At 37.9% G+C, this 144,179-nt stretch overlaps 1 protein-coding gene and 1 pseudogene across 2 annotated transcripts; one reads left to right on the top strand and one right to left on the bottom strand.

Moving 5' to 3' along the window:
• Positions 1 to 32,963: 32,963 nt before the first annotated feature.
• LOC141413899 (solute carrier family 22 member 10-like) lies at positions 32,964 to 108,748 on the bottom strand. 2 transcript variants are annotated; one of them, XM_074047816.1, is made up of 11 exons: positions 108,669 to 108,748; positions 108,164 to 108,474; positions 107,289 to 107,392; positions 60,654 to 60,808; positions 60,387 to 60,555; positions 59,199 to 59,322; positions 42,157 to 42,272; positions 37,267 to 37,481; positions 35,650 to 35,758; positions 34,987 to 35,190; positions 32,964 to 33,505 (listed from the first exon to the last, which is right to left on the bottom strand). In XM_074047816.1, exons 2-11 carry the CDS (start codon positions 108,317 to 108,319, stop codon positions 33,445 to 33,447), a joined length of 1,413 nt encoding a protein of 470 aa, XP_073903917.1. In that variant the 5' UTR covers positions 108,320 to 108,474; positions 108,669 to 108,748; the 3' UTR covers positions 32,964 to 33,444. The 2 variants fall into 2 exon arrangements, with proteins under 2 accessions (XP_073903917.1, XP_073903908.1); XM_074047807.1 differs by having other exon boundaries at positions 108,164 to 108,748.
• On the top strand, positions 43,930 to 46,558 carry LOC141410485 (T-complex protein 11 homolog pseudogene; annotated as a pseudogene).
• Positions 108,749 to 144,179: the final 35,431 nt, after the last annotated feature.

The raw sequence follows: 144,179 nt of genomic DNA, 5'->3' as shown, positions 1-144,179 counted from the left end.
ATGAAGCAACATTTTATTGTGCCAGCACAGACCAAGCAGGCTCATGTCCAAAGACTGAGCCGCAAGAACAAAAGGGTCTCACCTTATGTACCCTTGCGAGCAAGTTATGGAGGCAATAAAATTTTTTAAAAAGAAGGTTTAACCCATATATGGGTACATGCAGTTCTATAGGCTACTTCACCCTAATGCTAAGTGCCCTTCTACCCATAGTGCTATGTGACTTTCTTCACGTTTGAATTCTTTAGGTTTTATCTCTCTGCTATGCCATCCCTTCCCTCCTGCTACTTTATCAGAACTCAGGCCTGTCGGTTTTCTTCTGATCTCCTCCCTGCAACATTATTCCTCCCTTGATGCTTGGACACACCTAGGGTCAAAGAGCATCATCTTGATCTAAGGGTTTGTATTTCCATAGCATCATCATGTGTGAGGCCATTTTACTTTCTATCATAGCCTCCATAATAGTTCTAACAGATCACAGTACTAGGGAACCAGGCAGGGCAGTATTAAGCATGCTCTTAGGATTAGGCCTATTTTCCCTATCAAAGTTTTGAATCCACCTAAAGCAGAAAACCACCCTCCATACAGGGAGGGATCCCATCCTTTCAAAGTTTGGACAGGGATATGGGCAAGCTTTCTCATTCTGTCTGTGATTTCTTCTATGACCTTTCCTTCATCATCAGTCTGTAAGCAGCAGATTGCTCAGGTTAAATTTTCCACAAACTCCTCCCTCAGAAGCCAGCAAATAGTCTAAAGCCAAGAGGTTCTGATAGATGGCATTACACATCTTAGTGCTTTGTTTTGCCAGCAAATTGAGAACTCTTGCAGTTTAATTAGTTATAATTTCAACAACAACCTGCAACCTAATGATGCAGTTGAGCAGATATGTAGGGTGTGATAGCCCCAGGACCCATCTTCTGCCCAGGTGGAAGGACCATAGTACTTGATGATTTACTCAGGAGGCCATTGTCATCATTCCAATTGCCAATTTGTAAGGCACCCTGTTTTTGTATACTTAATCTTTCCTCATATATGGGGACTCCCACTTTTTCACCTTATCTGAGGGGAAGCAAGAAGAAGGATGGTCTGATTGAGCCTAGCACACAAGACCCAATCCAGCTTCTAGGTAGCACCATATAAGCTTGCTTCTCACAGATCCAATATAACCCCCTGGGTGCCCACCAATCTATGTTTTCAGTAAGATTATCCCACACTTTCTGGACATTAGAAAAGTTGATCAGTAGGTGTGGCTGGGGCTCTGTGTGGTTTGGAACTCCCCAACCTTGGGTCTCTTGGGCAGTGTCATTGTAAAACTTCTTTCCTAAACAAGTTAAATCCCCCACCAAGGTGGAGAATTGCCCTTCTGGGTTGGAGATACAATAATTTCCAATAACAGAAATTTTAAGGAGCCAGATGCCTTTCCTGTGTTTTGGAAATGCAATCTCCTTAAATGGCTCTTGTGAGTCCAGCTCCCTTGATTCCCAAGGCCAGTGGTCTCCCATGTTGGTTCCCCCACAAACATAGAATGAAGTGACGTTTAGTGTCTGGGCTACAGACTCAGCCAGTGAGAGGAACAAGTTTATAGCTTTGGCTGAGATGGAAAATTCACTCCTCATCTCCTCATAAAAGGAGTGAAAAACTTGGTATGAGGAACTCTTATGGGTAACAGTTACTAATTTGAGGTGCATCAGATGCCCAGGGTCAAGGCCCTTTCCATCTATCCTTATGCTAATTTCTTGTCCCCATGTCCAATCAGATGGCTTAAGTACAGTGAAATTTACAGGGTTATAGGCACCATGGGTGCAGTCAGAGGCAGCTTTCCCCTTGTGAAGGAGGGCTACATATTTAGTCCTCTGCCATGTGGCCTATGAAACACAACCCCAATAAGGACAGTAATAGGAACCCACGTCATCACATGGCCAAAAGTTGTCTCCCCGGCACATACACTTATCATTTGACATATAGGCTCTTTCCTAAGCTAGGACCCTAAAGCCACAGCCTCTACCTCCACACCCACCTTTGTCTATGGACTCACATGCATCAAAAAGCATTGACACTGGTTTATCAGGACTAAATACCTGGGTGCAGCTGACGAGGGTTCCAGGGTTGAGGATGCTCCTGATCTCTAACCATTATTCCCAAGGGTGGTAAGTGGGGTTGAAGCAGATATGCTGATTACCATGGGAGCACACTAGATAGGTTGTGTGATTGTGAGTGGATGACCCAATGACAGAGCCTGCACAGGAATAGTAAGTATGGAAAAGTAAAGTCTTGATAACAACACTTCTTGCCCAAGTAGTACGTATATGTAGGTCATAGGATGAGGACTCTGGGCCACAAAGGGAAAATAGATCGATAACAATAAACAGTAATTATGCATCCTGCACAAAAAGATAGAAGAGAGCTAACAAAAACCTTTCACTATGAGTTAATCAGTGGGGGTGGTTTCTGCCTAGCCTATAGTGAGGACTAGGGTGAGATCTGCAGCAACAGATAGACAAGGGGTGACAATGTGAGATAACTGGTGTGGAAAACAGCCCATTTCTCCTGTTGGAGAGTCGACCCTTCAAGCTTCTGCCTTGTGTAGACTAGTCAGCTTCTGGAGGTGACAAGAGCAGGACTGTCATTCCACCATTTCTTGGTCCCCTTTTGTTTCTGGGTAAACAGAGTCCTGTCAAGGGAGGACACTCAGGTTCTAGAGGGTGACCTTGCATGGTGAAGCCAATCAGGGATGCATTCCCACTTGAGAGAAGCTTTCTTACCTCAACTGTCATGGATCCAAGGAGCAATCACTGCTACTTTAACTGCAGTGGGAGTAGTAGAAAAGATAACAGCAAAAAGGTCCCTGCAATGGGGTTTTAATGGTTGGACATATTATTCTTTTACCCAGACAATGTCGTTTGTGGGGTTTTTTTTTAGCTAAGTAGAATTACCATGGCAACAATATGCTATCAGAATATATGTCCAAGTAAACTCGTTGTTTTTTTAAAAAAAATAAAACCGCCATCTTTAAGTATCAAAGGACATGTTTAGAGCCAGTAAAAAGTTATTTTGTCTCTATTTAAGTAGAAGACCCTGTCTAAAAACATGAGTTTGTGTCTGGAAGGGCTTTAATGCCAGATATCCAAACATGGATAAGAACCATTTCCTCAATCCTCTTAGCCTTGGATATTTTTGAGAGGTCTGGCACCAATGACTCCACTTGAACTTTGATGACATTCCCCCCTTGTCTCCAAACTGCTTGTCTCTCAACAGTCTCTTCTGAAGATCTGTCTCCCATCCAAGTACTAACCAGGCCCAACCCTGCTTTGCTTCCAAGACCAGATGAGATTGGGCATGTTCAGGGTGATATGGCCTTAGACTGAAGATCTTTCTTGATAGGTCATTTTTTTTTTGTCATCATGAGGATTTGCTCTTTTCTGTATTTTTTTTGTTTGGTTGGTTATCATTCCACATGGGAGGGGGGGGTGGAATAATGAGCAGATCAGGTAGGAATTAGTACCAACTAGACACTTTGGCCAAATTGAAGCAACAAAGAGGCTTAGAAGGAGTCACTCTTAGGCAGCAGGCTTCTAGACAAGGGCAATACAAAACAAAATCTAACAAATACAGATGTTTAAAAAGCTAACCTGGTGGACACATAAGTAGTTATTAGAGTCATTTTTTATGGACTTTTTTGTAAATGTCCCAGAAGGATCAGAACTGTAATAACAAAAAATTAACAGTCCTCATTAAATTTCTGATGTTAACAACTAACAGAATAATAGATCAGTACCACTAACTTTTTTTACTGTGTTTATCTAAATTTTGTATTTTAGAAAGCTTGATATACTTGAAAAACATAAATGTTATTTAGTATACAGGAACCAGCAACAGCAGCACAGCTCTATAGAGGTTCTATATACATATTAGTTTAGTTGTTGCTCTTGATGTAAGACCTTAGATTTTTTTCATCAGTTGGGGGAGGAGAACAGTCAGTGACCCCAAATAGACCATTCACAGACACAATTAGGGTACCAACTGCATTAGACTCACCCTAGACAACAGTAATTTAACCATGAGGTCATCTAGAAAATTTTACATAAACCAACTCTTAAATGAACATGATTCAATTACCTTAGCAGTCAAAACCCTGACAAAAATCACCAGAGAATGCAGGTAAATATTTATGGGGACTAAATGTGGAGTTAGGAAACATAGTGGCCAAGAATCATGGCTCAGATGTTGATAAGGGATCACATCCCAGATTGTTGACATTAACACCTGGCTCATGACATACAGCAGGATCCCACCAACCTGTAGTCAATGGAGCCCTCCCTAAAATAACAGGCCCAATCTGGCCATTCAAGGAGAAAAACTCCCTCCACATACCACGTGGAAGAAGTAGGACTAACATCTCCACTCTGTTGAGTCCAATAAAAACTGGAGGTCTTGACTTCCATCCAGTGTAGTGCTCCTTTTTGAGGTTTTTTTCTTCATCTTATCTGGAGGGTGCACTTTGGCTTTTTTTGTTTGTTTGTTTGTTTTGTTTTGTTTTTTACTTTGCTTTACCTAAGTAAATCTGTTTCAAACCTCATATCAGTGCAGCTGTACTCTCTGCACTCAGCTCAGCTGCCTCTTGTCTTTCTGTGTTTTAATAAACTCTTGTTGTCTTGACAAATTTGTGGATTAACCTGTAGCACCAAAAATTCCTGGCAGTTATCTTGACAAAACAAAAACTATTTTTAAGACAATTTTTTTGTAAATGTATCAAGAACATACAATATTTTTAAGATAGCCTTATTGTTATGAGCTTAGAGATTTAAGTTTTAGTTTAACATCAGTACATTAAATTTTGACCTTACAAAACCTTTAATGTAACTGGATTTTAGTTAACTCAATCACTAACATAAGCATCTATAAACTCCATCCTTTTATGACACCTTACTCTGTATCTTCATGACAACTTATTTTGTATCTTCTGGGGGAGCTTGTTTTTATCCTTTTTTTTAATTTAAAATCATTTTTAACCTTTTTTTAAAAAAAACATATACTTAATAGTATATTGTTGGGGACAAGGCATGACCCCGGACTGGGAATAATGGAGTTTGCACAGCCTCTCCATGTAGGAGTTTGTACAGCCTCTTCTACTATAATTTCCCAGTACCTGGTGTCTTGACCTTTGTTCTCACATCTCCTAGAAGAATACAACCTGCTGTGCCCCCGATGCAAAACTAGATGAAGTACCAGAACTGTTAGGAGACTCCCTGATGCTATGTTAATCAATATCTTAGATAAGGTGTCCTGCGTGCCTTGATGATTCCTGAACTGATGTGCTATAATTAAGCTTCATTAGCCTTAGGAAAATTAACCCACAAAACCTCATTCCTTTCACCTTGCATCTAGAATTGTTAAAGCTTGATTTTTACCTGAGTCTTTTCCTTGTAGTGACCTAATAAAATAAACACTCTGGCTTAGGTAGGCGCTCACGTTTCCCATCAGGAACGCACAGCCCTCCTGATACCAGCGTTCTGTTTTATATTGTATGTCTGTATGTTTGTGTGTGTTTTATTTCTCATTCCCCATCGCTCTTAGTCAGGCTCATGCAGCATACCCACACAGGCTGGCACTATATATATATATATATGTAACTTGTTGAAAATAACTCATAAACTCTTTTAACTTAGAACCTTATATTTGTATGAAGAAAAAAAGAAAGGCAGCAACCTTGAAATTATTTTTTGTATAAAAACAGTTTATAGAAAGCCCATTTGTTAATAAGCCCATGTATTATAAGACAGAATTAAATCTCAGATTTCATTTACAACAGAATGAAACAGGCTAAGTCATTTGTAACTATCCAAATTTTAAGATTCCTGTGACAAGCTCTCCTTTTCTTTCTCTTCTGGTCTGAGCCAGAATGTCTGCATCCTAGTGATACAGTGATTGAAATAAGTTTGAAAACCTGTTTTCTTAAAAGTAGCAGTAGAACAGAGTAATAATTTTTTACATTGATTCCATAATAGGAATCATTCTCAAGATGTTTACATATTTATGTGTAAAAAGCCTAAGCAGTTTATGACAGAAATCTTTAAAACAAATACCCTGGCTTTTTGTTACCTTATGTATCATATTAACCTTATAGTGGCAGTCTAAGAACCATTTTGAAGATGCTTGCACATACACACACAAAAATGTTTTATAAATTAAGCATACCAGAAAAAGTGTCAACTTAAGCATGGATAAGATGAGCTGGAATTCCAGGAGCAAATTAAATTTTGCCAAATCTTTAAACAAATTCACACACACACACACACACACACACAATTAGAGTACATTTTAAAAACAAGAAAAAATTTTTAAATTACACCCATCCAGTGGAATGGTGGATGATGCATCTGTTCTCTTATGAGACTCCCTCTTTGGAACTGAATTTTTGGTCATCCATCCCTTAACCTCAGTGGTGGCTATTTCCAGGGTAAAGTTCAAACCCCCAACCCCCAACTCTCAGAGGTGTCTTACACACTTTTGCCCCACTCCATTAACCTGAGAGACCTAGTTTCACTCCAAATAGGGATATTAGGGGGTCTCTGGGAGGTGATCAGTCTCCCTTTCTGCCTCCTGAGGGAGGGCTGAATTTGAACCTGGGTTCTTACCAGTCTGATGAGCAGTGCTTCTTTCTCCTCACTGGTTCCTGTGCCTCCCTAGGTTCCACTGTGCATCTGAGGCCCTTACCCCAACTCTCCAGGAGAATGATACCCCTCCAGATCAAGCTGAGCATTGGCACCTGATGGGATCTCCTCCTGGTGGTCCTGGGGACACATCCTGATGACAAGGGAGGTGATAACTCAATGTCTCCACAATCCTGGATGAGCCCCCCAAAAATGTGGGAAGTTGCCGGCTGAGATACGGGACACTGAGGCATTTTAGCAGGAAGCAATGTTTTATTGTGCCAGCTACATTATAACTACTATCTTTTTTATGACCAAGTATTAACATTTGTTAGACTTCTATATTTACCCTCAATAATTGTTTAACAATGTATTTTGTGCATTTTCTATAAACCAACATTTATTATAGTTGATTCCTTAAAAGAACTCATACTACAGGGATGATAGTGAAAGTTTTTGTATAAATTTTGCAAATAGTTTTCTCATTAATTGTTGGCTTTCAATAGTATGCCATTTTATTTCACAAATACATGTACTTTTAAAGTCACACAATAAAGGAAAATTTTGTACAGAATGGAAAAATTACCTATATCATGATCCAGAAATAATTATTAATTTTATAGTACATATTTCCTAATTAACTTCAAATTGTTTTAAAAAATTTAAATGTGCAGAAAGTAGCTGTCTTTCCATGGTTGATCACTTAAGTTATGTTTATTGTATGAAACCCTTCACACTCTGCATGTGCACCGGTTTTCTGTAATAAATTTATTATTTCCTCTTCTTTAAAAAATTCAATTTCCTAATTAATCACAATTTATTCTGATGTTCTTTAAAGCAATACATTATTCCCAAAAGATATTTAAATATTATTTAAATTAGACCTTACAGATTATTTTGAATAACACCTATTTCCTATCAGATACTTTTCTAATTTTTTTTTCATGGCTTATCTTATTAAAATTTATTGGGGTGCTACTAGGGAAAAATAAAAAAGGTTTTTTTGGGGGGTACTGATAATGGAAAAAGTTGAAGAAACAATGTTAATCTTTTGGTCACACGCAGTTCCCCTCACTGCCATCATTATGCTATGCTAAAGTATCTTGTGGCATTTTTGCTATTTGGAGTTTTTATAAGAACAGAATAAATTTCTAGGACAATACTCCCAGAGTAAGATTAAGAAATTTATGATTAGCTCTAAACACACTATAGTATCCAAGACACCTATCCTTAGAAACTGACACCAAGTTAGGAAAATCAATTAACATTTACCCAATCATAATTAAAAGAACAGTTGTGACATCTATATTATGGATTACATATTTGAAGCCAAAGGGTGGCACTGGCAGCTGAGTTCTAAAATTACCATTTAAAATTCAAAATGAAAATCATTTTATAAAGCATTCCCTTTCTTTACATTATACTAATAGGTGACATCCATTTACTAAATACTGTAATAAGTACTACTGTGTCATTATGAAGAAAAAAACTATGATCAAAGATCATAATGTAGTTCTGGAAGACTACACACTCTCTCACTATACACAGTATATAATAAAATGGTACACTTTGTACGGCAGTAACATGCAATGATTTGGCTGTAGAAATGTCAATGTAGTTTCAGCTACATCATAATTCTGTATAGTGTTTATAGTTTGGAAGTTATAAAGATGAAAGGAGGATTTAATGCTTATACAGTAAAGACATGAACACATATAACATACAGCACACCAGTAGGTGTTAAAATGGAATTAAAAAAAAAAAGGACTGATCTATAAAACCTAATTTAAGGATGAACTTTTATTAAAAAAAAAAAGTCTTTTGAGGACTACAAATTACAAAGTAAAAGCAAATCACTACATAGAAATCTAATGAATACATTTTGCCTGTGCATGAAAACCATCAAAATCATTCATTTAACAAATTCACCCCACTCACAATGTTATCAGTTATAATGCTCTTAAGGTCAACTATATCTTTATTTCAAATTATATTACATGTTTTTCCCTCAAGATGAACTTTTCAATACCAAATTCTTAGCTACTAAGAATAGTACCTTCACAAGGGGGGAATTTCCACTTGGTCTCTGGTGGCATTATTTGAGGCTATTTTCTTTCACCAATTAGAATGCTCACTTTTAACATGACTTTCTACCCCAAAATTTGGCTACATTTTCCTCCCTACTGACTACATACACAGATGGATAGCAACAAGATAGGAGAAAATTAAAGGCAGCCATTACAATAAGTGGACTGATCATTTATAATATTTGGTTCATGGAAATTAAAAAGTGGAAATTCAGTTAGTAGCCAGATGTTTGAGTCATTACTGAATGTTAACAGAATGAAGGCAGTCCAGTACAACCAAGTGGGAATACATAGTTACATCGCACTTCATTCTTTACAACAAATACTCTAAGCCATTAGGAAATGTAAGTCATATTTGACTTTTTACTGAAGTTAGTACATCAGTCATTTCCTTTAGTCATACTCCTTTAAAAGTCCTTTCATAGCAATCTAGGTGTATACTAAGCATAAAATATTTTAATTAAAAAATTTTTTAACTGATAAGACTTTTCTCAGGTGTATTTGAAAATGCTTATATGAAAAGAATAACCATTTGTTTTGCCTATGGTAAGAGTCAACTGAATGCAGAAGTTTCTCAATGGGAAAAAGCTCAACTTTCTTCTTCCCAGTACCTCTGGCACATATGATTTCTCAAGCTTCAATTTGTCTCTTTCCTTCACTAAGGATAATTTTTTTAAAAAAACTGTTTACTTGTACTGGTTTGTTTAGAAATTATTTGTTCTGAGATCCGCAGAACATCTTCAATGAGGATGCTGCAGAAAGTCCTTCACAAGCTGATCAGATTTAGATTTGGTTTGATTTCATTTCCAGAGTGTTCATGTGTAGACAGCTTGGTCCTGACTATGATGGTGTGGGAGTTGGTGGACTTCCAAAAGTGGTTCAAGGGAAAAGGTTGTTAGTGGGTCCTTTCCACATTCTGATTTCATGTTTTGTGATCTAATCTCCTGCTCCCATACATGTGCTGTCACAGCAATGCCATCAACCATCAGGCCTTCACCAGAGCTCAACTGGTGCTGTTATTGTGTCCTTGAATGTCCAGAGCTGTGAGCTAAATATATTTTTCTCTATGAAATTAGTTGCCCTTAGTCATTTCATTGTACCAACAGGAAACTGTGGTGTGCCCACAATAATTTTTGTAAAATATTCAACATGTCTTGATAGTAAGTGCAAAATTTAATGTTAGGCTTAAAGCTATTCTTCTGTCAGCAGACACCATTTCGAACTACTACACACACACATGAAATTATTTTCAAGGAACTTATACACATCCAATTCAGTTGAATAAATTTTTAGGAAAAGAAACATATCCACAACTTGGGAATCTAAGAGTCATAACACTTTGCATCTGATCAAAAATTACCAGATAAGTAAAGAAGTAGGAAAATAGGGTCCATAGTAAGAGGGAAAAAAATCACTCAAGAATAAAAGGGTAAACTTAATCATATAATATCAATAGCAAAAAATAAATTTACAAAAACATCCCCACATGAAGAAAATTGTGATTATCTTCACTGTTAATATTTTCAAAGTATTTAAGGCAGTCATAATTTTAATTCTACACAAATCACTTTAGGGAATAAAAAAGGAGGGTATATTTTTTAACACTTTGTATTATGATCAGCATTATTCTATCCCAAAAGAAGATGAAGATATTAGAATAGAAGTCAACTATAGGTCAATAGCCAGTATTTTAGCAAAGCAGGAAAAACACTATGATAAAAGATGACATCCTGATAAAGTGAACTCACGCCAGTATAAGGATGCCTGACACTTAAAATAATATCAATGCCTCAAGAAGTAGAGATAGGAGTATCCTGGTTTGAAAGTCATTTCAGTCAACAGTGAGAGACCTTATCTGAGAAAAGAAAACAGTGAAAAAGAAAAAAGTCACTGGGATGTAGCTCAAGTTGTAGAGTGCTTGCCTTGCAAACATGAGGCCCTGAGTTCAATACTTAGCTCCACAAAAAACATATCAACAAAATTCACTGCTTAAATATATTAAACAAGGAAAGCTATACATTAATACTGCATATTTTACAAAATCTTTTGAAATAGGTAAAGTGTTGCAGAACAACTAAGTGGACACAGACAAAAGGTGATTCTCTGGGGACCTGATAATCTTCTTGAACAGAAAAGTAAAATATTAATAGTGCCTCTTGTTTCCAAACCCATGATTCAGCCACTGTATAAAAAACCTGGAATCCTGATTCTTCTGATGCAGGGGCTTTGAGAATTATGTCCACAAACAAATTGGTGAAATTTTGCCATATTAGAGAGAATTAAATCTCCAAGTTAAAATTAAATAGAATTAGAAAACCACAATGTGACATCCAGACTGCATTTATAGACTACCTGATACTTCTGATTATAAGTTCTCTTTCTCATCAAATCTCTGTACCCACAGAAAAGGCAATTGGTGATATTCATGTTCAACAAGTGTTTGTAGAACTAATAGTGAATAAAAAGCTTAATAATATATTAGGTGTTTCAGCAGGCTAGTTTCTTTTTTGTGATATACTTGTATATTTTACTGTTATTAAGCTGACAAAGATTATATATTTTTCATGTACTACATGATGTTTATATACATATACATATACATATACATATATGTATATACATACATATATGTTGCATATATAAGATATTTTCTAGAATATACACACTGTGGAATGAATAAGTCTAGATAAGTAAACATAAGCAGTATTTTACATAGCTACCATTTCTGGGGTGAGAACATCTAACATCCATGCTTCTACAGATCTTTATGAATGTTAATTACAGTATGCTATTATGTACAGAGAATCAGCAACACTTTCAAAACTTTGGTGTTTAAAAATGAAAGCTTATACTTCAATTAAGTGATTTGTCTTAAGTTACTTACTATATTTAGATATTTAGACAGCCAGGAGATCCAAGATGACAGATATCTGAGCAAAGCAGAAACCCTGAGATCCATGATTTCAGAAAAATACTTCTGATTCAGGGTAGCTAGACTTGGGTAATTCTGATTTTTTTAGCCAACTAAGTTATCAACAACACATAGGGTGCACATAAAGTTCAATGGCTGACCCTTAAAACAGCTTTTTAATTGTACATAACATCCAAGGAAGACCAATGTGGGCTGGGACCAGCAGAGTTTCTGGCACAGGCTGGGACCAACACAGCTTCAGGTCTGTCTCAGGGAAAGTTGCCGGCCATTTTTCTTTTTTTTTTTATTTTTGTTTTTTCACTTTTCTTTTTTTTTCCTTCTTTTTCTTGGAAGAATCAGAGGACTGCAGAAGAAACTGAACTTGACTCTGTGACATACTGAACCCATATCATGTAGACACAACTCCACCAGAGTGAATCTGCAACCCCAAAAGGTGAGTACCACAGAACATCTGCCCTTGAGGGAACCACATAGTTCAGTGCAGCTGGTGAGCAGATTGAACACCTCCCCAAAAAAATTTGAATGTCATAGGCAGAGAATATAATTCACATCTGCCTGGCGGGAGTGGAGCAAAAAGCAGACCCAACCTCCCAGAGCAGAGCCAACCTCCCAGAGGGGGGATGGGATAGGGTGGGGAATGGGGGAGGTGGGGGACAAGGGAGGGAGCTGGGGGTGGGGGTGGGGTTGCAACACAGATCCAACCTCCTACAGTGGGGATGGAGAAGAGTGCTAAGTTAACTCATGGGATTGTGGTGGGACAAAATACTTATTGCTCTAATTTGTTAAAGAAGGGGCAGATCTGCCAGAGCCAAAGTGGCAATGGAGTGACATAACCATGGCCTGGTTAAATTAGAAACTTATTTCATCATCTTGGAATATCTGATAGTGAGCTGAAAAGTAGGTGATCATAGAGTTCAATTGCAACTTTCCCAGTGGACAGAAGGGATCAGTGTCTGCTCACAAACTAGCCTCCTGGCTGGACCACTTCAGAAATCCTGCCTGCACCAGTTGGCCCATCACACCAAGAAAGCTCTGGATTCAAGCACCCTAATCCAACTCTCCCCAAAGCTGTCTGACAAAGAAGGCCAACATCCATGGACACACAGCCCAACATGCCAACCTTGAGATGGGACCAGGACACTAAGAAAGCCTCTGTCAAAAGTGCCAGCATCTGGATATGAAGTTAAAGGAATAAGTCCAGAGCTTTCAGTAAACTGATTTTTCCCCTTTTTTTATTTAGTATTTTTAATTTTATTACTATTATTATCTTATATTTATTCTTACTCTTCATTTCTCTTCTTTTTTTGTGCTTCAATCCATTGTTACCTATCTCCCCCCCACCCAAATATCAGTCTTCTTAGCCCACTACTGCCCCACTTTCCTATCTCCCTCCCCCATCTATTTTCTCTGCATTTTCCTCCATTCTCTCCTCCTTTCTCCACCTTCCCATCCTTGCTTCCTCTTGCCTTTCACCCCAATGTCCCTGCCTCCTCCGCATCCACCGCTCACTGAGTAGGCTGCTTTACCAAGTCTACACATTGCCACCATCTGTCCTATCCCTCTGCAATCCCTTACAAAAGCACTCTCTACCACAGCAACCAAACTTCACATTAACACACTATATAGATCTATTACCCTATAGCCGTCACACTTCACACCTTCCCCCCACCCCATTCCTCTACTCTGTCCCCCTCTAACTGCCACGTTTTTTAATTACCTAAGTATCTATCTCTATTCAAACAACCATTATCACCTCCAACTATAGATAATACTACCAAGGGATTCTCCATATATTATGTAAATAACTGCTCTAGCATTGAAGCTGTGAATTTCTTATTGTTAAATTATACCTCCAGGTGATGGAACAGAAATAGCACATCAACCTAGCTAATGACTAAGCCAGTCACAGCATAGTCAAGGGAAAGATAATAGGTGATTAACACACCCTTCTAGGCAATCAATAAAACAGGAGCAAAGCACAAAATAGAAACAAGGGGAGAAGAGGCAAGGGAATATAACCCCTCAAAAGTCTAACAAAATTCATTTTGAAGAATGAAGGAAATGAATATTATACACCTGCTGACCCCATTAGAGTGATGATAAGTATGTCCAATAAGCTAAATGTCCTCAAAAAGGTGCTCAAAGAGGAAATCAAAAGGAAGCTCAAAGAGGCACTAACAGTGGAGTTTAAAGAGAACATACAAAAACAAGTAAAGAGTATCAAGGCAACACAAATAAAAAACTTGGAAAGGCACAGAAACAACTAAATGAACACAGAAAGGACTTCAAAAAACTCCAAAATGAAACTAAGAGATATATGAAAAAAAAAGACAGCACAGAGAAAGGAATCAAACAGAAATCATAGAAATAAATCTCAGAGAAAGGAATCAAACAGAAATCATAGAAATAAAAGTTTCCTTAAATCAAATAAAAAATACAGTTGAAAGCCACTCTAGCCACCTAGAATGAGTGGAAGACAGAATTTCATGGACCAAAGAAAAAATAGATCTTAAAGAGAAAAACAGAAGAATTCTTAGACAAAAGACTCAAGAGCTGTCAAAGGAATATGCAAGAACTCAGTGACTCCATCAAAAGATCAAACCTGTGACTCATGAGCATTAAAGATGGAGAAGTGATGCAAGCCAAAGGTATACAAAATATATTCAACAAGATAATAGCAGAAACTCCACAAATTTCAAGAAAGAGATGCCTCAAGGACACCAAACAGATAAGACCAAAATAGAACCTCTTCATGGCATATTATCATTAAAAGAACTACCACAGAGAACAAGGAAAGAATATTGTGGGCTGTAAGAGGGATCAAATAATTTACCTTTATAAATCCATCAAAATAACAGCAGATTTCTCAACAGAAACCTTAAAAGCAAGAAGGTTATGGAGTGTGATATTTTGAATACTAAAAGACAACAATTTCAGCCCTACAATACTTGACCAGAAAAGTTATCATTCAAAATTGAAGGAGAAATAAAAATCTTCTATGATAAGCAGAAATTAAAACAATATATGACCACTAAACCACCACTACAGAAGATTCTGAAAGGAATCCTCCACACAGCAGACAAAAAAAAAAAAAAAACATAATCATGAAAGGATGGGAAATATTATACTTCAAGGGAAAAACAGACAAGTAATCAGAGAGTAGCACAGAATTAGCTGCATGCACACAAATCATTAACAAGAACAACTAAGTGGTGGAAAAACAACATACCTCTCAATATTAGCACTGAATGTTAATGAACTCAACTCCCCCATCAAAAGACACCATTTGGAAAATTGGATTTTTTTAATTTAATTTCAGGGAGACCTGACAATCTGTTGTTTTCAAGAAATCAACCTTATTGACAGAAATAAACACTGTCTTAAGGTGAAAGGTGGAAAAAGATCTACCAAGATAATGGCTCCAGAAAACATGCAGAACTAATGATACTTATATGAGATAAAGTGGACTTCAAACCTAAATTAGTCAGAAAAGATAAAGAAGGTCACTTCATACTAATAAAAGGAGCAATATATCAAGAGGAAGTAATAATTACTAAATTATATGCACACAATGTCAAGTGTACCCAACATCATTAAACATACACTAATGGAGTTAAAAATACATATAGACCCCAATACAGTGGTAGTGGGAGACTTAAATACCTCTCTATCAACAGTAGATGGGTCATCCAGAAAAAACACCAACAAAGAAATTCTCAAATTGAATGACACCACTAATCTAATGGACCTGACAGATGTCTGCAGAGTATTCCATCCTGAAACAGCACAGTAAACATTCTTCTCATCAGTCAATGAAACTTTCTCCAAAATAGGCTATATCTTAGGTCACAAAACAAGCCTCAAGAAATATAAGAAAACTGAAATAAACCCTAGCATACTGTCTGGTCACAATGCAATAAAACTAGAACTCAAGAATAAAAGAAGCTGCAGAAAATACTAAAGCAACTGGAGGCTGAACATATTGTTCAAAGATCTGTGGGCATAGAAGAAATAAGGGAGGAAATCAAAAAGTTCCTAAAGTTCAATAATGATGAAAACACTACCTATCAGAACCTATGGGACACAGCAAAGGCAATCCTAAGGGGAAAGTTTATAGCAATGAATGCATATATTAAAAACACAGAAAGTTCTCAAATAAATGACCTAACACTGCATCTCAAACTCCTAGAAAGACAAGAAAAAGCTAAACCCAAAACAAGCAGAAGGAGAGAGATAATTTTAAAAAGGGCCAAAATCAATGAAAGAGAGAAAAAAGGAACCCTAAAAGAATCAATGAAACAGAAAACTGATTCTTTGAAAAAAAATAAACAATACTGACAACCCCCTGGTAAATGTGACTAAAATGAGAAGGAAAAGACCCAAATTAATAAAATCAGAAACAAAAAGGGGGTGATAGCAGCAAACACCAAAGAAATCTAGGAATCATCACAGACTACATTGAAAACATATGTTCAAATAAATTGTCAAATCTAGTAGAATTGGACAAATTTTTAAATATATATGACCATTTAAAATTGAATGAAGAGGATATTAATCACCAAAAAGATGTATAACATGCATTGAAATTAAAGCAATAATAGAGTCTTCAAAAAATGCTAAATCTGGGACCCAGTGGATTCTCTGCTGAATTCTGCCAGACCTTTAAAGCAGAACTAACATCAATATTCCTTAAACTTTTCCACAAAATAGAAAGGGGAGGGACACCGAACACTGTCAAACTTATTCTATAAAGCTAGTATTACACTCATCCCAAAACTGGACAAAGGCACCAAAAAAAGACAGTTGCAGGCTAATCTCTTTAATGAACATAGATGCAAAACTTTTACAAAGTAATGGAAAAAATGAATTTGACAGCATATTAAAAAATTATACACCATGACCAAGTCAGCTTAATCTCAGGGATTCAGGGTTGGTTCACCATATGCAAACTATTAAATGTAATACTACAAATTAACAGAAGCAAAGACAAAAATCAGATAATCATCTCAATAGATGCAGAAAAAGCCTTTAATACAATTCAACATCTTTTCATGATAAAAGCTCTGATGAAGTAGAAATAGAAGGAAAGTACCTTGACATAATAAAGGCTATATATGACAAGCCTATAGTCAACATCATACTAAAAGGGAAAAAACTGAAACCCTTTCCTTTAATGTCAGGAACAAGACAAGGGTGTCCACTCTCTGCACTCATATTCAACAGAGTCTTGGAATTCCTAGCCAGAAACATAAAACAGGAAGAAAAAATTAAAGGAATACAAATAGGTAAGGGAAAAGTCAAACTATCCCTATTCAAAAGCAACATGATCCTATATCTAAAAGACCCAAAAACTGCCTAGACAGCATAAACAGCTTCAGCAAAGCAGCAGTATACAAAATCAATTTACAAAACTCAGTAGCCTTTCTGTACACCAACAATGAACAGATTGAAAAAGAATATAGGAAAACAGTTCCATTTAAAATACCCTGAAAAAAATACCAAGGAATAAAATTTTAAAAGGATGTGAATGACCTCTATAAGGAAAACTACAAACCATTGAAGAAAGAAATTGAAGAAGACTACAGAAGGTGGAAAGATCTCCCATGCTCAAGGATTGGCAAATCAACATAGCAAAAATGGAGAGGATCCAAGATGGTGGCTAGAGGGAAGAAGCAGATAGTGTGAGCTCTGAAAATCAAAAATCTCGCTGAGATGCTGGAGCCACCCTTGGCAGAAAAAAACCACCAAGAAGAACCAAAACCCCGACACCCCAAACCCCCAGCCTGCACAAAGCTTCTCCACACCACATTACACTGAGAAACCAGGAGGGCTCCCATGCCATCAGATGCTGGCTCCAAACCTGCTTGGGAGATGCAGACCAACAGGTGAGCAAATAAGCAGCACACACGACTCCCACAGCCACCCCTGAGATAAACCAACATAGCCCCCTGGACAGACTGACCCAGCCCAGCAAAAAAGAAAACTGAATAATAAATAAGGACCTGATAAGGACATGCAGCAGAGGGGGTGGGGTGCTCTGAGTGCACCAGAGAAGGGGGGAGGGACAAGGAGCTGAATTCCATGGGAACTTTTAATAAACAAAGCCTGAAACTGTAGCTGGCAGGCACGCCCCTCCATTGGAGGAGGGAGGAGGAGGGATCAAGGAGATGTTGTCCATGGGAACTGTTAGTAAACAAAGCCTGCAATAGAAGATGGCTGAGAGTAGGCTGAAGATGAGCTGCTGCCTGAAATAGGGCAGATAGCAGTTCACAAACCTGTCTCCTGACCCAACCACCTGGTGAGACTACAACAGAGCTACTGCTTAATACCAGCACCAGGACAGGATGCTGAAGGAGTAACACCAGAACTACTAAGAGTGAAACTTCATTGAGCCTGAACCTGGGATTTTTTTTTCTCTTTTTCTTTTTTCTTTTTTCTCTTTCTCTCTAAAGACTTGTTTAGTTCACTGTTGGTTACTACACCATCTCTGCCTGTTAATTTCCTTGTTTCTCAATTTTTTCTCTTTTCTCTTTTCTTTACTATCTTTTTCTTCTTGCTCTTTCTTTCTAGATCTCATTACTTTTACTACTGTAACTAGCTAATACTAAATTACACACAGAACAGGACAGTAACAGAACCAAGTGGAATGATGGGAAGACATAAAAAGGATGGAAACTATTCTCCCCCAAAAAATAAATGAGTACAGGAGCCAGAGGGAAATGAAGAAAATGGATGCTAAGATTCAGACTCCGCAAAACAAAGATAAACTATTCCAAGAAACCCAACTAACCCACAAGAACACTCTGAAAGAAGAAATCCTGCAAGTAATCAATGAGAATTTCATACAGATGATACTAGACATGGTCAACCAAAATATACAGGAGGCACTCAAGAAATTCCAAGGCAACAAAAATAAAGAATATGAGAAAGCGTAAGAAAAAATAAAAGAAACCATAGAAGCCCTAAATAAACACCAAAGTGAAAAAAGAACACCATAAATAGAGAGATAAATGAATTAAGGACAAATATTGAAAATATTAAAGAGGAAGTGACCCATGATATGGAAAACCTCAGAAAAAAGAATGAAACAGAAATACAGAACAAAATGGAAGGCCACTCCAGCAGACTAGAACAAGCAGAAGACAAAATCTCAGAACTCAAAGATGAAATGGTAATTAAAGGAAAAACTGAAGAACTACTAGTCAAACAATTCAAGACCTGTGAAAAGAATATGCAAGAACTCACCAACTCCATCAAAAGACCAAACCTGAGAGTCATGTGCATTGAAGAAGGAGAAGAGGTACAAGCAAAAGGAATTTGTAATATATTCAACAAAATAGTAACAGAAAATTTCCCAAATCTAGAGATAACTATGTCCATTCAAGTACAGGAAGCCTCCAGAACACCAAACAGACTTAACCAAAATAGAACTACCCCACGACATATTATTATTAAAACAACATGTACAGAGACTAGAGAAAGAATATTGAAGGCTGTAAGAGAAAACAAACAAACAACATAAAAAGGTAAACCCATCAAAATCAGAGCAGATTTCTCAAAAGAAATCTAAAAGAAAGAAGAGCATGGAATGAGGTATTTTGGGCACTAACTGAAAATAATTTAAAACCTGACTATACTCTACCCAGCAAAACTATCATTGAAAATAGATGGAGCAATAAAAGTCTTCCATGATAAGCAGAAACTAAAACAATATATGATCACCAAGCCACCACTACAAAAGATTCTTCAAAGAATCCTACACACAGAAAATGAAAGCATAAAAAACTATGAAAGGATAGGCAGTACAAAACAACAGGACAAGAAAAGGCAAGAAAGTAGAGAGCAACATTTATTTAGCTGCACACAATCAATCCCTTAAACAACAAAGACAACTAAATGACAGGGATCACCACATACCTATCAATACTAACACTGAATGTTAACAGATTTAATTCCCCCATCAAAGGACACCATTAGACAAACTGGATTAAAAAGGAAGATCCAACAATCTGCTACTTACAGGATACCCATCTCATTGACAGAAACAAGCACTGGGTCAGGGTGAAAGCCTGGAAGAAGATTTATGAAGCCAATGGCCACCAAAAACAGGCAGGAGTATCAATACTTATCTCAGACTAAGTAGACTTAAAACCTACGTTGATCAAAAGGGATAAAGGAAGACATTCCATACTAATAAAAGGGGAAATACACCAAAAGGTAATAGCAATTATCAACCTATATGCACCCAACACCAATGCACCCAATTTCATCAAACATACTTTAAAGGGCCTAAAAACATAAATAAACTACAACACAGTGGAGGTGGGAGGCTTTAATTATCCTCTATCACCAATAGATAGGTAATCCAAACAAAAAAAAATCAATAAAGATCTAAATCATACCTAGATCAAATGGACCTAGCTGGTGTTTACAGAATATTTCATCTAACTTCTGTACAATATACATTCTTCTCAGCAGCCCATGGAAACTTCTCTAAAATTGATCATATCTTAGGGCACAAAGCAAGCCTCAGCAAATATAAGAAAATAGAAATAATCCCATGCCTTCTGTCTGATCACAATGCCTTAAAACTAGAACTCAAAAACAAAAGAAAAACAGGCAAACAGTTGGAAGTTGAACAACACATTGCTCCATGATCAATAGGCCATTGATGAAATAAAAGAGGAAATTAAAAGTTTCCTGGAAGTCAATGAAAATGAAAACACAACCTACCAGAACCTATGGAACACAGCATAGGCAGTCCTGAAAGGAAAGTTTATAGCCATGAGTGCATATGTTAAAAGGACAGAAAGATGTTAAGTCAATGACCTAATGCTATATCTCAAACACCTAGAAAAACAAGAATAAGCAAATCCCAAAACAAACAGAAGGAGAGAAATAATAAAAATAAGAGCTGAAATCAATGAAATAGAAACAAAACAAACCATACAAAGAATAAATGAAACTAAAAGTTGATTCTTTGAAAAAAATAAATAAGATTGACAGACCCCTGGCAAACTTGACTAAAAAATGAGGAGAGAAAAAACCAAAATCAGTAAAATCAGAAATGCAAAAGGGAAGATAACAACAAACACCACGGAAATCCAGGAAATCATAGACTACTTGGAAAACCTATATTCTAATAAATTTGAAAATCTTGAAGAAATGGAGATTTCTAGATACATATTACCATCCAAAATTGAACCAAGAGGACATTATCTCCTGAATAGATCTTAACACAAAATGAAATTGAAGCAGCAATAAAAAGTCTCCCAAAAAAGAAAAGTCTAGGACCTCATGGATTCTCTGCTGAATTCTATCAGACTTTTAAAGAAGAACCAATGCTAAACCTCCTTAAACTGTTCCATAAAATAAAAAAGAAGGAAAAATGCCTAATGCATTTTATAAAGCCAATATTACACTCATCCCAAAACCAGACAAAGACACCTCCAAAAAGGAGAACTATAAGCCAATCTCCTTAATGAACATCAATGCAAAAATCCTCAATAAAATAATGGCAAACTGAATTCAACAACACATCAGAAAGATCATCCACCACGACCAAGTTGGCTTCATCCCAGGAATGAAGGGGTGGTTCAACATAAGCAAATCAATAAATGTAATACAGCACATTAATAGAAGCAAAGACAAAAACCACTTGATCATGTCAATAGGTGCAGAAAAAGCCTTCAACAAGATCCAACACCACTTCATGATAAAAGCTCTAAGAAAACTAGGAATAGAAGGAAAGTACCTCAACATTATAAGTTATATATGACAAACCTATAGCCAACATCATACTTAATGGTGAAAAACTGAAACCATTTCCCCTAAAATCAGGAATGAAACAAAGGTGCCCACTATCCCCACTCCTATTCAACACAGTACTGGAATTCCTAGCCAGAGCAATTAGGCAAGAAGAAGAAACAAAATGAATACAAATAGGTAAAGAAACTGTTAAAATATCCCTATTTGCAGATGAGATGATCCTACACCTTAGAGACCTAAAAAACTCTACCCAAAAACTCCTAGATACCATCACCAGCTACAGTAAGGTGGCAGGATACAAAATCAACATACAAAAATCATTAGCTTTTCTATACACCAATAACAAACAAACTGTGAAAGAACATATGGAAACAATTCCATTTACAATAGACTCAAAAAAATCAAATACCAGGCATGAACTTAACAAAGGATGTGAATAACCTCTACAAGTAGAACTACAAATCCTTGAAGAAAGAGATTGAGGAAGACTACAGAAGGTGGAGAGATCTCCCATGCTCATGGATTGGTAGAACCAACATAGTAAAAATGGCTATACTACCAGAAGCAATCTACATGTTTAGTGCAATTCCCATAAAAATCCCAATGACATTCATCACAGAAATTGAAAAATCTACCCTAAAATTCATTTGGAAACACAAGAGACCACAAATAGTCAAGGCAATACTCAGCAAAAAGAACAATGTTGGAGGTATCACAATGCCAGACTTCAAAATATATTACAAAGCAATAGCAATAAAAACAGCATGGTACTGGCACAAAAACAAACATGAAGACTGGTGGAACAGAACAGATGACCCAGATTGAATCCACACAGCTATGCCCACCTTATTTTTGACAAAGGCACTAAAAATATACCATGCAGAAAAGACAGCCTCTTGAACAAATATTGTTGGGAAAAACTGAAACTAGATCCATGTTTATCACCCTGTACTAGTATCAACACAAAATGGATCCAGGACCTTAATATCAGACCTGAAACTCTGAAGTTAGTACAGGAAAGAGCAGAGAATACTCTGAAAGTAATAGGTATAGGCAAGGACTTCCTCAATAGAACCCCAGCAGCTCAGCAACTAAGGGAAAGTGTAGACAAATGGGATCCATAAAACTAAAAAGCTTCTGCACAACAAAAGAAATGGTTTCTAAACTGAAGAGACCACACACAGAGTAGGAGAAAATATTTGTCAGCTATACATCAGACCAAAGACTGATAACCAGAATACATAGGGAACTCAAAATCTAATCTCTCCCAAAATTAATGAACCTGAAAAGAAATGGGCAACTGAACTAAACAGAACTTTCTCAAAAGAAGAAATTCAAATGGCCAGAAAACACATGAAAAAATGCTCACCATCTCTAGCCATAGAGGAAACGCAAATCAAAAACACACTAAGATTCCACCTCACCCCTGTTAGAATAGCCATCATTAAAAACGCTACTTACAACAGGTGTTGGTGAGGATGTCAAGAAAAAGGAACCATCTTACACTACTGGTGGGAATGCAATCGAGTGCAACCACTCTGGAAAAAAATTTGGAGGCTTCTTAAAAATCTAAACATGGATCTGCCATATGATCCAGCAATCCCACTCCTAGAGATATACCCAAAGGAATGTGACTAGGTTACTCCAGAGGCACTTGCACACCTATGTTTATTGCAGTACTATTCACAATAGCCAAGTTATGGAAACAGCCAAGATGTCCCACTACTGATGAGTGGATTAAGAAAATGTGGTATTTATACACAATGGAATTTTACTCAGCCATGAAGAAGAATGAAATTTTATTTCCAAGTAAATGGATGAAACTGGAGAACATCATCCTGAGAGAGCTTAGCCAGGCTCAGAAGACCAAAAATCATATGTTCTCCCTCATATGTGGACTTTAGATCTAAGGCAAATCTATTGGACTTGGGTCACATGATAAGGTGACAGCACACACAGGAGGTATGGGGATAAGTAAGAAACCCAAAAAAACATGATAGTATTTGAGGTCCTCACTGCAGAGGAACTAATACAGAACCTTTAAAGTGGCAAAGGTCAATATGAGAAGTGGATCAGGAACTAGAGAAAAGGTCAGTTAGAGATGAATCAGCTTAGAATGTAACATATTTATACATGGAAGCAATGCTAGGAATCTCTCTGCATAGCTTTCCTTATCTCAACTAGAAAAAATGCTTTGTCTCTCTTATTATTGTTTATACTCTTTCTTCAACAAAATTAGAGATAAGGGCAGAATAGGTTCTGCCTGAAAGCAAGGGGGGGGGGTGAGAGAGGTGGTGGGGGTAAGGGGGATAGAAATGGCCCAAACAATGTATTCACATATGAATAAATGAGAAAAAAAAATTTTTAACTCAGTAAAAATGGCTATACTACCAAAAGCAATCTACATGTTCAACAAAATTCCCATCAAAATCCCAGTGACATTCATCACAGAGATTGAAAAATCAACCCTAAAATTCATTTGGAAACACAAAAGACAGTAAATAGACAAGGCAATACTGAGCCAAAATAGCAATGATGGAGTATCACAATACCTGACTTCAAACTATACTACAGAGCCATGGCAATAAAAAAGGATGGTACTGGCACAAAAACAGGTATGAAGATCAGTGGAATGGAATAAAAGATACAGATATGAATCAATGCAGCTATGCCCACCTAATTTTTGACAAAAGTGCCAGAAACATATAATAGCAAAAAGACAGCCTCTTCAAAAAATGTTGCTGGGAAAACTGGATATCTGCTTGCAGAAAACTGAAATTAGATCCTTGTTTTTCACCCTCTACAAGTGTCAATTGAAACTTTAAAGCTGGTGCAGGAAAGAGCAGGGAATATACTGGAAGCAATAGGCATAAACCATGACTTCCTCAGTAGAATTCAAATGGCTCAGCAACTAAGGGAAAAGATTGACAAAGGAACTACATGAAATTAAAAAGCTGCATAACAAAAGAAATGGTTTCTAAATTGAAGAGGCTGTCCACAGAATGGGAGAACGTCTTTACCAGCTATACACCAGACAAGAGACTGATAACCAGAATATATAGGGAGCTCAAAAAACCAAACTCTCCCCCAAAATCAACGAATGACCCAATGAAGAAATGGGCAAATGAACTGAGCAGAGCTTTTTCAAAGGAAGAAGTTCAAATGAATAAAAACATGAAAAAAATGCTCACCATCCCTGGCTATATAAGGAAATGCAAATCAAAACCACACTAAGATTCCACCTCACTCCTGTTAAAATAGTAACCACCAAGAATGCCACCAATTACCAATGTTGGAGAAGACACAGGAAAAACGGAACCCTCATACACTGCTAGTGGGAATGTAAGCTAGTACAACTACTGTGGAAAACATTATGAAGTCTCCTTGAAAAACTAAAACTAGATCTGACATACAATCCAGCAATACCACTCCTAGGGATATTCCTGAAGGAATGTGAATCAGGTTCCTACAAAAGCACCTGCATGCCCATGTTTATTATAGCACTATCCACAATAGCTAAGCAATGGAAACAGGCAAGATGACCCACTACTGATGAATAAATTAAGAAAATGTGGTATTTATACACAATGGAGATTTATTCATTCAGCCACATGGAAGAATGAAATATTGTCATTTGCAGGTAAATGGATGGAATGGATCATCTTTTTTTTTTTTTTTCATTTTTCTTTTATTATTCATATGTGCATACAAGGCTTGGTTCATTTCTCCCCCCTGCCCCACCCCCTCCCTTACCACCCACTCCGCCCCCTCCCGCTCCCCCCCTCAATACCCAGCAGAAACTATTTTGCCCTTATCTCTAATTTTGTTGTAGAGAGAGTATAAGCAATAATAGGAAGGAACAAGGGGTTTTGTTGGTTGAGATAAGGATAGCTATACAGGGCATTGACTCACATTGATTTCCTGTGTGTGGGTGTTACCTTCTAGGTTAATTCTTTTTGATCTAACCTTTTCTCTAGTTCCTGGTCCAAGTATGGTATATTTGATATATTGTAAGAACTTTTGCAAATGCCACAATGTACCTCCATCCAGCAAAACAATAGAAATAAGTTTAAAAAATTTAGACAACCATATGTTTCTTGACTTATCATTAAATTTGGAATATAATATTTAGTTGTACTGATTTTATTAAATATATGTGCATTTTGAAAATTGCTTCACTTAATAATCGACCTTGGATTCCAAGATGGCGGCTAGAGGGAGGAAGCAGAAAGCAAGCCTCCTATAGTGAAATCTTGGAGAGATGCTGGAGACACACTTTGCAGGCATAATCACTGAGAAGAGGCATAACTTTGACCCCTCCAAACCTCCAGCCAGCGCAGAGAATCTCCACTTCACGTTAAACGGAGAAACCAGGAGGGCCCCCGGGCTGCCAGTCGCCCGCGCCCAGATGGTGTGGGAAAACGCAGACCAGGTGAGCTTCGCAGTACCACGGTACTCCCACAGACAAGCCTGGGCCAGAGCAGCATAGCCCCCTGGACAGACTGGCCTCTACCCAGGGAAAAAAAAGAACTGAGTAATAAGCAATAAGAACAATAAAGACACACAGGAAAGAGGGTGGGGCGTGATGAGTGCTGAAGACTGGGGGAAAGGAATCCTTCCCGGGACTGTAAATAAACAAGCTGGGCAGGCTGGGGAAGCTCTGGTGGGCACGGGAGCAGGGCACGCGCCCAGCAACCAGGAGCGGGAAAGCTGGTGAGAGTGGAGGAGGGAAGAAAACTCCACAGGAGAGGAGGGAAGACCCACTTCCCACGTAAACTGTAAACAAACATGGTGGCTGGCAGGAGCAGCAGCACCGCCCAGTAATCAGGAGCAGGAAAGCTTGTGAAAGGGGTAGTGGGAGGAAAACTGCACAGGAGAGGGGAGAGACCCACCTCCCACATGAACTGTAAATAAACACTCAGCCTGACAATGCGGGTGCAGTGTCACCTTTCCCAGTGCTTGGAAAGGGGAAAGCTTGTAGCAGAGGCTCACACACAGGAGAACTCTGAATGAACAAAGCCTGTGGGGCCAGGTGAGTGCTAAGCTCACCCCAGAGATCTGCATAAATAATGCCTCCAGCAACAGCAGGCTGACAGCAGCGAGCAGGCAAGCCACAGCTGCAGATTCCATTCTCAGAACTGTCTCCAGACTCTTTTTTTTTTCTCCCTACCTTTGATGAGAGAACAACCGAATTACACCTGCAAGCCGAAAAACTTACTGAAACTGTATTGCATTTGAACTTGGGACACTTGGTGAGGTTTGTGTGTGTGTGTGTGTGTGTGTGTGTGTGTGTGTAGTTTTGTTCTACTTTATGCATCCCCTTTGATGAGACAACTACAGAACAACATCTGAGGCACCATCACCAGGACTAGAGACTGAGACGGACATCCAAATTATTAAGAATGAAACTTCATTGAATTTGAACTTGGAGGTTTTTTGGTTTTTTGTTTTTTTGGTGGTTTTTTTGTTTTTTTAATTTTCTATTTTCCATTTTATATTAATTCATTTTTATATATAGATATTTCTTTCATTTACTGATTTCTTATTTTTATTCCTATCTTTTTTTTATTTTTGATTTTCAATCCTCTCTCTGTCTCTCTAATGTCTGTTCAGCTTACTGTCAATTAGTTCACTAACGCTCCCTGTTTATACCTTTGAAACTTTCTTGTCTGAAACCTTGTTCTGCTTTCTTCCTCTTGTCTGTGTATTTGTTTTCCCCTTTCTTTAACTTCTTGCTATCCATCTCAGCTCACCCTTCCATTCTAAATATTACCATTGTTATTATTACAAGCTAGAAAATACTTAATTGCACACAGTACAGGGACAGTAACAACACCAAAGACAATGATGGGAAGACAGAAAAAACAGGGAAACCAGTTTCCCCACAGTAAAAAATTACTACAGGAACCAGAGGGGAATGAAGAAAACAGAAACTCAGATCCAGACTCCAACAAAATGAAGATAAACTATGCCAAATGACCCAATGAAGCCCACAAGAATAATTTAAAAGAAGACATACTACAGGTACTCAATGAGAATTTTATAGAGATGATACTGGATAGGGTCCACCAAAATGTACAGGAGACACTCAAGAAATTCCAAGACAACAAAATTAGAGAATTTGAAAAAGCAAAAGAAGAAATAAAGGAAACCATTGAAGCACTGCATAACACCAAAGTGAAAGAGAGAACACGATGAATAAATGGATAAATGAACTCAGGACAAAAATAGACAACATTAAAGAGGAAACCACCTAGGATATGGAAAACCTCAGAAAAAAGAATGAAACAGAACTGCAAAAAAAATGGAAGGCCAATCCAGCAGAATAGAACAAGCAGAAGACGGAATCTCAGAACTTGAAGATGAAATGGTAATTAAAGGAAAAACCAAAGAACTATTAATTAAACAACTCAAGACCTGGGAAAAGAAAATGCAAGAACTCATCGACTCCATCAAAAGACCAAACTTGAGAATCATGGGCATGGAAGAAGGAGAAGAGGTGCAAGCAAAGGGAATGTGTAATATATTCAACAAAATGATAACAGAAAATTTCCCAAATCTAGAGAAAGATATTCCCATACAGATGCAAGAGGCCACCAGGACACCAAACAGACCAGATCAAAATAGAACTACCCCACAACATATCATCATTAAAACAACAAGTTCAGAAACTAAGGAAAGAATATTGAAGGCTGTAAGAGAGAAAAAACAAGTAACATACAAAGGTAAACCCATCAAAATCGCAGAAACATTAAAAGCAACAAGAGCTTGAGGTTAGACTTTCCAGGCACTGAATGAAAATAACTTCAATCCCAGGATACTCTACCCAGCAAAACTATCATTCAAAATAGATGGAGCAATAAAAGTCTTCCATGATAACCAGAAACTAAAACAATATGTGACCACAAAGCCACCACTACAAAGGATTCTTCAAGGGATTCTGCACACAGAAAGTGAAACCCAACTTAACCATGAAAAGATAGGCAGCACCAAACAACAGGAAAAGAAAAAGCAAGACAGTAGAGAGTAACCTCAACTTAGGTACACACAATCAAACCTTCAAACAACTAAGACAACTAAATGACAGGAATCAACACAAACCTATCAGTACTAATGCTTAATGTTAACGGACTTAATTCACCCATCAAAAGGCACCGCTTGAAGAAATGGGTTAAAAAAGAACCTCCAACAATTTGTTGCTTACAGGAGACCCATCTCACCGACAAAAAAAAGCATAGGCTAAGGATGAAAGGCTAAAAAGAAGATTTACCCAGCCAATGGCCCCCGAAAACAGGCAGGAGTAGCAATACTTATCTCTGACAAAGTAGACTTCAAACCTACATTGATCAAAAGAGATAAAGAAAGACATTCCATACTAATAAAAGGGGAAATAGACCAAAAGGAAATAATAATTATCAACCTGTATGCACCCAATGTCAATGCACCCAATTTCATCAAACATACCCTGAAAGACCTAAAAGCATATATAAACGCTACCACAGTGGTTGTGGGAGACTTTAACACCACTTTATCATCAATAGATAGGTCATCCAAACAAAAAATCAATAAAGAAATCCAAGATCTAAAATGTACAATAGATCAAATGGACCTAGATGATGTCTACTGAACATTTCAACCAACTTCTACACAATATACTTTCTTCTCAGCAGCCCATGGAACCTTCTCCAAAATAGATCATATCCTAGGGGACAAAAAAGCCTCAGCAAATATAAGAAAATAGAAATTATACCGTGCATACTATCTGATCACAATGCAGTAAAAGTAGAACTCAACAACAAAAGTAAAGACAAAAAACAGGCAAACAGCTGGAAACTAAATAACTAATTACTTAATGAAGAATGGCTCATCGATGAAATAAAAGAGGAAATTAAAAAGTTCCTAGAAGTCAATGAAAATTAAAACACAACCTACCGGAACCTATGGGACACAGCTAAGGCAGTCCTGAGAGGAAAGTTTCAAGCCATGAGTGCATATATTAAAAAGACTGAAAGATCCCAAATCAATGACCTAATGATACATCTCAAACTCCTAGAAAAACAAGAACAAGCAAATCCCAAAACAAATAGAAGGAGAGAAATAATAAAAATAAGAGCTGAAATCAACGAAATAGAAACCAAAAAAACCATGCAAAGAATTAATGAAACAAAAAGTTGGTTCTTTGAAAAAATAAACAAGATTGACAGACCCCTGGCAAAACTGACTAAAATGAGGAGAGAAAAAACTCAAATTAGTAGAATCAGGAATGCAAAAGGGGAGATAACAACAAACACCATGGATGTCCAGGAAATCATCAGAGACTACTTTGAGAACCTATGTTCAAAGAAATTTGAAAATCTTAAAGAAATGGACAGATTTCTAGATACATATGATCATCCAAAACTGAACCAAGAGGAAATTAATCACCTGAATAGATCTATAACACAAAATGAAATTGAAGCAGCAATCAAGAGTCTCTCCAAAAAGAAAAGTCCAGGACCTGATGGATTCTCTACGGAATTCTATCAGACCTTTAAAGAAGAACTGATACCAACCCTCCTTAAACTGTTCCACGAAATAGAAAGGGAAGTAAAACTGCCGAACACATTTTATGAAGCCAGTATTACACTCATCCCAAAACCAGGCAAAGACACCTCCAAAAAGGAGAACTCTAGGCCAACAAAATAATGGCAAACCAAAATCAACAACACATCGAAAAGATTATTCACCACGACCAAGTAGGCGTCATCCCAGGGATGCAGGAGTGGTTCAACATACGAAAATCAATAAATGTAATAAACCACATTAACAGAAGCAAAAACAAAAACCACTTGATCATCTCAATAGATGCAGAAAAAGCCTTTGAAAAGATACAACACATCATGACAAAAGCTCTAAGAAAACTAAGAATAGAAGGAAAGTACCTCAACATTATAAAAGCTATATATGACAAACCTACAGCCAGCATTATACTTAACGGAGAAAAACTGAAACCATTCCCTCTAAAATCAGGAACCAGACAAGGATGCCCACTATCTCCACTCCTATTCAACATAGTACTGGAATTCCTAGCCAGAGCAATTAGGCAAGAAGAAGGAATAAAAGGAATACAAATAGGTAAAGAAACTGTCAAAATATCCCTATTTGCAGACCACATGAACCTATACCTTAAAGACCCAAAACACTCTACTCAGAAGCTTCTAGACATCATCAATAGCTATAGCAAGGCAGCAGGATATAAAATCAACATAGAAAAATCATTAGCATTTCTACACACTAACAATGAAAAACTGAAAAAGAATGTATGAAAACAATTCCATTTACAATAGCCTCAAAAAAAATCAAATACCTAGGTGTAAACCTAACAAAAGATGTGAAAGACCTCTACAAGGAAAAGTATACACTTCTGAAGAAAGAGATTGAGGAAGACTATAGAAAGTGGAGAGATCTCCCATGCTTATGGATTGGTAGAATCAACATAGTAAAAATGTCGATACTCCCAAAAGTAATCTACATGTTTAATGCAATTCCCATCAAAATTCCAATGACATTCATTAAAGACATTGAAAAATCTACTGTTAAATTTATATGGAAACACAAAAGGCCACGAATAGCTAAGGCAATAGTCAGTCAACAGAACAATGCAGGATGTATCACAATGCCTGACTTCAAAGTACATTACAAAGCAATAACAATAAAAACAGCATGGTACTGGCACAAAAACAGACATGAAGACCAGTGGAACAGAATAGAGGACCCAGATATGAAGCCACACAACTATAACCAACTTGTCTTTGACAAAGGAGCTAAAAATATACGATGGAGAAATAGCAGCCTCTTCAACAAAAACTGCTGGGAAAACTGGTTAGCAGTCTGCAAAAAACTGAACCTAGATCTATGTATATCACCCTATACCAAGATTAACTCAAAATAGATCAAGGATCTTAATATCAGACCAGAAACTCTAAAGTTGATACAGGAAAGAGTAGGAAATACTCTGGAGTTAGTAGGTATAGGTAAGAACTTTCTCAACGAAACCCCAGCAGCACAGCAACTAAGAGATAGCATAGATAAATGGGACCTCGTAAAGCTAAAAAGCTTTTGTTCATCAAAAGAAATGGTCTCTAAACTGAAGAGAACAGCCACAGAGTGGGAGAAAATATTTGCCAACTATACATCAGACAAAGGACTGATAACCAGAATATACAGAGAACTTAAAAAACTAAATTCTCCCAAAACTAATGAACCAATAAAGAAATGGGCAAGTGAACTAAACAGAACTTTCTCAAAAGAAGAAATTCAAATGGCAAAAAAACACATGAAAAAATGCTCACCATCTCTAGCAATAAAGGAAATGCTAATTAAAACCACACTAATATTCCACCTCACCCCTGTTAGAATAGCCATCATTAGCAACACCACCAACAACAGGTGTTGGTGAGGATGCGGGGAAAAAGGAACCCTCTTACACTGTTGGTGGGAATGTAATCTAGTACAACCACTCTGGAAAAAAAATTTGGAGGCTACTTAAAAATCTAGACATTGATCTACCATTTGATCCAGCAATACCACTCTTCAGGATATACCCAAAAGACTGTGACACAGGTTACTCCAGAGGCACTTGCACACCCATGTTTATTGCAGCACTATTCACAATAGCCAAGTTATGGAAACAGCCAAGATGCCCCACCACTGATGAATGGATTAAGAAAATGTGGTATCTATACACAATGGAATTTTATGTAGCCATGAAGAAGAACGAAATGTTATCATTCGCTGGTAAATGGATGGAATTGGAGAACATCATTCTGAGTTTGGTTAGCCTGCCCCAAAAGACCAAAAATCATATGTTCTCCCTCATATGTGGACATTAGATCAAGGGCAAACACAACAATGGGATTGGACTTTGAGCACATGATAAAAGCGAGAGCACACAAGGGAGGGGTGAGGATAGGTAAGACACTTAAAAAATTAGCTAGCATTTGTTGTCCTTAACGCAGAGAAACTAAAGCAGATACCTTAAAAGCAACTGAGGCCAATAGGAAAAGGGGACCAGGAATTAGAGAAAAGGTGAGATCAAAATAATTAACCTAGAAGGTAACACACACACACAGGAAATAAATGTGAGTCAATGCCCTGTATAGCTATCCTTATCTCAACCAGCAAAAACCCTTGTTCCTTCCTTTTATTGCTTATACTCTCTCTACAACAAAATTAGAAATAAGGGCAAAATAGTTTCTGCTGGGTATTGAGGGGGTTTGGGGGAGAGGGAGGGGTGGAGTGGGTGGGAAGGGAGGGGGTGGGGGCAGGGGGGAGAAATGACCCAAGCCTTGTATGCACATATGAATAATAAAAGAAAAAAAAGAATTCTAAAGAAAGCAAACAAAAAAATAATAATAATCGACCTTGCACTTTGACAATAACTTTATCAATTTTTCAACTATGCTTGCTAATTGTTTAAATTATGAAGACAGAAAATTGCAGAAAAAGACAGAAAAAGTAAGAATCATTTTAAATCACCACATCAAAACGTAACCATTAGTATAATTTTAATGAATGTATTTAAAAACAGCTAATTCATTCTATTTAGTTCATAATCTTTTTATTTTCCATTGTCAGTATGTTAAAAATACTGTGTCTTAAGTGTTATCTGTTGGTTTTTGTTTCTGGACTTCTTTTATTTATGGTTACTTATTCTTGCTGTTCTGCTTTGTGTAAACTTATGACAGTGTTTATTTATAGCCAGCCAGCAGCATCTATATTTTTGTTTTGTTTCTGAATCATCTTGTCTACTAATAATTTATTTATAATTTTGAGATTTTTTTCAGTACTTCACAAAACATTATATTCTTAAAATTAATTGATCCTATAAATTATTCTTATCTCAAAGTAATGCTGTAATTGTAGCTTGGATTCACTTCACCAGTGGTTATTCTTGCTAGTTTGTAGATATGAATGAACTCTTAGAGTGTTTTCTCTATATTTTCCTCAGAAATCTGATAATGAAATCTTCTTAAAATTTGGTAATTTTGATGGAGGAATCATTCTTTTTTACTTTTCTTGTAAACTTGTTTCTGTAGAAACAGAAAAGAGAAAAGCAATCAACCAAAGAGTAAGCAAAATAAACATGTTTTTAAAAAAAGATAAAATTTCATATCCTCCATGCACAAGTGGAAGCTGGTCCTTTTACCATTGGGTTTGTATAACCAAATATTCCTCAGGATTGACACTAATTGTGGAAGCAGCTCTATAGCTGTGCAGATCCAAGAAGGCAAAATTTAAAGTTGCTATCCTTACTTGGTGTCTTTTGATGTTTGGCCAAGGACACATTTAGAAAAGTAGAAAATGGATTGAAAATACTAAAGACACTGCATTGGTTATAGGTTAAGTTGTGTTTACCCAAAATTTAAATGTTGAGCCTATAACCCTAATTACTTGATATATAACCTTATTCATACATTGAGTTGTTGTGGATAAAATTAATTAAGATGAGATAAAAAAGGAATAGAATGGGGCCCTACTCCAATATGACTGATGCTTTTATAAAAAATGAAAATTTGAGTGAAGAGATATCCATGGAAGAGAATGTCATTTGAAGAGTTGGGTTATGTTACCACTTCCAAGAAGCTACCAGAAGCAAGGAGGGAAGCCTGGAACAGCATCTTGCTTAGAGTCTTCACTGAGAATATGGCCCTTCTAACAACTTGATCTCAGACTTCCACTCTCTGCTCTATGGGTAATAAATTACTGTTGTTTAAGTTGTTCAGTTTGTGGTACTTTGTGATAAAACCTTGAGAAATGAATATATAGTTTGTCTCACTTAAAAATGTGTTTTCCTAGCTGGGTGCCAGTGCCACACACCTGTAATCCTAACTACTTGGGTGGTAGAGATCAGGAGCATCACAGTTTGAAGCCAGCAGAGGTAAATAATTCTCAAGACTCTTTCTTAAAAACACCCAACATAAAATAGGACTGGCAAAGTGGCTCAAGTGTCAGAGCACCTGCCTAGCAAGTGTGAGGCCCTGAGTTCAAACCCAGTGCTCCCAAATAATGTTTTCCTAATTTCTCTACCTTCTATCCTTTCCATTGCTTTGAAGAGAAAGATTGGCTATTTCTCACAGAAAATTTAAAAAAAAAGCAAAACCTTTTTTGTTTATTATATTTTCAAGGAGGGTCTTTACATCTATGTGATATTCATGCCTCCTCTATCAGTGACTTCCCTCTCCACCATCTCTCAAACTTGGGTAGATCTAAAAGTCACAGAATATTATTGTGAGTGTGTACCTCTAATGTGGGCAGCTAGTGCACAGCATCAAAAGAACTTTTGGTTTTTGCCACTAACAATACCAATGAAGAATGGCCAGAGACAGCCTCTTCAGTCCAGAGCCAGAACTCACAATGGGCAGAGATGACTCTGTTGCTAATGAAAGGCAATGGAAATTGGCCAAGAAAATGAGAAGTCTTCATGCCAATTGCAAGGACACATTGTTTTGCCATTGTCATCACAGATGTAAGGCATACAACCCTCTTCAGAGTGGTTAGAAGGTTTACTCACTCATTGTTTACATCCTGCAAATTGTCAATCAGAGGCAAATTCTTTGTTTCAGGAAGGCAGAAAACAGCAAAACAAGCAATGATCGGGATGACTCCATAGATTATCCAAGGAATAGTAGTGGAAAATATCCTTAGGGTCATCAAAAGAGGAGCCAACGCTGCTCCAATCCTGCTAACCATTGTAACCAATCCTAAAGTTCTTGCCCTGTGGAAAAGGGGCAATATGTAATAATAAGATAAAATCACACATGCAATTTTATTGCACTTAATTTTGTATTATTATACTTGATTATGTGAGATAGTAATACATAATAATTAGGTATGCAGGTAAATACTTGTTTTTGAGATTTCTCAAATTTTCTAGCTATTTTGTCAGATTCAGAGTTAAGACTCACTTTTAACATTTTAAGTAAAATAATACATAATATGATTAGTGGTCAAAAGATTAATGAGATGGTTCCTTAATATACTGCTTAGTGTTTTAAATATACTTTAGTATTTTACATGGCACACATTAATTTTTAACAATAATTATGATTTTTGTCACTGAGTTAGTAGGAATATAGTTGCTACTACAATAAACTTCTGTCAGGATTGTTCTGTCAGTGAGTGTTTGTTGACTTGGAAAGTCCTACTTTGTTCCCTAACCAAGCATTACTTATACCTTAGTACTGTTGGGATGAGTTCAGTGATGTGGATGGTAGCACTGTTGATAGCAGCAGTACCAAAACCTACTGCCACACATGCCAATGCCACACGCAGGGCCTGAATTTCTGGAAACAAGAAAAAAGAACTGAGACTCTGAAATATGGGCTGAAGTAATAAGCACTGACCAAATTTATTCAGAAGAGATTCTACAGAGTATTTGCATGCTTGAGATATACTGTAGAAAATCACACAACTATAGAGAATAAAGAGTGGTCAAAAACCGGTGTAGAATTATCAAACTTGTGGAAAATGTGCAGAAATTTATTGACATTAATTCTGCAAACCTATGTCATATCTGAGATTTATCAGACATGGGAAGAAAAGGTCAATCTAGCAGGAATTTACTTTTACATACAGTGTCTTGTATTTGAATACCCCTATTGTAAAAGATTAAACCATTATGTGGATAATTACAAAAGAGTGTAAAATGAAGTTCTAAACTTGACAATTTTATAGTTAAAGTGGAATTGAAATGACTAGTCATCTTTATTTTCCCAGAGAGGTGATGTTAGCAAAGTGGGGTTTTCCTTGATAAAATCAGGAAAATCCAAGGTCAACCTGGATGAGTAAGTCAAACTACTACACATATTGTATTTTCATGGGACTAGAAATGTAGAAGACACTAATAAAACAGCAGGACTTCTTTACTAGTGGACAAGGTGAAAAGAAGGTGTAACTAGGATGATGATAAGCAACAGGACCAAAAATAAGGACTTCTATGTAGAAAATAATACAAGAAACACTAAAAACAATGTTATAGAATGACTTCTGCTCAATGTAGAAATAAATCTAATTATAGGTTTCTAACATTGGAAAGTGCCAGAATAAACCTGCATCATTTTTCATTTTCAGAAGGAGATACAGAAGTAAGCAACCAGTGACTTTTATGACATTCCTGCATTTGGAAGCAGATGATACACAGTGCCCAAGAAGTTTCCCATAGTCTTACCTACAATTTATGAGTATAGAATTTTATAAATTCTATTAATTTTTTAAAATATTAGTCTAAAAGGGGGTGATATGCTGTTAATCTGCCTAGTTCCTTGGTCCTATTGCACATTTCCTCTTTTAATGAAAACAAAGGATATTTTTTCCTTGAATACGCCAACAATCCTTGAAGAATCAAGAACCATAGCCATAGTGACTTGATATCACACTGATGGGTAGATAGGACCATACACAAAAGAAGTGATAAATGGTGTCCAAAAATGGGATACAATTGCAAGGCCCAGTCATTCCATACATGTAATTAAATGCATGATTGGAAAGAGGCTCAGTGATTTAATAACTATCCTTGAGAAACTGCCAATAATAAATGACATCAGTTCTCAGACATTTCCAGAGTATGATGAAGGTAAACATATTTCTAAGATACCCTTGCTGATCTTTGCCTCGTTTTCAACCACTTATTATCAGAATTTGTCCTAAACACTCAGACAGGATTTGGATAACATGTAGGGCTCAATTGGAACCTGTCTTCAGACTGGCCTCAGACAGTTTTAGCCAATACAATCTCTGTGGAATGAGGAGAATCCCTAATATTGTACTTCCCCAAACTACAGTCTTCTCTCACCTTCAGGCAGAAATGGATGGACCAAAATGAAAAGTCCCTCCAGGATCAGGAACAATATCTGGCTTACTCGGCGGCTCACATGATTCAGTACCAAAAGTGAAAAAATTTGGGCTAAGAAGCAGATAGCTCCAAAAAGTACCTGATACAGGAAAATATTGTTCCCCAAGTGCTGAATGTTAAATGTCAGTCCATACAAGGGTATTGTGTATCCAAGACTGTAGTAAACAAAAGAAAAAGATACATATTATAAGATTTAGAGCATATGTCCTACAGTTGATGTCTATGGTAGTTCAGGCAGTTCTTGGTTAGCAGATTGGTCTGATTTATAGAGTACTTCCTTTTGAAGTGGTGATCCTAAAGTTATCATAAATAATAACATGGCAATAGTAGAGAAAGGACTCCTGTTTTTCTTCTGTGTGAGTCACCATGAAGATAGTTGGCAAATGACAGTGATGGTATGTAGGCAGTAAACATACAAAAGTGAAAGCTTCAAAATTGTGGAAAAATTTCTTTTGACATTTGTCAGGCTGCTGTGAGTCTTCTTCTCCCCTAAACTTTACTGCTATGAAGAACTTTCCATTTGCTAGTGAATATCTCTCCAAGCAGACTACCAGTGCCCCTCGATCTGACAGTGCTCAGACTGGTGTTCAACACAATTCTAAGAAATGGATGGTGAGAAGAAGTGTCTGTCTCCTGAAAAGTTAGAGCAAGAGAAAGAGGTATTAGTGACTAGGCATATTGTATGGACATGGGACAAGGAAATATATAGACTTATTGAGGGATCTGAAGAAGCAAGAGCTGACCAAGAGCCATTTTAATCCTAGCCCAGAGGATACCTGACGATAATATTCCTAAAAAACCTTCAGAACTTATTTCATACAGCTAAGAATTCAGGCAAAAATTATGCTCCAAATACACAGTAGAAAATAAAAGACTCCTCATAGAAATGAAAATTATTCAAAGGAAAATGGTCCAATTTGAAGAGTTACCACATCCAGAGAGAGCTGTGCTTACACATTATGGAGAAAGAAACCACCACAGTTCGCAATTATTTCAAGTAAGTAAGTCTCATCCTGAAAAACGTCTCTGCCTTTTCTCATGACTCTGTCAGGTTGTCTTTGAGGCAACAAAACCTGAATAGTCAAATGAGATTGCCTCAAAATAAAAACATAGTGAAGGAAAAAATAGAGTGAAAAGACAATCTACAGAGTAGGAGGAAATACTTTAACTTACACTTTTGGTGAGAAATCAATATCTCAAGCATATAATGGACTCAAGTAACTCTAGAGCAAGATCAAAGCAGACTAATTTTTAAAATAGGCAAAAGATCTAAACTGATATTTCCCAAAAAAGATATACAATTTGACCACATGGAAAAATTCTCAACCTCTCTAACAATCAGGAACAAGAAACAGAATTAAAACCACTAGGAGATGTCACATTATGCCATTTAGAAGGGCTATTATCCAAAAGAAAAAGGGTAATAATTAGGATGTGTAGAGAAGGAAATCCTTGCACAGTGTTAGTGGGAAAGTAAATAATGTAGCCACGTTGGGAAAGAGTATGGAGGCACCTTATATAATAAATTAAGAATTATCACATAACCCAACAATCCCACTCTGATTTTATAGCCAAATGAATTGAAATAAATATGTTGAAGAGACAAATATATACACAATGGCATACAATAACGAAGCCTTTAAAAAGAAGGGAATTCTGCTGGGGTTGGTGGTACATGTCTGCAATCCAATCTAGTTGGAAGGCAGAGATGGGGAGGATTGTGGGTGAGGCCATGCCATGCAAAAATTTAGATTCCTTCTCCACAAATGAGCTAGGCATGATTGCACATATCTGTGATCCCAGTTATGAAGGAGTAATAAGTAGGAGGATCATTCCCTGAGACTGGCCCTGGACAAAAAAAAAAAAAGATATTATCCACAAATGAACTAAAGCCAAAAAGGGCCAGGAGCACAGATCAACATTTCAGTCTATTCAACTAGAAGTATAAATGTTAGTGACCTATTGCACTGAAATACATTTAGTAATAATATAGTATCTACTCAAATTTCTTAAAAATACATTTTAAGGTTCTCAGTACAAAAAAAGTGATAAACTGTTGAAGAAACAAATGTTTTTACCCTGATTTAATCTTTCTGTAAAATCAGAATATCAAATTGTATTCCATATAGAAAGAGATAAACACAAGCATATATAGTCTTTGTTAATTAAAAATAGAAATGAATTAAGTAAAAAATATACAGAGTTTGTGGCCTAATCAATAAGAGAATGGTGAAAAGCCACATACCATTACATAGAGAAATTGACTTCTAGGATATGCCCAAGTGGCAGTATTTGATAGTTGGTGTCCGCATACTTTTCACAAGTATTCAAAAATTTATAATTATATTTACATATCTTCCAAGAAATAAAGAATACGATTATCTACAGAATCATCATGTTAACACTCCAATTCAGAAGCAAATAAAACCCCACCAGCACAGAATTAGATGAAGGGATTGTAAGACACTAAAACACTAGTCAGGAGAACAACTGAAGCTTATATGTCATAAAATGGATGGATCTTGAAAAATAATGTTGAGGATAAGAAGCCTGCTAAAAGAGAACCATTTCATCCATCGCTTACATCAAGATCAGGCAACAATTTTGTGTGACAATGGTCAGAATAATTCTTTAAAATATCTATTTGATGCTCACCATCTCCAGCAATAAAGGAAATGCAAATTAAAACCACGCTAAGATTCCACCTCACCCGTTAGAATAGCCATCATCAGCAACACCACCAACAACAGGTGTTGGCGAGGATGCGGGGAAAAAGGAACCCTCTTACACTGTTGGTGGGAATGTAGACTAGTACAACCACTCTGGAAAAAAATTTGGAGGCTACTTAAAAAGCTGGACATCGATCTACCATTTGATCCAGCAATACCACTCTTGGGGATATACCCAAAAGACTGTTACTCCAGAGGCACCTGCACATCCATGTTTATTGCGGCACTATTCACAATAGCCAAGTTATGGAAACAGCCAAGATGCCCCAGCACTGACGAATGGATTAAGAAAATGTGGTATCTATACACAATGGAATTTTATGCAGCCATGAAGAAGAACGAAATGTTATCATTCGCTGGTAAATGGATGGAATTGGAGAACATCATTCTGAGTGAGGTTAGCCTGGCTCAAAAAACCAAAAATCGTATGTTCTCCTTCATATGTGGACATTAGATCAAGAGCAAACACAACAATGGGATTGGACTATGAGCACATGATAAAAGCGAGAGCACACAAGGGAGGGGTGAGGATAGGTAAGACACCTAAAAAACTAGCTAGCATTTGTTGTCCTTAATGCAGAGAAACTAAAGCAGATACCTTAAAGCAACTGAGGCCAATAGGAAAAGGGGAACAGGTACTAGAGAAAAGGTTAGATCAAAAGGAATTAACCTAGGAGGTAACACCCATGCACAGGAAATCAATGTGAGTCAATGCCCTGTATAGCTATCCTTATCTCAACCAGCAAAAACCCTTGTTCCTTCCTATTATTGCTTATACTCTCTCTACAACAAAATTAGAAATAAGGGCAAAATAGTTTCTGCTAGGTATTGGGGGGGAGTGGGAGGGGGTGGAGTGGTTGGTAAGGGAGGGGGTGGGGGCAGGGGGGAGAAATGAACCAAGCCTTGTATGCACATATGAATAATAAAAGAAAAATGAAAATAAAATAAAATATCTATTTGAAAAGAAGTTGACATTTTAGTTACCAATCATTTATGTTTATTGATTTATGCTAATTAGAAATAAATAATTGGCTGTGCTGTTAAGCATGCTTATTTTACTGTGTTTTTTGAAAAGCAATTATAATGTGTGTGTATGTTTCTTTGTATGTATGAGTGTCTATGTGTCTAGTTAAAAAGAGATAACTTTAACTTATTTCTATCCCTTCTCCAATGAGTAAGGGTTTATCAGAAGGCCTTGCAGTATCATATGACCACTCTGTAAATCAGTATGATACTATAATTTTATTAGGTAATATGATGTGTCTATTGAGTATGATCTTTTTAATACGTACTTACTGTAATGTTCATACTAAGAAGTTGTGAGAGGAAAAAAATAGCATTTAGCAGCAACAAAATCAAGAAACTTGTAAATTGCTGAATCAAATTAAAGTTTTTTGGAATTAAAAAATATTATTTGTCAGGGAAAGGAGAGTGGACAGTGGTAGAGATTATTGATATACAAGCAGAACTTCCAAGAAATTTGAACACATCTACATTTCAACTTTGGTGTTGATTATATTTTTATAAATAGACGTATTCAAGGAGCTGTATACACTCATGCTCAGCACATGGTACTATTTGTAATACCTGTTTTAAATTAATGTAATCAAAGTACTCTATATGCATGTTTGAAAATAGCATAGTGAAACTCACTAAAAGTATGAAAGGGAGCAAAGAGGAGTACACAAAACAGTAAGATAGCTAGTGAATATAATCAAAGTACGTCATATTCATGGTATGGAAATACCAAAATGAAACACCTTTGTACATGTAATACATGCTGAAAAAGAGATGAAAAGAAAAAAGTCAAAAATTTTTAAATTAAGTGTCAAAAATCTATATCCTAATACAAGATCTCAGTGTCAATCTCCAATGATTTAACTGGTATGGTGAAAAAGCTGAATTAAGTCTTTATTGTGCAGTTAGTCCACATGAGCACACATAGCTTAATGCCACATAGATCTATTATCTGTGTGTTTTCCTCACTTTTCATTACAAACTAGTATGACCTCATCCTGCGCAACACTGATGTATCTTTTGAAATAAGAGACAGATTCACATCGTTCTTCTTAATGTTCCTCATGTATTATATAAAACATACCTCACTACGAAGAGAAGACAGATCCTTTTACGCATGTTGGTGTTTCGGAACAAATCCCATAGAGTAGTTTTAGTCTGTGCTGCCTGCAGCTCCTCCTGCATAGTGGATCTCACAACCTTCAACAAGAAGAAACAAGAGGAGTGACCAGATCCTTGAAATATTCTACTCTCATGATTCCAAAAGAATACTTCAGATTTCTGGTAGCAAGGATTGAATAACTTGGCTTTTTGCCAACTAAGATACCACCAGTACATAGGGTGCACATAATTTACAGTGTCTGACCTTTACATTATCTTTTTAAAGCACATAACAGTCTGGAAAGTCCAGGTGCTATGGACTGGCAGATGTTGGCCTGCCCACCAGAAAGCCATTTGCCTTTTCTTTCTTCTATTTTTTTTTCCTTCTTAATGAGTTCTGCAAGCACCTGGGATGACCTGGAACTCCCAAAATTCATGGATACAGAACCTCTGACTGCAGTCTGCTTGTGACATCCTGGAGCAGTCCCCCTATATCACCAAATGAAACTGCATCCCCACCAAGTGAGCATGCCACATCATCTACTCCGGACTGAACTACCTAGTCCAGCAGAGATTGTGGGCAGATTGCACCCCTCCTGGACAAAACTTGTGGTCAAGTAAATGGAGGGAGAATTTCACCTCTTTCTGGTAGGGGTAGGTTGGAATGCTAAGCTGACCCAGTCTGTGTGGAAGTGGAGCAGCCCAGCTGCAGTCTGGGAATAATAACAGCACATTCAACCACCTTGGAAAAACTGGTAGTAGACTGAGACTAACACACCTCCCAGAGAAAAGAGAATACCAAAAACTCAATTCTAGCTCCCAGGCTTGCCCTGTGGGTGGAAGAGGTTGGCAACTTTTCCCATACCAGAACCTTGTGGGACCACGTCAGAAAACCCACCTACAAAAACAAGCTGACTCAGGTGGCCCATCCCCTTAGGAAGAGCCTGGGCTCAATAACCTTGAGTGGATCTCTCCCAAAGCTGTCCAATAGAAAGGGGCACCATCCATTGCCACATAGCCCAGTGCATCTTAAGAAGGAGCAGAGACACAGAGAAAACCCTTGTCTGAATGGTTAGCCCCTGGATTAGAAATCAGAGGAAAGAGCTCAGAGCACTCATTGAAATATGAAGAAACATGCTCTTCTCCATAACATTGGGGAAAAAAGGACAATAAATAATACTAAAAATATTTTTTTTAACTTTTTCAAAAATTTTTTCATTTGTTTTTTTAAATGTTGTTACCTATCTCCTTTTTCCATTCTGTTCAAATTTCAATTTGCTAGCCCTCTGTTGTTCCACTTTCCTTTCTCCCATTTTTTCTTCTTTTCTTCTTCTCTTTCTTCCTTTCTTCTCTTTACCTTCCTCTCCTCCCTCTCCTTATCCCCCCACTGTCCCTACCTCCTCCTTAATAACCACTCACTGAATAGTCAACTATACTAACTTTACACATTACCCCTATCCTTCCTATCCTTCTTCAATCCCTGACAATAGTACTCTCCCCCACAATGACTGCACTATACCTTAAAACACATTAGGGCCCTATTATCCCACAGCCACCACACCTTAATCTCTTCCCCCCTTACCTCATCCCTTCTTCCTGCCCCCTCTTCCAGCACCATCATTTAAATTACCTAAGTATCAATCAGTATCCAAACAACTATTATCTTTCCAATACCTGCAATATATAGGTAATATGGCTAAGGGTATATATATATATATATATATATATATATATATATATATTGTAAATAACCACTCCTAAAGACAGGCAAAAAGAAAGATGAGCTCAGACAACGCAGCAGTCTTCTGGAAGGCAAGGTCAAGGAGACAATGCACAATGACTTTTGGGACCATCTTAAAGACCAACTATCAGCTACTCCCCCTGACTTCAACTGTGCTCTCGAACTTCTGAAAGAAATTAAAGAGATCTTGTTGTCATTGCTGCTGCCACGCCAGAGCCGTCTAAGAAGTGAGATTGAAGAAGCTTTGGACATGGAGTTCCTCAAGCAGGAAGCCGAGCGTGGGGCCCTGAATGTGTCCTGTCTTTCTAAGTACATTCTCAATGTAATGACTTTGTTGTGTGCACCAGTTCGGGATGAAGCAGTGCAGAAACTTGAGAACATTACAGACCCTATTTGGCTATTGAGAGGGATCTTCCAGGTTCTGGGCCTGATGAAAATGGACATGGTGAACTACACTATCCAGAGCCTTCAGCCCCAGCCACAGGAACATTCCATTCAGTACAAACGGGCTGTGTTCCAGGAACAACTCAACAAGCAGCCTGGCCTCCTCAGTCACACCACCAAATGGCTGACCCAAGCAGCAGCAGACCTCACCACGCCACCTCCAGCTTGCCCTGACACTCCTGACTCTTCCAGTATGGCTGGCCCCTCTCCAAATGAGGTGGCCAACAACCCAGAGTCCCTCAGCCCTGCAATGGTGTTGTCTCAGGGCTTCCTGAACCTCCTTCTTTGGGACCCTGAAAATGAAGAGTTCCCTGAGACCCTGCTGACGGACAGAACTCGACTGCAGGAGCTGGAGTCCCCGTTGCACCAGTTAACCATCCTGGCCTCAGTCTTGCTAGTGGCTAGTAGTTTCTCTGGCAGTGTTTTGTTTGGCTCACCACAGTTTGTGGATAAACTGAAACGTATAACCAAATCTCTGTTGGAGGAATTTAATTCCAGGCCTGAGGAGGCTATGCTGAGTGTGAGTGAACAAGTGTCTCAGGAAATCCATCAAAGCCTCAAGAATATGGGTCTTGCTGCTCTGAGCAGTGACAGCACAACATCTTTGATGGGACAGCTCCAGAACATTGCCAAGAAGGAGAACTGTGTCCGTAGTGTCATTGATCAGCGGATCCATTTGTTTCTCAAATGTTGTTTGGTTCTTGGTGTGCAGCGATCTCTCTTAGACCTTCCTGGAGGCCTTACTCTCATTGAGGCAGAGCTGGCGGAACTGGGCCAGAAGTTTGTCAGCTTGACACATCACAATCAGCAGGTGTTTGGGCCTTACTATACTGAGATCTTAAAATCTCTCACCTCCCCAGCCCAGGCACTGAAAACAAAAGTGGAGTCTCGCTGATAGCATCGACTCAGAGACCGGGCACTTTAGAGCCAGGAGAAAGGCCCATCTTCTTCCTGGGGTAACATCTCCAGTGACCAGCAGAGCAGTGAGCCCTCCTCCTGCTCCCCACCGCTAGGCACACCAGGGCTGTAGTGATCAAGCATGTAAACACCAATTGGCCCAAACCCACTCCCTAATAAACGTCTGAACTGCAAGCAAATCTCCATTCTTCTGTGCTGCAGCTGAGCTCCAGCCCCTAACTAGCAAAGAAGCCAGCAAGCCCTCAGTGTTCTCCTCTGGCCATATGCACCCTGCAGCATGAATAGATGACAGCCAGGACATCCAGGTGCTAGCATAGGGTTTTCTAAAGGTAAAGCATTTCTCTGAGAACTCTACAGAGGTGCCAAAAATGGGAGCATAGGGCTTCTCTGGAAGCTTTAGTGTTGGCTAGGTCAGCTCAGGAGAGGACATGGTTAGAGAAGTTAGAAAGCTCATTTTCAGGACTAGATTCCCCTGAAGGTTTCAGTGTTACAACATGAAGTTAAGAAATAGTAAGGGCCTCAGATTCCTCTTCTGCGGCGTGGTCCAACCTAGTGTGAAAACTGAAGGCTGGAGGAAAGTGGATGTTGACTGCAAGTGTTCTGTTGAGGATAGGTTCCAGTGTTCCTGGGCGCTCTATCAGGTTAGCCAGTGTTCATGCAGATCAGCGACTGACTTGGATCCTGATCCTATTCCCTGGCCCAGTAATTTTCCTGTTCTCTCATCTCTAAGCTTAGAACTTCTTGTCTTTGTGACAAGTGATGTGTATGTGCAGAAAAGGCGCAGCCTCCATGCTCCTTCACACTGCCATCTTGGGCAGTTGTGGTGAGCTGTCCTTAACATCCTTGACATCAAATGAGAGACGCTGGGAAAGACCTAGGCTTGGCTTCTGATTCTAGAGTTCCATCCCATTGTTCTCAGGCTGACTGCAGCAGACCAGTCCCAACAGTATGGCTCACATGAGGAAAGTGTCCAACTGAGATTTGGTCCTTTTTTTTGTAATAGACAAGAGAATGTGGAGAGTCACTTAACTAGGTTCTCAGGGTAAGGGGAAGAAAAATAATGTCCTCACCATTTCAGAAGATGGAAGAAACTATGCATAACAGAATTTAGAATGACAAAAGAGGGGATTTGAGGTCTTTTAGGCCCAGGATTTACTTCTGATATCTTTTTTAGAGAGTAGATCCTAGGTGGGTGACAAAGCAAGGTCAACAGAGTATAATCAGAAAAGCTGGAGGGCATGGGTCATTCAACATTTCCAGTCTTGTAATAAGTGGTATTTTAATAAACAGGCTTGGCTGGCTGGATTCTCTGATTTGCAATTATTTATTGGTTATTTTTAAAAGTCTACATTTTGGAAGCCTCATTGTCTCAGAGGCAAAGTGTTTTGAAGGGGTTCCTGTGGAGACTGACTGGTTGGTGGGCACACAACCTTGCTGTCTACTTTATAATTAAAATCTGGAGTAATAAACTTAAAAAAAAAAAATATATATATATATATATATAGTAAATAACTGGTTTGGCATTGAATCTGTGAATTTGTTATTGCTAAATTATACTTTCAGGTCAGTGAACAGAAATATTAAAATAATCTAGCTAACACCTGGAGCATAGAAATTAAGGGAAAGATAATAGGTGATTAAAACCCCCAACTAACTAATCAACAACACATGAGCAAAGCACAAAATAGAAACATGGGGAAAAAAGAAAGCAAGGGAATACAACTTCTCAAAAGATTAATACTAATACAACAGAAGATTTGGTGGAAACTAAAGAGGATGACTCTCCAATTGCTGACATCAGAAGAATGATAAGAATAATCAATGAGCTTAAGAGGAGTTTAAAGAGGACATACAAAAACAATTCAATAAATTCCAAGAGAACATGGATAAAAATCTTGTGAAGATATGGAAGCAATGAAATGAATTCAAAGAGGATTTTAATAAACTCTTAAACAAAACTAAACAGAATATTTTTTAAAAGAGATAAATGAAATAAAGAACACAGTACAAGTTATGAGAGAGAAGTTTAACAAAGGTATGGAAAGTCTCAAAAAAAGAATCAGACAAACCCTAGAAATAAAAGTTCCTTAAGTCAAATGAAAATACTGTTGAAAGCCACACAAGCAGACTGCAACAAGTGGAAGACAGAATTTCAGGGCTCAAAGACAAAATAGATAGTAAAGAAAAAACAGAAGAATTCTTAGACAAAAACTCATGAGCTGTGAAAAGAATATACAAGAACTCTATGACTCCATTAAAAGACCAAACTGGAAAATCATGGACATTGAAGAAGAAGAGACAGGCCTAAGGGGAAAGTTTACAGCCATGGATGCATATATTAAAAACACAGAAAGATCTCAAATAAATAACCTAATGCTGCATCTCAAAGTCTTAGAAAAACAAGAACAAGATAAATCAAAAACTAGCAGGAGAGCAATAATAAAAATTCAGGCCAATATCAACCAAATAGAGACAAAAAATACAAAGAATAAATGAAATAATAAATTGGTTCTTTGAAAAGATAAAAAAGATGGACAAACCCCTGGAAAATCTGACTAAAGTGAGGAAGAACAAGACCCAAATTAATAAAATTAGAAATGAAATTAGGGAGAGCACAAGAAAAACACCAAGGAAATCCAGGGAATCATTAGGAACTACTTTGAAAAACTTTATTCAAATAAATTGGAAAATATAGAAAAAAATGGAGAAATTTCTAGACATATGGCCTTCCAAAATTGAACCAAGAGGTGAATAATCACCTAAAGAGATCTGTAACAAGCAATGAAATTGAAATAGCAATAAAGAGTCTCCCAATAAAGAAAAGTCCAAGACCTGATGGATTCAGGGCTAAATGTAGCCAGATCTTTAAAGAAGGTAATAGCAACATTACTCAACCCTTTCCATGAAATAGAAAGGGAAGAAACACTACCAAACTCATTTTATGAACCCAGTATTACACTTATCCTAAACTGATCAAAGATACAACATAAAAAGAGAATTAAAGGCCAATCTCTTTAATGAACATAAGTGAAAAGATTCTCAATAAGTTACTGATAAACAGAATTAAACAGCATATCAAAAAGATCATACATCATGATCAAGTCAGTTTCATCTCGGGGATGTAGGGACAGTTCAACATACAAAATTATTCAACATAATACAACATATTAACAGAAGCGAGGACAAAAGGCATATGATCATCTCAATAGATGTAGAAAAAGCCTTTGATAAAATTCAACATCCTTTCATGATAAAATCTCTGACAAAGCTAGGAATAGAAGGAATATACCACAACATAATAAAGGCTCTATATGACAAGCCTATAACCAATATCACAATAAATGGGGAAAAACTGAAACAATTCCTCTAAGTCAGGAATGTGGTTGATGTACTTCATATACAAAAATAAAAATAGATTTTTTTAAACTTGTTGAAGTCACCATAAGAAGGCCACTAAGGTAGAAAGGAGAAAAATAGAGGAGCTGAACTAATTTGGATTATAATACATATATACATTTAAATGTCACAAGAAAACCCCTCTACAGTTATCTTAAACAAACAAAAATGACATTTTTTTTCTTTCACAAAATCAGAGAACAGGAGGGCAGAACAGGTCCTTTGTGGAGATTGTTACCAGTAAGAGGTGGGAGGATGTGGGCGAAAGGTGTAGGAGAGTGAATATGATGCAAATACTGTGTACACCTGTATGCAAATGGAAAAATAAGACCTGTTGAAACTATTACAGGAATCAGGGGAGGGAGGATAAAGGAGAATGATGGAGGGGGCTGATTCAAGTATGATATATTTGGTATATTGAAAGAACTTTTGTGAATGCCACAATGTACCTGCAACACAACAATAAAAAATAAAATAAAGTTGTTAAGCTCTGCAGGTGTCTGTTGGAAGGTTCAGGTGGAGGGCCACTTACTATTCCTGTGGTTTGAACAATCAGGGAGCACAGTCTGTCAACATTTACCATGATTTTCCTACCTGTACTCCCCAGTAGCTGACATTACAATTGCGGGCCACAACACCAGCTTTTTTGTTGAGGTTGAGATGAGGTCTCAAAAACTTATCATCTGGAGATCCAAAATGGTGACAGGGACACAGACATAGACAGCATGAGCTCCATGAATCAGGGACTTTCCTGAGACACTGGACCCACGCTTTGGGGAGGTGAAGCACCAGGGGGAGTTGAAACTTCAGAACCAGAACCCCTAGCCCATGAAGACTTCTCCACACCACAATACACAAAATAACAATTATCAACCTACATGCACTGAGCATCAATGCACCCACTTTCACCCAACATACTCTGAAGGACCTAATAACATATATAGAGTCCAACACAGTGGTAGTGGGAGACTTTAATTACCCCCTATGACCAATAGATAGGTCATTAAAACAAAACATCAATAAAGAAATTCTAGAACTAAATCACACCACACATCAAATGGACCTAGCTGATGTCTACAGAATATTTCATCCAACTTCTGCACAATATACATTCTTCTCAGCAGCCCATGGAACCTTCTCCAAAATTGATCATATCTTAGGGCACAAGGCAAGCTTCTGCAAATACAAGAAAATAGAAATAATCCGATCCATTATATCTGATCACAATGCATTAAAATTAGAACTCAATAAAAATAACATCAGTAAAAAACATGCAAACAACTAGAAGCTGAAAAACACACTGCTCATGATCAATGGGTCATTGATGAAATAAAAGAGAAAATTAAAAGGTTCCTGGATGTTAATGAAAATGAAAACATGGCACAACAAAGGCAGTCCTGAGAGGAAAGTTTATAGCCATGAGTGCATATATTAAAAAGACTGAAAGATCTCAATCAAGGACCTAATGCTACATATCAAACTCCTAGAAAAACAAGAACAAGCAAATCCCAAAACAAGCAGAAGGAGAGAAATAATACAAATACAGGCTGAACTCATTGAAATAGAAACAAACAAAAAAAATGTAAAGAATCATTGAAACTAAAAGCTGGTTCTGCACCAAACAGACTTGACCAAAATAGAACTATGCCACAACATATTATTATTAAAACAACAAGCACAGATAGTAGAAAAAGAATACTGAAGACTGTAAGAGAGAAAAACAAATAACATACAAAGGTAAACCCATCAAAGTCACAGCAGATTTCTCCGTGGAAACCTTAAAAGCAAGAAGAGCATGGAGTGAGGTCATGGAGTGAGGTCTTCCAGGCACTAAATGAAAATAACTTCAACCTTAGGATACTCTACACAGCAAAACTATCATTCAAAATAGATGGAGCAATAAAAGTCTTCCATGATAAGCAGAAACTAAAACAATATGTGACCACAAAGCCACCACTACAAAAGATTCTCCAAGGAATTCTGCACACATAAAATGAAAGCAAACAAAACCATGAAAGGGTAGGCAATACCAAACCACAGGAGAAGAAAAGGCAAGAAAGTAGAGATTGACATTGATTTAACTGTACACAATCAAACCCTTAATCAACAAAGACAACTAAATGACAGGAATCACCACATACATATCAATACTAACACTGAATATTAAGAGACTTAATTCCCCCATCAAAAGACACCATTTGGCAAACTGGATTGAAAAGGAAGATACAACAATCTGCTGCCCACAGGAGACTCAACTCATCATTAGAAACAAGCACTGACTGAAAGTGAAAAGCTGAAAAAAGATCTACCAAATCAATGTCCCCTGTAAACAGTAGGGGTAGCAATACTTATATCAGATAAAGTAGACTTCAAACTTACATTGATCAAATGAGATAAAGAAGGACATTCCATACTAATAAAAGGGGAAATACACCAAAAGGAAATAACAATTATCAACCTGTATGCACCCAATGTGAGTACACCCAATTTCATAAAACACACTTTGAAGGATCTAAAAATATATACAAATTCCAGCACAGTTATAGTGGGACACCTTAATACCCCCCTGTCACCAATAGATAGGTCATCCAAACAAAAAATCAATAAAGAAATTCTACAACTAAATCACACCATAGACCAAATGGACCTAGCTAACATCAACAGAATATTTCACCCAACTGCTGCACAATATCTATTCTTCTCAGGAGCTCATAGAACCTTCTCCAAAACAGATCACATCTTAGGGTACAAAGCAAACCTCATCAAATTTAAGAAAATAGAAATAATCCCATGCATTCTATCACCACAATGTATTAAAACTAGAAATCAATAACAAAAACAGCAGTAAAAAATATGCAAACAATTGAAAGATGAACAGCACATTGCTCAATGATCAATGGGTCACTGATTAAATAAAAGAGGAAATTAAAAGGTTCCTGGAAGTTAATGAAAATGAAAACATAACCTACCAGAACCAATGAGACACAGCAAAGGCTGTCCACGAGTGCATATATTAAAAGGTCAGAAAGATCTCAAATCAATGATGAAATACTAAGTTCAAACTCCTGGAAAATCAAGAACAAGCAAATCCCAAAACAAGCAGAAGGAGAGAAATAAATAAAATAAGGGCTGAAATCAATGAAATCAAAACAAAAAAAACCATACAAATAATTAATGGAACAAAAAGCTGGTTCTTTGAAAAAATAAATAAGATTGACAAACCTGGCATAACTCACTAAAATGAGAAAGAAAAAACTTAAATCAGTAAAATGAGAAATGCAAAAGGGGAGATAACAACAAACATGACAGAAATCATCAGAGACTACATTGAGAGCCTATACTCTAATAAATTTGAAAACTTTGAAGAAATAGACAGATTCCTAGACACAACCATCCAAAACTGAATCAAGAGGACATTAATCACCTCAATAGATCAATAACACAAAACAAAATTTAAGCAACAATTAAGAGTCTCCCAAAAAAGAAAAGTCCAGGACCTGATGGATTCACTGATGAGTTATATCAGAACTTTAAAGAAGAACTAATACCAACCCTCCTTAAACTGTTCCATAAAATAGACAAGGAAGGATAACTGCCTAGCTTGTTTTATGCAGTTAACATTTCTCTCATCCCAAAATCAGACAAAGACACCTCCAAAAAGTAGAACTACAGGCCAATTTCCTTACTGAATATAGATGCAAAAATCCTCAATAAAATAATAGCAAACCAAATCCAATGACACATTGGAAAGTTCATACACCATGACCAAGTCGGCTTCATCCCAGGGATGCATGGGTGGTTCAACATAGGCAAATCTATAAATGTAATAGAGCATATTAATAGAAGCAAAGACAAAAAACACTTGATCATCTCAATAGATGCAGAAAAAGCCTTTGACAAGACCCAACACCACTTCATGATAAAAGCTCTAAGAAAACTAGGAATAGAAGGAATGTACCTGAACATTGTAAAGGCTATATATGACAAACCTATGCTTAACGGTGAAAAACTGAAACCATTCCCACTAAAATCAGGAATGAGACAAGGGTGTCCACTATCCCCACTTCTATTCAACATAGTTCTGGAATTCTTAGCCAAAGCAATTAAGCAAGAAGAAGAAATAAAAGGAATACAAATAGGTAAAGAAACTGTCAAAATATCCCTATTTGCAGATCATATGATTCTATACCATAAAGACCCAAAAGACTGTACCAAAAAACTCTTAGACAACATAAACAGGTATAGCAAGGTAGCAGGATACAAAATCAACTTACAAAAATCATTAACTTTTCTATACACCAATAACAAACAAACTGAAAAAGAATGTATGAGAACAATTCCATTTACAATAGCCTCAAAAAACACCAAATACCTATGAGTAAATTTAACAAAAGATGTGAATGAATTCTACAAGGAGAATTACAAACTCTTGAAGGTTACAAGATGGCAGCTAGAGGACAGAAGCAGAAAGCATGCTTCCTAAAGTAAAATCTTGGATAGATGCTGGAGATACACCTTACAGGAAAAACCACCAAGAAGAGGAAAACTTTGACTCTTCCACACCCCCAGCTCACACATAGCATCCCCACTCCACATTAAATGGAGGAACCAGGATGACTCCCGTGCCACCTCCAGACGCCAGCACCCAGACTGCTTGGGAAGATGCAGACCACAAGGTGAGCTAAGCTGCACATGGTACTCCCACAGACAACCCTGTACCAGATCAGCATAGCCTCCTAAACAGACCGACCCCCACCCATGGTAAAAAGAAAAAAAACTGAATAATAAGCAATAACAACAAAATAGACACATAGCAAAGAGGCAGGTATCCTGGGCGCCGAAGAGGCAGGGAGGGGAAATCTCTCATGGAACTGTAAATAAACAAGCTGGCCAGAGTAGGCAGGAGTGGTGGCACACGCCCAGCAACCAGGAGCAGGAAAACTTGTAAAAGTGGCAGTGGGAGGAAAACTCCACAGGAGAAGGGGGAAGACACACTTCCCATGTGAACTGTAAATAAACACACAGGCCTGAGAAGCTGATGCAATGTCACCTCCCCCAGTGTGCTTGGAAAGGGGAAAGCTTGTAGCACTGGCAGTTGTGCCCAGGAGAACTCTGGGTAAACAAAGCCTGAGGGGCTAGGTGAGTGTTAAGCTCACTCCTGAGATCTGCATAAATAAAGCCTCCAGCAACAGCAGGCTGACAGCAGTGGGCAGGTGAGCTGCAGCCTCAAATAGCCATTCACAGAACTATCTCCAGACTCTTTTTTTCTCTCCCTACCTTTGATGAGACAACAACCAAACTACACCTGGAGCACACAAGGAAGGTATGAGGATAGGTAAGACACCCAAAAACTAAATAGCATTTGCTGCCCTCAACACAGAGAAACTAAAGCAGATACTTTAAATCAACTGAGTTCAATAGGAGAAAGGGACAAAGAACTAGAGAAAAGGTTGGTTTGAGAAGAATTAACTTAGAAGGTAACACACATGCACAGGAAATCAATGCGAGTCAACTCCCTATATACCTATCTTTATCTCAACTAGCAAAAACCCTTGGTCCTTCCTATTATTGCTTATACTCTCTCTTCAACAAAATTAGTGATAAGGGCAAAACAGTTTCTGCCGGGTAGCAAGGTGGGGGGGAGAGGGAGGGGTCCAGGTACGTAAGGGAGGAGAAATGACCCAAACACTGTATGCACATATGAATAAAATTAAAATTTTAAAAAACAGAAAATGTGGTATTTATGCACAAGGGAATTTTACTCATTCATGAGGAAAAATGAAATCTTATCATTTCCAAGTAATGGATGGAACTGGAGAACATCATTCTGAGTGAGGTTAGCCAGACTCAGAGTACCAAAAATCATATGTTCTCCCTCATATGCAACCTCTAGATCAAGGACAAATACAGCAATGTTGTAGGATGGGTTAAATGACAAGGGGAGAGCATATATGGGAGGTAAGGGGTTAGATAGAAAACCCAAAACATGAAAGCATTTGATGTCCACACTCCAGAGGAATTAATACAGAAACCTTAAAGTGGCAGAGGTCAACACGAGAAAGGGATCAGGAATAATTGTAAAGATCAGTTAGAGATGAATCAACCTGGAGTGTAACACATTTGTACATGAAAGCAATGCTAGGAATCTCTCTGTATATCTGTCTTTATCTCAACTAGCAAAAATGCTTTGTCTTTCCTATTATTACTTATTTCTACTCTTCAATGTAACTGGAGAAAAGCACAGAACAGGTTCTGCCTGGAAGGGAGGCGGGAGGGGGAAAAAGTGGTGGGTGGACAGGAAGGAGAATTGACCCAAACAATGTATGCACATATTAATGAATGAATAATAAATATTTAAAAAAAGAAGGATGGAGAAACAAAAAGTAAAGTAAAACAAAAAAATAATAAATGCTGGTTCTTTGAAAAAAATAAATGAGATTGACAGACTCCTGGCAAACTTGACTAAAACAATGAGGAGAGGAAAAAACCCAAATCAGTAAAATTGGAAATGCAAAAGGGAAGATAACAACAAACACCACAGAAATCCAGGAAATCAGAGACTACTTTGAGAACCTATATTCTAATAAATTTGAAAATCTTGAAGAAATGGACAGATTTTTAGATACTTATGACCATCCAAAATTGAATCAAGGGGATATTAGTCACCTTAATAGATTTGTAATACAAAATGAAATTTAAGCAGCAATAAAGAGTCTCCCAAAAAAGAAAAGTCCAGGACCTCATGGATTCACTGCTGAATTATATCAGACATTTAAAGAAGAACTAATACCAATCCTCCTTAAACTGTTCCATAAAATAGAAAGGGAAAGAGCACTGCCTAACTCATTTTATGTAGCCAGTATTACACTCATCTCAAAACCAGACAAAGATACATTCAAAAGGAGAACCATTGGCCAATCTTCTTAATGAACACGATGCAAAAATCCTCAATAAAACAATGGTAAACCGAATCCAAAAACACATCAAAGATCATTCACCATGACCAAGTTGGCTTCATTCCTGGGATGCAGGGGTGGTTCAACATAAGCAAATCTGTAAATGTAATACAGCACATTAATAGAAGCAACGACAAAAACACTTGATCATCTCAATAGATGCAGAAAAAGCCTTTGGCAAGATCCAACATCACTTCATGATAAAAGCTCTAAGAAAACTCAACATTGTAAAGGCTACATACGACAAACCTATAGCCAACATCATATTTAATGGAGAAAAACTGAAACCATTTCCCCTAAAATCAGGAATGAAACAAGGGTGCCCACTATCCCCACCCCTATTCAACATAGTACTCGAATTCCTAGCCAGAGCAGTTAGGCAAGAAGAAGAAACAAAAGGAATACAAATAGGTAAAGAAACTGTCAAAATATCCCTACTTGCAGACAATATGATCCTATAACTTAAAGACCCAACAAACTCTACCCAAAAACTCCTAGACAACTATAGTAAGGGGACAAGATATAAAATCAATTTACAAAAATCATTAGCTTCTCTACACAACAACAATGAACAAACTGAGAAGGAATATATGGAAACAGTTCCATTCACAATAGCCTCAAAAAAATCAAATACCTACAAGTAAATTTAACAAAGACCTCTACAAGGAGAACTACAAACTCCTGAAGAAAGAGATCGAGGAAGACTACAAAAGACGGAAAGATCTCCTGTGATCATGGACTGATAGGATCAAGATAGTAAAAATGGCTATACTACCAAAAGAAATCTACATGTTTAATGCAATTGCCATCAAAATCCCAATGACATTCATTAAAGAGATTGAAATATCTACCCTAAAGTTCATTTGGAAACACAAGAGACCGCGAATAGCCAAGGCAATACTCAGCAAAAAAAGCAATGCAGGAGGTATCACAACACCCAACTTCAAACAATATTACAAAGCAATAGCAATAAAAACAGCATGGTCCTGGCACAAAAACAGACACGAAGACCAGTAGAACAGAATAGAAGACCCAGATATGAAAACACACAACTATACTCACCTTATTTTTGACAAAGGTGTCAGAAATATGAGATGGAGAAAAGACAGCCTCTTCAACAAATGTTGCTGGGAAAAGTGGTTATCCATCTGAAAGAAACTGAAACTAGATCCATGTCTATCACCCTGCACTAGTATCAACTCAAAATGGTTCAAGGACCTTAATATCATACACAAAACTCTGAAGATACTACAGGAAGGAGCAGGGAACACTCTGAAAGTAATAGGAATAGGCAAGGACTTCCTCAATAGAACCCCAGCAGCCCAGCAACTAAGAGAAAAAATGCACAAATGGGACTTCATAAGATTAAAAAGTTCTGCACAACAAAAGAAATGGTCCCTAAACTGAAGAGACCACACAGAGTCAGAGAAAATATTTCCCAGCTGTATATCAGAAAAAAGACTGATAACCAGAATATACAGGGAACTTAAAAAACTAAATCTACCAAAATCATTGAACCAAAATAAAGAAATGTGCAACTGAACTGAACAGTACTTTCTCAAAACAAGAAATTAAAATGGCCAAAAAATACATGAAAAAATGCTCACCATCTCTAGCCATAAGGAAATGCAAATCAAAACCACTCTGAGATTCCACCTCACCCCTGTTAGAATAGCCATCATCCAAAACACCACCAACAACAGGTGTTGGCAAGGATATCAAGAAAAAGGAACTTTGGTAAACTGCTGGTGGGAATGCAATATAGTGCAACCACCCTGGAAAAAAATTTGGAGTCTCCTTAAAAATCTAAACATAGATCTGCCTATGACCCAGCAATCCCACTCCTGGGGATATACCCAAAGGAATGTAAAACAGGTTACTCCAAAGGCACCTGAACACCCATATTTATTGCAGTGCTTTTCACAATAGCCAACTTATGGAAACAACCAAGATGCCCCACTACTGATGAATGGATCAAAAAATATGGTTTAATACACAATGGAATTTTACTCAGCCATGAAGAAGAAAGAAATCTTATCATTCACAAGTAAATGGATGGAACTGGAGAACATCATTCTCAGAGAGGTTAGCCAGGCTCAGAAGGTAAAAGTCATATGTTCTCCCTCATAGGCGGACTTTAGATCTAGGGCAAATACAACAATGTTGTAGGACTTAGGTCACATGCTAAGAAAAGAGCACATACAGGAGGTATGGGTATAGGTAAGAAACCCAAAACAGGAAAGAGTTTGATGTCCCCACTGCAGAGGAACTAATACAGAAACCTTAAAGTGACAGAGGTCAATATGTGAAGGTGATCAGGAACTACTGAAAAGGTCAGGTAGAGATGAATCATATTGGATTGTAACACATTTGTACACGGAAGCAATGCTAGGAATCTCTCTGTATAGCTATCCTTATGTCAACTAGCAAAAACACTTTGTCTTTCTTATTATTGCTTATACTTTCTCTTCAACAAAATTAGAGATAAGGGCAGAACAGGTTCTGCCTGGAAGCAAGGGGGTGGACTGTGGAGGGGAGAAGGAGGGAACAGGGGTCAAGGGGAAGGAATGGACCACACAATGTATGCACATATGAATAAATGAATAAAAAAATTTAAAAAATAAAATAAAAAGATACATTGTGGAAAAAATACATAGCAAGGTATTTGACTTGACAAAAAAAAAAGAAATAAGAAGAAATGTGTCATTTGACAACATAGTCCAAGTATTATGTTGAGTAGTGATACAAAGCAGGACATGAAAGATATTTTAGTAATGCAATATAGTATATGTTCAAATACAGATGTGAAAGTAAAAGGAAGGAAAATTTAGGTGGGAGTTAAGGAAGCATCCAGTTAATTATGTAGAAATAAAATTTGGAGAGAAGGGCATTGAGGAGTGTAAGTTATCCACAAATGTTCATAAGTTACAGCTCCAGATCAAGAAACAAACTAAAGGAAGAGATCAGTACATATTGCCCAGTGACTTTTATAAGATGAGATGGTCTTTGGTATGACTTAGGCATGGTTTGGGTGTCTCACAGGTTCCATGTTAATGGAGGCTTATTCCCAAGATGGTATTGGAAAGTGGTGGAAAGGTGGAAACGCCCACCTTTAAGAAGTGGGCCTTACTGGTAGGTCTGTAGGTTATTTGGAGTTTATCCTTGAAAAGAATAAGGAAGCCTTTGAGAGGCCCCTTTGGAGTTGTCACCATATACTTGTTATAAAAGCCTGAGCATGGTCCCAACCAGTGCTCTCTGCTTCCTGACTTGACATGTGATCTTTCCTCTCTGCAAGCTCCACCATTCACCATCCACCATAGGGGCAGAGACTGTGCCATGCCATTTGGAATTTCAGCGCACAAAATTAAATCAACTTTGTTTTCAGTATGTCTTGTGTATTTTGGCATGGTAACAAAAGCTGAATAATACATTCATTAAAAATGGGGGAACTGAACTGATATTCTCAGATATTCAGCTGATAGCTGCCTTATAAATCTCAGTAAGGAGAAGGCATATATGTCAGCTTATGTCATCCATTAGTACCCATAACCGCCTTCCCTTTATGCTCACCTCCACATTCAGGGTTTCTTCAGAGTTTTTTATTCCATTTATTTGTGCAACTTTTCTAAGAGCCTTTAATCCCTGATCTGGTTTATTGGTGGCAATAAACCACCTAGCCGATTCCACTAACCACCTGATAAAAGAGCACAAAAGTGTAGTTATCTCTCTGTTGTTATTCATATGATTACTTGCTCCAGATGCCTTTAGCATTTCATCTACTACACACTGTTCCATGGATTGGGAATAGGAGTCTGCATCTTATAAGACAAATACCAGAAAAAGATAAGGAAATTACTCTATGGAGTACACCTTCATGGTTGTCAACACAAACACTGGATTCAAGTAACCTCCTGCTTAATCAGAAGGTAGTATTCTAAGAAACATAAGAAGCTTAGGATAGAGGGCATCTAACATGCATAATTCTCTTCCAAATACTTCATGAGTGTCAGATAACTTGTGTTCAGGATATGTGCATTTTTTAAATTCTCCAAATCATTTAAGTTTAAAATTGCTTAAATTTGTATTTTTATATCTGCCACTGGAAAGAGCATTGTTAACTTACAATATAAATTTCCTCATCATTAAGATGAGGGACAGCAGTGCTGTGTTCCTGGTTGTGTTATTATGAAGACAGAAAGAGACAATGGATGAGCCAGACAGGGATTGCACTCTCCTCTCTGTCATAACTCATTTCACTCTATGAATTCTGTATAAACATCTGTGCTGAACACATATAATATATGACCCAAGCTACATGCTGATGTTTAGTGCTCAAGAAACTGGCTTGTTCTTTTGTCCATGAGACATAAATAAACTTGCTGCCTCTTCTTTTTGTCAAATTTCACCTGCAAATATTAAGAGCACTAAAATCTTTGCCATAAACTAATTCATCATAAGACTAAAAATGAGTCACCGGAATTTCTTTTTGAAACACTTCAATCTCTACATTTTGTTAAAGAAAATAATTTTGGAATAATTCTTTGCTCACTCTGCTTGATAATTGTTGAGACAAAGAGCACAGAAAATGATTAGAACTCTCAGCAGAATGGACATTGTTATTTCCATTCTGCTTCTCCAGTTGGTCAAAGAAAGCAGATAAGAAAATGTGTTAGGTCCATGCATAAAATAAGGAAATAAATTCAATACTAATGTTCATTTGTGGAAATAGTTATACAACAGGAGTTAGAAGGTTCATACCTTGAAGAGAGGAAAAAGAGAAAGCATGGTGCAGCTACCACCAGGGGAAGGGTTCTCCACTTTCGAAAGATAAAGGCCAGTCCTCCCAGGACTGTGATTCCAATTCCATGAATGCTGTTTATAAGTGTTAATAAAGAGTCTCTGGATTGAATCCTTGTCCACTCTATAGCTGGAAGAAAACAGGACAGAATATTAAATCTAAATAAAATTATTTTTTCAAGGTCAAATCCAAGACATAGAAAACAAAGATCGAAATTGTTGACTTACCAAGCATACGGCTATTTGCTAAGATGACCATGGAAGAGAAACCTGCCAAGAAGCGTAGCGAGCAGTAGATGAAGAAGCTGGAAGCAAAGGCAGTACAGGTCCCAGATATGGCCACCAGGAGCAAACACCACTTAACCATCACCTTTCGCCCAAATCTGAGAAGCATAGAGTCATGGCAGATTAGGGCAGCATAAAATGTTTTCATAAAGCTTTAAAAAAATGAGAGCATGTATTGAAATGCAGAAAATATTTGAATAAGGATTCCTTATACCTTAAATCTGGAATATTAAGAGCTAAATCCACACCAAAAATATTATCGGATTAATTTTCCTTATGAACAGTATAGACTACTGATTTCAAAACTTCCTCATGTAACTATCAGGGGACCTCTCATACCAACTGATAGCATATGAATGCATCTCAGATATATTATAATAGCAATATATCTCAAGTATTCACTATTCTAACATGTATTTAGCATAGTACAGGGTATGTATAGTTTTGACACCATAAGGGAGTTAAATCACTACACAAATCTCATGAATCTGGTGGCCTTAGGCGAGGTTGATATGAATGATTTATGAGTAGAAGAAGGCATCTAATTTGCTTAAAGATTTCCTGAAAGTCTCTACTTTTTTGAGATTATAGTATAGCAGGGACCACAAAAGAAAGAAAACTTTTTGTATAGCCAGCTTGCCTGCTGGCATGTTTACTCTGTTTGTTGGTTAAACTTTCTTTCACTTTTCACTGAATTGCTGGAGAAACCAGTAACAAAGAGTCTTTGCTCTCCATGCTGCTCTTTACCCCTTATCTCTTACTGTCTACCAGGCAGTAAACCTGCCAACCAAGACATTCAGTTTCAGAGAACTGGTGCCAGACTCCTGGAAAATCAAGGCCAATGGCAATGGTAAGTTGCATCTGGTCACACAGTCAAGCTGAGCCCCTGAATTCTCCTTTAATAGGTGGACATTTTCTCTTACAAGTGGGAAGATAGTGCTTTGAGACATTGATTCTTCCTGTTGATAAATAACAAATCTTATTCTTATTTCCTTTTCTTTAAAAAACATTTTAAATTCTGAATTGGCATTGAGGCCAAGGCACCAGTTTTCTGGCAAAAAGATTGGCAAAGCCTAGATGGGACCCACAGGGGGTCCTTACACCTTTGAGTGTTAAGAGGCCCTGGGGTCAACCTCTTACTGGATCTCAGCAGAGGTGCTCGTGACTGAGGCTGGGGAAAGACTTAGTGACAATTCCTAGCAGTTGCTGGGATAAGATTAACTCTGAGGAACTCCAATTGTCTTCTCCAGGAACCAGGAACAGGTCTCTGGCTGTTTAAATGACACTTGGGGAAAAGGAAAGGGAATCTGTAAGAAGTTGCAATGCCTTGACCACAATTTGGATAAGTCTCCACCCTGGCATCCAGAAACCTGACTCTGCCTGTCTGGGGAGGTCACCCTGGAATCTTCTCCTGGTCCCTCAAAACGGGGAATCTGTTGGCTCCATTTTAGGGGGAAAATCTCAGGTTGAATGGGGCTGGGGAATCTGGGGATCTGTTTTGAGGGACAATTACTGTCCCCAGCTGGTGTTTTCTTTTGTTAAATATCCTATCTGGCTCAGGGGGAACTTGTGTCTCCTTTCTGGCTTCTGTTAAAAATTCTCATCTGTTATTCTTGGCTCTGGGGAGGAAACTCCCATCTGATTGTTTGTTTGTGTTGTTTAACATAGGAATACAACATCTGTCCCATCTGGAAGTCCTTTGGGAAAAAATTCTGGCAGATTGGCCAAATTATAGCTATAAGTCTATGAAAAAGAAGCATATGATATTCTATTTTAATTCTGTTTGGCAGTGGTACAAACTGTAAAAAGGTTTATTAATGGTACTTTAAATTACTATATGATTTTGCAGTTGGAATCATTGTGCTAAAATGCAGGTAAATGGGATGAAATCCCATATGTGCAAGCATTTATCCCCATGCACAATGAAGACTCTGAACTGATAGGGAATAAATTGATCATGCAGAGAAAAGCAAGACATTTGATAAAAGAAGATAGCCAAGCCCCAGAAGAAGAGGACACAGAGGATTTGACAAATGTGAATGGAATGAATCCCTTTCATTCCAACTATGCCCCAGCCTCTGTGTCACTGCAGCCTAGTGCCCCACTCCATTTCGAAGCAGCAAGTGTCCTTGAGAGAGAAAAGGCTCAGAGCAACCAGGGCTTCTTGGTGTTTCTTTAATGGGAACTTACACCACACCTTTGGTCCAGGATTTGGACAGAAAGGGGAGGGATGAGGTTCTGGACAATCTGACTCCCTCTCTATGTGGTCAGCACTAGTTGAAGGATTGCAAAGATCAGGGATGCACACTGCACCTCAAAACTTGCCAGAACATGCTATTTGGACCAGGGAATCACTCTCAGTGAATTTCCAGTAAGACAACTCCCGATAGGAGTGATGCCCAAGGGCAGACTACTGGGTTTAACTGGGCATATAGTCCCTCCTCAGCCTCAGATTTGCTTAACCTGAAAAAACCCAACATAGAAGGTGGGGGGGAGTCCTTCGAAAATGACTGAGTTATTTACCACAATTTTTGCACCCATCTACCTACTTAGGCTGATGTACAAACCTTATTGAGTATCTTACTCACAGCAGGTGAGCGCCAACTGCTAACAGGGAAAGCACAGAAGAAGCCAGACATCTATATGATGAGAATCCCAACTGCAGCCCTGCACCTGACAAGGCTATGCCAATAACCCAACTAAGTTGGGAGCCTATTACTGACATAGGCAATGCAATACTGTGATAAATTATTATTCTCGATGCATCCTTGCATGGCAATGAAAAGTGGTACCCAAACAAACAAGTTCAAATAAAATTCAAGAGCTGCAGCAAAGGGGCAATGAAAACCCCTCTGAATTTCTAGAACGGACGTATCAGACCTATAGGAAATACACAGACCAAGACTCAGAGGCCACTGAGAACCTACATATGGTCGATATGAACTTTACTGGGCAGAGTGCTCCTGATATGAGTAGATAATTACAGTAGTAGATGGAGTAGTTGGCATGAATCCCTCACAACTGGTTGAGATTGCATAAAAGATTTATAAGGCCAGGGAAAAATAGAAATCAAGGCCGATCTATGTTATTTGCAGCACCAACAAAAGGGGTTCATGAAAGACAAAAAGAAATGATAGCAAGGGCATCCAGAGTTGGGGAAAAATCAATGTGCCTATTGCAAGGAGGAGGGTCACTGGAAAAGAGAGTGCCCAACGCAAGGGAGAAAATTAAGAGCCAAAAAGGTCCTTGCAGGGACCAAGAGCTTTTTAGGACCTAGACTCCAGTGATGAATGATGAGGCCAGGGGTTTCAAGCCTTGGGTGAAATTTTCAGTGGGGACCCAATTATTTGATTTCCTATTGGATACTAGACACAGTTATTCTGTTCTGATTTCAAAATTGACATCATTGATTGGCACTACTGGCACCAGGGTGGGGTATTGGGACAGGCCAAATGTTGACCAGTGCTTCAACCTCTACAATGCAAGCTAGATGAGCAGAAACTAACCCACCATTTTCTATATGTCTGACTGTCCCATTCTTCTACTAGGATGAGAATTATTATATAAATAAAATGCCCAAATAACCTTTTCACTTGGAAAGCAACAGGCCCACCTACAGGTACCTCCTGACAATGCTCTCCAACTTCAGTCACTGCTTGGAAGCCAAGAAGCTGCAATGGATTCGATACCACCTGAAGTCTATGAAAAAAGTAAGTAAAGCAGTATGGGCAGATGGATTCACAGGAAGAGTCACCTCAGTGGTTCCTACTAAAGTATTGTTAAAGAAAGGAGTCACTTACCCTAAGAGAAAACAGTATCTCTTGAGGAAAGAGGCTTTGAAGGGAATTCAGCCAATCCTAAACAGATTTTTGAATCACGGACGTATTTGGCCTTGCTAGTCTCCTTACAATACACTGATACTACCTACTAAAAATCCCCACACTGATGAATAAAGATTTGTACAGGATCTGAGGGTCCACCGAACAGTGCCTAACCTACACACCCTCTTAACTACAATGCCAGGTCACTATGAATAGTTCTCTGTGTTAGATTTAAAGATACCTTCTTTAGCATCCCTTTGGAAGAAGAATCTCAACTACTGTTTGCATTTGAATGGCAAGACCCTGATACTTAGGTTATCACCCAATATTGTTGGACAGTCTTGCCACAGGGATTTAAAAACTCACCTGCCCTATTTAGTGAAAGCCTAGCAAGAGATTTGCAAAGTCTGCAATTAGACCAAGGGGTTTTATTACAATACATGGCTGACCTTCTGGTGGCCAGCCCTGATCCTGAACACAAACTTATAAATATCATTATGGTGCTACACTATCTTGCACAATGTGGTTACAAGTTGTCATAGAAAAAGACCCAAATTTGGAAGCAACAAGTTACATATTTAGGTTTCCAGATAAGTTATGGAACCTGCAGCCTTAGGCCTGACTGGAGACAAGCCATTTTTAACTTGGGTGCCCCAAAGATAGGCAAGAACTGCATGGGTTCCTGGGAAAAGGTTGGCTTTTGTTACATCTGAATTCCAAATGTTGGGCTGATACTATAACCCTTATATGAAACCATAAAATGAACTGACACAGAACCATTGATTTGGACAGGGGAATGTCCAAAGGCTTTTGAAACCCTAAACAAAGCCTCATGACAGCACCAGACCTGGAATTGCAAGGTTTGTGAAAGGAATTCAAGTTGTATGTACACGAAAGGTCTGGACCTCAGGGTCCTCTTGAAAATGTTGGGGGATGTTCCATGATCTGTTCCTTGCTTTTAAAATAACTTGATAACACAGCCAGAGGCTTGCCACCCTGTTTACGGGCTGTTGCTGCCCCCTTGACCTACTCCAAGGGTCTGAGAAGTTTACCTTGGAGCAGCCCATTGTAATGTATGTGCCCCATCAGGTGTTGATCCTACTAGAACATAAGGGAGGCTGTTATCTGACTCAAATTAAGAATTGTATCAACTTTAAACTCTGCAACCCTCCTCCCTACTCAAGTAGATGAATCATAACACCATGATGGTTTTGAGGTCCTTGAGACTGCGTTTTCTAGCAGGTTGGACTTATTTGACCAGCCCATGTCAGAAACACATTGGGATCTGTTTACTGATGACAGCAGCTTTATGGACAATAGTGTTCATGAAAGATGGGCCAAATACACAGTAGTTACTGGACAACAGGTATTGGAGGCAGCAGCCTTGCTCCCAGTGACTTCAGTCCAGAAGGCTGAACTAATTGCTCTAACTTGAGTCTTGCAACTCTCAAAGGAAAAAAGATAAACATATACACTGATTCAAAATATGCTTTTATAGTAGTGTATGTTCACAGGAGACTTCTAAACAGAAACAAGGAAATTAAATATGTCCAAGAAATTCTGGCCCCAATATAGGCTGTGGCTGTACCTAAGCAAGTGTCAATCATGCATTGCCTTGGCCACGAAAAGGTGGATACATATATTGCTCATGGAAATCAGGTTGCTGAAAAGGCAACAAATGAGTTGACAAGTGTGAATGGGTTCTGGGGACCCTTATACCCCAACTAGACTTAGACTTGTATAAACCTCAATATACTGAAGAAGATGAAAAGGTGCCCAGGAATGGGGTTTCAATAAGTGAGACAACACCTCAAAATTGAGGCAAAACTCTCATGGATTGATACTTCTACCCAAGGCACTTGTCCACCCACTAATAAAACTTTTACCAGCGAGCACTCATTATGATCGCAAGACATTAGAAGAATTCATCTGACCTTATTTGTAGGGCTCCCAGTTATATCATATAATACATTGGGTCACTAAAAATTGCCCCTGTGTGCTCAGAACAACACTAAACTGAAAAAGAAGACTTCAGGAGAAGGGAACTCAGAATGTAGGAAAATATCCCTTTGAAGACAAGTGGACTTTAACACAGATGCCAAAAACTACTGGAAACTTTTAAATTTCTGTTAGTGCTGGCTGACACCTTTTCTGGGTGGGTTGAGGCTCATCCCACCAGAATGGAAAAAGCATCAGAGGTGACCATAATTTTAAAGAGATTATTCCAAGATATGGGCCCCCATCTTCAATTCAGAGTAATAATGGATCTTCTTTCATAGCACATATTACTCAATGAGTAAGTAAAATTTAAATATTAAATGGAGATGTCACACATCACAGAGAACTCAATCTACTGGAAAAGCTGAAAAAGTAAATCATATCTTGAAAACATTGATAGCTAAGCCATGCCAAGGAACCCACTTAAAATGGGACTAGGTACTGCCAATTGCCGTACTCCACGTACAGGTGGTTCCTAGAAGTGGGCTACAGTTAAGCCTGTCTGAGACAGTATGTGGGAGACCCTTCCTGGCCCCTCAAGTAAGAGGTGAAAATATAAATGTAAGTGAGGAGACTAAACTAAAACAGTATGTACAACAGCTAGGTCAAATATTAACCATTGTACATAAGTTTGCTTCTTCCAGGACACCACCTCAGCTGGAAACATCCTTATGGGACTGGGGATCAAGAGCTTCTGAAGGCTCAGAAGGAGCAAGTCCTGAATATCAACTGGAAGAAAGTGTGGGGAATGGCCTCACAACATGCTCCTGACAACTCAGACCTTCTGAAGCTAGCTGGAATCAAGACGTGGGTGCATCACATGAGCATGAAAAAGTGCCTGGTGGAGGCATATCCATTGCATCCAGAACACCATGAGAAAGTCAACCATTGGAAGACCTAAGGTTTCTATTCAGGAAAAAGGCATAATGAATGTTCTTACATTCCTTTTGTCTTTGTATCCTCTCCGCAGGATGGAACGATAACTCAGTGGATTGCATTGCCCAAACACTGGCTTCTTCCATACACTTGGTAAACTGCTGGATCTGCCTTCTCAGGGCCCAATCTGTTACAGATCATAGTGAACCTCTTGGTCATTCTGTTATAGATTTTATTCAGGCTCCAGATGGGGAATGGATACCAACACTTGACTCCATGGCTCAAACCATTGCATATATGGTGATAATGATTCATTATCCACCTGAAAATGCCACAAATGTACTTTGTCTTGCTCTTCCCTTGGTTGCAACTGATACCACCTACTGGAATTTAATTGATGTCAACTACAAGAAAACATGGATCCCAGGTAGATTTCAAGATGGCGGCTAGAGGGAGGAAGCAGAAAGTGAGCCTCCTATAGTGAAATCTTGGAGAGATGCTGGAGACACACTTTGCAGGCATAATCACGGAGAAGAGGCATAACTTTGACCCCTCCAAACCTCCAGCCAGAGCAGAGAATCTCCACTTCACGTTAAACGGAGAAACCAGGAGGGCCCCCAGACTGCCAGTCGCCCGCGCCCAGATGGCGTGGGAAAATGCAGACCAGGTGAGCTTCGCAATACCATGGTACTCCCACGGACAAGCCTGGGCCAGAGCAGCATAACCCCCTGGACAGACTGGCCTCCACCCAGGGAAAAAAGAGAACTGAGTAATAAGCAATAAGAACAATAAAGACACGTGGGAAAGAGGGTGGGGTGTGATGAGTGCTGAAGACTGGGGGAAGGGAATCCTTCCCGGGACTGTAAATAAACAAGCCAGGTGGGCTGGAGAAGCTCTGGTGGGCACGGGGGCAGGGCGCGCACCCAGCAACCAGGAGCAGGAAAGCTGGTGAGAGTAGAGGAGGAAGGAAAACTCCACAGGAGAGGAGGGAAGACCCACTTCCCACGTAAACTGTAAACAAACATGGCGGCTGGCAGGAGCAGCTGCACCGCCCAGTAATCAGGAGCAGGAAAGCTTGTCAAAGTGGCGGTGGGAGGAAATCTCCACAGGAGAGGGGGGAAGACCTACCTTCCACATGAACTGTAAATAAACACACAGGCCTGACAATGCAGGTGCAGTGTCACCTTTCCCAGTGTGCTTGGAAAGGGGAAAGCTTGTAGCAGAGGCTCCCGCACAGGAGAACTCTGAGCAAACAAAGCCTGTGGGGCCAGGTGAGTGCTAAGCTCACCCCAGAGATCTGCATAAATAACGCCTCCAGCAACAGCAGGCTGACAGCAGTGGGCAGGCAAGCCACAGCTGCAGAAACCATTCTCAGAAATGTCCCGAGACTCTTTTTTTTCCTTTTCTCCCTACCCTTGAAGAGAGAACAACCGAATTACACCTGCATGCTGAAAAACTTACTGAAACTGTATTGCATTTGAACATGGGACACTTGGTGGGTTTTGTGTGTATGTGTGTGTGTGTGTGTGTGTGTGTGTGTAGTTTTGTTCTACTTTATGCGTCCCCTTTGATGAGACAACTACAGAACAACATCTGAGGCACCATCACCAGGATTGGAGACTGAGACAGACACTGAAATTATTAAGAATGAAACTTCATTGCATTTGAACTTGGAGGTTTTTTGGATTTTTGGTTTTTTGGTTTTTTTTTTAATTTTCTATTTTTCATCTTATTTTAATGCATTTTTATATAGAGATATTTCTTTCATTTACTGATTTTTTATTTTTATTCTTATCTTTTTTTATTTTTGATTTTCAATCCTCTCTCTGTCTCTCGAATGTCTGTTCAGCTTACTGTCAATTAGTACACTAACGCTCCCTGTTTATACCTTTGAAACTTTCTTGTCTGATACCTTGTTCTGTTTTCTCCTTCTTGTCTGTGTATTTGCTTTCCCCCATCTTTAACTTCTTGCTTTCCATCTCAGCTCACCCATCCATTCTAAATATTACCATTGTCATTATTACAAGCTAGAAAATACTTAATTGCACACAGTACAGGGACAATAACAACACGAAAGACAATGATGGGAAGACAGAAAAAACAGGGAAACCAGTTTCCCCACAGCAAAAAATTAGTACAGGAACCAGAGGGAGATGAAGAAAACAGATACTCAGATCCAGACTCCAACAAAATGAAGATAAACTATGCCAAAGGACCCAAAGAAGCCCACAAGAATAATTTACAAGAAGACATACTACAGGTATTCAATGAGAATTTTATAGAGATGATACTGGATAGGGTCAACCAAAATGTACAGGAGACACTCAAGAAATTCCAAGACAACAAAAATAGAGAATTTGAAAAAGCAAAAGAAGAAATAAAGGAAACCATAGAAGCACTGTATAAACACCAAAGTGAAAGAGAGAACACGATGAATAAATGGATAAATGAACTCAGGACAAAACTAGACAACAATAAAGAGGAAACCACCACCCAGGATATGGAAAACCTCAGAAAAAATGAAACAGAACTGCAAAACAAAACGGAAGGCCAATCCAGCAGAATAGAACAAACAGAAGACAGCATCTCAGAACGTGAAGATGAAATGGTAATGAAAGGAAAAACTGAAGAACTATTAATTAAACAACTCAAGACCGGTGAAAAGAAAATACAAGAACTCACCAACTCCATCAAAACACCAAACTTGAGAATCATGGGCATCGAAGATGGAGAAGAGGTGCAAGTGAAGGGAATGCGTAATATATTAACAAAATAATAATGGAAAAATTCCCAAATTTAGAGAAAGATATTCCCATACAGATACAAGAGGCCTCCAGGACACCAAACAGACCAGATCAAAATAGAACTACCCCATGACATATCATCATTAAAACAACAAGTTCAGAAACTAAGGAAAGAATATTGAAGGCTGTAAGAGAAAAAACAAGTAACATACAAAGATAAACCCATCAAAATCACAGCAGACTTCTCAACAGAAACACAAAAAGAAGAACATGGGGTGAGATCTTCCAAGCACTGAATGAAAATAACTTCAACCCCAGGATACTCTACCCAGCAAAACTATCATTCAAAATAGATGGAGCAATAAAAGTCTTCCATGATAAGCAGAAAGTAAAACAATATGTGACCACAAAGCCACCACTACAAAAGATTCTGCAAGAAATTCTTTTTTTTTTATTCATATGTGCATACAAGGCTTGGGTCATTTCTCCCCCCTGTCGCACCCCCTCCCTTACCACCCACTCTGCCCCCTCCCTCTCCGCACCACCCCCTCAAGACCTGGCAGAAACTATTTTGCCCTTATTTCTAATTTTGTTGTAGAGAGAGTATAAGCAATAATAGGAAGGAACAAGGGTTTTTGCTGGTTGAGATAAGGATAGCTATACAGGGCATTGACTCACATTGATTTCCTGTGCGTGGGTGCTACCTTCTAGGTTAATTCTTCTTGATCTCACCTTTTCTCTAGTTCCTGTTCCCCTTTTCCCATTGGCCTCAGTTGCTTTTAAGGTATCTGCTTTAGTTTCTCTGCATTAAGGTCAACAAATGCTAGCTAATTTTTTAGGTGTCTTACCTATCCTCAACCCTTCCTTGTGTGCTCTCACTTTTATCATGCTCATAGTCCAATCACATTGTTGTGTTTGCCCTTGATCTAATGTCCACATATGAGGGAGAACATATGATTTTTGGTCTTTTGGGCCAGGCTAATCTTACTCAGAATGATGTTCTCCAATTCCATCCATTTATCAGCGAATGATAACATTTTCTTCTTCTTCATGGCTACATAAAATTCCATTGTGTATATATACCACAAATTCTTAATCCATTCGTCAGTGGTGGGGCATCTTGGCTGTTTCCATAACTTGGCTATTGTGAATAGTACCGCAATAAACATGGGTGTGCAGGTGCCTCTGGAGTAACCTGTGTCACAGTCTTTTGGGTGAATCCCGAAGAGTAGTATTTCTGGATCAAATAGTAGATCGATGTCTAGCTTTTTAAGTAGCCTCTAAATTTTTTCCAGAGTGGTTGTACTAGATTACATTCCCACCAACAGTTTAAGAGGGTCCCTTTTCCCCGCATCCTCGCCAACACCTGTTGTTGGTGGTGTTGCTGATGATGGCTATTCTAACAGGGGTGAGGTGGAATCTTAGTGTGGTTTTAATTTGCATTTCCTTTATTGCTAGAGATGGTGAGCATTTTTTCATGTGTTTCTGGCCATTTGAATGTCTTCTTTTGAGAAAGTTCTGTTTAGTTCACTTGCCAATTTCTTTATTGGTTCATTAGTTTTGGGAGAATTTAGTTTTTTAAGTTCCCTATATATTCTGGTTATCAGTCCTTTGTCTGATGTACAGTTGGCAAATATTTTCTCCCACTCTGTGGCTGTTCTCTTCAGTTTAGAGACCATTTCTTTTGATGAACAGAAGCTTTTTAGCTTTATGAGGTCCCATTTATCTATGCTATCTCTTAGTTGCTGTGCTGCTGGGATTCCATTGAGAAAATTCTTACCTACACCTACTAACTCCAGAGTATTTCCTACTCTCTCCTGTATCAACTTTAGAGTTTCTGGTCTGATATTAAGATCCTTGATCCATTTTGAGTTAATCTTGGTATAGGGTGATATACATGGATCTAGTTTCAGGTTTTGCAGACTGCTAACCAGTTTTCCCAGCAGTTTTTGTTGAAGAGGCTGCTATTTCTCCCATGTATATTTTTAGCTCCTTTGTCAAAGGCAAGTTGTTTACTTGTATGGCTTCATATCTGGGTCCTCTATTCTGGTCCACTGGTCTTCATGTCTGTTTTTGTGCCAGTACCATGCTGTTTTTATTGTTATTGCTTTGTAATATAGTTTGAAGTTAGGTATTGTGATACCTCCTGCATTGTTCTTTTGACTGAGTATTGCCTTGGCTATTCGTGGCCTCTTGTGTTTCCATATAAATTTAACGGTAGATTTTTCAATGTCTTTAATGAATGTCATTAGAATTTTAATGGGAATTGCATTAAACATGTAGATTACTCTTGGGAATATCAACATTTTACTATGTTGATTCCACCCATCCAGGAGCATGGCAGATCTCTCCACTTTCTATAGTCTTCCTCAATCTCTTTCTTCAGAAGTGTATAGTTTTCCTTGTAGAGGTCTTTCACATCTTTTGTTAGGTTTACACCTAGGTATTTGATTTTTTTTGAGGCTATTGTAAATGGAATTGTTTTCATACATTCTTTTTCAGTTTTTCATTGTTAGTGCATAGAAATGCTAATGATTTTTCTTTGTTGATTTTATATCCTGCTACCTTCTGCAAGGGATTCTGCACACAGAAAGTGAAACCCAACTTAACCATGAAAAGACAGGAAGCACCAAACCACAGGAAAAGAAAAAGCAATACAGTAGAGAGTACCTCAACTTTGGTACACACATTCAAACCTTCAAACAACTAAGACAACTAAATGACAGGAATCACCACATTACCTATCAGTACTAATGCTTAATGTTAATGGACTTAATTCACCCATCAAAAGGCACAACTTGACGAAATGGATTAGAAAGGAAGATCCAACAATTTGTTGCTTCCAGGAGACCCATCTCACTGACAGAAGTAAGCATAGGCTTATGATGAAAGGCTGGAAGAAGATTTACCAAGCCAAAGACAACAAAAAACAGGCAGGAGTAGCAATACTTATCTCTGACAAAGTAGACTTCAAACGTACATTGATCAAACAAGATAAAGAAGGACATTCCATACTAATAAAAGGGGAAATAGACCAAAAGGAAATAATAATCATCAATCTGTACGCACCCAATGTCAACGCACCCAATTTCATCAAACATACCCTGAAAAACCTAAAAGCATATATAAATGCCAACACAGTGGTTGTGGGAGACTTTAACACCACTTTATCATCAATAGATAGGTCATCCAAACAAAAAATCAATAAAGAAATCCAAGATCTAAAATATGCAATAGATCAAATGGACCTAGTTGATGTCTACAGAACATTTCATCCAACCTCTACACAATATACATTCTTCTCAGCAGCCCATGGAACCTTCTCCAAAATAGATCATATCCTAGGGCACAAAGCAAGTCTCAGTAAATATAAGAAAATACAAATTATACCATGCATACTATCTGATCACAATGCAGTAAAAGTAGAACTCAACAACAAAATTAAAGAGAAAAAACATGCTAACAGCTGGAAACTAAATAACTCATTACTTAATGAAGAATGGATCATCAATGAAATAAAAGAGGAAATTAAAAAGTTCCTGGAAGTCAATGAAAATGAAAACACAACCTACCGGAACCTATGGGACACAGCTAAGGCAGTCCTGAGAGGAAACTTTATAGCCATCAGTGCATATATTAAAAAGACTGAAAGATCCCAAATCAATGACCTAATGATACATCCCAAACTCCTAGAAATACAAGAACAAGAAAATCCCAAAACAAATAGATGGAGAGAAATAATAAAAATAAGAGCTGAAATGAACGAAATAGAAACCAAAAAAACCATACAATGAATTAATGAAACAAAAACTTTGTTCTTTGAAAAAATAAACAAGATCGATAGACCACTGGCAAACCTGACTAAAATGAGGAGAGAAAAAACCCAAATTAGTAGAATCAGGAGTGCAAAAGGGATGATAACAACAAACACAATCAAAGTCCAGGAAATCATCAGAGACTACTTTGAGAACCTATATTCAAATAAATTTGAAAATCTTAAAGAAATGGACAGATTTCTAAATACATATGATCATCCAAAACTGAACAAAGAGGATATTAATCACTTGAGTAGATCTATAACACAAAATGAAATTGAAGCAGAAATCAAGAATCTCCCCAAAAAGAAAAGTCCAGGACCTGATGGATTCTCTGCTGAATTCTATCAGACCTTTAAAGAAGAACTTATACCAACCCACCTTAAACTGTTCCATGAAATAGAAAGGGAAGGAAAACTGCCAAACACATTTTATGAAGCCAGTATTACACTTATCCCAAAACCAGGCAAAGACACCTCCAAAAAGGAGAACTATACGCCAATCTCCTTAATGAACATTGACGCAAAAATCCTCAACAAAATAATGGCAAACCGAATTCAACAACACATCAAAAAGATTATTCACCACGACCAAGTAGGCTTCATCCCAGGGATGCAGGGGTGGTTCAACATACGAAAATCAATAAATGTAATAAACCACATTAACAGAAGCAAACACAAAAACCATCATCTCAATAGATATTGATCATCTCAATAGATGCAGAAAAAGCCTTTGATAAAATCCAACACCATTTCATGATAAAAGCTCTAAGAAAACTAGGAATAGAAGGAAAGTACCTCTACATTATAAAAGCTACATATGACAAACCTACAGCCAGCATTATACTTAACGGAGAAAAATTAAAACCATTCCCTCTAAAATCAGGAACCAGACAAGGATGCCCACTATCTCCACTCCTACTCAACATAGTACTGGAATTCCTAGCCAAAGCAATTAGGCAAGAAGAAGGAATAAAAGGAATACAAATAGGTAAAGAAACTGTCAAAATATCCCTATTTGCAGATGACATGATCCTATACCTTAAAGACCCAAAAAACACTACTCAGAAGCTTCTAGACATCATCAATAGCTATAGCAAGGTAGCAGGATATAAAATCAACATAGAAAAATCATTAGCATTTCTATACACTAACAATGAGCAAACTGAAAAAGAATGTATGAGAACAATTCCATTTACAATAGCCTCAAAAAAAATCAAATACCTAGGTGTAAACCTAACAAAAGATGTGAATGACCTCTACAAGGAAAACTATACACTTCTGAAGAAAGAGATTGAGGAAGACTATGGAAAGTGGAGAGATCTGCCATGCTCATGGATGGGTAGAATCAACATAGTAAAAATGTCGATACTCCCAAAAGTAATCTACATGTTTAATGCAATTCCCATCAAAATTCCAATGACATTCATTAAAGAGATTGAAAAATCTACTGTTAAATTTATATGGAAACACAAGAGGCCACGAATAGCCAAGGCAATACTCAGTCAACAGAACAATGCAGGAGGTATCAGAATACTGAAATATTATCATTCGCTGGTAAATGGATGGAATTGGAGAACATCATTCTGAGTGAGATTAGCCTGGCCCAAAAGACCAAAAATCATATGTTCTCCCTCATATGTGGACATTAGAGCAAGGGCAAACACAACAATGGGATTGGACTATGAGCACATGATAAAAGTGAGAGCACACAACAGAGGTGTGAGGATAGGTAAGACACCTAAAAAATTAGCTAGCATTTGTTGTCCTTAACGCAGAGAAACTAAAGCAGATACCTTAAAAGCAACTGAGGCCAATAGGAAAAGGGGACCAGGAACTAGAGAAAAGGTGAGATCAAAAAGAATTAACCTAGAAGGTAACACACAAGCACAAGAAATTAATGTGAGTCATCTCCCTGTATAGCTATCCTTATCTCAACCAGCAAAAACCCTTGTTCCTTCCTATTATGGCTTATACTCTCTTTACAACAAAATTAGAAATAAGGGCAAAATAGTATCTGCTGGGTATTGAGGGGGTGGGGGGAGAAGAAGGGGGCAGAGTAGGTGTTAAGGGAGCAGCTGTGGGCAGGGGGGAGAAATGACCCAAGCCTTGTATGCACATATGAATAATAAAATAAAATAAAAACATGGATCCCAGAATATTATAACATGATACCACCCAAATTGGGGCAAAATAAAAAGATATTTGATTCCATAGCAATAACAGTGAAACATCAAATGATTTTCTTTTTTTTTTTTTATTTTCTTAGTTCTCTTTCAAATCACCCTTGGATAGAATGTATGGGGTTTACAGTAGGGAACCACTTTTACACTATATATCCATCCAAGTTATTCACAAAGGAAATGATTTTTGTGCCTCTCTGTGATTTGTATTTCTCAAATTTCTGGACCACCCTAAATGACTAATTGCTTAAGAATCTTTTCTACTCCTACCCAATGTCTACTCTGTACTCTAGTTACACCTTTCTGTGTTCTTTCTGTACAAGAATCAGCTCACTGGAAAAGCTTCTTGAAGCTGCTTTTTAGAGTAACTCATGGTTTAATAGGAAGAATATAGGTGGATTTGAATATCATTTTGGTTTCTGTCTTCTTACCTGGTGGGGTGTGGCTGCCCATCAATGGGCCTTAAACCCTAATTTTCATAGATAATGAAATGGCCTATCTCTTTCCAAACTGTCTCAAACCCTAATTATCATAGCTCATGGAACTGCTTTATACCTTTCCAAACTACAGTGCTCACTCAACTCTTTTGTGAAAGTGGTGCTAGATAATCAAATGGTTCTGGCTTATATATTATCTGAACAAGGGGATGTAAATGCAGTTGTTAAATTGTCCTGTTGCACTTCTGTCTACACCTCCTCTCAGATAGAACCTAGTTTTGAAAAATTTGACAAGCTACTTAGTTACAACAGATGCACGATCATCACACAACTATCCTGGAGTGCACAGGGACTGGATTGAAAGATGTGTTTCCTAGACTATTTTCTTGGATTTCAAATAGCATCAGATCTATTCTATCAGATATTTTCCAGGTTAGTAAAATCTAATTGGCAACTATTGGAGCAATATATGTGTTTTGCTACCTGACAATCTATTGCATTCCCCACTTATGTAATACCATTGCCAATGTAACAGGAAAGAGGACCATAAAAGAAACAGACGAGCTTGTGTTCTGATAAAGTAGCAGGGGGGAAGGGATGGCATAGCAGAGAGATAAAACCTAAAGAATCCAAACGTGAAGAAGGTCACATATCACTAGGTGTAGAAAGTCATGTAGCACTAGGGTGAAGTAGCCTATAGCATTGCATGTAATCATACAAGAGTTAGATCTTCCTTTTTGCTTCTGTAACCTGCTTGTAAGGGTATATAAGGTGATACCCCTTTGTTCTCAGGGCTCAGCCTTGGGACATGAATCCTCTGAGTCTGTGCTGGGACAATTCAGCTTCCTGCTGAATTGCCTCAGTGTCCCATATCTCGGTTCAAGATTCCCATAACCTTTCTTGGGGCTCATCTGACATTATGAAGATGGTGGGTTTTCACATCTCTTGTCACTGGGGTGTGTCCCCTGGACTGCTGGGAGAAGTGATCCCTCCAGACACCAGTGGACAGCTTTATCCAGAAGAGGGATTGTCTTCCCAGCAAGTCAGGGTGAGGGCGTTGGACACACAACAGAACCTGGTGAGGTTCAGGAAAAAGCGAAGGGAGTGCTGCCCATTGAACTGGTAAGAACCTGGGTTTGAATTCAAGCCTGCCTCAGGAGGCAGAAGGGGGGTCTGATCAACTCCCAGCAAGACATCTCAGTAACCACTGTTAGGGGTGAAATCATGTCTCTCAGGTTTGGGGAGCAGGGTGGAAGTACTGTTCTGTGTGAGAGTGTGTGAAAGTGAAAGACACAGCCCAACTGTGAAGAGAGTGTGGAGTCCCAATCCACAGGTCTATGGAGAATTTATATGGTCAAAGGTGAGCCCTAACAGGGCCTCTGGTCCAGGGTTTATACGGACTCACTATGGCCAAAGAGACACTTAAATCCCATGAGGGAAGTGGCCATAAATGGACTAAGTGAATGAGGACCCTGAGTAGGTGCAGTTCCTGGCCAGGCAACAGTGCACAGGTCACTGATAAGGGGGTATATATTGTTCTCCCTTGTGTGTTGGAGAAGAGGGCCCCTCTTTACCTCTCCTCCAAAATCTCTATCCCTGTTGCCATCTGGTTATGAGAGGAGATGGGTAAAAATCAGAGTAAAAACTCCCTTGGAGTGTATGGTTAAAAACTTTAAAAAGGGATTTACTGGAGACCATGTAGTTAACTCCTAACAAGCTTAAGGCCCTTTTGTGAAGTAGATTGGCCTGCTCTTGGTGTAGGGTGGTCCCTGGAAATGTCATTAGATAAAACTGTGGTTAATGAAGTTCATAGAATAATTGTAGGGATACCTGGGCACCCAGATCAATTTCCCTATATTCATTGCTGACAAAATGCTGTCCCCAGCCACCCACATTGCTAAGGTCTTGCCTGGAGGAAGCCTGCAGAATTATGGTAGCTAGGGTGACTGCAACTTCCAAGTGTAGACAGAAAACAAAGGAGCCTGTACTGGCTGATGTGTCTGAGGAAATACCACCGCCCTATGTGCCATTTTATCCACCTCGGCCACAAGCACACAGTTCTGCACCTCCACCTCCAACATTGGATGAGGAAGCTTAAGGGAAAGTCACACCTGTAAAATCTGGTTCAGAAGCCTCTGGGGCCTCTATTCCCCTGACCAACCTGAGTCCTATGGACCCCATACCCACTCTGAGTCCACCAGTGCTCACCTCACATCCCCCACTTGATTGGAAACATCTAACCAGTCTCCATGAGGACCCCTCCTCTCCTCAGACTCAAACTGCCCTGCAGATGCCCCTGAGGGAATCACAAAGCCCCATGTATTTTGACTAGGAAGGCCAAATACAAGGAGGGTGGACTTTTGTCTACTATCCCTTTACCACCACAGATCTCCTGAACTGGAAACATCATACCCCCTCCTTCACAGAAAAGCCACAGGCCCTGATTTATTTGATGCAGTCTATCATCCAGACTCACAAACCCACCCAGACAGACTGTCAACAGCTTCTCCTAACTCTATTTAATACTGAAGAGCAGTGCCATATAATGTTGGCAGCTCTAATGTGGTTAGAAGATCATGCCACTGAGGACACTCTAAGTGCCCAGGCATATGCTCAGGCCCATTTTCCAGAGAAAGACGCCCACTAGGACCCAAATGATGACCAAGATTACCAGCAACTTGAGTGATATCAGGAGGCATTATTAGGAGGCATGAAGGAAGGAGGGGAAAAAGCCATGAACATGAGTAAAACATCAGAAGTCCTCTAAAGGCCAGATGAGAGTCCCAGCCAGTTCTATGAGTACTTGTGTGAGGCCTTCCATTTTTACACTGCCTTTGACCCAGAAGCCACTGAAAACCAGCAGATTATCAACACCGCTTTTGTTTTCCAGACCCAGGGAGACATAAGGCAAAAATTTCAGAAACTGGAGGGATTCACTGGAATGAACACTAGCCAGATTCTGGAGGTGGCCACGAAGGTTTTTGTCAATTGAGATCAGGAGGCTAGGTGGGAGACTGACAAGAAGATGAAAAGGAAAATGGACCTCCTTGCAGCAGCCCTTGCTGGACAGTCAGGTGGGCCCCAGCAAGCTAATCCAGGCAGAAGCAGAGGCACTCCCCAACAATGACAAATGCCCCCAGTGTACTCCCAGCTTAGTTAGGAACTAGGGCAAAATGTGCCTACTGTCATCAGGAAGGGTATTGAAAGAATGAATGTTCCCAATGGCCCAGGGACTCCCAAAAGGCCACCCAGACCCCAAAAGGCCCCAAACCAGCTCTGGTTCCCCCAGAGCTGCAGGGGAACCAGTCCCTTGTTGGAAAACATTGTTGGTCTGGCAGGCCTGGAAGGCGAAGAGGAGGACTAGGAAGACTAGGGCAAACTGGGCTCCATCCAGTAAGGCCCCCAGGAGCCTATGGTCTTAATGAAAATAGGGGGCCATCCCATTGATTTCATGGTGAACATGGGCACAGAACATTCAGTTGTGACCTAACCAGTGGGTCCTCTTTCCAATAAGCATACAACTATTATTGGGGCTAGAGGGGACCAGGTCTGCCACTCCTTCTTAAAGGCTAGAAAATGAAATCTTGGGAGTCATGAAGTAAGGCATGAATTCCTTTATCTCCCTGATTGTCCTGTTGGCCTGATGGGCAGGGACTTGTTATCAAACTGAGGACACAGATAACTTTTGGTTCAGATGGCACAGCAACCTTAAAGTTGAGAGGATCTGAGGCAAAGACTCTAACTCTCAGGGGTGCACAAAAAGAGGAATGGCAGCTCTATTCCCCTGAAGGTAGGCCTCTTGAGATTCCTCTGCTTCTCTTCAGATTCCAGGTGTATGGGCTGAAGATAACCCCCAAGGTCTGGCCCAAAACGTGCCCCAAGTAATGGTGGAACTAAAGCTGGAGTCATTTCCATCAGCCAGAAACAGTACTTCATTCCTCCCAAGTCCAAGGTCAGAATTCAAATATACTTTGACAGACTTAAAATATGGGATCCTCCAACCTTGTCAGTCATCCTTGAACACCCCTTTATTGCCAGTCCAGAAACCAGAGACTGAGGATTTCAGGTCAGTTCAGGATTTCCAAGCAGCAAATTCAGCAACTGTCACTGCACCCCATATTCCCAAATCCATACATGCTTTTAGGCCTTGTTCCATCTGAGGCAAAGTTTTTACCTGCCTAGATCTTACGGATGCTTTTTTCTGCATCCATCTAGCTCCACAGAGCCAGCCCATTTTTGCCTTCCAGTGGAAAATTCCAATAATCGGGGAAAGGGGCAACTATCCTGGACTCATTTGCCACAGGGTTTCAAAAATTCACCCACTATGTTTGGAGCTGCCTTGGCATCTGACCTTAAAGTTTTCTCAGCCAAAGAGCACAGCTGCACACTCATCCAGTACATAGATGACCTCCAGCTGGCAGGACCAACTCAGGAGGACTGTATGGAAGTGACACAACCTTCTCCTTTCTCTTTTATGGGAGGCAGGATACAAAGTCTCTAGGAAAAAAAGCCCAGATTGGCCAAAACACTGTCAAATACCTCAGCTTTCACCTGTCCTGGGGGCAATGAAGGCTCGACCCTGAGAGGAAACAGGCTGTATTTTCCATTCCGGCCCCTAAGACCTACTGGCAAATTACAGAGCTTTTGGGAGATGCAGGTTTCTGCCAAAATCCTTCTGGGACAAATTCCTCTATGAAGTCACAAATGGGGAAAGAATGGGAGCTTTTAGTATGAGGGAGGGAGCAAGAGAAAGCCTTTAAAGAAATCAAGAAGGCACTCACAAATGTCCCTGCTCTAGGCCTGCTGGATGTGATGAAGCCCTTTTTCCTGTGTGTCCATGAGCAAAAATGAACAGCTATTGGGGTTTGGACTCAGCTACTAGACTCCTGACACCATCTGGTGGTTTATTGTCAAAACAACTTGATGCCATTTCCAGAGGCTGGCCGCCTTGCTTGCATGCCCTAGCAGTCACCGCTGCCCTGGTAACAGAAGCAGACAAGCTCACCTTAGAGCAAGAACTTACTGTCTGGATTTCCCACTCCATCCTGACACTCATGGAGTGTAAGGGAAATTATTGGCTGACTAACTCCATAATACCAGAGTATGCTATATGATAACCTGTGCATCCAGCTGGAGGTTGTTAAGACTCTAAACTCAGCCACTCTATTGTGAATTGACTTGGGCTCCCTGGAACATGACTGCTTAGAGGTTGTGGATGAGGTTTTCTCAAGCTGGCCAGATCTAACCAATCAGCCTATTGGCAATCCAGATGTTGACTATTTCACAGATGGCAGCAGCTTTGTCCAGGATGACATGAACTTTGCTATATATGTTCTGGTGACTTTGAACTCAGTCATTGAGGCTCACCAGCTGCCAGTTAGGACTTCTGCACAAAACACTGAACTTGTCACCCTCATGCAGGCACTCCAGCTTGCTGCAGGAGTATGAGTAAACATCTATACTGACACTAAATGTGCTTTCACACCATTCATGTCCATGGGGCCCATATATAAAGAGAAGGAACTCATTAACTAGGGAGGAAAAAGTATCAAGCATGGGCAGGAAATCCTCAAACTGATAGATGCTGTGTGGGCCCCTATATGGGTGGCAGTTATACACTGCCAAGGGCACCAAAAGGGAGATGCAATAATTGCCCAGGGAAACTGGAAAGCTGATAAAGAGGCCAAACAAGTGGCCCTCACAAGGGGACCAGCCCCAACTGTTCTGATGGCTGCCTTGTTCCCATGCCCCTTAACTGAATGTGACCCATGGTATATACCACAAGAATAGGCTTGGTTTAAGACTAAGGAGGGAAATTTTCTACTAAATGGATGGTGGGAGTTTGCTGATGGCCACATTGCCATACCTGAGTCTCTGGCCCCTACATTTGTCAAGCAGTTCCACAAAGGAACTCATTCAGGGTGAACAGCCCTTGAGACCTCCCTGGCTCAACATTTTTATGTCCCCAAGCTCTCCAGCATAAGTAAGGCAGTATGTGATAGATGTATCCTGTGTGCCAAAAATAACCCCAGACAAGGGCCAAGAGCACCTCCCCAGGTGCAGAGTGTTGGTGGAACTACTCTTGAAAACTTGATCATGGACTTCACTGAAATGCCATGAGCTCAAGGATGCAAATATCTGTTGGTGTTGGTACCTTATTGGGATGGGTGGAAGCCTTCCACACATGGACTGAAAAGGCCTGGGAGGTGGCCAGATGTTTGTTAAAGGAAATCATCCCTTGGTTTAGAATACCTGTGTCTATTGGGTCAAATAATGAGCCAGCCTTTGTGGCAAAGGTGGTACAGCTAATGGCAAAGGGCTTAGGAATCACCTGGAAGTTGCACATGGTCTACCACCACAGAGTTCAGGAAAAGTGGAGCACATGAATAGAACCCTAAAATTATAGTTAGGAAAACTGTGTCAGGAGACCCATCTGAAGTGAGGTCAATTACTACCCATAATATTACTAAGGATTAGATCTAGTCCCATGTAGCAGACAGGGCTCTAACCCTTTGAAGTTCTTTATGGACACCCATTCCCCTTAACCAATGGCATAAGGGGGGACCTTAAGGAAATAGGTGACCTCACCTTGAGGCAGCAGATGAAGGCCCTCAGGTTGACTCTCTTAGAAATCAATGACTGGGTCTGGGAGAGTCTTCCTGTCAGCCTGTGAACTCCCATGCATACTTACAGACCAGGGGATGCTGTCTGGGTAAAGGAATGGAATATCCAACCACTAAAGCCTCATTGGAGAGGCCCTTTTATTGTTATTTTGTCTACCCCTACCACAGTTGAAGTAGCAGAGATTGCTCCTTGGATCCACCACAGCCGAGTCATGCCAGCTTCTCTCTAGTGTGAGTGCATAACTGATCTGGCTTCACCATGTAAGATTACCCTCCGGAATATCAGTGCCTTTCCTTGGCAAGACTCCACTTCCCAGGAAACAACAGGGGACCACAGATTACAGGACAACAGCCCTGCTCTAGTCATTTTGGGAGCTGACTAGACTATGCACAGCAGAAGCTTGAGGAGTCAACTATCTAACAAGATAAATGAACTGTTTTCTATGTGAGTTATTTTACTGTAAAGCATTGTCACTCCCTGTCTATATCTGTTGCTATACTTATCACCCTAATCTTTGCCATAGGTTTGGCAGAAACCACCCCCACCAGCTGGATCCATGGTGAAAAGTTTTTATTGGCTCTCTTCTACCTCTTTTTGGCAGAATGCATAACTACTGCTTATTGTTACTTATCTGGTTTATCTTTATGGTTCCAGAGCACTCATCCTGTGACCTATGTATACATACTACTCAGGCAGGAAGTGTTGTCACTAGGACTTTGCTTTTCCATACTCACTATTCCTGTGCAGACACTGTCATCAGGTCATGCACTCACAACCATACCACTTATTTAATGTGCTCCCATGTTAATCAGCATATCTGCTTCAACCTCACCTATTGCCCTCAGGAGAAATGGTTAGAGATCTGAACATCTACAACCCTAGGAACCTTGTCAGCTGGACCCAGGTGTTTAGTCCTGATAAACCAGTGTCAATAGTCTTTGATGCATGTGCAACCATAGACTAAGGTGGATGTGCAGGTATAGGCTATATGGAGGCCTAGCTTGGGAAAGAGCCTATATGTCAAATGATAAGTATATGTGCTGGGGAGATGACTCTTGACCATGTGATGATGTGGGCTCCTATTATTGTCCTTATTGGGGTTATGCTTCATGGGCTACATGGCAAAGGGCAAAACACGTGGCCCTTCTTCACAAAGGGACAGTTGCCTTTGACTGCACCCTGGCACCTGTAACCCTATAAATTTCACTGTACTTAAGCCATCCAATTGGGAACAGGGACATATAATTAGTATAAGGATAGATAGAAAGAGCCTTGACCCTGTGACTCTGATGCACCTCAGATTTGTAACTGACATTCTTTCCCTCACTGACTAACTGCTGGAGAATCCAGTAACAAAGATTTGCTCTCCAATTAGACCAAACAACTCTTTACCAGTTATCTCTTACTGACCACCAGAGCAGTAAACCTGCCAGCCAAGATATACAACTTCAGAGAAGTGGTGCCAGATACCTGGAGATTCAAGGCCAACAATCATGGTGAACTTGCATCTGGTCATGCAGTCAAGCTGAGCTGCTGCATTTCCCTTTAAAAGGTGGATATTTTCTCTCAGAAGTGAGATGACAGTGCTTGAAAGATTGACTCTCCCTGTCTCCTCTTAGTCTTGTTAGACATATGGCAGTGTTCCCATGATCACAAATTAGACACATACTCAAAAGCTGATGGAAAAGGCAAAATTTACTTCTGCAGAAGAGTGTTTGTGTGTGCCGGACCTAAGTTGGGCAAGCCAGCACACACATGGGGGCAGAAGGACCCCTCAGTTTTTATCTCTGATACAAGACTACCCCTTGCTCTAAGGAGGGAGCTCGGGTTCACAGTCTTCATGATTGACTAAGGTCGAGGTTTAGGGGAGTGTTTAGGGGAAGAGCAGACATTATTGGACAGCATAGACATGAGGCTTAATTTGATTGGTGTACCCAAAGACAAAGAGGTGATCCAATAACGTGGAATTGCTATAATTTTGGAGAAACTGAGGCCTGAAATGACTGTTTGACCTGGAGTGGCAGCACCAAGTATATAATTAACCTGTGGGCCAAGGGAACCTTGAAGCAGAGATTCTTCTGGATAATGACTATCCTAAGACTATTAGTTTGAATTTTAGGACATCTGATGACCAGCAGTTCTCTGCTTAAATGCAGAAACTTTACAGTCAGGCGACATGCCACTAAGCATGTAGAGTACTACTAGGGAAATTAGCTAATATCCACACAATAAAGACATATGCCATAGTGTGGATATTAGGAAGGGTGAAAGATGGGTTCAAATCCATGAACCTGAAATTAAGTCTCATGCTCTACTGACTGAGCTAGCTCTTTAAATAAAAAGACTCACTTAGTTGATTCTCACAGTCTGATAAATAATAAACCTTATTCCCCTTCCCTCAAAAACCATTCTCTTGTTATTTGTAAATTTTAAATTGGCTTTGAAGCCAGGGGACTGGTTTTCCAGTAACAAAAGCACTAATAAAGATTCTCCCATAAAAGCAAAGTTCAGGATGAGACTGATTTAGTGTTGAAGTAAACCAGACCTTAATGAATTATCACCAATCCTTCTCAAACAATTCCATAAAACAGAAAAGGTTGCAATGATTCCAAACTCATTCTACAAAATCAATGTTATTGTGATACCAAAACAAGAGCAGGATACAACAAAGAAAGACAACTATAGACCAATTGCCTGATGACAATAGATGCAAAATTCATCAACACAGTATTTGCAAAATGAGCATGTTAAAAAGATCATACAACATATCAAGTTGGTTGTACATCAGTGATGCAAGAATGGCTCATTTTACACTACTCAATAAATATACAATTGAGCCAGACTAGCAATAGGGATTTTGGGACCCTCAGGCACCATGAGGGTTTTCTCAATGCATTCCATTTCTAAACTCCTTATCTCAACACAATGCCATCCTTTGCAGTTGTAAATTGCTCAATTGTAAAATCTTAGCAGTTGTAGAGTCCTTCAATTGTAAATCCTTTGCAGTTGTAAGTTTTCCCAAAGACGGTAGCCTTGGGGAATCTTGCCCTTAATTATCACTCAAGCAAAAGCCCTCTACTTAAAACACAAATGTTGATTACACTTCATACATGTAATTATAATACCTGAGAGTTAGCATAAATGTATGTACAGAATGCCTTATGTTATATGACAAGACCTTGTCGATCAAGCCTATCAATCACTCTAGCCAATCCTGCAAGTACTCTGATTTTTCCTACCATTTCCCATTTGAATTTATAAAAGTCCTTTGAAACAAAGACCACTGCTTTTATTCCACTTGGCTGGAGCCCACTGCTTTCACCTGCAGTGCCTTCCCCTCACCTTCAATAAACATTACTATCATAATATTGTCATTGAATTCTTTGCCAGAGCAATAAGCAAGAGAAAGAAAGAAGTGTTACTAATAGTAAAAAAAAAAATCAAATAAGATGTATTTGAAGATAATCTGATGTTATACTTAATGTCCTTAGCAGTAAAGGAAATGAAAATCAAGAGGGCAAGACAGTAGATTGCTGACAAACACCACTTCCTATATCTCCACACATCTAAACTAAAACCTCAGGTACACAGTGGCAAGGAGAGCTGGAAATTTAGTGTACTAAAAAAAAGGATGCCAGTTTAAGGACAGAGAGTAGCAAGAGTTAATAACCTCTAACTAAACCTCTAAAAGCATAAACCTTCCACAACAGCAAGACCATGGAACTGGACTTGCTCTATTCTGCACCCATCTCAGCCCCAGTGTTTTTTGTTTTTGTTTTCCTGTCTGGACCTGAAGTACTTCCCACAAAAGCTGCCCTATATATATGCTGGGATTCTCAGGTGGTGAGGGCCCTTCTTTTGCACATAGATAGACATCAGAGGCAGAAACTCAAGCACAAAACCCAGAGTAGTTTTATTCATAGAGAAGAGAAAGGAAAGGCTGCATAGGGGGGCATGCAGTGGGACCTGGAAACCGGTAGTGCCCAGAGTTGGGATGGATGTCAGGTTTTATAGATTTTTTTATTGCCAGTGGGAGGAGTTTGTTTTGGAATGCAGATTTTGGTGTGAACAGGTGTTTCTTGGGAAGAAGAGGGTTTCTTCCTGGCTAATTGCCATCTTTGAGGAACACGCATACCTCCACAGTCCACCCTTCAAGTCCCTCCCTAATGATTGTCATAAATGCCACTAGGAACAAGGATAATGACGTCTATTCAGTAACTGCTTCCTGCTCAAAAGGGGCTATGAAGGGGCCCAAGGCATCAGGGCTGACCACAAGAAGGGTTATAGAGGGGACCATGAGAGTAGGTCATCTTTATTTTCATCACCATCTGTATTTTGATGGATTCTAGGAAAGAAGAAACAAATTTGACAAGTAAGTTTAGAATGCAAGGTCCAAATACAGGTGAGAGAATAATGGCAACTATAGGACCCAGAAAAGGTAGGAACCATGTCTTAGAGGGGAGCGAGGATTTTATTTGATCCCATACCAGTGTGCATACCTGAGGTTCAAGGGACTGTTCCCAAAACCACTTAGCCTGTTGGAGAATGTAGTTTGTACACTTTTCTACAATGTCTGAAGTATTTACATGTGTAACAGGAACTATTCTCAGGGAAGAGTACTTACTCTTCCTTGTTTAGCCAAAAGAAAATCTAAGGCTGTGGTCTATGAGTCTAAGAGAAAAAAAAAAACACCAATTGTTTAAGTCCCAAACTAAAAACACCACCTTTAAGTACCATAGGACATGTCTGGCACCAGTAGAAATAGTCACTTTGTCCCTATTAAGGTACAAGGCTCTGGCCAAAAATATGAGTTTGTGTCTAGAAGAGCTTTAATGCCAGATAGCCACACATGCATAAGAACCACTTCTTCAACCCTCTCAGCTTTGATTAATTTTTTGAGAGGTCTGGCACAAGTGACTCCATTTGAACTTTGACAATATTCCCTCCTTGTCTCCAAACTGTTTGTCTCTGAGAAATCTCATCTGAAGAATTTTTTGATTGGTCATTTTGATCCTTCCTTGTGTGGATTAGCTTTCTCTGTAAGTGTCCCACATTGTGGAGGGAGAAGCAAAAAGCAGGTCAGGTGGGAGTCAGTGACAACTAGCCCTTTTGCCAAATTTAAGCAACAGAGGTGCTTAAAAGAAGTTGCCCTTAGGCAGTGGGCTACTAGATAATAACAATACAAGACAAAATTTACAGCTAACTTATTTGACAGACAAGTACTTGTTAGAGTCATTTTTTATGGAGTTGATTGTAAATGTCCCAGAAGGATCAGAACTGCAATGACAAAAACTTAAAAGAGCCATGGTTTGAGGATGAGGGGAAAAAGGAACCCTCATACACTGCTGGTGGGAATACAAGCTACTGCAACCACTCTGGAAAAAAATTTGGAGGCTTCTTAAGAATCTAAACATAAATCTGCCTAAGATCCAGCAATCCCACTCCTGGGGATATACCCAAAAGAATGCAACACAGGTTACTCCAAAGGCACCTGCATACCCATTTTTATTGCAGCCCTATTCACAATAGCCAAGTTATGGAAACAACCAAGATGCCCCACTACTGATGAATGGATCAAGAAAATGTGGTATTTATACACAATGGAATTTTATTCAGCCATGAAGAAAAATGAAATCTTATCATTAGCAAGTAAATGGATGGAACTGAAGAACATCATTCTGAGTGAGGTTAGCCAGACTCAAAAGACCAAAAATCTTATGTTCTCCCTCATATGCAGCCTTTAGATCTAGGGAAAACACAGCAATGTTGTAGGACTTGGGTTACATGACAAGGGGAGAACATATATGGGAGGTAAGGGGTTAGATAGAAAACCCAAAACATGAAACATTTGATGTCCCCACTCCAGAGGAATTAATACAGAAACCTTAAGGTGACAGAGGTCAACATGAGAAGGGGATCAGGAACAAGTGTAAAGATCAGTTAGAGATGAATCAACATGAGTTATAATACATTTGTACATGAAAGCAATGCTAGGAATCTCTCTGTATAGCTGTCCTTATCTCAACTAGCAAGAATGCTATGTCTTTCTCATTATTGCTTATTTCTACTCTTCAACAAAACTGGAGAAAAGTGCAGAACAGGTTCTGCCTGGAAGTGAGGAGGGGAGGGGGAGAGGAGGGTGGGGGTAGGCCCAGGGAGAAATGACCCAAACAATGTATGCACATGTGAATAAATGAATGATAAAATAAAAGAGCCATCGTTAAAATTCTGATGGACAATTTAGTAACTAACATAATAATATGTTAGTACCATTAACATTTTGTTACAGTGTTTATTAAATTTTGTATTTTAGAAAGCCCGATACACTCTGAAAATGCAAATATATTTAATACATAGGAGCCAGCAACAGCATCACAGCTCTATAGAGGTTGTATGTACATATTAGTTGTGACCATTGGAGTAAAGACCTACATAGTCCATTAGTTGAGGGGGCAAATATTAGTGACCCCAAATAGCCTAATCACAGGCACATAAAGGGTACTAACTGCATTAGAATCACCTAAGACAATAGTTGTTTAACCACAATTCTGGAGTCATCTACAAGATTTTACATAAAACAACTCTTCAATTAATTTTTATTTAGTTATGATTCAGTTATCTCAGTATTCAAAGCCCTGACAAAAACCAGAAGTGAATGCAAGTAAATATTCATGAGGACCAAGTATGGAGTTAGGAAACCTGATGGCTGACATTAACAGATGGCTTATGATATACAGCAGGATTCTGTTGACCTATAGCCAATGGAGCCCTCCAAAATTAACGGGCTCAGTCTGACCATCTTAGGCTAATGACACACAACCCAGTTTTTTTTTTAACAAACTACCTCTATTTTGTTGACTCTAATAAAGATGTGACTTGAGGTCTCAAGACCTCCAATGTAGTGGTTTTTTTAAGTCCCTTTTTAATCCTATCTGGAAGATGCACCTTAGTTTTGTTTTTACTTTGTTTTACATGTTAGTGTAGCAGCACTCTCTGTGTTTACCTGCCTGTTGCCTCTCTGTGTCCTAATAAAGTTTTGATTTCCTAACTGATTGTCTTGTTAAATTCTTAGAGCACCAAAGATTCCTGACAGTTCTCTTGATAGAACAAAGATCTTTTTTAAGAACATTTTGTGTAAATGTCACCAATAACTGAACAATATTTTTAAGACAGCATTGTTGTTATAAGAATTAAGATTTAGTTTAACATCAATACATTAAATTTTGAACTTATAAAACCTTTAATGTAACTCTTAGATTTTAGTCAACTTAGTCACTTGTACAAGCATTTATAAATTCCAAGTTTTATGGCAACTTAATATGACAACTTACTTTGTATCATGATAAATGATAAATGTCTTTGTCATTTTTTCCCATTTTGAGACAATATTTATGACATTTTTTACATAATTTTTTCCTATTTAAAAGCCTTTTTTAACCTTTTATTTTTAGAAACCATATCCTTAATACATTTTATGTTTTTGTTACTTGTTGAAAATAACTCCTAAAGCCTTTTAACTTAGAGCCTTATATTTGCATGAAAAAAACAGAAAGAAAGCAACCTTAAAATTATTTTTTATGTAAAAACAATTTATAGAAAGTCCACTTGCTGAGAGACCCATGTATTTGAGAGGATTAAATCCCAGATTTTATTTACAACAGAATGAAACAGGCTAAGGTCATTTCTTTAACTACCTGAATTTTAAGATTTCTGCTGCAAGCCTGCAGCCAGAGTTTTGAAGGGCACTTTTTTTGTTGTTATTGATGTTTTGAGCTGGAGTGTTAACCCCAGAATGCCTGCATCTTATGAGACCTGATTGAAATAAGTTTGAAAGCTGGTTTTCTTAAAAGTAACAGTAGAACAGAGTAGAAGTAACAATATTTTTTACATTAACTCAACAATAAGAACTATCTCAAGATATTTATATATTTATATGCAAGAAAAAAAAACTTAAGCAGTTTACCATAGAGATTCCAACATAAATACCCTGGGTTTTTTTATTACCTTACATTTGTGTTGTCAATTGGTAGCACAAAATTTTAAGTGACCCAAAATACTCAGAGAAGCCTTTAAACAAAAGAATTTAAATCAAAAATCCAGATGCTTATTACTCTATTTTACCAGATGATGGTAAAAAAAAAATCTAATGTTAGCTGGAGTGAAAATTTAAAAAACGAGATCCCTGAAATAATGTATAAAAGGAATTCCAGTAGCTGTGGGGAGTCAAATTTATCTTCTCTCTCAATCCAGTATCAACCACAGCTGCGAGTGACCAGTATCTAAAAGGAACATTTTCTCCAAAGCCAAAACCAGAATTTTGGGACCAAGGCCCAAACTCCTGAGATTTTATGACAGTTTTATGCAGCAAAAACAGTTTTTGCCTATCAGTTTTATATACATACACACCCATAAAAAAGTTTTAGGCGTGGATTCCAAGATAGCAATTAGAGGGAGGAAGCAGAAAGTGTGCTCCCTAAAGTAAAATCTTGGAGAGATGCTGGAGATACACCTTACAGGAAAAACTACTGAGAAGAGGCAAAACTTTGACTACTCCACACCCCCAGCCTGCGCATAGCATTCCAACTCCACGTCAAACAGAGAAACCAGAAAGGCTCCCATGCTCCAGACGCCAGCACCCAGATGACTTGAGAAGGTGCAGACCCCAAGGTGAGCTAAGCGGCATGCAGTACTCCCACAGACAACCCTGGGCCAGATCAGCATAGTCCCCTGGACAGACCGACCCCCACCCAGGGAAAAAAAGAGAAACTGAATAATAAACAACAACAAAAAAGACACGTAGCAAAGAAGGCAAGGCGCCCTGACTGCTGATGAGGGGGGAGGGGCAGCCCCTCATGGAACTGTAAATAAACAAGCTGGCTGGAGAAGGCAGGAGAGGCAGCACACGCTTGGCAGCCAGGAGCATGGAAGCTTCTGGGAACAGTGGTGGGAGGAAGACTTCACAGGAGAGGCGGGAAAGCCCACTTCTCATGTGAACTATAAATAAACACGCTGACCTGAGAGAGCAGGTGCAGTGTCACCTCCCCCCGTGTGCTTGGAAAGGGGAAAGATTTCCAAGCTTTTCTAAGTAAAAAAGCCTGAGGGGGGAGGCGAGTGTTAAGCTCATTCCTGAGATCTGCAGCAACAGCAGGATGACAGCAGAGGGCAGGTGAGCCACAGCCTCAGATAGTCAGTCACAAAGCTGTCCCAGACTTTTTTTTTTCTCTCTCTCTCTCTTCCTTTGATGAGACAACAAGCAAACTACACAGCATGCTGAAAAACTTACTGAAACTGTATTGCATTTGAACTTGGGACACTTTCTGGTGTTTTGTTGTTGTTCTTGTTGTTGTTGTACCCCTATGATGAACAACTACAGAACTACTTCTGAGACACCATCTCCAGGATTGGAGGCTTAGGGACTAAAAACAAAATTATCATGACTGAAACTTTATTGCATTTGAACTTGGAGATTTTTTTTTAGTTTTACTTATTTTTTTTCCTCAATCCTCTCTCTAATGCCTGTTCAGCTTACTGTTGATTAGTACACTATCACTTCCAGTTGATATCTTTGAAACTTTCTTGTATATTTGTTTGTTTGCTTATTTGTTTTTTACTTGTCTATTTATTTTTCCCTTTTTCTTTACCTTCTTTGCTTTCCCTCTCCTCTCACTCTTCCATTCTAAATATCACCATTGTTATTATAACAATACTTAATTGCACACAGTACAGGGACAGTAACAACACCAAGGACAATGACGGGAAGACAGAAAAAACAGGGAAACCAGTTTCCCCACAGCAGAAATTAGTACAGGAGCCAGAGGGAAATGAAGAAAACAGATACTCAGAGCCAGACTCAAACAAAATGAAGATAAACTATGCCAAAGAACCCAATGAAGCTAACAAGAATAATCTAAAAGAACAAATCCTACAGGTAATCAATGAGAATTTTATAGAGATGATGCTGGATATGGTCATCCAAAATGTACAGGAGACACTCAAGAAATTCCAAGACAACAAAAATAGAGAATTTGAAAAGCACAAGAAGAAATAAAGGAAACCATAGAAGCACAGTATAAACACCAAAGTGAAACAAACAACAAGATTAATAAAAAGATAAATGAACTCAGGAAGAAAATAGACAACATTAAAGAGGAAACAACTCAGGATATGGAAAACCTCAGAAAAAAGAATGAAACAGAATTGCAAGACAAAATGGAAGGCCAATCCACAAGAATAGAACAAACATAAGACAGAATCTCAGAACTTAAAGATGAAATGGTAATTAAAGGAAAAACAAAACAATTATTAGTTAAACAACTCAAAACCTATGAAAACAAAATGGAAGAACTCACTGACTCCATCAAAAGAACAAATCTGAGAATCATGGGCATTGAAGAAGGAGAAGAGGTGCAAGCAAAGGGAAATTGTAATATATTCAACAAAATAATAACAGAAAATTTCCCAAATCTAGAGAAATTTATTCCCATAGAGATGCAAGAGGCCTCCAAAACACTGAACACACCAGACCAAAATAGAACTAAGCCACAGCATATTATCATTAAAACAGTAAGTACAGAAACTAGAGAAATAATATGGAAGGCTGTAAGAGAGAAAAAAACAAGTAACATACAAAGGTAAACCCATCAAAATCACAGCAGACTTCTCAACAGAAACATTAAAAAGAAGAGCTTGGGGTGAGATCTTCAGGGCACTGAATGAAAATAACTTCAATCCCAGGATACTCTATCCAGCAAAACTATCATTCAAAATAGATGGAGCCATAAAAGTCGTCCATGATAAGCAGAAACTAAAACAATATGTGACCACAAAGTCACCACTACAAAAGATTCTACAAAGGATTTTGCAAGCAGAAAGTGAAAGCCAACATAACCATGAAAGGACAGGCAGCAAGAAACTACAGGAAAAGAAAAAGCAAGACAGTAGAGAGTAACCTCAACTTAGGTACACACAATCAAACCTTCAAACAACTAAGACAACTAAATGAAAGGAATCACCACATACCTATCAGTACTAACGCTTAATGTTAATGGACTTAATTCACCCATCAAAAGGCACTGCTTGACGAAAGGGATTAAAAAGGAAGATCCAACAATTTGTTGCTTCCAAGAGACCCATCTCACCGACAGAAATAGCATAGGCTTAGGATGAAAGGCTGGAAGAAGATTTACCAAGCCAGTGACCATCAAAAACAGGCAGGAGTAGCAATAATTATCTCTGACAAAGTAGACTTCAAACTTACATTGATCAAATGAGATAAAGAAGGACATTCCATACTAAAAAAAAGGGGAAATAGACCAAAAAAAACAATGGTTATTAACCTATATGCACCCAATGTAAATGCACCCAGTTTCAACAAACATACTCTGAAGGACTTAAAAGCATATATTAACTCCAACACAGTGGTCAGGGGAGACTTTAACACCCCACTATCATCAATAGATAGGTCATCCAAAAAAAGCAATAAAGAAATCCTAGACCTAAAATATACAATAGATCAAATGGACCTAGTTGATGTCTACAGAACATTTCATCCAACATCTACACAATATACATTCTTCTCAGCAGCCGATGGAACCTTCTCCAAAATAGATCATATCCTAGGGCACAAAGAAAGCCTAAGCAAATATAAGAAAATAGAAATTATACCATGCATTCTATCTGATCACAGTGCAATAAAACTAGAACTCAACAATAAAAATAAGGACAAAAAACATGAAAGTAGCAGGAAATTGAATGACTCATTACTTAATGAACAATGAGTCATTGATGAAATAAAAGAGGAAATTAAAAAGTTCCTGGAAGTCAATGAAAATAAAAACAAAACCTACCAGAACCTATAAGACACAGTTAAAGGCAGTCCTGAAAGGAAAGTTTATAGCCATGAGTGCATATATTAAAAAAACTGAAAGATCCCAAAACAATGACCTAATGATACATCTCAAACTCCTAGAAAACAAGAACAAGCAAATCCCAAAACAAATAAAAGGAGAGAAATAATAAAAATAAGAGCTGAAATCAATGAAATAGAAAACAAAAAACCATACAAAGAATTAATGAAACAAAAAGTTGGTTCTTTGAAAAAATAAACAAGATTGATAGACCCCTGGCAAACCTGACTAAAATGAGGAGAGAAAAAACCCAAATTAGTAGAATCAGGAATGCAAAAGGGGAGATAACAACAAACACTATGGAAGTCCAGGAAATCATCAGAGACTACTTTGAGAAACTATATTCAAATAAATTCGAAAATCTTAAAGAAATGGACAGATTTCTAGATATATATGATCATCCAAAACTAAACCAAGAGTGTATTAATCACCTGAATAGATCGATAATACAAAACGAAATTGAAGCAGCAATCAAGACTTTCCACAAAAAGAAAAGTCCAGGACCATCAGGTCCTGGATTCTCTGCTGAATTCTATCAGACCTTTAAAGAACTAATACCAACCCTCCTTAAGCTTTTCCATGAAATAGAAAGGGAAGGAAAACTGTCTAACACATTTTATGAAGCCAGTATTACACTTATCGCAAAAACAGGCAAAGACACATCAAAAAGGAGAACTATAGGCCAATCTCCTTAATGAACATTGTTGCAAAAATCTTCAATAAAATAATGGCAAACCAAATTCAACAACACATCAAAAAAGCTCATTCACCATGACCAAGTAGACTTCATCCCAGGAATGCAGGAGTGGTTCAACATACGAAAATCAATAAACGTAATAAACTACATTAACAGAAGCAAACACAAAAACCACTTAATCATCTCAATAGATGCAGAAAAAGCCTTTGATAAGATCCAACACCATTTCTGACAAAAGCTCTAAGAAAACTAGGAATAGAAGGAAAGTACCTCAACATTATAAAAGCTATATATGACAAACCTACAGCCAGCGCTACACTTAATGGAGAAAAACTGAAACCATTCCCTCTAAAATCAGGAACCAGACAAGGATGCCCACTATCTCCACTCCTATTCAACATAGTACTGGAATTCCTAGCCAGAGCAATTAGGCAAGAAGAAGGAATAAAAGGAATACAAATAGGTAATGAAACTGTCAAAATACCCCTATTTGCAGATGATATGATCCTATACCTTAAAGACACAAAAAAACTCTACTCAAAAGCTCCTAAACACCATCAATAGCTACAGCAAGGTAGCAGGATATAAAATCAACATAGAAAAATCATTAGCATTTCTATAAACTAATAATGAACAAACTGAGAAAGAATATATGAAAACAATTCCATTTACAAAAGCCTCAAAAAAAATCAAATACGTAGGTGTAAACCTAACAAAAGATGTGAAAGACCTCTACAAGGAAAACTATACACTTCTGAAGAAAGAGATCGAGGAAGACTATAGAAAGTGGAGAGATCTCCCATGCTCATGGATTGGTAGAATCAACGTAGTAAGAATGTCTATACTCCTAAAGGTAATCCACATGTTTAATGCAATTCCCATCAAAATTCTAATGACATTCATTAAAGACATTGAAAAATCTACTGTTAAATTTATATGGAAACACAAGAGGCCACGAATAGCCAAGGCAATACTCAGTCAAAAGAACAATGTTGGAGGTATCATGATACCTAACTTCAAACTATATTACAAAGCAATAACAATAAAAACAACATGGTACTGGCACAAAAACAGACATGAAGACCAGTGAAACAGAATAGAGGACCCAGATATGAAGCCACATAACTATAACCAACTTGTCTTTGACAGAGGGGCTAAAAATATATGACGAAGAAAAGACCGCCTCTTCAACAAAAACTGCTGGGAAAACTGGTTAGCAGTCTGCAAAAAACTGAAACTAGATCCATGTATATCACTCAATACCAATATTAACTCAAAATGGATCAAGAATCTTAATGTCAGACCCCAAACTCTAAAGTTGATACAGGAAAGAGTAGGAAATACTCTGGAGTTAGTAGGTATAGGTAAGAACTTTCTAAACGGAACCCCAGCAGCACAGCAACTAAGAGATAGCATAGATAAATGGGACTTCATAAAACTAAAAAGCTTCTGTTCATCAAAAGAAATGGTCTCTAAACTGAAGAAAACACCCACAGAGTGGGAGAAAATATTTGCCAGCTACACATCAGACAAAGGACTGATAACCAGAATATATAGGGAACTTAAAAAACTAAATTCTCCCAAAATAAATGAACCAATAAATAAATGGGTGAGTGAACTAAACAGAACTTTCTCAAAAGAAGAAATTCAAATGGCCAAAAAACACATGAAAAAATGCTTACCATCTCCAGCAATAAAGGAAACTCAAATTAAAACCACACTAAGATTCCACCTCACCCCTGTTAGAATAGCCATCATCAGCAACACCACCAACAAAAGGTGTTGGCGAGGAAGCGGGGAAAAAGGAACCCTCTTACACTGTTGGTGGGAATGTAGACTAGTACAACCACTCTGGAAAAAAATTTAGAGGCTATTTAAAAAGCTAAACATTGATCTACCATATGATCCAGCAATACCACTCTTGGGGATATACCCAAAAGACTGTGACACAGGTTAATCCAGAGGCACCTGCACACCCATGTTTATTGCAGCACTATTCACAACAGCCAAGTTATGGAAACAGCCAAGATGCCCCACCACTGACGAATGGATTAAGAAAATGTGGTATCTATACACAATGGAATTTTATGCAGCCATGAAGAAGAATGAAATGTTATCATTCACTGATAAACGGATGGAATTGGAGAACATCATTCTGAGTTTGGTTAGCCTGGCCCAAAAGACCAAAAATCATATGTTCTCCCTCATATGCAGACATTAGATCAAGGGCTAACACAACAAGGGGTTTGGAGTTTGTTCACATGGTAAAAGCTAGAGCATACAAGGGAGGTATGAGGATAGGTAAGACACCTAAAAAACTAGATAGCATTTGTTGCCCTCAACGCAGAGAAACTAAAGCAGATACCTTAAAGCAACTGAGGCCAATAGGAGAAGGGAACCAGGAACTAAAGAAAAGGTTAGATCAAAAACAATTAACCTAGAAGGTAACACACACGCACAGGAAATCAATGCGAGTCAACTCCCTGTATAGCTTTCCTTATCTCAACCAGCAAAAACACTTGGTCCTTCCTGTTATTGCTTATACTCTCTCTTCATCAAATTTAGAGATAAGGGCAAAATAGTTTCTGCCAGGTATCGAGGGGTTGGGGGGGAGAGGGCTGGGGGGGTAAAGGAGGAGGTGGGTGAAGGGGGGAGAAATGACCCAAACATTGTATGCACATATGAATTTTAAAAAAGGAAAAAGAAAACTACTGTAAACATCAACTACTCCAAAATATGGTTATAAATGAAAGTAACTAAGGTGTTTATCGGATAAACTAGGTGTTTAAATTTTTGATGTATAGGTATTAATAATTAAGTTAGATAAAAGGAGGGGGAATGGGATAGGGAAATAAATGATGCAAGAGAGGGAAAAGTGTATGATGTGAAGGCATTGGAAGTAATATTGCAAGATAACATGCCATATGTATGTACAGAGAAAGAAAAAATGTCAGAAAATTTTTTAAAACACAATAACAACTGAAAAAAGAAAGTAAGAAAAAGCATCAACAAAAATAGCAAAGCAGAAGAAAAATACCCTCAGTCTTTATTTCTTTCTTGTTGAGGATGAAAGTGGATTCCACTCTCCCCCAGAGGAGTTTTGTAAGTCCAAACAGATTAGAGTGAAGAGAGTTGTCTAGATTGGAGATTTATCTTAGTGGCAGAGCACCTACCTAGTACCTGAAAGGTCCTAAGGCTAATTCCCAGCACAGCAAGTAGACAGAAAATGCTATGTGATAGTTAACCTGTTCTACTTACCAAAGGCAAGCAACTCCTAAGCTCCCCACTCACTCCAGGGTCATTCCTTACATATATTTCATCTCAAGGCTTGCTCTCCACTCTACCAATATCACTTAGTTCATAAAAATTTCCACATCACTTAGTTTCATAAAAATTTCTAGTTCACTCTCCACTGGTCTTGCATGATTTCCATGTCATTCAGACTTCTGCTTTCTCCCTATTTACTCCCCACTAAACTTATGCTAGTTCACACCTGAATTGTCATGGTATGATGCCACAGTCAGCAGTTAATCCCATTGGTTTGTGATTTTCACCCTCTACAGAAGTAGTTCTATGTTTGTGAATCTGAGTCCCAACTAGCTTTATGGGTTTACATGGGTTATTGGAGTGGCCATTTGTCTAACCAGTGTGAGGGAGAGTATTTAGGGTATGGAAGTATAAAATTTCAGGGTCTTCTGCTTTCCCTAGCTGAGGCATGTCTCTTTAAGACCACCTCACTAATATGACTACCAATGGTTAAGATGGGAAATGCTGGGGAAGGGTGCTTCTCCAGCATCTGCTTGATGAACAGAATGTAAGTGACCTACCCATCTTTATGTATTCTCGTTTTGGTTTTGTTTTGCAGAGCCCCAGCTATTTGTATACAGCTCATGCAACTGTTATATCTCCTGAGGAGTGTTTCCTTTTCTCTTCTGCCTGTAGCCCTTTAAAGCAACTCACCCTATTCCCTACCACTTTGCTTAGCATTCTATACTAAGGTGTTTTGTTTCTTTTATAAATCTAAAGTTCAGTGCATCTGCATTTCCCCTGCTATGTCTATTACTTATTGCTCTTCCCTGCCTTTCTATGCCACAATCTTTATCCTAGAACCATGTACCATGAGTTTTGTTGCAGATTTGTGGAGATGTGGGAAAGTGCTTGCTCTAATCAGCTGTTTTACCACACCACAATGATTTCTTAATACACCATCAGTATCACCTCACAATGAATCCTACATGTTTTATAGAAATGTCTACATGGAAGACAAAGATGGCAGAATAGATATCCAGCAATTTCCTGTGTCTCCACAAGATTGAAGCAAAACAAGGAGCTGTGTGGCTCCAGGAGGAAGTAAGGTATTATGTAAAGGTACTAAGAACAGTTTTAGATAGTCAGTGACCAGGTGAAATGTAGAACTATTGAAACTTGGGATTGTAAGAGAAAACAGGAGCCCTAAGAGAGAGTGACTGGTGGACACTGGAGAAAGGAGACAATCCCCCTCGGTAGGCCTGTATGAACAACAGAGTAAAAGTAAACGCTGATATCACAGAATGTGATATCTTGCAAAAGTATAGGTTAAGACAGGAGATATGAAATACTTGTAGCAATCTGGCATTGCAGAAAGGGGCTCCTTCACTTCCTAGTTTAGTAACAGGTGCCAACCTAAGAAACCCTCTTAAGAGATGTCCTACCCTCTGACCTTACTCCAATGTGAAAGGAAGCCACTGTTATACAAGTCCCAAAGCCTCTCTCCTCTTTTCTGGCTCATGAGACAGGTCCCCCAATAGCCACTCTGGGCTCAGGAATGCTAATCAAAAGCTAAACACAAGTTTGAGGACAAAAGTCTACATCATGGGAATTTCAGTCTGCATTAGAGAGAAGCAAAAGAGAATTACACTTAGAAGCAACCATCTGACCTCTCAAAAGGAGGAGAAAAACCAGATGCTGTGTGGATTCATGTGGGATCAAGGATGTAGACTGCCATGGTGGGAGCTAGAGGATCACTTGGTGCCTGTGTGCTTGACCCTGGTGCTGACTGCTTTGGACTGGTCACCTTCTCCATGCTCAGAAGCAGAGATAATAGAAAATGAGCAGCTTCTGTTACTGGGGCTTCTCCTATGTCCATAGACAGAGAGCTTTAGGTGGGAGGAGACACACATCCAAGCAGAACATAGTCTGCTAGCAAGAGAGGCTCACACCCACTTCCTACCATCAATGTCACCGCATTCTGGACGCACAAGCATGAATACAGCCCTTCAGTGGATGGACAGTGTCATAACTCAGTCAGAAGGCAAGGCAGAGTAGGCTCAGCCTCATACTTCCAGGTTTGATTTGACATGTTTAAGTGTATCTGAAAAGGAGAAAGTTCTACTTCCCCACCACCTGCCATTATTGGAGGAACTCTAGAATCACAAGCCTCAGAAAGTGGTTTCTCCTTTCCTTCATCAAAGAGGAATTTTGATTTTTTTTCCTCTTTGATTGTTTTGTTTTACTGGGGTTTCCTCCAATATTTCTCCTTTTACATATATATTTCATATTTTTCCTTTCTTTCCTATCCTGCTACTTCTTTTCTCCCCTTTCCCTACCACCTCTTTTTCTTACTTTACTAACTTTACCTTTCTTAAATTTAAACTTATTAGTTTAACCTGCATTATATTTACCCCTCTGTTTTATATTGCTATTGGGGGTATACAGGGTAGTCACAATTTTCTTATAACACATTTGTACATCTGGCTTTTTTAGTATTTCTGTTACTGTGGTTTATTTCCACTTCCTGAGTCATACTCAAAATTGAGCCCTTATGAGAAGGAAAGAAAACCAACATATAAAGTCAGAAGAGTTATCCATACCAGCAGATGCACAAATTGCAACAGAAACTTAAGAAATATGAAAAACAAGACAACATATCTCTTCCAAAAGTTCAGGATTCTTTGACTGAACCAAAGATATCAAAGCAGCTATCCTTCCACACATGGAATTCAAATAACTCATTTTAAAAATGAGAAGTGAACAAAAGTGTCTTTTTTTTTCAAAAATAGAGAATAGGAAGGCAAAATAGGCTCTGTCTGAGAGATCAGTACCAGTAGGAGAGACAGGATTAAAGGAAGGGTGTAGGAGGGTGATTATGGTAGAAATATTATGTACATATGTATGTAAATAGAAAAATGAGATCTATTGAACAATTCCTAGAATAAGGGGAGGGAGGATAAAGGAGAATGTTGGAGTGGACCAATTCAACTATGATGTATTGTAAGAACTTTTATAAATGTTCCAATGTACCCCTAGTATAACAATAATAAAAATGAAATAAAACAAAAATGATAAATGAGTTGGGCACCAGTGACTCATGCCTATAATCATAGTTACTTGAGAAATTGAGACAGGAGGATTGTGGTTTGAGGCCAGCCCAAAAAAAAGTTCACCAGATCCCACTCATCCAATAGCTGGGCACAGTGGTGTGTACCTGTCATCCCAAACTACCCAGGAAGCTGAGATTGAGAGGATTGTGTTTACAGATAAGTATGGACAAAATAAGTTTTAAAACCCCATCTCAAGGGAAAAAATGATGGGACTGGTGGTACATACCTGTCACCCCACCTATGGAAAGAAGCATAAAATAGGAGGATTGCAGTCCAGGTTGGCCTGTACAAAAAAGGAGAAGGGTGGGTTTCTTTGGTCCTCAATAAGTACACTGAGAATGATTCCTCAAAAGGTCAAAAATCATACAATAAAGGATCTTATGGATAGTGAATGGAATGAAACCTCACTTTCCAAGCTCAAAAGAATGACAGTAAGAACTATTGATGAGTTTAAAGAGAACATATAAAAACAAGTCAACAAAACAAGTCAAAGTGAATATGTATAAGCAGCCTGAAAGGCAAGAAACAACTAAATGAACTCAAAGAAGATGTAAGCAAACATCTGAATGAAATCAAGGAAGATTTAAAAGAAGAGATGAATGAAATAAACAAAACAGCACAAGAACTGACAAGGGAATTTAATAAAGACACAGAAGCCCCCCCCAAAAAAAAAAAACAGCAAATGAAAATAAGAAACTCCTGAAATCAAATTAAAAAATACAGTTGAAAGTTCCAGACTAGAACAAGTGGATGACAGAATTTCAAAACAGAAGCCACTATGGGAAGGGGACCAGGAAAGAGCAATGAGGTCTGGTGCAGAAGAACAAATATGGGTTGTAATACACAAGTGCATGGAAGCAACCCTAGGAATCTCTCTGTATAGCCATCCTTATCTCAAACTAGCAAAAATGCTACGTCTTTCTTATTATCTCCTATGTTTTCTCTTCGACAAAATCAGAGAACAAGAGGGCGGAACAGGTTCTGTACAGAAACAGGGTGGGAGAAGGAAGGGAGGTGGCACAAACAGTATATACACATGTATGTAAATGCAAAAACAATATGATAAAAGAAAGAAAAAAAAGAACATAGCTGTTAATATACGACCTGGACCATTTGAACAATTTCAGGCAAATGAAGGGAAAGCACTTCAAGATATCAGTATAGCCAACAACTCTCTGAATAGTACTGTAATAACTCAGGAAATAATAGGAATAATGGACAAATGGGATTGCATCAAATTTTCAAACTTCTGCATATGAAAGGAATCAATTGAAAATAGTTTCTGCTGGGTATTGAGGGGGTGGGGGGAGAGGGAGGGGGCGAAGTGGGTGGTAAGGGAGGGGGTGGGGCAGGAGAGAGAAATGACCCAAGCCTTGTATGCACATATGAATAATAAAATAATAAAAAAAAGTAAATCAGGAAGAGCAAGTTTAGCCCAAGCTTGGTGATGGGAGATTATACAAGAGGATGGAGACCATTAAAACTCAACTTAGAAGATGCCTACCATAAAAAAAAAAAAGAAAATTGAAGAGACAACTTACAGAATGGGAGAAAATCTTTACCAGCTATACATGTGATGGGGGATAAATATCCACAATATATATAGAACTTGAAAAATTAAATACAAAAAGAACAAATAATCAATCAATAAATAGCAAAGTATATTGAGCAGACAATTAGCTAAAGAAGACATGCAAATAGCCAATAAATATGTGAAAATTTTTCAACATCTTTAGCCACCAGGGAAATGTAAATCAAAATTACAATATGATTCTATCTCACTCACTCAGAATGCCTGTTATCAAGAAGAAAAAATGTTGGCAAGGATTTGCAGGGAACTGGACATCATCCTTAGTGAAGTTATTCAGGCTCAGAAGGCCAAACATCACATGTTCCCCCTCATATGCAGAATATAGACCTAAAACAAATGCAGAAATATTGGACATGGGTCACACACTAAGAGGAGAACATGCACAGGAAGAACAGGGAAAGGGAAGGAAACTTAAAACTTGTATGTGGTTTATGTGCTCACTGTAAATAAGCGAATATAGTAATCTAAAACTGGCAAAGGCCATTATGGGAAGGGAACCAGGAAATCATGAAGAGGTCTGCTAGTGATGAACCAATGTAGGTTGCAATACACATGTGCATGGGATCAATGCTAGGAACCTCTTTGTATAACTATCTTTCTCTCAAACTAGCAAAAAGTCTGTCTTTCTTACCATCTCTTATTTTTCTTCTACAAAATCCCACCAGTAGTGTATGAGGGTTCCTTTTTCCCTGCATCCTCACCCACATTTGTTGGTGGTGGTGTTCTTGATGCTAGTTATTCTAACAGGAGTGAGGTGGAATCTTTTGTGGTTTTGATTTCATTTCCTTTATGGCCAGGGATGGTGAGAATTTTTTCATGTGTTTTTTTTTTTTTTTTTTTGGGGCATTTGGACTTCTTCCTTTGAAAAAGTTCTGTTTAGTACAGTTGCCCACTTCTTTATTGGTTCATTGATTTTGGGGGAGTTTAGTTTTTTGAGCTCCCTGTATATTCTGGTTATCAGTCCTTTGTCAGATGTATAGCTAGCAAATATTTTTCCCACTATGTGGGTAGTCTCTTCAATTTAGAGACCATTTTTTTTGTTGTGCAGACATTTTATAATTTCACATTGCCCATTTGTCCATCCTTTCTCTTAGTTGCTGGGCTGCTGGAGTTGTACTAAAGAAGTCCTTGCCTATACCTATTTCTTCCAGAGTATTCCCTGCTCTTTTCTTTACTAACTACATGTGTTTTTAACATATGACTAACATAACATATTGATTGAGTATTTGCCTTCATGGCTATAAACTTTCCTCTGAGTCCCATAGGTTCTAGTAAGATGTGTTTCATTATCATTAACTTCTAGGAACCTTTTGATTTCCTCTTTTATTTCTTCTATGACCTACTGATTGTTCAGCAATATGTTACTTAGCCTCCAATTATTTGTGTATTTTCTGCTTTTTTGTTGTGTTGTTGTTGAGTTCTAGTTTTATTGCATTCTGATCAGATAGAATACATGGGGTTATTTCTATCTTCTTGTATTTGCTGAGGCTTGCTTTGTGCCCTAAGATAGAAACTATTTTGGTGAAAGTTCCATGGGCTGCTGAGAAGAATGTATATTGTGCTGTTGTTGAATGAAATATTCTGTACACATTAGTTAAGTTCATTTGAACTATGATGTCATTTATTTCTAGGATTTCTTTCTTGATTCTTTTGTTTGGATGACCTACCTATTGGTGATAGAGAAGTATTAAATTCTCCCACTACCACCATGTTGGAGTCTATATGTGCTTTTAAGTCCTTTAGTGTATGTTTGATGAAATTGGGTGCAGTTGACCATCCATATTTATTGTAGTACTATTAACAACAGGCAAATTATAGAATCAGCTGAGGTTCCCAACAATTGATGACAGATAAAGAAAATGTGGTGTATATATAAACAATTGAGTTTTATTCAACAACAAAGAATAAATTATTTCATCTGCATGAAAATGGATGGAATGAGAGATCATCACATTAATCAAAATAAGCCAGACTCAGAAAGACAAATACCATATTTTCTATACTATGTAGAATTTATACTTGAAAAGACACAAAAGTCGGAGGGGAATGATTTAGGAAGAAGATGGGAATAAGTAGAAAGGAAGTGAGGGGAAAAGAGAGGATTATAATTAAATTTCATGATGAATATAATTAAATTTCATGTACACATGTGTGTAAATGACATAATGAAAACATTAAAATGTTAAAAATTTTAAAACCTGAAGAAAGAAAACAACCAAATGTTGACAAGGATGTGAGGATAAAAGATCTCTTTATGCACTTTTGGTGGTGGTGTAAATTAATACAATCACTACAGAAGCCAGTTTAGATGCTCCTAAAAATCTAAAAATAGATCTACCTTATGATCGAGCAATACCAATCATGGTTATATACCCAAAGAAATCAAATCAGCAATGAGATAGAGACACCTACATCCCCTTAATTATTATGGCAATATTCACAATATCTGAATAATGTGATTAGCTTCAGATCCCAATAGTAGGTGAAAGGACAAAGACAATAGGATAGCTTGCTCAAAGTACACTATAAGACTATATGGAATTTTCACATGAAACCCCCTTGTACTATTAATGATTCTTAAATTAAAGAATAAAAATAAACACAATTTAATATTGTTCAGTCAATTCAGGGATAAGGAAAAAAACAGCATCATGTCATTTGCTAAAAAAAATTGATAGGTTGTTCTTTAAAAATGTCAGATTCACAGAAAAGTATCACATGTTTTCTAATCATATGGGAGTCAAGACATTTAAAAAGTCATGAAAGTAGAAGGGGCTATAGGGAAGTGGAATTGTGCCAAGGGGAGAGGTAAGAAGATGAGAGAGCACAATGAAGGTAAATATGATCAAAGTAGATCATATGCATGAATGAAAATGTTGAGATGAAACCTATGGCTTTGGATAATGAATACATACTAATTTTTTTTATAAAAAGAAATAAATGAGGGCTGGAGGTGTGGCTCAAGCAGTAGAGAACCTGCCTCACTAGTGCAAAGCCCTGAGTTCAAACCTCAGTACAGCCAAGGAAAAAGAAAGAAACATCTATACATTATAGTGTGGCAATGGTATGCCCATCAGTACAGGAACCCACAGACATTTAGATCACAGGTTCCTGTGATTAAGCACAGTATCCAGGCCAAGACTTACAGTTTTTAGTATCTTTGTTTTCACACAGATATTATCCCGTATCTTGAAGCACCTTTCAATCCCCACCTGTAGTTAACTTTTATCCTTTTAAACTACATATCATGGTACATCCTCTCTAAATCCTGTTTCCATATCACCCTATCTGAGATAGCCATCATTTCCAATTCCTATTCATGGACATGGTTCATAGTGTTTTGTGGCAACAAAAGGGCACTCAGGACACTGACTGTAATCCATTCCTATATTTAGATTTCTGGGATCAACCATATCCAACAATGAAAATTGCATGCTATAATTCATTGACATTCATACAGGAAAGAATTAATCATAAGCTGGTGAAAACAGCACAGAGTAAGGAGAGCCCTGATCTGGAGCCACTCACCTGTCTGAGAGAGGACTACACACTAGTGTTCCCACCAGCATTCCGGTCATATACAGGAATTGCACCACTGACTTCATTGACTGATAGTCACATACCAGGTCCCACTGGAAGACAAGGAAGCCAATGCAATGGGGGTTTGCAGCTGCTTGTGACCTCACATTCCCTTGTTGCAACAGTGCTCAGAGGATACAGTGTCCAGTCTCTCGACTATACTGACAGGTCTAGAATATTCACATCTCAGCTCAAGTAGGGCTTCTTCTAGAAATCCTCACTGTAAAACTTGTAGGTTATGTTAGGACTTTTTGTCATTGTGTTTATTTAGCATTTTATGTGTTAGGAATTCTCAATCTTTGGCACATATTTTAAAACATTGAGTCAAATTTTGTATGGTGCTGGAGAGTGAACTTGCACCCAGTAGGCAAGTATACTACAACTGAACAGTATCACTAGCACCAAGAAGAATGTATTTAATACTGACAAATTTCAAAATGGATGTAAAATTCACCTTGCTTTGCTTCTCTGACAAGTAGCCAAGGCTTGGTGATTTCAAAAAATTAGCCTAGATATTTCCATTTGCAAAGCAGGCAATGCATTATTGACCAAGAGGAATATTTTTTACATACTGTAGCTGTCAAATCATTAGTCTTTACCAAATTTTTTAAGCTCTCTGACAATAAGACTCATATCTAGATGGTTGAGTTCATTGCCTCAAGTTCAGTGCAAATTCTCAACAATTGATTTATCAGCAATTTCTATCAGCTGGCGGCATGACAGACAGCTGACTACAGTATCTACACTGTAAATAAAGAGTTTAAGCATGTCTGTATTCTAAACATCCATATCATATGCCCAAAAGAAGTAACAGGGCCACCTACCTCAGTCACGATGGTAGAGGGGAAGTAGCTTTGGTCATACACCCAGCCATCCAGGCAGGGCTCTATGTCTGGCTCATTGCTGTTGGAGAAGGTCTCATTCAAATGAAGGAGTTGCCACTGGGGATGGATAAAGCGACGACATTTCTCTGGCTTCATGGTTGAGTCCAGTGGGATGGAGATTCTCAGGAGGTCATCTTGACTAAGGATCCCAGTGTCATTACCAGGGACAGTGCCATTGTCAAGGAGCTGGACCCAGCAACGATGAGCAGGAATGGCTGCAGTAAAGTTGTCCAGCAGATTGTGAATGGATGCTGTGAGTACATAGAAAAGAATTAAAACCGTCTGAAGGATATCATATCTCCCCAGGCTTCCAACTTGTTCCAAAAGCTCCTCAAATGCCATTTGAATGTGGACAATCAATTCCCAAGTGAAGGCAGATCCCTCTATAGAGATGAGTTCAAAGGGAGAAAATGTTTCCCTTCATTCAGTTTAGATTGATCCTCACATCAATTTCTCATTAATGGCTCCACCAGGCTGCTGCAACTGAACCATCTAAGAATTTTCTTCAGTTCTCCAAGATCATGAGATAGACTTTGTAAGTAAAGCAAGAAGGATAATTATTTATCAGAAATATTTTGATGAGGTGACAAAAGAATCTGATTAATGTTTTACCTCTAATCTGTCACTTGTGAATTTGGAACTTAGGTTTGGACTTTAATGCATACCTGGTCACAAATAAACTAAAACAAACTTGCTCAACATTCTAATAATTTATACAGACATAGAATTCAAGAATCACAAACCTAAACTGTTTGTGATTTTTTTCTGTAGAAAATCAGGAAGGAAGATTTTTCTTTTTAATAGTGAAATTAGAAAATTTTTGTTTTCTCTCATAGGAGGAATCAAAATCTTAAGAAAAAGTCATGAATGAAAAAGGGGCTATTGAGTCATGAATGTAAAATCAAGAAGGGAGAAACAGTGATTGGGGGTTAGTATAATCAAATAAAATTATATGCATGTATGAAATTATTATAATTAAAACCATTAAAAATAAATAATAATAAGGGTTTTAAAAGAGAGGAATTTAACAAATTTAATCTCTAGTATAATCCATCACTATTGATTAAACCAAAGTGGAATATGGTCACATTACAATCTTTTAGTAATATATTATTCTTCAATTAGGTCATACCAGAAACTCAGAGTAACTCTAAATTCTATGAGAAGTGAGTTCTGGAGGAAGCAAGAGTATGCTTATATAAGGGTTTATTTCCTCAGTCTAACTAATTGACTTATATAATTCCTTTATGATATTTTTGCTAGTTTTTAAAATCCTGTTAAATTGATCATTTCGGCCTAGGAGGTGGGGGTTTTTGGTGCTTTGGATCCAAACCAGGACCTAGTGCTAGAAAAGTACACTATTACCACTGAGCTACATCTTCAGACTCCCAACAGTTTTCCAGGCAGGGGCTAAGTCACATTGCAGAAATACATATAATTATTATGTATCAATTAAAAATAAGAGTAGAAGGAGTATGGTTGTGGCATAATAATTATATGTATTTCTGCAATGTGACATTTCACTATAGGTATACATGGGTAATGACCAAATAAGGGTAATTAGCATATCTGTCACCTTAAACATTAATCATTTCTTTGTGGTGGGAATATTGAATTTAATCTCTTTTAGCTATCTTGCAAATGTATATGCAGTATTGTTGACTATTAGTGAGATCTGTACACAACACTCCAGAGCTAATTTCCCCAAATGTAACCTAGTTCCTATAGCCATTCTCCATATACTCCTTACCCTTACCCCAAACAAACTCTGGTAACCATTATTTTTCCTCCCACTTCTGTGAGATCAAGATTTTAAATTCAATATATGAATGTGATCCATTCAGTACTTTCTTCCTGAGTGTGGGTAGTCTCTTCCAGGATTATCCATGTTGTCACCAATTAGATGATTTCTTATTTTATGGTGGAATATTATTTCACTGTGTATAAACACATTTTCTTTATACCTTCATCTGTAGATTTCATTTCTTGGCTATTGTGAATATTTCTGCAATCCAGATGTTTCTTCAACACAGATATTACTTCCTTTAGATATATATCCAGTAGTTAGATTGATGGATCATATGATATTACTAGTTTTAATTTCTTGAGGAACTTTCGTACTGCTTTCCATAGGCTGCACTAATTTACAGCCAACAGTGTGTGAGAGTTCTGTTTTCTCCACATTCTCACTTACTAACTTTTGTCTTTTTATAAGTCATTCTAGTGGAGTGATGCGATATCACATTTCAGTTTTCATTTTCCTGATGAGTAGTGATATGTAGGGTTTGTTCGTTTGTTTATGGTCCATTTGTATGTTTTTTACTGAATAATACTTATTTAGGACTTTTGTTAAATATTTGATTTTGTTGTTGTTATTCAGTATTTGGGTTACCTATATAATTATTTAATAACCACTTACCAAATGTGCAGTTTGCAATATACTCTCTCATTCTCTATATTATCTCTTTACTTTACTCATTGTTTTCTCAGCTATACATTAGTTTGATTTAATGCCATTTGTTTGATTGTGCTTTTGTTGGGAACCAAAAGCCACAGTCTGACCAGGTCGCTATGGCTTAGCAACATTCCAACAAGGTCGGAATCTGCAGGTGCACCATGCCTCTATCACGGTGGGAAAGAATGCTAAATGGTTTCCCTTGACTGAAAAGAAGTTTATATTTAGTCAAGGACACTGGCAGTAAGAATGCAGAGTTGAAAACACAGAAAGGTTGTAACTAGGTCAGAGTGCTTTTGATGTTTAAGTCTCTTCCTCTTTTGTATAAAACTGGTTGAGAAAAATAAAATTTTGCCAGTTGGTCATCAGCCTGCTGGCCCTCTTCATATGTGTCTTGTCTTGTCTTGTTCATTCCTGCCCTGAGCCCTTTTGGGTTAAGGACCTCTGTGATCCTGGCATGCTTTATCACCTTTCTTGAAAATTTATCTAAAAAATCCTTACCAAGATTAAGAACATGGTGGTTTTCTTTTTTTTATTATTGTGTTGGGATACATTGTGACATTTACAAAAGTTCTTACAATATATCATAGTTGAATTTACCCCCTCCATCATCCTTAAGTATATAGAGATTTTCCACTATGTTTTATTCTAGTAGTGTAATAGTTTTGGATTTTATATTTAAATTTTTATTTATTTATAATTCATTATATATGGTGAGCAATAGGATTCTAATTTCATTCTTCTAAATATGGTCATCTACTTTAGCTATCTACTTTTCCCAATAACATTTATTGAGATTTGCTTTCCCAATATGTCTTCTTGGAAACTTTGTCCAGAATAAGTTGGCTCTAAGTGTATGGATTAATTTCTGGGCTCTCTATTATATTCCATTGGTTCATATGTCTAATTACATGATGTTTTGGTTACATTTTGCAGTACATTTTAAAGTTCAGTAGAGTGAGGTCTCTAGCTTTACTCTTTGTTGTCAAGATTAGTAACGGATACTACTGATGAATGGATTAAGAAAATGTGATATTTATATGCAATGGAATTTTATTCAGCCATATAGAAGAATCAGCTTTGGCATTTGCAGATAAATGGATGGAACTGGAGAACATCATCTAAAGTGAAATTAGTCAGGTTTAGAAAGCCAAAGGACACACACTTTCTCTCATATGTGGAATATAGACCTAATACAAATACAAGCAATATTGTGGAAAACAGGTCACAGTAAGAGGAAGACTCATACAAAAGAGGGAGGGTAAAAGAAGGAAGTTAAGAAGGTGAATATGTTGATGTGTACTTCCTATGTAAGAATGAATATAGAATTTTTAAACCTGTTGAGATCACATAAGAAGAAGACTAAGGTAGAAAGGAGAAAAATAGAGAAGAACCAATTTGGGTTATAATACATATACACATGGAAATATGATAAGGAAACTCCCTGGATAGCTATCTTAAACAAAAAATATGTCATTTTTTCACAAGATCAGAGATCAGGAGGGGATGGTTGGTACCAGTGGGAGGAGGGATGAAGTGGGGAAAAGATGTAGGAGAGTGAATATGTTGCAAATACTGTGTACACATATATGTAAATGGAAAAAATGAGACCTGTTGAAACTATCCCATGAATGGAGGAAGGGAAGATAGGGAGAATGATGGAAATGTATCAAGTTATGATACATTTAATATATTGTAAGAACTTTTGTAAATGCCACAATGTACCCCAGCATAACAATAAAAAACTATCATATACTAATGTAAGCACTTTTTTAAATAAAGAATATATCTTGGATATGGAAGATAAAGTTAACCTGAAAATTGACAAATAAATACTATTAGTTAAAAAAAGATTACCAAGGAGTCCTTTACAGTTGCTTCCGAGTTTGAAGGGTCTTTGTTTACGTGAACCGTATCACTGGTATTTTGATAAAGATTGAATTGGACCTGCAGATTTCTTTGGATAGTATGAAGAATTTAACAATATTAATTTTCTGATCCATGAACACAACTCTTTCTACTTATTTTTTTCAATTTCTTTTTTTAATGTCTTGTAGTTTTCATTGGACAAATCTCTCATCTCCTTTTTAGTGTATTCATAGGAATTTGGGTAGCTATTGTAAAGAGTATTGTTTTAGTGATATCTTTACTTACAATAAATAGTTCACTGTGAGGGTATAGAATTCAGAAACCCTACTGGTTTGCATATTAATTTCCTCTCCTGAAACTTGACTGAAATCCTTTATTTTTAACAATTTTTCATATAGTTTCTATGGCTTTCTGTGTATAAGATTGTGCTATCTGTACACAAGTTCAATTTACTTTCTTTATTGCCAAATTGAATTTTTTTTCTTTTTTAATGGGTTTGACTACAACTTCTATCAACATGCTGAATAGAAATGGTGAAAGTGAACATCCTTGTCTCATTCCCAATCTTAAGAGGAAAATTCTCTACTTTTCCCCATTCAGTATGATGCTAGCTGTGGGTAAGACATACACAGCCTATATTGTGGTTATATACATTCCTTCACTACCTAATTTCTTAAGAGCTTTGACATGAAAGGTTGTTGGATTATGTCAATATTTTTAATGCATCTATTGAAATGATCATTTGTTTTTGTTTTTACTTAATTAATGCAATTTATTGATTCTATGGATGTCATCCCTATATCTTGGTCATGATGAATAGTCTTTGTAATGTTCTGTTGAATTCAGTTTCCTTGTGTTTTTCTTCTTGAGGATGTTTGTGCCTCAGGAATACTGGCTTAAAGGTTTTTTTTGGGGGGGGTTCATGTCTTTTTTTTATAGTATTACAGTAATGCTCGCCTCATAGGATGAGTTTAAAGAATTCTCTCCCCATAAATTTTTTAAAATAACTTCAGATGCACTTCTTTAAATACTTGGTAGAATTCAGCAGTGAGGAGATAAGTTCCAGACTTTTTTTATAGAAGACATCTTACTACTAAGTTAAGCTCCTTGTTCATCATTGGTGTGTTCAGAATACCTAAATGCTTTATTTTGTGTTTTTCAAAAATCAACATTGTTTCATTCATGGTTTGTATTATTTTTATCTTTGTTTCTACCCTGATTTTTCAATGCTTCTAAACTTATTTCTGCTCTAATCTTTGAAAGATTGAAAATTATTACCTTTATTCACCCAGTTTTGCTTTAGTTTATTCATGTTTTTCTAATTCCTTCTAGTAGAACATCAGGTTATTTACTTAAAATCATTCTTGATTTTTAATGTAGGGATTTATTTCTATTAATGACCCTCTCAGATATATTTTTGTTTTGCTACATTCTACAGATTTGTTGTATTTCCATTTTCATTTATTTCTATAAGTTTTATAAATTTCTTCATTAACACACCATTTGTTCTGAAGAATTTGTTTAGTATCCATGTGTTTATGCAGTGTCTAAAGTTCCTCCTGTTACTGATTCCTAGCCTTATAACACTGCATTCAGGGAGGATACTTGAAATGTTTGATCATCTTACATTTATTAAATATTGTTCTTTTGTATAAAAGATACTGTATCCTACAGAATGTTGCCATAAGAGAATGTTGAGCAGAATTTGTGCTCTACAGATGTTGGGTAAAGTGATCAGCACATATCTTTTAGGTCCAGTTTGTGTACGGTAGAGTTTAAATCCAATGTCTCATTGGTGATTTTCTGTCTGGGTGGTCTGTCCATCATAAACCATGGGGCTTTCATGTCCCCTACTATTGCTATATTGCAGTCTATTTCTCTTTGGGTTTGTTAATATTCACATAATACATACATGGGTTTCAATGAATAATATGTGTATACTTACTTGTTATGTTGCTAACTTGACTGTTTTATCATTGTTTAATGACTTTTGACCCTCTTTAATGTTTTTTCATTGAAAACGTTTTTGTATCATGTAAGTGTAATTGCTCCTATCTTTTGGTTTCTATTTACATAAAATATATTTTCATCCATTCATATTCATTCTACATTCATAGGTACAATATCACTGGTATTGTTTTGATATATACTTGACCATACTGTGTCTTTTAATTGGGACGTTCAATCCATTTACTTTCAAAGGAATTGGTGGTAGCTAAGGATTTGCTGCTGATTTTTGTTAACATTTGTATAGTTTCAAATATACTTTCTTCCTTCAGTCTTAGAATATTATTTTTGAGAGTTGATTTTCCTTTGTACTTTGTTTTTATTACTTGTTTTTATCTTTCATAAATCTATTTTACTATGCTGTGTTATCATGATGCTTAGAGAAACATCTTATAAAAGTTTCATTAAGCAGATCACAACTTAATTGGTTAAAAAAAAACTTTGACTCCTTTGGCTTCACTTTGAAATTTGATACTATAGTTGATATTATTTTATATCATATATCAGTTAGCAAATTATTTTGAATTGTTTCATCCTTTAGCTTTTATACTAAAGGCCTGAGTGATTCATAATTCACCACTACATTGTTAAGAGGATTCAATATCTCACTGTATGCTTAGGTTTACCAGTGAGTTTTACCTTAAGATATTTTCATGTTACTCAGTAGCATTCTTTTCTTTTAGGCTGAAGTCTTTACCTCTCTTTTATTTCTAAAGGACACTTTTACAGGACAGAATTTTCATTATTAGAAGTTTTTTCCCCTTCAGCTCTTTCAATAATCCACCAGATACATTATATCTTCTCCTGGCCTAAATATTTCTGCTGAACAGTCTGCTGCTAGACACAATGTGAGTCTCATAGGACATTTAGTTATTTTCTCTTGCTTATTCCAGGATCCTCACTTCATATTTGACTTTTAAGCAAAATTATATTGTTCTTCTTATAAGCTAATTGTTCCAGGCATTTTGTCACAATGACACAAAGATGACTAATACCATGAGGCTATTGTTCACTGTGCTTGTGTAGTTCAGTGTCTTTGTAGAGGTGGAAATATACAGGGTTTTTCAGTGAACATGAGTTTTCATTCTCTGGAACAACTTCACAGTGATGTTGCTGGGCCATATCCTAGGTACATGTTTTGGCTATTATTTCATGAAGAGCAGCTGTTGGGAAAGGCAGTTATTGCATGTTGAGTTTAATAAGAAGCTGTCACACAGAATTCAAAGTGGTTGTTATATTTTAAATTCCTACCAACATTGTAGGAGTGTTTTTCTGTATTCTTCACAGGATTTAATAGCTCACTTTTTTCTGTTTTAGTTTTGCCCATCTAGTAAGTGTAAGTAACTTCTCTACCGTGTGGTGCTGGTGATTCCAAGATGGGTGAATGGAGGATTCCAGAACTCACTCTCCTCCAAGAGGAGAACCAGAACAAACAGATAGCTGAAGCTGTGGTGAGTGGCCCTGGAAGTATTGGAAGTCATCAGAGAGAGAATGGAATATTATAAGACTGGGAGACCCAGGAATTATCATAGGCAGCAGAACAAAGCACCTAAGGAACTGGCACCCTTGATCCCCAGCTAAGGGAAGGCTCCTCTTTGCAAGGTAATATGAGAACATGAGAGTTCCAGAAAACCCCATCACTGTTAATGTTCAAAACCCTATCTAGCTACTAGAAAATTCTAGCTACTGAAAAATTGCAACGTGGAGTATGCTCAATAGCCTTGATTTGGTGATGGAGCATACATCATCTCTCCAAGTCCCATATGTGTGTTTAGGTACTGCACAGTGAGGTACCATACTGAGATTTTACTCTATATCTCCATCTCTTGGAGAAAAAAGGCATTATACTACACCAGCACAGTGGATCACAGCCTCACAGTATTAGTCAGCTTTGTGTCAATGGGACACTATGCCTGAAATAACAGGCTTATAAGAAAGGAAAGTTAAATTGTGTCTCCCAGTTTTGAGGGATCCACTCTATGGTCAGTTAGCCTGTTACTTCTGGTCTTGTGGCAAGGATGTACATCATAATGGGAGCATGTGGCAAAGGAAGTTTTTCATCTCTTGGCTAGGAAGCAAAACAAAGAGGAGAAAGGCCAAGTTCACAATATTCCATGCAGGGGAATATCCACAATGACCTAACCTCTTCCAACTAGGCCTCACCTCTCAAAGGTCTTACTACTTCCCAAGAGCACTGCGGGTTGGAAACTGGGCGTTGAACATATGGCCTTAGCTGGACATTTCAGATTCAAACTATACCAGTCACAACCCCACTAAAACCAGAAGAATATCTGTGACCCCTGCAACTAAACTTAATGGATTCCCTTCATTTCCAGAAATAGGTGTTTCAGCACAAAGTGGGACAAATACTACCCTAAAGAACCAAGAGACCAGGGTACTTGTCCTTTGTTATCTAGGGCATTTCCAGATGCATCTGAGGACTCACAGAAATGCCAGAAATGAAAGAAGACATACGTATGATTCCCTAGTGTCACCTCATCAACAGGAAGCTGTGTGTATCATCTCCCCACCAGACTCTAGCAAAACTAAAGCTATTAGCAGGTGTCACAGAGAGTACCCTGCAGTTCCTACAGCTGTATCTACCTGTACCAAATGTGGATTTATTCCAAAACCAGGAGTGGGGAGATTGCCATGGTTCTCTGCCTCTACTTCAGTGGAACACATCTGGACATGCACCAATATTAGAACTCAGAAAGTGCTTTACAAAAGGGGTGCAGTGGTCATCCTGCCATACCTTCTCTATACTTTGTTGAGCTGCATACTCTTGCTAGGAATGGGAGCAGCTAACACAGAATCCCTCCAGTTGCACTGTCACCATTTCCCATACCTCCAACAGAAGGATGAGTTAAACTCCAGGTCTTGGAGTGGGTGCAACATTCTCAGCACCACCTTCTCTATATCAACTCTGAGTGTTCTGAATTAGAAGGGTTTGGAGTGAGTCCATAGATCCTGCAGTTGTCTCACTCCATGCAGCTTCTGAGAGAAGGCCATCACCAATCTTAAGGAATGTACCACAGAGGGGGAAAGAGGTTCACAGCACCACCTCACACACACAACACAAGTGGGCAAGTACAATTGATAAGTTCAAGAATGGATGCCAAACTTTGACATGGAGTTGTCACCACTTCCAGGCATTTTTAGAAATACTCGTTCATCAGGCTAGCAGCGGAGGAGGCAGAAGGAAGCCCACAGGGAGAGTTATGTGCAGGTGTGCTCAGTTTACAGTTTGATGAGAGCCATTGATATGTATGCACCTTCTGGCTGTACTATATAAATATATTAATTCAGTGAGAACCTGCCTTCTTGCTAATATTTTAATAGTATAGACATGATAATGAACTGTCTTAGAAACTATGCGTAGTGTACTCTGTTGTTTTATGTCTCATTATAAATGGAGCATTAAGAGAATGCAGTATTGTAACTCTGTCAAGAGTTACAATATAGAGAGAGGTCTGTTGCCATTTCTGTCTTCATTGATATTTTTGTCCCCAAGGAAGGCAGGATTACACTTTTTTCCTAACAGATTGAGTTGGTTTAGTGTATTCTTGCTTATAAAAGTATTCATATAGCACTGGGATTTTGAGTTGGTGAGTATTTCCAATGTGTGAAAAAGCATGACACAGAACATACAATTTCAGTTACCTAAAATGGATCATTGTGTGTAAACACAGGATTTAGGACATTTCAACTGGCTGCTTCTGGCTATAGATAATTTTTTCTTTGCTTTGTGTGTTTGTTTCCTGTAATGCACATGTTAACTTAAAAAATTAAGTTTATTTTAAAAACCTGTAAAAGTTTTAAAAGAGAGTGAATGCCAAGAGAGAGTACAGAACTTACCTATCTCTACCTCTCCTGGTAGGAACCATGTGTGGACCCACGTCTCTCCCTGGAATAAATGTGGGTGCTTCAGGCCTCCCAATGTTACTGGAACTACCAGTGCCAGAGGGCTTGCCCATCAAGAACGTTTTCCTCAGCAGTGACCGAGGAATTGTACAATGCTACCAGTAGCATAGACAGAGTGGCCACACAGTAGGAACCCATCACCCACAGTGTATTGCACCTACCTGGGATGCTAAGGTTTTCCCACATCTGTATAGCTGATGGAGACAGTGACTTCCTTCATCTACAGCAAGAAATGCAGTATGCCCAGAGTCATTAATTGTAGATTAGGGATGGTGAATAGCAGGGACCAATGCCAAAATGGCATATGAAACTGATACTCCAAGACACATCTCTAGGAGAAAAATATTTACTACAAAAGCCATGCTATGGAAGTTATAAAGATAGACTGATCCACCTGATGTGCAAGTTCAAGTGGAGGAGCGCAATAAATATGAGGAAAAAAGGTAACATGATGCTTTAAAAGAACACAATAACTCTCTAACAGATCCCTAAGAAAAAGTTATTGCTAAATTGCCTAGTCATCTGAAGCAATGTAAGTCAGCATACAATATAATACTGTACACCTATGTTTACTGCAGCACTAGTCACAATAGCCAAGCTATGAAATCACCCTAGTTGCCCACTGACCTATGAAAGTATAAAGAAAATGTGGTATATGTACACAATGGAGAATTGTTTATCCATAAAGAAAACAAAATTATGTTCTTTGCAGGAAAATGACTAGAAGTGGTTATCATCATATTAAATGAAATAAGTTAAACTCAGAAAGGCAAATATCACATGTTTTCTCTCATGTGGAATCTAGACCTAAAAAAATGAGGACAGATATGTAAAAAGGTGACTAATTGGGAGGGGAAAGAGTAAAAAGAGAGGGTAATGGTGGTTAATATGATCTAAGTACATTACATGCTTGTATAGTAAAGCACATTAAAATCATTAAAAATGGAAGCAGGTAAATAAGAAAGGAATAGAATGGTGAACATTATCAAAGTATATTGTCCAAGTACATGTATGAAAATATCATAAGAAAATTCTTTTGTACAATTTCAAAACTACAAAAATAAAAAGAATTTATGAGAAAAATTATAAAGAAGGATAGTGAGATTTGAGAGAATATTCAGAGGCAGTTGAATGATTTTAGAAGATCTATGCATTATATGGGTGAGAATTTCATCAAAAAGACAGAATTGTGTAAAAAGAACCAAAGGAAAATATTGATAATTAAGGCATCAGTGAGTGCATTGGTCAGACATTTTTGTCTCTGAGACAAAACACCTGACATAAACAACTTAAGGGAGGAAAGATTTGTTTTGACTCAGACTTTCCCAAGTCTCAGTTCACAGTGATGGGCCCCATTGACTCTAGACACATGGTTAGGGAGAACATGATAGGACTTGGAGCTTGTGACAGGCTATTCACCTCATAGCAGACAGAGAGAGAGTGAGGAAGGGATCAGTGACCAGGTATAAGTTTCAGAGGCATGACCCCACTGAGCCACTTCCTACAGGTATGCTCTACTCCTGGTTTCTACAATCTTCCCAAATAGCAATGCCAGCTGGAAACCAAGTTTTCAAAATTTGAGCCTGTAGGTGACATTTCATGTTCAAACTGTAACAATAAGTGAAGTAAAAAATCAAGTTGAAAGCCTAGACTAGATTAGATCAACTAAGAAAAAGAATATCTGAACTGGAAGACAGATATTTTGAAGGACCTGTCATATACAAAGGAAGAGAAATAAGAATGAGGAGGACAAAAGGAGGAGTTGGAGAAGGAGGACAAAATGGAAGAGTTTGAGAAGGAGGAAGAGGAGAAGATGGAAGAGGAAGAGGAGAGAAGAAAGAAGAAAAGAGACTATTCAATAGCTTTGGGACACCATTAAACTAAAACATTTTTCTCCTTGTAGGTATTAACCAAAGGAGAAGGAAATAGGAAAAGCATAGAAAATATATGCAATAAAATAAGAACTGAGATTCTCGATATTATTGGAAAAGATACGGACATCCAGGTATGGAGGCCTCATTTTTCTAATCCCTTGTGCTCTCAGACTTTTAAGGTTTAGCCACTGTGTAAATAACCTGGAATCCAGATACTTCTGAGAGGTTTTGAGGAATATGTCCATAGCATATATTTCTGGAATCTTGCCACTTTAGAGAGAATTGAATCTCCAAGTCAAAATCATATAGAATCAGAAAATCACAATGTGACATTCAGACTGCATTTATAGACTACCTGATACCTCTGGTTTTTAAGTCTTCTTTCTCATTAAATCTCTATATCCACAGAAAAGGCAATTGGTAGATATTCATGTTCAACAAGTGTAAAACAAATATTGAATAAAAAGCTTAATTATAATGTTAACTGTTAACTGTTTTAGCAGCTTTATAACAAGCTAGTTTTTTTATTATGATCTACTTGTTTTACCTTAGAGACAAAACTGTATACATTTTTCATGTTCCATATGACATCTTTACATGTATGATATTCTAAAGTATAGACACACTGTGGAATTAATAAGTTTACATAAGTAACATAAGCAATACTTTGCCTAGCTACAATTTCTGTGGTGAGAACATCTAACATCCACGTTTTTACCAGACCTTTATAAATATCCATTACAGTGTGCCATTACCTAGTAGAGAATCAGTGACACTTCTAAAACTTCATTGTTTGAAAATGAAAGCTTATATTCAATTAAGTGCTTTGTCTTAAGTTACTTTTATTATATTTAAACAACAGCCATATATTTATTGATTAGTCATAAATTTTGAAATGCAATTTTAGTTGTACTGATTTTATTAAATGTACTTCTATTTTGAAAATTGTCCTAATAACTGACCTCACATTTTGACAATACCTTTATATTTTTTTAAATTATACTTGCTAATCATTTAAATTATGAACATAGAACATTCTATAGAAAAAGTGATAAATAATAAGTCATACCATCAAAAATTAATGACTCATTTAATTTTGTGAACACATATATAAAGACTAGTTAATGGTATTTAGCAATAATCTTGCTATTTTCCACTGACAGTAGGTTAAAATGCTGTGTCTTAAGTGGTATCTATTGGTGTTTGCTTCTGGACTTTTTTTGATTTATGGTTATGTAAGCTATGCTGTTCTGCTTTGTGCAAATTTATGACAATATTTATTTATAGCAGCCAGTGACATCTATTTTCCCTCTGTTACTGAATCATCTTTTCTAAGATTTTATTGATAATTTTGAAACATTTTCAGTACTTCACAAAACATTAGATTATTCATGAAATTTTTTGATGCTATAAATTATTCTTGTAGAAAAATTTCAAAGTAATGCAATAATTGTAGCTCAGATTCATTTCACCAATGGGTATTCTTGCTCATTTGTAGATATGAATGAAGAAAACTCCTAGTGTTTTTCCCATATTTTTCTTGGAAATCTGTTAACAAAATCTTCTTATGAGCTTATTTCTGTAGAAACTGAATAGAGAAAAACAATCAACCAAGGAACAAAAAATAAATTTTTAAAAAGAAAAAACTGAATAAGTTTGCATATCCTACACACACAACTGATCCTTTGACCTTGAGGTTTGCTTAACCAAATATTCCTCAGGAATTGACATTAATTGTGGAAACAGCCCTGTAGCCTGTAGAAGGCAATATTGAAAAGTGCTTTTCTCTCTTGGTATCTTTAGATGTCTAGTTGAGGATGCATTTAGAAAAGCAGAGTGGATTAAAAATATTAAAGATACTGTGCATTGGTGATGTATGAAATTGTGTGGACACAAAATTTAAGTGTTGAGGCTATATTCTAATTACTTCATAAATAACCTTATTTAAACAGAGTTGGTGCAGAAAAAATTAATTAAGATGAGGTCAAAAGGGAATAGAATGGGGCCCTGAGCCAATATGACTGGTGCTCTTATAAAAAGGAGAACTTTGGGTAAAGAGATACCCACAAAGGAGAATGCCATTTGAAGAGTGGAGTTATGTTACCACTCCCAAGAAGCTACCAGATACAAGGGGAAGCCTGGGATAGCTTCTTGCCTAGAGCCTTCAGAAAGAACATAGCCCTTTTAACAACTTGATCTCAGACTTCCACTCTCCAACCTTAAGGTAATAAATTACTGTTGTTTAAACTGCTCAGTTTGTGGTTCTTTGTGATGGAAACCTTAGGAGCTAAATATGCTATTTGTCTCATCTAACATATGTTTTCCTAATATCTCTATCCTTAATTTTTCCAGAGCTCTGAGGAGCAAGGTTGATTTGTCTCATAGAAAACTTTTTAAAAAGAACTTTTTGGTTTGTCTTTTCAAAGAAGGTCTTTACATCTATGTGATATGCTGCTTTCCTTCTATCAGTGACTGTATTCATTCCTTCCCCACCATCTCTCAAGCTTGGATAGACCTAAGAATCATAATATAGCATTGTGAGTGTATGTCTCTAATGAGGGAAGCTTGTGTATAACATCAAAAGAACTAACTTTCTTTTAACCACTATCATTACTAATGAGAGATGGGGAGAGTAAGTCTCTTCATTTCTAGAGTCAGACCTCAAAATGGACAGAGATGACTCTACTACTATTGAAAGGTGGTGAAATTGGCCAAGGAAATGATAAGCCTTTGTGGAAATCACAGGGACACAGATGGTGTTTTGAAATTGTCATCATAGATCTAAGGCATACAACCCTCCCATGGGATGGCTAGAATATTTACTCACTCATTGTCTACACCCTGCAAATTGTCAGACAAAGGCAAATTCTTGGTTTCAGGAAGGCAAAAAATAGCAAAACAAGCAATGATTGGGGTGACTCCATAAATTATCCAAAGGATAGTGGCAGAAAATATCATTAGGGTCATCAAGAGGGGAGCCAGAGCTGCCCCAATCCTACCAACCATTATAGTCAATCCTGAAATTCTTGCCCTATGAATAAATGGTAATATTAATATCAAGTAAAATCTGCACATGTGACTTTTATTATACTTAATATTTTATTATATTTATTATATGAGACAGTAATACATAATAATTAGATATACAGGAAATATACTTGCTTTGAAATTTTTCTAATTTGCTAGTTGTTTTGTCAGATTCAAAATGAGTTAAGACTGACTTTTATCATTTTGAGCAAAATATTATATAATGTGATGACTGCTCCAAAAGAATAATGAAATTGTTACTTAACATACTGTTTAGTAGTTAAATACTACTTTAGTATTTTACATATATTACACATATTTATATATATGTATTGTGGTACTGGGGTTTGAAATCAAAGCCTTTACCTTGAGCCACTCCACCAGCCCATTTTTTGGGATAGGTATTTTTGAGTCTAGCAAACTATTTGCCCACAATGGCTTTGAACCTCAACACTCCTGATCTTTGCCTCCTGAGTAGCTAGTATTACAGGTGTGAGCCACTGGCACCCAGCTACATAGCATATATTAACTTTCAATTAACATTTGTTATGATATTTGGCAGTGTATTAGTAGTAATATTACTCTTATAATGAACTTGTGTCAGGATTGTTCCTACAGTAAGTGTTCATTGACTGGGAAAGTCCTATTTTGTTCCCTAACCAAGCATGTATTATTCTTATACCTTAGTACTGTTGGGATGAGTTCAGCACTGTGGATGGTAGCATTGTTCAAAGCACCATTACTGAAGCTCATTGCCACACATGCCAATGCCATGCACAGAGTCTGCATTTCCAGAGACAAGAGAGAAACAGTTAGACTCTGAAATCTCAGCTGAAGTAATAAGCATCCACCAAATTAATTCAGAAGAGATTCTACAGAGTAGTTGCATGTTTGAGATATGCTGTAGAAATTCACACAACTACAGAGAATATGGACTGTTCAAAAACTGCAAAAGTGTAGAATTATACACACATAGAAAAGGTGCAGAAGTTAATCTGCATTAACTGTTGCAAATCTATCTATATATCTGAGATTTGTCAGACAGGGAAAAGAGAGGGTCAATCTAGTGGGAGTTTGCTCTTATATGTTGTGTCTTATATTTGAATACCCTTACTGAAAAAGGTAAAAACATCTTGTGGATAATAATGAAGAGTCTAAACTAAAGTTTTAAACTTGACAACTTTACAATTAAAGTTGAATTTGGTATGATTAGTCATCTTTATTTTTCCAGAAAGGGGATGTTAGCAATGTGGGGTTTTCCTTTATAAAGTTAGGAAAGTCCAAGGTAAACCTGGATGAATAAGTCAAATTACTACACATATTGTATTTTCATGGGACTAGTAACATAGAAGACACTAATAAAACAGCAGGACTTCTTTACTAGTGGACAGGGTGAAGAGAAGGTAGATCTAGAATGATGATAGGCAACAGGAGCCAAGAATAGGGACTTCTATGTGGAAAACAGTATCAGAAACACTAAAAAGAAATTTCATAGGATTATTTCTGCTCAATGAGGAAATAAATCTAATTATAGGTTAATAACATTGGAAAGTGCCAGGATAAATGTGCATCATTTTTCATTTTCAGAAAGAGGTATATTGGTGAACAATCAGCTATGTTTATGACATTCCTGCATTTGGAGGCAGATGATGCATTGTGCCCACTAAATTTCCCATAATCTTACCTACAATCATTCCATTAATTTATAAAATAGTCAAAAAGGAAGAACTAAGATGATAATCTGCCTTGTTCCTTGGTCCTATTGCACATTTCCTCTTTGAATAAAAATAAAGGATTTTTGTTCCTTGAAGTCATCAACAATCCTCAAATCAAGGACTATAGCCATGGTGACTTGACATTATGCTCATGTGTAGCTATACCATACACAAGCAAAGTGACTAATGTATGTCCTCACATGGAATGTAATTTCAAGGCCTAGTCATTCCATACATGTAAGTAAATGTTTGATTGAAAAAAAGGTTCAGTGATTTAATAACTATCCTTGAGAAACTGCCAGTAATAAATGACACCAGTTCTCAGATATTTCCAGAGTGCAATTAAGGTAAACATATGTCTAAGGTACACTTGCTCCTATACAAGTATCAACTCAAAGTGAATTAAGGACTTTAATATAAGATCTGAAGTTAGAGCAGTAAAGAGCAGGGCATGCAGTGGAATTAATAGGCATAGGCAATGACTTCCTAAGTAGAACACAAAAGGCTCAGCAACTTAGATAAATTATTTACAAATGGGACTACATGACATTAAAAACTTCTGTTCAACAAAAGAAATGATTTCTAAATTGAAGAGGCAATCCACAGAATAAGAGAAAATCTTTGCCTGCTATGCATCTGATGTGGGATTAATAAAGAGAATACGCAGGGAACTCAAAAAACTAAACTGCCAAAAGATCAATGACACAATGAAGAAGTAAAAAATTGAACTGAGCAGAGCTTTTTCAAAGGAATAAGTTCAAGTGACCAAAAAACATATGGCTGTAAAGGAAATGCAAATTGAAGCCACATTAAGATTCTATCTCATTCCTCTTAACATGACTGTCATCAAGAACACAAGCAACAACAACAAATGTTGGCAAGGATGTAGGGAAAAATGAATGCTCATACACTGGTGGTGGGAATGTAAATTAGTACAATCAGTAAGGAACTGCCATATGATCCCACAATACCACTTCTAGGAACATAGCCTAAAGAATGTAAGTGAGGTTACAATAAAGATGAGTGAAAACTTGTCATTTGCAGATAAATGGATGGAACTGGAGAATATCATCTAAAGTGAAGTTAGCCAGATTCAGAAAATCAAAGACCACATGAGTTCTCCCATATATGGTATATACATGCAATACAAATGCAGGCAATATTATGAAAAACAGGTCACACTAAGGGAGGTCACATACAAAAGAGGGAGTATAAAAGAAGGAAATTAAGAAGGTGAATGTGTTTGATATATTTCCTATACAAGAATGAATGTAGAGTTTTTAAACCTGCTGAAATCACCATAAAAAAGGCACTAGGGTTGAAAGGAGAAAAAGAGAAGAGATGAATCCATTTGGGTTCTAATAGAAATATTCATGGAAATGTCACAATAAAACACCCTATATAGCTATCTTAAACAGAAATGTCATATTTTTTTTTCAAAAATGGGGAAAAGGAAGGCAAAAAAATCCTATGGGGGGGGTGGGGAGTAGATACCAGTGGGAGGAGAGAAGATGTAGGGAAAGGGCATAGAATGGTGAATATGGTGGAAATATTATGTATAGGTGTATGCAAATGGAAAAAAATGATACCTGTTGAAACTATTCCAGGAATGGAGAGAGGAGGTTAAAGGAGAATGATGGAGGTGTTAATTCAACTATGATATATTGTAAGAACTTTTGCAAACGTCAAAATGAATGGGTACAACAACAATAAAAAAAAAATTTAATTTTAAAAATGGTACCTTTCTGACCTTTGCCTCTTTTCCACAACCAAATTATAAGAATTTGTCCTAAACACTCAGATTGGATAATATTTAGGCCTTAACTGGATCCACTCTTTAGACTGGCCCCTGACAGTTGTAACCAATATAATCTCTGAGGAAGGAGGAGGATCCCTGAGATTATACTGCCCCAAAGTATAGTCTTCTCTTATCTTCAGGCAGAAATGGGTGAACCAAAATGAAAAGTCCCTCCAGGATCAGGAACAACATCTGGCTTACTCGACAGTTCACATGATTCAGTACCAAAAGTGAAAATATTTGGACTGAGATGGCAGTAGTGCCAAAACGTACCTGATACAGGAAAATAGTGTTCCCCAAGTGCTGAATGTTAAATATAAATCAATAAATGGGTATTGTGTATCCAATACTGTAGCAAACAAAAAAAGATACATTTTATGAGATATATATCCTGCATCCTGCAGTTGATATCTATTTGGCCCAGGACATTCTTCAATGGTAGATTTGCTCTGATTTGTAGAGAACATCCTTTTGAAGTGGTGATCTTAAAGTTATCATAAATAATAGCATGGCAATAGTAGAGAAAGGACTCCTGCTTTTCTTCTGTGTGAATCACCATGAAGATAGTTGACAATGACAGTGATGGTGTGTAGACATTAAACATACAAAAGTGAAAGCTTCAAAATTATGGAAATTTTTCTTTTAACATTTTTCAGGCTGCTGTGAGTTTTCTTTATCTCCCCTAAATTTTGCTGCTATCAAGAACTTTCCATTTGCTTGTGAATATCTCTCCAAGCAGACTACCAGTGTCCCTCCAATCTGACAGTGCTCAGACTGGTGTTCAACACAATTCTAAAAAATGGATGGTGAGAAGAAGTGTCTGACTCCTGAAAAGTTATAGCAAGAGACTTATTAGTGACTAGGCACCTTGTGTGGACATGGAACAAGGAAATATATACCTTTCTCATAGACTTATTGAGGGATTTGTAAAGCAAGAGCTGACCAAGAGCCATTTTAATCCTAGCCCAGAGGATACCTGATGATAATACTCCTAAAAAACCTTCAGAACTTATTTCATAAGGTTAAGAATTCCAATGAAGTGCATCTGCAACCCCCACCAGGTGAGCATGACAAATCACCTGCCCTTTAGGAAGCCACTAAGTCCAGCACAGCTGATGGGCAGATTGCACCCCTCTTGACAAAACTGGTCACCATAAATAGCATATTTCACCTCTGCCCAGTGGTAGGGTGGAACACTGAGCTTAACTTGTGGGAGTGGGAACAGGGCACAATTCTGAGCTTTCCCAGCAAGTTGAGGGAGGGGGTGAGCTGCCAGAGCCTAAGTGGCAGTGAAATGGCACAGCTGCTACCTGGTGAAATCAGAAACATATTTGACCACCTTGGAGAATCTGACAGTGAGCTGAAAAGTAAGCAATCAAAAAGTTCAATTGCAGCTTGTCCTGTGGGCAGCAGGGACCATCAACTGCTCACAAATCAGCTCCTGGGAGACCACTTCAGAGAACAGGCCTGCACCAGTCAGCCCATTCCACCAAGGAAAACCTGGGCTCAGACAACCTGAACCAACTCTCCCCAAAACTGCCCAGTAAGGAGGGGCAACATCCATAACCACACAACCCAGCATACCAACCTTGAGAAGGGACAAAGACACTGAGAAAGTCCCTGTCAAAAGTGCCAGTCCCTGGATTTGATGTCAGAGGAAAAAGTTCAGAACTTTAAGTGAACTTATTTGTTTTCCTTTTTTATTATTTTTGGTTTTATTCCTATTATTTTCTTATTTTATTCTTACTTTCTTCATTTTCTTTCCTTTTTGTGCTATAATCTACTGCTACCTATCTCCCTCTTCCATTCTGTCCAAGTATCAATTTGCTTAGCCCTCTCTTACTCCACTTTCCATTCTCTTCCTCAACTATTTTTTCTTCTCCTTTTTCCATTCTCTTCTGCTTTCATTACCTCTCTCTTCTCCTCCCCTTACCTGTCACTTCACTCCCCCATCTCCTTCACACTCCACACTTGCTGAATATTCTACTATACCAACTTTACACATTACCCCCATCCTTCCTAACTCTCTGCAATCCCTGACAATATCACCTCCACTCACAATTGAACTACACACATTAAAGCCTTATTACCCTATAGCCCACACACATCATAGCCCTTTTCCCCCTCACCATATCCCCTTTCCTTTCTGCCCCCTTCTCTAGTGCCATCTTTTTAATTACCTTAGTATCTATTTCTATCAAACAACTATTATATCCCCAATAGCCACTGTTTATAGATAATGTCAGCAATGAGTTTTCTATATATTACATAAACAACTGGTCTGGCATAGCATTTGTGAATTTGTTAATGCTAAATTAAGCCTCCAGGTGAGGGTACAGTAATGGTACAACAACCTAGCTAACAACTAAACCAGACACACAAATTAAGAACAGAAATTATTCAAGGGAATTGTAACAGGTGATTAAAACCCCCAACTAGCTAATCAACAACACAGGAGCAAAGCACAAAATAAAAATATGGGGAGAAGAAGGCAGGGAAAGAAAACTCTTCAAAAGACCATCAATCTAAACTGAAGAGAACACCCACAGAGTGGGAGAAAATATTTGCCAACTATACATCAGACAAAGGACTGATAACCAGAATATATAGGGAACTTAAAAAACTAAATTCTCCCAAAACTAATGAACCAATAAAGAAATGGGCAAGTGAACTAAACAGAACTTTCTCAAAAGAAGAAATTCAAATGGCCAAAAAACACATGAAAAAATGCTCACCATCTCTAGCAATAAAGGAAATGCAAATTAAAACCACACTAAGATTCCACCTCACCCCTGTTAGAATAGCCATCATTAGCAACACCACCAACAACAGGTGTTGGTGAGGATGCAGGGAAAAAGGAACCCTCTTACACTGTTGGTGGGAAAGTAAACTAGTACAACCACTCTGGAAAAAAATTTGGAGGTTACTTAAAAAGCTAGACATAGATCTACCATTTGATCCAGCAATACCACTCTTGGGGATATACCCAAAAGACTGTGACACAGGTTACTCCAGAGGCACCTGCACACCCATGTTTTTGCAGCACTATTCACAATAGCTAAGTTATGGAAACAGCCAAGATGCCCCACCACTGACGAATGGATTAAGAAAATGTGGTGTCTATACACAATGGAATTTTATGCAGCTGTGAAGAAGAACGAAATGTTATCATTCGCTGGTAAATGGATGGAATTGGAGAACATCATTCTGAGTGAGGTTAGCCTGGCCCAAAAGACCAAAAATCGTATGTTCTCCCACACATGTGGACATTAGATCAAGGGCAAACACAACAATGGGATTGGACTATGAGCACATGATAGAAGCAAGAGCACACAAGGGAGGGGTGAGGATAGGTAAGACACCTAAAAAAATAGCTAGCATTTGTTGCCCTTAACGCAGAGAAACTAAAGCAGATACCTTAAAAGCAACTGAGGCCAATAGGAAAAGGGGAACAGGAACTAGAGTAAAGGTTAGATCAAAAAGAATTAACCTAGAAGGTAACACCCATGCACAGGAAATCAATGTGAGTCAATGCCCTGTATAGCTATCCTTATCTCAACCAGCAAAAACCCTGTTCCCTCCTATTATTGCTTATACTGTCTCTACAACAAAATTAGAAATAAGGGCAAAATAGTATCTGCTGGGTATTGAGGGGGTAGGGGGGAGAGGGAGGGGGTGGAGTGGGTGGTAAGGGAGGGGGTGGGGGCAGGGGGGAGAAATGACCCAAGCCTTGTATGCACATATGAATAATAAAAGAAAAAAAACAATTCAAAAGACCATCAATAACTCAACATAGGATTTGGTGGAAAGTGAAAAAAAATGAATCTGCAATTGCTGACCCCAGTACAATGATGATAACAATGTTCAATGAGATTAAAGAGCAGCTTAAAGGGGAACTTAAAGAGGAGTTTAAAGACAGCACATAAAAACAACTCAAAGAACATCAGGAAAACATGGATAAAAAACTCAAGAAGAGACACAGAAATAACTAAATGAACTCAGAGAGGACTTCAACAAACTCCAAAATGACCTAGGGAGATTATATAAAAAGAAATATGAAATAAAGACAGCATAAGCTATGAAAGAGGAGTTTGATAAAGATATAGAAAGTCTCAGAAAAAAGAACCAAACATAAAACTTCTTTAAATCAAATAAAAAATACACTTGAAAGCCACTCCAGCAGATAAGAACAAGTGGAAGACAGAATTTCAGGGCTCAAAGACAAAATAAATATTAAAGAAAAAACAGAAGAATTCTTATACAACAGACTCAAGAGCTGTGAAAGGAAGACACAAGAACTCTGCAATTCCATCAAAATACCAAACCTGTGAATCATGGGCATTGAAGAGGGAGAAAAGGTGCCAGCCAAAGTTTTATGCAATTTATTCAACAAAATAATAGCAGAAATATTCTCAAATATCGAGAAAGAAATGCCCATTCAGGTACTGGAATCCTACAGGATACCAAAAAGACATGACCAAAATAGAACCTCTCCATAGCATATTATTTAAGACAACTAGCACAGAGAACAAGGAAACAATAGTGGAGGCAGTAAGAGAGAAAAATCAAATAACATACAAAGGTAAGCCTACCAAAATAACTGCAGATTTCTCAACAGAAACCTTAAAAGCAAGAAGGGCAAGGAGTGATGTATTCTGAACACTGAAAGAAAACAATTTCAGTTCTAGGATACTCTACCCAGCAAAGCTATTATTCAAAATTGATGGAGGAATAAAAGTTTTTCATGATAAACAGAACCTAAAACAATATATGACCACCAAATCACCACTACAGAAGATTTTGAAAGGAATCCTCCACACAAAAGATGCAAACAAACATAACCATGAAAGTATGGGAGATAGTAAACCTCAAGAGAACAGACAAGTGATCATAGAATAGCACAGAAGTAACTGCACACACACAAATCCTCAAACAACAAAAACAATTAAGTGGCAGGAATCACTGTGTACCTCTCAAAATTACAACTGAATGTTAATGGACACAACTTCTCCATCAAAAACACAAATTGGCAAATTGAATTAAAAAGGTAGACCTGACAATCTGTTGTTTGTAAGAAACCCACCTTACAGACAGAAAAAAAATTGCCTTAGGGTGCAAGGGTAGAAGGTTTACCAAGCTAATGAGCCCCCAAAACAAGCAGGAGTAGCAATACTTATATCAGATAAAGTAGCCTTCAAGCCTAAATTAGTCAGAAGAGACAACAAGGTCACTTCATACTAATAAAAGGAGCAATACATCAAGAGGAAGTAACAATTATCAACTTACATGCACCCAATGCTAGTACACCCAACTTGAGTAAACATACATTATTGGACTTAAAATGATAGACCTCAAAAAGTGGTACAGGGAGGCTTTAATACTCTATCACCATCTAGTCATCCAGATGAAAAATTAACAAAGAAATTCTAGGCCCTTGAGCCAAGAGGGGGAGAAGTCTCAGACTATCCCTAAGCTAGCCTGCCTCAACTGTCTTAGTATTAATGCTCATGGTAGCCCTTTTGTTGATCTTATGATTCTTTCCAGGGCCTGCAAATCATAGAATACTTTTGAGAACCATTTTCTTTCTTCTGTGTTCAAAATAAACTCGACTAACTTCTTTAACAAAATTCAAAGACAGAGAGATCCAGAGGAAGCAGACAGCATGAGCTCCATAGATCAAAAATATTGCTGAGATGCTGGAGCCACACTTGGCAGGAAAAAAACACCAAAAAGAAGCAAAACTCAGACACTCTGAACCCCCAGCCCATAAAAATCTTCTCCACACCAAGTTACACTGAGAAAACAGGAGGGTTCCCACACCACCAGACACCAGCTCCAAACCTGCTTAGGAGATGCAGACCAACAGGTGAGCAAATAAGTGGCACACGGTACTCCCACAGCCAGAATAATCCCTTGGATAGACTGACCCCCCACCCCACAAAAAAAAACTGAATAATAAACAAGGAACTGAAAAGGACATGCAGCAGAGAGGGTGGGGTGCCTTGAGCACAGCAGAAAAGGGGGAAAAGCAAGAAGCTGCTCTCCACGTGAACTTTCAGTAAACAAAGCCCACAAAAGTAGCCAGCTGGCAACCACTTCACTGGAGAAGGGGAAAGAGGCAGCTCTCCACACTACTTTCAGTAAACAAAGCCTGCAAAAGTAGATGACTGGCAAGCCTCTCCACTGGAGAAAGGGGGAGAGACAAGAGGCTGCTCTCCATGCAAACATTTAGTAAAAAGAGACTGCAAAATTAGCCAGCTGACAGTAGGCAGTTGATGAGACGCTGCCTGTAATGGGGCAGATAGCAGTTCACAAAGCTGTCTCCTGACCCAACCACCTGGCAAGACTGACATAGCTACTACTTAAACACCAACACCAGGACTGGACGCTGAAGGAGTAATAGTAGAACTACTAAAACTGAAACTTCATTGTTCCTGAACCTGAAAATTTTTTCTTTTTTATTTTCTCTCTGAGTGCTTGTCTTGTTCACTGTTGGTTAGTACACCATCTCTCCCTGTTGATTTCTTTGGTTCTCTTTTTTTTTTTCCTTCTTTCTTTTTCTTCTTTCTCTTCCCTTCTTAGTTTCATTACTTTTACTATTATAAGTTAGCTAATACTAAATTATACACAGAACAGGGACAGAAACAGCACCAAGTGGAATAATGGGAAGATAAAAAGGGGATGGAAAACATTCTCCCCCCAAAAGTAAATTTGTACAGTATTCAGAGGGAAATAAAGAAAATGGATACCAAATTCTAGACCCCAACAAAGCAAAGATAGACTACCCCAAGGAACCCAATGAAGTCAACAAGAACACTCTGAAAGAATAAATCCTGCAAGTAATCACTGAGAATTTCATGGAAATGTTACTAGATAAGGTCAACCAAAATGGATAGGAGGCACTCAAGAAATTCCAAGACCATAAAAATAATGAAAAGACACAAAAACAAATAAGTGAACTCATAAGAACCCTAGATAAATACCAAAGTGAAACAGAGAACAGCATAGAGAGATAAATGAATTAAGGATGAAAACTGACAATATCAAACTTGAAGGGACGCATGATATGGAAAACCTCAGAAAAAAAAAGAAACACAAATACAAAACACAATGGAAGACCACTCCAATAGACTAGAACAACCAGAAGACAGAATATCAGAACTTGAAGATGAAATGGAAATTAAAGGAAAAACTGAAGAACTATTACTCAAACAACTCAAAACCTGTGAAAGGAATATGAAAGAATTCACCAACTCCATCAAAAGACCAAATCTGAGAATCATGGGTATTTAAGAAGGAGAAGAGGTACAGGCAAAAGGAATCCATAATATATTCAACAAAATAATAACAGAAAACTTCCCAAATCTAGAGAAAACTATGTCCATTCAGGTACAAGAAGCCTCCAGGACACCAAAGAGCCTTGACCAAAATTGAACTTCCCCACAGCCTATTATCATTAAAACAATAAGTGCAGAGAATAGAGAAAGAATATTGAGGGCTGTAAGAGAGAAAAAACAAATAACATACAAAGGTAAACCCATCAAAATTATAGCAGATTTCTCAACGGAAAACTTCAAGCAAGAAGCGCATGGAGTGAGCTAATCTGTGCACTGAATGAAAATAATTTCAATGCTAGGATACTCTACCCAGCAAAACTATCATTCAAAATAGATGGAGCAACAAAAGTTTTCCATGATAAGCAGAAACTAAAACAATATATGACCACCAGCCACCACTACAGAAGATTCTTCAAAGAATCCTACACACAGAAAAATGAAAGTATACAAAACAATGAAAGGACAGGCAGTACCAAACAACAGGAGAAAAAAAAAGGAAGAAAGTAGAGACTGACATTGACTTAGCTGCACACAATCAAACCCTTAAACAACAAAGACAACTAAATGACAGGAACCACCACATGCCTATCAGTACTGACACTGAATGTTAATGATCTTAATTCACCCATCAAAAGACACCATTTGGCAAACTGGATTAAAAACGAAGAGCCAACAATCTGTTCCTTACAGGAGACCCATCTCATTAACAGAAAAAAGGGCTGGTTTAGGGTGAAAGTCTGGAAGAAGATTTACCAATCCAATGGCCCCCGAAAACAAGCAGGAGTACCAATACTTATCTCAGACAAAGTACTTCAAACCTACATTGATCAAAGGAGATAAAAAAAGGACATTCCATACTAATAAAAGGGGGAATACACCAAAAGGAAATAAGAATTATCAACCTATATGCACCCAATGTCAATGCACCCAATTTCATCAAACATACTCTGAAAGACCTAAAAACATATATAGACTCTAACACAGTGCTAGTGGGGGGACTTTAATACACCCCTACCACCAATATATAAAAGTCAATAAAGAAATCCTAGATCTAAATCACACCATAGATCAAATGGACCTAGCTGATGTCTACAGAATATTTCATCCAATTTCTGCACAATATTCATTCTTCTCAGCAGCCCATGGAACCTTCTCCAAATTTCATCATCTCGTAGGGTACAAAGCAAGCCTCACCAAATATAAGAAAATAGAAATAATCCCATACATTCTACCTGATTACAATGCATTAAAACTAGAATCCAACAACAAAAACATTAGTAAAAAAACATGCAAGCAGTTGGAATCTGAACAACACATTGCTCAATGATCAATGGGTCATTGATGAAATAAAACAGGAAATTAAAAGGTTCCTGGAAGTTAATGAAATTGAAAACATGACTGACCAGAACCTATGGGACACAACAAAGGCAACCTTGAGTAGAAAGTTTATAGCCTTGAGTGCATATATTAAAAGGACAGAAAGATCTCAAATCAATGACCTAATACTACATCTCAAACTCCCAGAAAAACAAGAACAAACAAAATGCAAAACAAACCGAAGGAGAGAAATAATAAAAAGAAAGACTGAAATCAATGAAATAGAAACAAAAAAATACAAAGAATCAATGAAAAAAAAGTTGGTTCTTTGAAAAAATAAGTAAGATTGACAGACCCCTGGCAAACCTGACTAAAATGAGGAGAGAATAAGCCCAAATCAGTAAAATCAGAAATGCAAAAGGGGAGATAACAACAAACACCACAGAAAGCCAGGAAATCATCAGAGACTACTTTGAGAACCTATATTCTAATAAATTTGAAAATCTTGAAGAAATGGACAGATTTCTAGATACTTATAAACATCCAAGATTGAACCAATAGGAAATTAATCATCTGTACAGCTCTATAACACAAATGAAATTGAAGCAGCAATAAAGACTCTCCCAAAAAAGAAAATTCCAGGACCTGGCAGATTCTCTGCTGAATTTTATAAGACCTTTAAAGTAGAACAAATGCCAATCCTCCTTAAACTGTTCCATAAAATAGAAAGGGACAGAAAACTACCTAACTCATTTTATGAATTCAGTATTACATTCATCCCAAAACCAGACAAAGACACCACCAAAAAGGAGAAGTATAGGTCAATCTCTTTTATAAAATATGGCAAACTGAATCTAACAACACATCAAAAAGATCACTCACCACCACCAAGTTGGCTTCATCCCAGGAAAGCAGGGGTGGTTCAACATACATAAATCTGTAAATGTAATATAATACAACACATTAATAGAGGCAAAGACAAAACCACTTGATCATCTCAATAGATGCAGAAAAAGTGTTCTACAAGACCCAACACCACTTCATGATAAAAGCTCTAAGAAAACTAGGAAAAGAAGGAAAGTACCTCAACATTGAAAAGGCTATATATGGCAAACCTACAGCTAACATCATACTTAATGGTGAAAAACTGAAACCATTTCCCCTAAAATCAGGAAAGAGACAAGGGTGCCCACTATCCCCACTCCTATTCAGCATAGTCCTGGAATTCCTAGCCAGAGCAATTAGGCAAGAAGAAGAAATAAAAGGAATACAAACAGGTAAAGAAACTGTCAAACTACCCTATTTGCAGATGACATGATCCTGTAACTTAAAGACCCAAAAAACTCTACCCAAAACCTCATAGACACCAAAAGCAGCTACAGCAAGGTACAGGACACAAAATCAACTTACAGAAATCATTAGCTCTTCTATAAACCAATAACAAACAAACTGAGAAAGAATATACGGAAATAATTCCATTTACAATAGCCTCAAAAAAAATCAAATACTTAGGCATAAACTTAACAAAGGATGTGAATGACCTCTACAAGTAGAGGTCAATTCAAACAAACCCCTGAAGAAAGAGACTGAGGAAGACTACAGAAGGTGGAGCGATCTCTCATGATCATGGATTGGTAGAATCAACATAGTAAAAATGGCTATACTACCAAAATCAATCTACATGTTCAATGCAATTCCCATCAAAATTCAAATGACATTCATCACAGAGATTGAAAATCTACCCTAAAATTCATTTGGAAACACAAGAGACTGCAAATAGCCAAGGCAATACTCTGCAAAAAGAGCAATGCTGGAGGTATCACAATACCCGACTTCAAACTATGTCATAAAACAATAGCAATAAAGACAGCATGTACTGGCACAAAAACAAATATGAAGGCCAATGAAACAGAACAGAGGACCCAGATATGAATCCACACAACTATGCCCACCTTATTTTTGACAAAGGTGCTAAAAATAAATGATGGAAAAAAGGCAGCCTCTTCAACAAATGTTGTTGGGAAAAGTGGTTATCCATCTGCAAAAAAACTGAAACTAGATCCATGTTTATCACCCTGTACTAGTATCAACTCAAAATGGATCAAGGACCTTAATATCAGACCCAAAACTCTGAAGTTGGTACAGGAAAGAGAAAGAAACACTCCTGGAGTAATAGGTATAGACAAGATTTCCTCAATAGAACTCCAGCAGCTCATCAACTAAGAGAAATTATGGACAGATGGGACTTCATAAAACTAAAAACTTCTGCATAACAAAAGAAATGGTCTCTAAACTGAAGAGACCACCCACAGAGTGGGAGAAAATATTTGCCAGCTATTCATCAAAGGACTGATAACCAGAATATACAGGGAACTCAAAAAACTAAACTCTCCCAAAATCAATGAACCAATAAAGAAATGGGCAGCTGAACTAAACAAAACTTTCTCAAAAGAAGACATTCAAATAGCCAAAAAACACAAGTAGAAATGCTCCCCATCACTAGCCATAAAGGAAATGCAAATCAAAACCACACTAAGATTCCACCTCACTCCTGTTAAAATAGCCATCATCAAAAACACCAACAACAACAGGTGTTGCCAAGGATGTGGGGGAAAAGGAACACTCATACACCGCTGGTGGGAATGCAAGCTGGTGAAATCAGTCTGGAAAAAAATTTGGAGGCTCCTTAAAAATCTAAACATAGATCTGCTATATGATCCATCAATCCCACTCCTAGGGATATACCCAAAGGAATGCAACACAGGTTACTCCAGAGGCAGCTGTACACCCATGTTTATTGCAGCACTATTCACAATATCCAAGTTATGGAAACAGCCAAGATGCCCCACTACTGACAAATGGATTAAGAAAATTTGATATTTATACACAATGGAATTTTATGCAGCCATGAAGAAGAATGAAATCTTATCATTCACAAGTAAATGGATGGAACTGGAGAACATCATTCTGAACGAAGTTAGCCATTCTCAGAAGACCAAAAATCGTATGTTCTCCCTCATATGCAGACTTTATCTCTAGGGCCAATACAGCAATTTTGTTGGACTTGTGTCACATGCTAAGTGGAGAGCACATGAGGGAGATATGGGGATAGGTAGGAAACACAAAACATGAAAGCATTTGATGTCCCCACTGTAGAGGAGCTAATACAGAGACCTTAAAGCAACAGAGGTCAACATAAGAAGGGAATCAGGAGCTAGTGAAAAGGTCAGTTGGAGATGAATCAACTTGGGCTGTAACACATTTGTACATGAAAGCAATGCTAGGAACACCTCTGTCTAGCTATCCTTATCTCAACTAACAAAAATGCTTTGTCTTTCTTATTATTGCTTATGTTTTCTTCAACAAAATTAGAGATAATGGCAGAACAGATTCTGCCCAGAAGTGTGAGGGGTGGGGAGGAGAAATGGCCTAAACAATGTATGTACATGTGAATTAAATGATTAAAAAAAGTGTTGGTTTATGTAAAGTCTTCCAGATGACCTCATAATTATGATTAAACAACTATTGTCTTAGATGATTCTAATGCAATCAGTATCCTATATGTGTCTGTGACTAGACTATTTGGGGTTACTGACACTGTTCCCTCCTCCAACTGATGGGAAATCTAAGGTTTTACTTCAAGAGTAACAACTAAACTAATATGTATATAGAACCTCTGTAGATCTGTGATGCTGTTGCTGGCTTCTGTATATATTTGTGTTTTCCAAATATATCAAGCCTTCTAAAATACAAAGTTTATATAAACACTGAAACAAGAAATTAATGGTACTGATATACTCTTTTGTTAGTTGCTAAACTGTCAATCAAAATTTTAACCATGGCTCTTTTTTTTTTTTTTTTCATTTTTCTTTTATTATTCATATGTGCATACAAGGCTTGGTTCATTTCTCCCCCCTGCCCCCACCCCCTCCCTTACCACCCACTCCACCCCCTCCCGCTCCCCCCCTCAATACCCAGCAGAAACTATTTTGCCCTTATCTCTAATTTTGTTGTAGAGAGAGTATAAGCAATAATAGGAAGGAACAAGGGGTTTTGCTGGTTGAGATAAGGATAGCTATACAGGGCATTGACTCACATTGATTTCCTGTGTGTGGGTGTTACCTTCTAGGTTAATTCTTTTTGATCTAACCTTTTCTCTAGTTCCTGGTCCCCTTTTCCTATTGGCCTCAGTTGCTTTAAGGTATCTGCTTTAGTTTCTCTGCGTTAAGGGCAACAAATGCTAGCTAGTTTTTTAGGTGTCTTACCTATCCTCACCCCTCCCTTGTGTGCTCTCGCTTTTATCATGTGCTCATAGTCCAATCCCCTTGTTGTGTTTGCCCTTGATCTAATGTCCACATATGAGGGAGAACATACGATTTTTGGTCTTTTGAGCCAGGCTAACCTCACTCAGAATGATGTTCTCCAATTCCATCCATTTACCAGCGAATGATAACATTTCGTTCTTCTTCATGGCTGCATAGAATTCCATTGTGTATAGATACCACATTTTCTTAATCCATTCGTCAGTGCTGGGACATCTTGGCTGTTTCCATAACTTGGCTATTGTGAATAGTGCCGCAATAAACATGGATGTGCAGGTGCCTCTGGAGTAACAGTCTTTTGGGTATATCCCCAAGAGTGGTATTGCTGGATCAAATGGTAGATCGATGTCCATCTTTTTAAGTAGCCTCCAAATTTTTTTCCAGAGTGGTTGTACTAGTCTACATTCCCACCAACAGTGTAAAAGGGTTCCTTTTTCCCCGCATCCTCGCCAACACCTGTTGGTGGTGTTGCTGATGATGGCTATTCTAACAGGGGTGAGGTGGAATCTTAGTGTGGTTTTAATTTGCATTTCCTTTATTGCTAGAGATGGTGAGCATTTTTTCATGTGTTTTCTGGCCATTTGAATTTCTTCTTTTGAGAAAGTTCTGTTTAGTTCACATGCCCATTTCTTTATTGGTTCATTAGTTTTGGGAGAATTTAGTTTTTTAAGTTCCCTGTATATTCTGGTTATCAGTCCTTTGTCTGATGTATAATTGGCAAATATTTTCTCCCACTCTGTGGGTGTTCTCTTCAGTTTAGAGACCATTTCTTTTGATGAACAGAAGCTTTTTAGTTTTATGAGGTCCCATTTATCTATGCTATCTCTTAGTTGCTGTGCTGCTGGGGTTTCATTGAGAAAGTTTTTACCTATACCTACTAACTCCAGAGTATTTCCTACTCTTTCTTGTATCAACTTAAGAGTTTGGGGTCTGATATTAAGATCCTTGATCCATTTTGAGTTAATCTTGGTATAGGGTGATATACATTAACCATGGCTCTTTTAAGTTTTTTTTCATTACTGTTCTTATCCTTCTGAGGCATTTACAATTGAGTCATGGAAAATGACTCTAACAAGTACTTATGTGTCAACCAGGTTAGCTTTTTGGATGTCTGCTTTTGTTGGATTTTGTTTTGTATTGTCCTTGCCTAGAAGCTCACTGCCTAAGAGCCACTCCTAAGCCTCTTTGTTGCTTAAATTTGGCCAAAAGGGTCTAGTTGGCAGTGACTCCCACCTGATCTGCTTGTTACTTCCCTCCCACTATGGGATCAAAAACAAAAAATCCAGGAAGAAGTGAATCCTCATGATGAGGGACAAAAATGACCAATCAAGATAGATCTTCAGGCTACGGCCATACCACCCCGAACATGCCCAATCTCATCTGATCTCAGAAACTAAGCAGGGTCAAGCCTGGTTAGTACTTAGATGGGAGAAAGATCTTCAGAAGAGACTGCTCAGAGACAAGCAGCATGGAGAAAAGTGGGAGAATGCTGTCAAAGTTCAAATGGAGTCACTTACGCCAGACCTCTCAAAAATAAATAAATAACCAAAGCCGAGAGGATTAAGGGAATGGTTCTTATGCTTGTGTGACTAATAAGCATTAAAACCCTTCCAGGCACAAACTCATATTTTTAGCCAGAGTCTTCTACTTAAACAAAGACAAATCTACTATTGTTAGTGGCTCTAGATATGTCCTTCGATACTTAAAGATGGTGTTTTAATTTTTTTTTTAAACATGGGTTTTTCTTGGGCATATGTAGGCCCTTCATTTAAACTGTCATGAAACAAAATAACTACTGATAATGTATTGTTGTCATGGTAATTCTGCAGACAAGAGAAACCATAGGTTCAGACATTTTAAAAATGTGCTGTAGGCAACACCTTCTGCTGCATGTGCATGAATACCATTGGACAAGTGGACACTCATCTGTACATTTTCAATCTGCTTGTCAAGTTTGTTTCTTCAAGACTGGGGACAATCAAGCTCCAGGTGGTGATAGAGGTGAAGTCACACACACCAGAAACCTCCTCCTGGTACCATGGACTCCTTGACAGGCCCTCTTTGACATCTCAGAAGAGACCCTGACTGACTGTCTGGGGACCTCTCGAGCCAATACCGTTTTTCATGATAGAAGTCAGGGTTGCCTCTGGCGAGGGGGAAATAAAAGGAGACAAATGTAATGGAAAATAAAATGGCAAAAATATCCCTGGGGATGTAAATGTAAAGGGACAAATGAAAAAAGTAACTTTGTTTTAAGTAAAGGAGAAAAAAAATGCTTGAAAACAAAACATTTAGAAAAACATGAGAAATCAGCTTCTCACAAAGGTGCTGAGGCACAACTAACTTTCCCAAAATAAACAAAAAGGGGTCTTACCAAAATAATGTGTGACAGTCATAAAATATAGGTGACAAACCTCAAGGACAGGATGGACTAACGAGGCCCTCTTTGAATGTCCACTCTGATAAGGACGGGGACAACTAGATGGTCAGGCTTACCCAAAAGTCAATTAATGCTAGCTAAGTTTGAAGAAAAGAACTGTAAATAAAAGAAAGGGGGAAAATTGTGAGAATCATCTAAAGTTAGGTCTTTTCTGTCAAAGGAGTCAATATCTATCATTGTGTAGATGCCAGCCAACCTCCCTGAATTGCTCTACATGCTTTGTGAAACATTACCTGACCTTGCAAGGTTCTTTCAGTCAGACAAAGAGCTACGTATCGCCAAATGCCCTAATCTCAAACTGCTTGACTGTCTTTTCCATAGCTTAATCAAACTACTATCATCTTTCTTTTTTTGAGCTTCGTATTCCTAAAACCATGAGTAAAAATGTTAGCCCCCATCCTCTGTCTGCATGGGACCTTGAGAAATCACTCCCTCACTGAGCTGTAAATCATGAGTAGTCGCTCTCTCATTAAATTGTAAAATGTCACTGCTTTGGAAAACCTTGCCCTTACCCCAAACAATAGCTAGCCAATCAGGAAGATGGTGAACCAAACCTGTCCATCAGGTTGAGGGGCAAAGATAAAAACAGCTGACTTCCTACTCAGTGTGTTCTGCCTATCAGGCTATGGTCTGTGACTGCACCCTTCTACAGAAGTTAAACTTTTCTTTTTGCCTTGTTGAGCAACTCCTGGGTGTTTCTTTGATCACCATTTGAGAATAGTACTTCTAACATTCAAATACATGGAGACTGAACAAAAACTTTTGTTAATTAGTGCATCATGAAAGAAGTAAGGGGTGAAATCCCCAAATTCCAAGAATCAGATGAAAATGAAAATGCAACATAAGAAAACCTTTGAGACTCAGCAAAGGTGGTCATAAAAAGAAGTTTATACTCATCGGCCTGTGTTTTAAAATTATAGAAATATCAGATAAATATCCTAATGGTGCATCTTAAGCTTTTCAAAAGCCAGAACAAGTAAAACCCTAAAGAAGTAGATGGAAAGATATAATAAAATCAGGGCAGATTAATGAAGTGGAAACTAAGGGAACAAAACAAAAACCAAAAAGGAATCAATGAACAAAGATTAGTTCTTTGCAAGGATAAACAAGGTTGGCAAACCTTGAGCCAAACTAGATGATCTCACAATCTATTTACCATCTAAAAGTATAAGTAGTGAAAGAGGATTATAAGCAGAGATGAAGGAAAATATGAAGCAGAGATAGTTTCTAGTTGTGGTCAGAAGGAAAATGTAAATGGGGAAGGGTGATAGGAAAGGAAAAGAGAAGAAATGGTTTAAGATTGAACACAGACAGGCAAATTTCAGGGCTCTCACATAATAACTTCAGAGAAAGGGAAGAAGGGAAACACAAAACAAAAGAGCAAAGGTGGGAGAGAGAATGCAAAATTGCTCAGTTCAATGTACAGAAAAAGAAAACAAATAAACACAAAAAAATTTTACCATCAAAAACTTAACAGCAACAAAAATAAATTAACATTTAAAAATTCAGATTTTTCTAATGCTTTTCTGAGCATTAGTGTTTTTGTTTTTTCCCACTTCCTCAGTGTCCAAGACTGTCAACCGATTAGATGGCAGTCTAGTTAATTACTGGACTGTGGAATTGTGTCTGTGGACGCCCTTGTGTTCCTTTCCTAGAAAGAGTGGGGAGTGGGGCAGTATTTGGAGATCAAAGTCTGTTATACGCACCTACAAATATTCCAGAATGAAGCTTGCATGTGCATACTCTGCTTCTCTTACTACTTATCTTATTTTCTTCCCATTTTTTTGGTAGTACTGGGGTGTGAACTCAGAACTTTGTGATTGCTAGGCAGGCACCCTACAACTTGAGATGTGCCTTCAGTCTTTTTTCCT

This window comes from Castor canadensis, chromosome 1 (assembly GCF_047511655.1).
Source record: "Castor canadensis chromosome 1, mCasCan1.hap1v2, whole genome shotgun sequence".
Taxonomy (NCBI): Eukaryota; Metazoa; Chordata; class Mammalia; order Rodentia; family Castoridae; genus Castor; species Castor canadensis.
This window is presented reverse-complemented; position numbering and strand designations above follow the sequence as displayed.

Bases quoted from the DNA above. Each gene is read 5' to 3' on its own strand.
- LOC141413899 (XM_074047807.1), bottom strand. From the start codon at position 108,565: ATGGCATTTGAGGAGCTTTTGGAACAAGTTGGAAGCCTGGGGAGATAT. The intron at 60,556-60,653 runs GTAAGTCAACAA...GTTTTCTTCCAG, and splicing joins AGCAAATAGCCGTATGCTTG to CTATAGAGTGGACAAGGATT. The intron at 42,273-59,198 runs GTGAGCATAAAG...TTCTTGTTGAAG, and splicing joins AAGAAACCCTGAATGTGGAG to GTTGTGAGATCCACTATGCA.